Genomic DNA, 143,490 nt, shown 5'->3' on the forward strand with positions numbered 1-143,490 from the left:
TTCAATCTGACCTAAATATTAGTCTGTACACTAAAGTTTAAACCACCCATGAGCCATTGACTTCTAAAAGGGGCATGGTTTAAACCGCGAAAATAATTAAATGCTCATATCAACATCAAGTTGGACTCCTATGATGTTGACTCCAATACAAAAGTTGTTCAGAATCAAATTCTGAATAAGTTAAAGTGGACATATTTTCAAATAGGGCATGGCATCGAAATGGGCGTGGCCTGTCACTAAAATCACCACAGTTCATAGACGCAATGTTTGATTTAAGATGCCATTTTTGGCATTTCAGGGTTCTATTTTAATTAACTCCTCCTACAGGTTTTATCAGATCTGCTTCAAATTTGGTCAGTACAGTCAAAAAATGTTTCTGAATCAACTGTTCTATTTGTGACTGTACGTTGAAGGGCGTGTCCGTGGCGTGCCGTCAAAGTTGGCCATTTTGAATTGTGTGGTCTTGTATTTGAATGAACAAACTTATCAGATCTGCTTCAAAACTGGACAGTACACTTGAATTATGTTGCTGAATGAACGCCGTGCTTTTTGTGACTGTACGTTGAAGGGCGTGTCCGTGGCGTGCCGTCAAAGTTGGTCATTTTTGGTTAGGTTATAGGTTAGGTTAGGTTATACTTAATGGTTAGGGTTAGGTTTATGGTCTGCGTCACGGTCTTAATGGTTAGGTTAGGGTTAGGTTAGGTGATTAAGTCTATGGTCTTAATGGTTAGGGTTAGGTTTGATGGTTTATTGGTCGGTAGGGTTAGGGTTAGGTTTGATGGTTTATTGGTCGGCCTATGCTTGGCACCATAAAATGCTGCTTGCAGCTTTAATTATTAATTGTGATTCTATTGCTGGCTGTCAATTTTGTTTAAGGTTGATGGACCTGTGATCGTAGAAGATACCTGTCTCTGCTTCAGGGCACTGGAAGGGCTGCCTGGTCCCTACATGTAAGTATGGCATAAATACCGGCCATAACACACAAGTTTGAAAATGACCAAATAATATTTGCTGCGGTAGCATGAAGTGACCCACCAGTGAATTAGTATCACATGGTTATGAATGAATGGAAATCCAATATTCTCTCTTTTTGTTAGAAAATGGTTTCTGGACAAACTTAAACCGGAAGGTAAGAAACAAAATTGGCCAGCTTTCTATATGGCGCCACATAAATAATGCTGAATGTGCGCGGATTAAGTAATTTCAATGTCTTTTCGTTTTGTATGTCCAAGGCTTGTATAAACTCCTGGCCGGATTTGAGGATAAATCAGCATGGGCACTCTGCACTTTTGCTTTCTCTGCTGGGAAGGAGGAACCAGTTCAGCTCTTCATGGGGACAACAGAGGTCTGTCAATGTTTATGGCAATGTTTCATCTTACTTTGTTTTATCGTGTCGACTAATGTATCTTTTATAGGGTCGTATTGTGGAACCCAGAGGACCGAGAGACTTTGGGTGGGACCCCTGCTTCCAACCAGAGGGATACGAGAAAACGTGAGTGAGAATTGTTTGTTTGTTTGGGGAAACTGCTTTTCAGTATAATGCCACAAGGGGGAGCTGCAACTCAACACTTATTTGTTCGGTGTTTTGAACAAGATTTCTTTCTCCCTATTCTATAAAAAGCCTGTATTGTTATTGTAATGCATTGGGTGAAAAGGGGTTATGACATAGTAACACATAATTTTTTCACAGCTATGCCGAGCTTCCGAAAGAGGTGAAGAACACAATTTCTCACCGCTACCGGGCTTTAGTCGCCATGTCAAAGCACTTCTCTCAGCTGGAAGACAACACGGCAGAGTGCAAAAAGATAAAGCTGGAAGATTAACTAGTACTTTTCTCATATAATCGACACACCTTACCCTCTGGAGTCACTTATTACTCAAATTTTTCTATTTTGAATGTATCATGTCATGATAGAATTTTTATGAACTGGGAATGGTGCCAGATTTTGGGTAAAAATCTGCCCCTAATTTGCATGTTCTCTCAAATGCTTCAATTTTGGTGTTACTAATTGTGATTTCTTATATATCATTGGTCAGTTTAAGTTAAAATGTCCTCTCAGTGATTTTAAACTGTAAGGGACTCATGTAAAAAAATACCCCAGGGAATAATGTGCAAAAGAAGAAGAATAAAGGAAGTCAAGTCTTGTTTCATCATTTTAAAGTCTTGCTACCAGACACTTCTAAAGAAAGGGCTGGGAGGAGATCATGAATATAGCAAGTGCTGCAGGGGCCTGATGGGAGGAGGAGGAGGAGGAGGAGGCAGAATTATTCCAGACAAGTTGTGTGGGGGTGGGGAGGGGTTGTTTAGGACAGTTGTAAAAGGGTGCTTATTATAATCATGGACCCTGAAGCTTGGAGTCTTTAGACAGGATCAGGAACCCTGAGCCTATTAAGGGAGACCACAGGGTTAATTGATGGATGCTGCTGTGAGAGTGAGCATTCATACACACAGCACATGCTGCGATTATATATTGCACACATTGGTATCAGAAACACCATTAACCTTGTTGATAAGAGAAGAAATGTGACTTGTTTAACATGAGCCGGGTAAGGAGCGCGAGGATTACATTACATTCCCTTGTGTTACTTTATTTTGCAATAATGTCAATTTTTTATAGAAGGCTGGTTTGTATCGCCAAAGACACTGGTTATTCCTATGAGACCAAGTTAGTTTTCTCTCATGGTGGTTCAGGAGACAGGCTGTCACAAACAAGTAACAGCTACTGGAAAAGCACAGGAAACATGTCATCAAGAAAGAATGTTCAATGTTCTTTGGTCTGGCTGGTTGTAGAACAATGCATTGACTTTCAATTCATCTGAATGTCAAGACTTGTCCCCTGAAACTCTTGTCTACAAGTTTGCAGAAAATATTGAAGGGCTCCATTTCCATCAATGGCTATAAGGTGAATTGAAGGGGATTTTGGCATGAAATATTCAATTTAATGTGATGGTTGAGATTCAAATATAATCAACATGCAGCATAAAATGTAGCATTTAAACGAATTTACATTAAGATACAGATCAAATTGAGAATGTTTGTAAATGTATACCATCAGAAGACTTTGTGTGTTAAAGGGGTGATATGCCAGTGTGTGTGAGTGTCATTAGCCATTACAAGCCGTTTGAAAATCCGCCTCTTTGGTGGCATGATATCACCCCTTTAAGAATGTTGGTGTGTTGCGTTTGATCGGAAGAATTATGGTGTGCAACCAGAACTTAGAAGAAAGCTCCATTATCAACATTATCGGGAGACGGCTAGTCTTTGAGGAGACACTTTATACCTGTGTTTTCATTATAAACACATACCTAAGTTTACCTGATGTAAAAATATGACTACGTTCTTGTGACCTGTAGTGGAATACTTGGCTGGTTGGCTGGCTGGTATTTCCCCATAAAAAGCAGCCCTAAATTGCCCTGGTCCAAAACGGCTTCTACGTCAGGTGACACTATCCATATTTATGGAGAAATATTTTAACTTAATATTACAAAGAAGCCATGAATAAATGACCCATCACGCTATTTTTCTTAAACTTTTCCATAATTGCATTTCATTCAAAACGGATTACCCAGTAATGCTTCTTCAAGGTTCAATTTGAGGAACGAATTGACCATGCAGTCATCCACTTTAATAATGGAAAACCTCTAACCCAATCCATATTCCTGCTGGGAAATGTCCTATAAATTAATATTTTTCAGGTCCCAGTAGAGACATATGATATGGGTTAACACATGTTGAGGAGATGCAAAATACATCAAATTGGTATGAATATAGGAATATGAATATTGGAAAATATATTTTTGGAGAATAAAAATATAGCTTGTGTTGTTTAAAGGTCACATATTATAGGCCTTCCACCAGGGGCCTCTACGGATTCATAGGTTACTCCTGACCAACCTTTACAAAAGGAAAGGAGATATTTGTAGGCCTACCCCATAATCTTTTACGGCGGCAATATTTAAAGCAACAGGCCACCGACGCATGAGACGCGATAAAGCAGAAGAGAAGAGAAGAAAATAAAATGCCCACTTCACATATAAGAAAGACTACTGGGGGCAGTTCATTTCAAAATCAACATAAGTTTCGCCTCTTTCTTTCACATGTGAAATGGGATTTAAGTGGTCTAAAATATTCCCGTTGGCCAAGTCCGACCTTCTCACTGTTGGCGAGAACGTGATTGAAATCAATACGACAAGAACGCATGGATCTAAAGAGCGCTTTTTGTAGTCCATCTTCAGAAAATTGTAGTTTCACGCTATATCAGCAATACTCGCCGTCGTGCAATGACGTCGGTTACGAAAAGTGGAGACAAATTAATTTTTAACAGTGCTGTCTTTTCCTAATTTTGAAAGGAAGCACCTTTTGATCTCGCCTTGACCCAATGACGTTTTCCACAAAGTCTAAGGGAAGGTGGCATAAAGGTTAGGAGATTTAGAATTACATACAATGGGGCTCAATATAGAGTGCCAAGGCTCTCCGTAGACGGGCTCTGACTGAACTCGCTCTACTCTCAGAAGAATGGGACCGACCAAAAGGGGCGTTCCTCCGTCGTACGGGCGGCCGTACCATACAAATGGATAGCACCATAATCCCACTCACATCTGGTGGTATAAATAGTCCCCTTTAAGTAAAAGGGTCAGACATTTCGCCCTCAAGATCATATGTCACACCTTCAAAGGATTAGCCTAATGTATTGTCAATAAAAGCTGTGCTTGCTACGGGCCTAAACCAACATTTAAAAAAATAACATTTAGGCCATGTGTTTTAAAATCTTTTATCTTCACATAGCCTAAAGGGAAAAACATTGGATTTATTCCAGAATAATATCAAAACAAAATAATATTGACATTAGTATAAGGCCATCAGGATTTTTGCAACAAAACAAAAGTTAATTAAATTACAATATCGAAGGCAGTTTTAGTTTGGTTTGATTTGTCATCGTTCTTCTGCAACGATATACTACTGTAATTGATTGATTCCCGAGGTGAAATGTCACGTTATAACTACAGAATATGGGTTACTAGGCATGTTTAGTATGCAATTTAAACTTTATTCACTGGGCAGAGTGAGGTCCTATCAAGCTAACCAAACAATCCGGGATCATGTAGTGTAAAAGAGTGTAACAAGCGATGGAAATCCTGCACGGTCCATGGTTCTGCAGATTGTGTTCCGGATGCACTGCTGCTGCTGCTGCTGCTGCTGTCGGGGCTGATGCTGAGGGGGTCGTTGAAAGTTACTAGGACGTCTGTGGAGAACTGCGGTAGGCGGAACAGGCCCAGGTGGATTGTCACTGCATTTCTGGCTTCCTCGTTGAATTTAGATACACATTGAGCACCATTCAGCAGCCAGGCAGAACTGCATTCCGACAGGGATAGCTCTGACTTGGAGAGGGGCACAACACTAGTGACATCACACGTCCCCGGCTTCAGCGCCTTGTTACTCCCTGCAATGTCCTCAAAGTGATACTTTGCGGCGTCTTTGTCTTCCACTTGACTGTCGAACTCCAACAGCTCCACTATGAGACTCTGGTCAGTGTGGTCATGGGCAAACACCTCCTGGTTGTCTGGAACCTCTCTCAGATCACTGATGTCCCTGGCATTTTGCGGGATTCTAGCGGATATAGCTCCTCCGAACAGAGGATGTCTGTCCCCATGACCAGCAGCACTAAGCATCTTACAAGAATGGCTCGTCTCTCGTGGCTTGGTGCTGAACTTGCAAAGCGAAACAGTGTGAGTTGCTGGCCGCAGGAACCTGTAGAAATCCACATATATATTATAACCAAGATACGTTATGGTAGTGGCAGTGCACAGTATCACGCGTTTCCTGAAACACGAAACGTGGCTTCTTCTGGAGGAAAAAAGCGACATATTCTCACCCCATCGGCGATTTGCTGCCACCTAGGGATACCGACTCGGTCTAGGTTTTACAACGCTTAGTTGTTACATACAAACACACACTCATATGGAAGAAAGATGTGATCAAATGAAATACATGTTTTGAACACATTAAATCCAATGTTTAGACTGATTATAACAAAATTCTGAACACATTGTTAGACCTATTTATATGGGTTAAAGGGGCTAATGGGTGAATTATCGGGTGAATTATGGGTGAATTATCCTATCGGGATGATTGGTGAGATTGTATGTATTATGTCAACAGCTGAAGGAGGTTGCTGGTTTGACCCCTGGTAGTCTTTATTGCAATACAAATTAACATTGAATAAACATTTTTGCCATAGTAGGCGCAGCCGTAGTTCAATTTCAGGAGATATGTTCTTCAATGCATTGTTATTTTTATAATTGGTTTTAAATTTGATTGCTGTCATGATTACTTGAGAAACTAAATGTGACATACATTCGGTGGACACAGACGTCCCAACATCTGGCTGTGGTTCAGTCTCCTCCAGCTGTTCCGGTGACGTCAGAGAAAAGACCCAGAGAGCGCTAAGCTAGCTGGCGTTAGCTCTCCTCATCCACAGTATAGTCTCGCCAACCATCTAACATGCATTGATCATACAACAGCCACTCGGAACACAGAACAGGACGGATATATCAGTAAGTCATCAAAAGAAAGCGGTAGATGTAGCGCTGGGTCCTGTGGCTAGCTAGCATCCGTGTAGCTTAGCTAGGGTTGCTAACGGTAACAGCTAGAATACACTTGCTGTGGGCTCAAATCGTCTAAAGAACATATCGGTAGTGTAGAGGTATACTTAATGTATTATGAGGGATTGATAGGGTGGGTACACCTTAGTGTCAGAGAGGTAACAGTCAGCGTTTTGGCTCATGTGGTCAACATGACACCACTCTTGCTCGCCTGATAATCAATTATCCGACAGATGAAGCAGGTTGAGGTGTTAGCGTCCGCTGGGACAGCACGAGGCATAGCGTTATTCTGCTAAATCAGTTCTAGCACTGGAAGTATGGCCCTATATTCTTCTACAAGAGTGATTATCAAATGCAGCCACAATGTTCTTATTCCACTCGTGGACTGGAATAATGTCACCTTACTACATTAATGTCAGATGGTTGTTTACTTTACAACGACACTAACTTGCTCTTCTTCTTCTTCTTCCTCTTTTTCTTCTTTCTCTCCTTCCTCTTCTTCTTCTTTCTCTCCTTCCTCTTTTGATGCTGCCTCTACACACAGAAACCTGTCCTTTGCGTCTCGTTTCCTCTGTCACTCAAGAGAGTTCCTCTTGCTGGTTCACTGAACAGCAGTTTTCCGACTGTGGTGCCAGAAAAAAGACGTAGAAAGGCTGAGACTGTCTGGATTAAATGGTATTAAAGGTCCCATGACTTGCCACCAGGTGTGGTCTGATTAGCCGTTACAAGCCGTTTTGGAAATCTGTCTGTTATGACATCACAGGTGGGCGTGTCCACCTAGATGTGTGCTGGATAATGGTGTGTTCCAGATGCCTCGGATACCTCGGAAGTGGGGAAATCTCCCAGCTTTCTTGCGGCATTTCTCGGAGGCACGCCCCCTTTTGGTCGTGCCCCCTCGGAATTCTGAGAGTAGGCTTGGATGGCTGCGCCCGTGAAGAGATTTATTTTCTCTCTATTTGTAACACGTTGCTAGCTAACAATAACAATGACTAGCCAATGACATGACACGATCACAAAGACGAACAGGAACGCTATAACAGGAAATTACGTCACAAGTGAAACTCGGAAGGCTGGTGTCCGAGGCATCTGGAACACACCATAAATCAGTCTACCAGCCTACCCAGTGGACTGTAGCAAATGTTGCTCATCTATCAGTCCCACATCTAAGTGGACACGCCCACCTGTCATAACAGACAGATTTTCAAAACGGCTTGTAACAGCTAATCACAGCACACCTGGTGGCATGTCATGGGACCTTTAAGAGTGCTATAAGCGGTGTGGATGTGTGCGCCGTGCGGGGCAACCTACTGTTTGTTGTTAACTTTTAAAGCAGATGCTCAGTTACTGCGCCAGGGCTTTGCAGCATGCCTTACTGACTGGCTTTGTCAGTAAGGCAGTATAACTTTTAACAGGTCGCCTTGGGAAACATAGCATTTGGATAAGTCCTCATGTCAGTTGTGCTGTTGGGAGAACATCAAAAAACTGTACTTGGGAACACAGGGAGCTTAACTGTAGGAACATCGTGCTTTCCTCATCTGAGAAAAACAACAACCAATATAATATAAACATACACCAATATATTGTAGTCTCTTATGGCTCTCTGTTTTGCTTAACCAGCTATTAATATTGGTCTACTGGTAAGGCCTATTGTTTATTTCCCTTTTATAAACTGTTACAACTGTGGAAAAAGTGAATAGTTCAGCTATGCTTATATTGCGTGCATCACAAAAGCGTTGTTCAAATTTGGTGTAGGCTATTAGGACTATGAAAGATGTAGTCACTCACTGTGTTTAATAATAGAAGCAGTATGCAGAACTGTAACTGTTACTGCTGGTGACATTTCTGTAAGTTTCTTAACATTAACCTACAGAATTAGGTAATCGATTGAGAATTTGCAAAATTGTCCAGTGTTTAATATCTTGGACAATGCTCCTTTTGTTTTTACACTTTGCAAAAACACATTTACACTTGTTTTTGCATTTGTATGCAACACTTTATTTTAGGGTTGACCCCTCATTGTTGACTCAACTAATTAGTTGTGGGGTATACAATGGATATAATAACATTATAAACTGTGTTTAGATGGGTATGTGCATAACACAAAAAAGCAGGTTAATAAAAGCTGGTGTGGGTGTAATGCACTTAGACTGTATAAAATACATATTAAAACTGACTTTGATATGTTGGCAGAATTGTTTTGAGTACCAAAACAAAAAAAGTAGTTTTATTTTGTATCCCTAGTAATAAATAGGATTCAATTGATGCAAAAATATGTCAATAGTTTCACAACACACTTGTCGAGCCTATGACATTTCTGAAATATGTACAAAAATTAAATGTATGACTAATTAACTAATAGTAGGAATGGAATGCTGTTAACTGACTAACAAAATTCTTAGTCAGGGACAGCCCTACTGTCATTACACAACATGCATCTGGGGATTTAATCAACAGTTGGACATAAAGAAATGTTCTCACCTGGTCCTGTTACGGGAGTGCTTTACAGTAGTCCTTGGTGTGTTGTCGAGGCCTCACTTCTCCACCTGTCCTACAGAGGGAGCCAGAACGGGAGGAGCAACTTGACGAGAACATGCCCCCCAAGTTTAAACGGCACCTCAACGATGAGGAGGTCACTGGATCCATCCGGAGCGAGAGGGTGAGACACCGATGGAGTTAGTTGTGGTCACCTTGTGTATAGTAGGGTTTACTATCGGATTGCATTTGGTCCATGCCTGAATTAGGCTTTCATCAACATAGAAATCCCTGTTCCGTACTGTTCACCTTCATTGTCCGTTTTCACTTTTGAATGAAGAATATTATCGAGTCTGAGTAGTACTAAAGTGTCAGGAGGATGGTATTAAAGCTAGGGTGTGACTCCCGACCGAACGGTTGTGGGTCTGATCCCAAATTTCTTCATACCTGTAGACATCCATGAGTAAGATGCCTAAACTGAGTCTGTATTTATTTTGTCTCCTCAGTAGCTAAATTCACTAGAAGACGTAGTATCCATAAGCTATATCCTTTTGCTCAGAAATGTTCCTGTTTCTGAAAATACCTTAGACTCTAGAGGACCTGGCTGTAAAAGTGACCTCAGTGATTCATTATAATCTCTGTCCGTAAATAAACCTGTTTTGTAGGTGTGTAAACTCAAGCCGCGGCGCTGCGGCCCTGGTATGTTTTACACTTTACACTCAGGCCCCCGACCCATCCCATTGTTCCTGTCTGGCCGTACCTATATCTGGCTCTCTAAATGTACTGTTTACTGTTGTTGGGGAGGCAAACATCAAAGCGTGACAAACACTCCATCCCCCCAAGCCTGCACATCTTGATTGCCCCTTTTCCATTCCCTCATCTCGGGTAATAGCTACCAGTCCTCTCACAGAGAGTGCGGGAGCGAGAGGGAGTAAGAGTTAGCGCCAGAGTCTTTTTCTCCCCTTTTAACTAAAGATTCTGATCTGTACAATTATTTGTCTTCGTCTTTCAATTTAAATTGATTCCAGTGTTTGACCAGTCAAGTCACCAAGGGGTGAAGGTACCTAATCAGCCTATTATCGATGGATTGTTTTTAAAATGTATCAATACCACTCCAAAATAACAGCAGATAAGATGCTTGAATCAGGAAATATGTCATAGAACCATACGTTGCTTTGGCCAATCCAATGTACTGGAAGTTTTCCTTCTTGTTAAGCGAACATTCTTGAAGATTTGGGTAATAGAATATGAATGCACCGCACATACAAAGGTTTACACACTGTGCATGTGCAGGAACTTCATATTCTGAGGTTTGTTTACTCACTGTGCAGTGTTAACCCTCTGGCTCACTGTTGCTTAAAAGGTTATATTTGATGGTTGACTTAATCGTAATGATTTCTGCTCTGACCGAAGCAAAATGGTCATTTGTGTGTCTTGCTTGAATTAGGGTTTTGGACAACCCTAGTCCAAAAGTGTATAGTGCTAATAATCAAACTGAAGTCAATCCACACACACATGGAGACGGGTGAGGTAAAAGGGCAGCAGAAGCAAAAGGGCAGCTTTTGATTCACTTCTAAGACAGAAATGATGCCAGCAGGTGTTGACTACCTTGCATCATCAGTATAAGTATTCTGTATTGTCCAGGGTTTGTATTAAGAATATAATGGGTCTAACTTACAAATTAACTGTATTAATCTTTTCAGAGATGTGTTTATTTTCCTCTTGAAAGATCAAACAGCATTTCACATAGAAAAAGCTTTGCATGGTTATTGAAAATTAAACAGATCTTCCCAACACTTCCTAGTCAGAGCTCTTACAGTATTGCTCACTGGGGCTCTAAATAACGGTTTCTGTGATGACTGATCCACTATAGTATAGTTATCTACAAGTGTCAGCAGGACAATTGGGTAATCCAATGGTTTTAAAACAAATAAATAGAGGATTTGGATGGGTTTGGAGATCCGTCAAACTATTCTGTCTTTGTTTTGCAGAGAAACCTGTTGGAGGAAGACTCAGATGAAGAGGAAGACTTTTTCCTGTGAGTTTTATATGTTCTTCTGATGAACGTCATCTTCCAAATCAATCACATGTTATTTAATGTTTGAATTTGAAAAACAGCGGCATTAGGCCTACGCAGATGTTAAATAGCAGGACTAGAATAAACATAATCATCCTCAAATGTTTGAATCCACAGATGTATTTATTTGACTTAAATCCCTTATGTTGTAGGAGAGGACCTTCGGCCCCCAGATTTGGCCCCCAGAATGACAAAATCAAACAGTAAGTACCACAACCAGACCAACACGGCTCTGCTCTGCTGTGCCTGGGCAGAGCCTAGCAACAGCAGCACACCTTGTTTTGCTGCCGACAGGCGTTATGTAACTGCAGTGCGCTGTGTTTACTAGAGAGTGCCAGGTTGTTAGCCTGTTGCGCAACCCTGGCTGTGATGTGCAGTTCATTGTGTGTCCACCTCCACTTCCCGTTAGTCCCTGTTTCCACCTGAACGTTTGGTCAGGCACAGCCAGAGAACAGAGCCGGTCATTGAGGAGCCAGTCTGGTCTCTGTTTGTACTGGGACTTCCTCACGCCCCTTTCACAGCGTCTTCACATCAACACTGTTGTTGTGAACTCAAATGGTGGGTTTCCAAGCTGCCCCATCGCTGTCCATGTTGTTCCTGGAAAGGGGTGTTCACGCATGAGGGCCGTCCTGTTACCTCCGTGTCAGCCCGCATCTTTACAGGCTACACATTCTGTGTGTGTGTGTGTGTGTGTGTGTGTGTGTGTGTGTGTGTGTGTGTGTGTGTGTGTGTGTGTGTGTGTGTGTGTGTGTGTGTGTGTGTGTGTGTGTGTGTGTGTGTCAGGGTGCAGTCCCAGGTGGACGAGGTGATCGACGTCATGCAGGAGAACATCTCCAAGGTGATCGAGAGAGGAGAGCGACTCGAGGACCTGCAGGACAAATCAGGTGACCTCAAGCTCCTGGACGTCCACATTACATATACATAGATGTAGACGGGGGGAAGGATAGAGAGCAACAATGTGGTTCCCAAAATAAAAAATCCCATTTATTTTCTCCATAGAGGTTTTGATTAAAAGCTATAATGTCGTAACAATTCTAAGCATACTTAGCATGCGTTGTTATATTGTGAAACTATGGTATGCGCTCCTGTAGAAGCCTCAAGTTAAAGAAGTTAACATCTAGTTTTTAGAAAAACATGTTTTATTCATGATGCATTTGAAACCACTACGCTACCCATAATCCTAAAGTGTAACACGACATCTTTGATTTGTTGAGTAGTTGTAGGAACTGTAGCAGAAATTAGCTCTACATGTTGAAAAATACGTTGATATAGAATATATGATAAAATGAAAAGTAAAAATTTTAAAAAAATTAAAAAAAAAGCTTTTTTGTAATTTTGGTAGTGTAAAAGCTAGGAATACATAATGTTGAATAACTGGAATACGCGACTGAATTCACATGTATCAAAAACAAGTAACGTTATTACGCTGTGATTGCAGTCAGGAGCGAAGGAATGTACCATGTTAATGACAACGCTATACACTATATGAAACACTATACATAAACACACACACACACACACACACACAGAATATATGACACAACTTGTATTAACAATAGAAACAACATAATGACAAAGGTTATAAGATGCAAGAAACACGCTAAACTATTGGGTTGTAAACATTGTGAAAAAGTTTGCAATGATTTATGGGATCAGTTCCTTCACTCAAAAAATAATGTACACAGTCTTGTACCTTTGCCTTTTCTTCCACTTTCCAAATAATTTTTTACCCCAAATCAAAGGTTTTATTGTCACGGCTAACCTGACGGATGATTGGCTTGTTTCCAGGCTTAGAACTCTCTTACCAAAAGTAAATGAAGAATATGAATGAGAAATTTACTTCCGGAACCAGAGCTGTTCATAAAGGGGGCGGTCACTGCTCTATACACACAAATACCCATTTTGAGGTGCATTTGGCCGGTCTTGTGTGTAGGAATGTCTCTTGCTTTATGACTTTGCCCCTGTGTATTTTCCATTCGAGATGGTCCATAGCTATGTATACTTTATAGGTGTGTGTGAAATGTCTGTGTTCCTCCAATTACATGACGTCTCATACACACACAAGTCTTTGAACAGAGACTGTCACGGTTTTGTTTTTCTCACTCTGTCCTCTCGCAAACGTCCTTTATGGAATAACCTGTGAGGGCACATTATGAAAACAACAGATGTTTTGTAGTGGCCTCTCGGTCTGTCCTGCCAGCTCCATGAGACAACGATGCACATCTGGAACTCTGGAGCTCACATCTTGTTTTAAGCACTACAGTCAACACTATACACACTATTTATTTACCCACTCTAAGTGGTGAGCCACCGGAGCGCCCCCACACTATCCACACTTTGACCGGCATTCAGTTTTGCTTCTTTTTCTCAAGGCAAATATGAATAATTACGTATGCTTAACCCCGGTGGTCTCTAACCTGTTTGAGATTCCTCTAAATTAACGAGCATCTTCAGAGAAATCTATCACCTAAGCGCTTGTCTTTGTAGCCCTGTGGTGCAGAGGGGTCGTCAAATATGCACATGTACACGGGGAGCGAGAGGGAGGTAAAGGAGACAGGCACAAGGCCCTGCCAGCACCCACACACACATGTGTGTTTGTGTGTGTGTGAAACACATAATCTCACAGCTACAATCCATCTGGCTAGCCCACTTCAAAGCAAACATTTTTGTCCCTTTTTCGAAAAACTGGAAAATTGCAATGAGAATGAGATGTGCTCTTCTACAGATGAAGATGACCATGGTTTGATTATTTATTGTTGTCCTTTTTCCTCCCCGTGTCCAAATGTGTGTGGCCTGGCTGACGCCTGTCTGTCTGCCTGTCCGTGTCACTTTCAGAGAGCCTTTCAGATAACGCTTCGGCCTTCAGCAGCCGAGCCAAACAGCTGCACAGGAGGATGTGGTGGAGAGACATGAAGGTGTGTGTGTGTGTGTGTGTGTGTGTGTGTGTGTGTGTGTGTGTGTGTGTGTGTGTGTGTGTGTGTGTGTGTGTGTGTGTGTGTGTGTGTGTGTGTGTGTGTGTGACAGCTGCACAGGAGGATGTGGTGGAGAGACGTGTGTGTGTGTGTGTGTGCGTGCGTGCGTGCGTGCGTGCGAGAGAGCGGTTGGGTCATTGTTGTGCCTAGTGCAATAAATTCTGTCAGTGCAATGAGATATTTTGTTATTGTGCATTGTGATACGGTCTGGTTATTGATCTTGAATATTATTTTCACAGATGAAGATCATCATTGCCCTGGTTGTATTTGCCGTCCTGCTGATTATAATTGGTGAGTATGTGGTAAAACAGTAAAAACAGATATGCATTGCCAAAAACACGCCCTTATGTCTCTATGTCTATGTCTCTCTGTCTCTCTGGGCGATGGTCCTTTAGTTCCAGTCATCCTCCGGTATCACTAGTGTCTGACGACAAGGATGAGGACCATCTCTCATCCTCCCAACTCGTCCACGCCAGCAAGAGGCACCAGCTGACCTCCTACGACATCCAACCTCCACCAATCTTTGCCCCCCTCAGTCTGTTCCCCACCCCCCTTTCCCCCAAAGCTTTTGCCTCAACTGTCCCACACCGATGCCTGCATTGTTCGCTGGTTGTGTAGGATGGGTGTTTTCAGTAAAAAGTAATTCAGATTTATTTGAATGGGGGACAGGCGGGAGGCAGTAGGTCGTCATCTCGGGCCCTTCTGGTCCACGCAAAGGGGAACCCTTTTTATCTCATGCTGATGCATATCACACACCGGGGCCCTTAGCCTTATAAAGAGAAGAGACACACTCTGGAGCCTGCACATCACCTTCACTAATGTCGTCACTGCACAGTGTCCCCCTACTCTCATAGTTAAACTGCATTGTTCTCCAAAGCCCCCAAGAAATGAATCCCACAAAGGAACTGCAACTTTATAACATTTTATTCTATGTTTACACACAACTCCCTAGTTTTATAGCTGTTTAAGCCTCCGGTTCAAGGCACTGTGGATGAGAATGTTAATATGGGAAGGACTTGGGAAGGAAAGGAAGCAGCTGAAATTCCCGTCTCATGTCCTCTGTGTATATCAAGGCTGTATATATGCTGTTTATCCGTTCAATGGTAAAAAAAAAAAAAAAAGTGGACTTGCAGTATAGCTTCCCAGAGATGCACGTAACGGTTTATTGCTATACACAGTCTCAATCACAACCGCAAAGGGATACCCCTGCTTAACAAAAACTCATGCTGCTCATTGAATGACAGCCCTCTGTGCGCTAGGGCCCTAGTCCCTGGTTTGATTGTTTATCGGCATAGCTGGTTTCAAGCCAAAATACATCCCATAGTATGAGCCTTGTCTCTTTATTTGGGCGCCCTAAACCTCAACTCCAGACCCAGTGCGACCCAGGGCCCGGGGCGACACTGTCCTGGGGTCCTGCTGGCTCCTTGAGGCGCCGCTCTTGGTCTTTCCACATGGTTCTGTTTGAGCTGTATGTTATACCACTGTTGTAGTTTGGATTCATTGTTCGTAGTGTGTTCATTTTTATTTTTTGCACTCAGTACAGTTCATTTTCGCTGGCAGAATATTGCCAATGCTCAGTAGGAATGTCTCGTATCGCCATTGCGACGGAAGACAGTGTTTGTATTGGTGTCCTGCTTTGAAGACCATTTAGGGGTCTTCTTAGATGGAGGTTTAGAATTGCGGCTTTGAAAAGCATACGTCCTGAACATCTTTGTAACGAACAGCGACCATCTACACAGTCATTCCCTTTTAAAATATTTGTGTTCTCGTTTACTTCTAATTTATTTAAAGTGTAAATACCAATTTAATTTTAACGATGTGCAATATTCTTGCACTGCAATGGAAGACTGTGATTTACTGTTCCGTTTACGCTCTGAAATAAAAAACTATTTAACGGGCATCTGGAAGGCTTTTGTCTGCTTTCGGACTACTAGTTCCTGCTGCTGGAAGATCGGAAAGGAAGCAGAGAAATCCTCAATATACGGAACAGAAGAGGTCTTCACACGCGGAGAGTAACCACCACACTCTCCCTGGTTTCTTCAGAGCTAACAAGGCCGTTTCATCTCCTTATTAGGCTGGGCTTTATGGGTCGGTGGCTTTACTGGCCAAGCTGGATCCCACGGTGGTACTTGAGTTAATGGCCCCCGGACTCTGGCCTCGCACTCTGCACGCACGCACACAGACATGATTTGACTGGTCGATTGGATCTTAGCTGTGGCCTAATTGTTTTGGAAAGATCAAGATAAAATAAATGAAGTAGATCATATGAGCTGACGTGTGGCTCGGTGGATTTTAACTGCAGGCCAATCCTGTTTCGAAAGATGATTATTAATTAAATAGAGTACATCATACATTGAAGCTCTGCTCCATGGCAGAGGATTCTCCCGCTGCTACCCATCGCTGACATGAGTGGCAACAACAAAAGCAGAGACTTATTGAAGTACTTGCAAAATACTTATTTTTGAGCCATTTCAAACTATTGAGAATCTGTAAAGACTGCATCTATGTATAAAGCAATGAGGTTATATAATAAGCAGTATACCCTTTGGTGCCTAGTCATGCATACACACAACCTATTTTCTACGTGTGTCTAAATGTTAGTGTAAGAGAGCATCATCCTAAATCATGATTTCAGGAACACACCCCCTTGGCCGATGAGGATGTTTTGGTCGTCTGCTCAGTGCTCGGATTGGATGACTTCAGACTCTGGGCACAGCGAGGATGGAATGAGTCATATGAAAGAGAACTGAACTCCAGGATGGATGAGGTTACCGCCAACCCACATGAATCGACCAAACTCTCACCCTGTCCAGAGCGGGTCAGGGGCCGGCCGCTTGGAGAGAAGAGCACGCCCCACAGTGTAGGGGGAGGTGGAGTAGACATTTTCTACACGGCAACTGGGCCTGCACTTGATACTGGCCGTTTATAGTTATCGGCATGACAACATGATGGCAGATTAACTCGGGATAGCTTTTCATATGCTTTTAAAATCTCCCTTCCCACCATCCAGGTTCCTGCTCTTTGATCAGGGGATGAGCCTCACCTGAACGTGAAGATTTGTTCCCCCTAATAACAGAGTGGTTGTCTGTCATCGACAGGTCCACAAGGGAAGAGCAGCGGTGCGTGGCATGCCTGCGGTAACCCGTGCGGGAAGGGGAAGAGGCCTGTGTCATGAGGATATATAGTCGTCTCTGCTGACCTTGGACAATTGAGTCGTAGAATACTGGCGTGTCCCTCTTCTGTCACCCCTGACCCACCCGCCCACCCACCCTCGGCCCCTTTGCCCTTCCCCCCCCCCCCCCCCATAAGTGAAAGATCTGGGTCAGGTGATGTTTTCATGGTAGGAAGAGTTCGGGAGTTCATGCAGGCAGACAGATTGACAGACAAGCGGGTTAACAGACGTGAATGGATGGAGTGGGATGGATGGGGGGAGATGATGGATGTACTGTATGGAGGGATGACGAGTTTGAACAAAGTGAGTGATGAGGGAAGGTGGTTCATTAGCCTCCCGCCAAATATGTGTGGGTCAGAGCTGGGAGTTCCAAGGGTTTCCAGAGGTGAAGGCTGAGGGGAAAGAAATTCCTGCTCCTTATGGCATAGACATTTCTCTCTCTCTCTCTCTCTCTTGCTCAGTCTCACCTCTCTCTCCCTCTCTTTCACACACACACACACACACACACACACACACACACACATACATGCACACGCACACGCACACCTCCTCCTTGTATTGAATCACACACTCACTCATTACAAACTCATAGTCTGTTTAGTTTAGCGATCAGTCATCAGGGATCAAGTAATCAACAGGCTTTTAACCCTTGGTGTTCCTGTTGATTGCCTTTCCTTACTTGCGTCATCTTCTAGACCCCAACCAGTGTGAAAGGGGACACTGTCTCCTCTTAGAGGTAACCATATCCCACATATGGCCAGCTTACCCTGCCTTGCTGGGGCCAATAGCCAGGCAACCATTCCCTGGGACACACTGGATATGAGCAATTATCAGTGGAAAGGTAACTTCCTCCTGAGTCTGAAGAAGGACTGAGTCACTGAGTTTGATCAGAATTTTTATCGAGAGATCTATTGAAAGGTGAGACACGGCTGCTTACATCTCCAAACTGACCTCAGATATTCTGACAAGTACCTCAGGCTTTTTCTACATGTTTCTCTTGGGGTGACAGAAGAGGGACACGCCAGTATTCTACAACTCAATTGTCCAAGGTCAGCAGAGACGACTATATCCTCATGACACAGGCCTCGTTTATAATTTTAATTTTGTTTATTTTTTATTTCTATAACAGGGCATTGAGGACATTGTCATTCAAGAATCTACAGGAACGCACAGTTCTGAAATCTACCCAAAGCCTTTTTACATGACTGATGTACAACAGATACACATACTTGTATGGCCACTACGTCCTTCTCTCTTTCTTGCAATCACTCATTCACATGTATAATGATTAAGACGCAGACTATAAGACCACACACACACACACACACACAGGTGGATGGAATGTTGTCATCGCTGAGACAATCCCCAAAAAAACAATTTACTCTCAGTTCCCCCTCCCACACCTCTTCACCTCCCTCCCTCCCTTCTTTTTTTTCTTTCACTCCCCCTCCTGCTCTCATCTCACCTCTTCCCCTCTCTGCTCCCCCACCCCCCCCCCCCCCCCCCAAACACACACACCACGCCTGCCAACACCACCACCCTCTCTCTCCCTCCCTCTCAGAATGTATAAATATCTGTGAGCTTCTAGAAAGAGGTTCAGAGTTACAGACCTGTCCATAGAGAAGCGAGAGAGAGAGACACGCCTCCAAATAACAGCAGGGCAAAGAGAGGAAGAACAACAATTCACTGAGGTATTCAGCGGCTGTGTTCGAAGAAAACATCCAGAAGAGTGGGGGGCAGGACAGAGAGGAACCAGAACGGGGCAGAGCTCCATCCACCACACCGACGTCAAGAGAAGGAAGAATCGAGAGACAAAGATAAAGGAGCAGTTATTCTTCAATACCTTCATCCTACCGTAACAGAGCCCTCACCTGTCGGCTGGGAAAGATCTTTCTTCCTCCCACCAGACACAGAATGCTCGCGCTCCTGTCTCTGTGCGTGTGCACGCTGCTCCTTGGCAGCCAGGCACAGGACCGGGCCTCCATGTGGCGGGGCAATGACCGCAGCGGCCGGTGTCAGTACTCCTTCACCGTGGCCAGCCCCGGCGAGGCCAGCTGTCCCCAGGGGCTCGGCGGCCCTGAGCTGGAGGGGCTGAAGACCAGACTGGGCCTGCTAGAGGCACTGGTGTCCCGGCTGACCGCGGCGGGGGGGGCAGGGTCGGGGTCAACGAGCCCCGGGTCCGAGCCGGCACTCCGGGACGACCTGGACCGGGCGGTGGGCGAGAGGAACCTGCTACGGGGGCAGAAGCAGCTCCTGGAAGGGGAGCTGGAGGCTTTGCAGCGGCGAACGGAGGACATGAGGAAGGAGATGGAAAAGCTGAGGAACAGACCTTGTCCTCCGCAGAGGCCCCCGCAAGCCCACAACCCAGCCCTGCAGGACAGCAGTCTGGACAGACCCTCTGGAGGTAAGAGACAGATGCCCCGAAACAATGTTAGAATGACATCTCATACATGGATATATGGATAATATGGATACTATAATAATGGGTGAAGAGTTTGAATAGCTTTTTTTAAACATTCAACATTTGTCTTGTACTAATGATCATTTGGAGGGTTACTCTGTAAGAGGCAAAGCCTGAGGACATGGTAACAATCTGGAGGCTGGGATCCAAGCCCACTTATCAGGGCAAAGCCCGGACCAAGGCAGCGAGTCATCTTTGTTTGCAGTCAATGAGTGTGCTTAAAGACTTCTCTGGCGCTGTAACACAAGGATAAGGCTGAAGCGGGAAGTAGGAAGTATTTGATGCCAAGCAAACGTGCTCTGTGTGGAATGCACACAGATGCACCGAATGCCATGAGTTAGAAGCACACAGGATTTCACGTGTTTGTGTGTTTGTGTGTGTGTGTGTGTGTGTGTGTGTGTGTGTGTGTGTGTGTGTGTGTGTGTGTGCGTGCAGGCTGCGGGCGTACGTGCGGGGAAGGTCTTAGAATTGATGGAGCTATACGCTCTGATGTGACTATAATTCACAGAAGTGAGAAAGGTTAATGCTTCGACCTACAATTGTATCTGTATGCTTTCATGTGTGCCGGTGTGTTTGTGTATCTGGAAAACATAGTATGTGTGTGGCCGCATGTCTTAGTATCTGAAATAGAATGTGTGTTTGTGTGTGTGTGTGTGTGTGTGTGTGTGTGTGTGTGTGTGTGTGTGTGTGTGTGTGTGTGTGCGTGTGTCTTTGTGTGTGTGTGTGTGTGTGTGTGTGTGTGTGTGTGTGTGTGTGTGTCTGTGTCTGTGTGTGTGTGTGTGTGTGTGTGTGTGTGTCTTTGTGTGTGTGTGTGTGTGTGTGTGTGTGTGTGTGTGTCTTTGTGTGTGTGTGTGTGTGTGTGTTGGTGGTTCTGTGTTGGTGTGTTCGCCATCCACATGCGCCTGCAGAGGTCCCTGGTTCATATTTCAGTGCCTTGCTTCCTGCCTGTTTATGGGGGTGAGTGTGGCCCGGCCAGGACTCAGTATTTATGAAGCTGCAGGACCAAAGCTTTATGACTGGTGATCCCCTGCACCCCTCCCAGCCCCCCAACAAGTTTGGTATATGGAGAGCGCCAGGAATGACTGAGAGGGGAGAAGGGGGGAAGCTGAAATGTGATGCAGGGTTGGTCGGACTGGGCGACACTCCAGTCCTAACCTCTAGGCTCTGATGACGCCAGCGGGCCACAGAGAAAGACCCTGATATGGGGGGGGGGGGGGGGGGGGGAAACCCAATTCAGGAGTGCTAGGAGAGATACACAGAGCTACAAAGAGCCTTAGAGAGCAGGGTTGATCTCTGGCATTTCAGTGTGTTTGCAGTTTTGCAGGGAGCAAATATTGTTCCAATTAGCTCCACCGCATTCTTTCTCTGCCACAACGTTGTTCTCTTCAGGGTCAGCCCCTCGTCGCCCTCTGTTTGCTTTATTTCTCTGCTGTTGGCCCTTGAAAAGTTATGAAAACACAGGGAAAATGCTCTCATAATCTCAAGACTCCATACCCTAGATCATTCTGTTTATTAAATTGACATTCCTTCATCGATTAAATTCCTCCAAGATTTTCAGTCAAAGGGTCAAAAGGCCCAAGAAAAGCAAAGGCACTTTGCTCAACCCTAACTCTGAATTCAGCTGCCCAATAAAAAATGCATACGTTAAGAGCAGTGCAACGATTTTAAGGGTCTCAAAAGATCTTAAAAGATCCATCAAAGGTGAACGCTGTGGAGGCCTTTCACTGAACCCAAAGGAACAGATGGAGCCCCACATGGAGACGCCCAGGAGGCCCGGAGCTGACTCTAGAGCCAAACTCCTCTCAGCTCCTGCTCACCAGGGGTTGATCAGACCAGTGTGCGCCTCAAAATGTAGCCTCCTGAGGGGAACAGCGATCGGTTGTGTTTTGGTTCCCTGCATATTCTTGGCCATTTCTGCCTCGTCCACCAACATGTGGCACGCACATTGCACAGCAAACACACCCATACACCCCCCCCCCCCTCAGACACACAGGTGAAAACACAGACAGGAAGAGATTGTGTGTATTCCTGAAGATGAATGTCTGTGCTTTGTGGGAATGGAAAGGGAGTTCAAAGCAAATCAGGCGAGACTGCAGCCTCTGTACTGACCTGTTATCCACACTTCAGGCCATGTTCCAGGAAACATCACGCTCACACCGCTCTCTTTTCATTTTTTCTTTCTTCCTCCACTTATGTCAATTATTTATCCTTAGATGTCATCGCCATTTAAACAATTACCTTTCATCATTACAAGACCAGCCCATTCTGTACCCCTTTATAGCTCAGGATTGACAAGCACTTAGTGCATCTGAGCTGTCAATTTTCAGGCTCATTCTGTGTTATTTAAGGACAGTGCCCAACGGTGCAAACAGTGGGATTTACATGACCTCTGTTTGCCAGCAAAAGCACTGATGTTTCATTAGCAGACACATAAACACATACATGCGTGAACACACACACACACACATGCACGCACGCACCCACGCACGCACGCACACACACACACACACACACACACACACACACACACACAGATGCACAATGCCTTTACTCGTAATTGCTTGTTTGGTTCTCGTGTAAACACATTCCATGTGTTTGTTCATGTCAGTGAACCAGTCACTGTTTCATTTGCAGTTTTTGTTTTTGTTTATCAAACCCAAGAAATGCTTGACATCGTAGCATTGTGTAAACAATAGCTCAGTAATAGCTTCAAGAAGGTTTATTCTGGGTAGATTTAAAGGGGGGGGGGTCAGAGAGAGAGAGATAAATAGAGCGAGGGAAAAAAGAGAGAGGTAAAATAAGGATGTGGAGGCACATTTTTCAGGGGAGCCTCTCCAGTTAGACTGCCTGTCGGGAGTGATTGATGGCTGACAGTATGCAGCTAGAGGACCCACAGAGACCTTCTGGTTTGTAAGACTCACTGTTTACTGTCTTGTAATGGGCCATGAGTTTGTGCGTGTGTGTGCGTGTGTGTGCGTGTGTGTGTGATGCTATTATTGTGAGTGAGTGAGTGAGTGTGTTGTGCAAGGCCATCTAGCGCCGGTCTGGCTCCTTGGCAGCTGGGAATCTGTTCATGGGTGTTTGATTCCTGCTGTCACTGGCCTCATACCCACCTATGGGTCTGTGTCCTGTCCTGCCAGGAAACACACCCATAGTCCTCCTCACCATAGCCAGTTCATTGGAAAATGAAAAATGTACAAAAAAGGGAATGATATTCATTGTCGCTGAACTAATGATAAACGGTGTGCGTCTTTGTGTGTTCGCGTGTGTCTATAGGTTCCAGTGCCATGTCTCACCTGATGAGCAGGCCAAACAGTCAGGGAAACACTGGCAGTTTAAGGGGTGAGACCGATGGGACAGCAGTGTGGTTCATGTTATGTTCATGACACCCATCCATAATCATCCATCTGCTCTAATATCTCCATCCTAATATCTGTGCTCCAGACCCGGCGTGGGAGTTTTCAGGCCCAGGGTTTCAAGAGATGAAGGCTGAAGTGACAGAGGTTCCAGCTCCTGATCACCCGGAGGACACCTCAGGTCTCTCCCTCTCTCGCTCTCAGTCTCTCATGATCTCCCTCTCTCTCAGTCTGTCTTTCTCATTATCTATCTGCCTCCCTCATTATCTCTCTCTCTCTCTCTCTCTCTCTCTCTCTCTCTCTCTCTCTCTCTCTCTCTCTCTCTCTCTCTCTCTCTCTCTCTCTCTCTCTCTCTCTCTCTCTCTCTCTCACACACACACACACACACACACACAGATTCCGCTGGATTCCGCTATCAAGTTCCGGTTATTTTTTCCATCTAAACATCCCCCCCCTAAATCCATTGAAACCTGCAAAACATGAGACCCCCCCTCCACCGCCATCACACCCTCCTCCTTCGCTGACAGCATCAAAGCATATACTGCTATTAATATTGCAACATTTAGGGCAGAAATGCCCCCCCCCACCCCTGCATAACAACAAGGCATGCAACAAGCAGTTCTACAGCACCCTTCCCCCCCCCCCCCGATGTATAGCCACGCCTGTTCCCTCGATCGATACACCTGATCGATACACCAGCATCTTTATAGTCGCAGGTGATTACTTGTAAATTATAATTTTAGAAAATACACGTGCGGATGGGAAGCATGTGCACCACATTTCATCCTCTTGGACAAGGGCCCAGCCACAAAGAGCTGTAACTCAGTAATGTGTGTATTTATAATGCACATTTCTATCTAAGTCTAAATCCAGAGGCAGGGCCTGACGCACAGGGCCTCGCCGGGGTATTTTAGGAAGAGGTAATTATACGTGTGGTGGAGGTCTTGTGCTTTCTTCCAGCGAGAGACTTCCTGCCCAGGGTGAGCAGTATCCCAGCTGCTGGTGCTGCAGCTACTGCTCAGTCCCTGGTGACTCAGCTTAAGTTTTATTTGGTTAACAGAGATGTAAGACCATCTCATGGCTCCAACCTTCCTCTTGTAGTCACCTCGCCACCACCAACACAAACATTTGATTCTCCTTCCCCAAACAACAATGATAATTACCTGTACTTTTGGTTCCTGAACCCAAAATCCTGTACCCAAAACCCAAATCCTCCACTACGTCTGGCGAAGGCTGCTACATTTCTTCTAGGTTCCTCAGCACTTACTAAGAACTATAACCATTAAAACCTTCTGTCACTCCCTAGGCTGTGGCCACCTGCTCTCGGTGGGCGAGCCCGTTGTCCACAGGAAGGCTGACACCATCGCGGGTAAATACGGTGTGTGGATGCAGGACCCAGATGCCGTGTCCACCTACGGACCCAACATGGTGTGGAGGATCGACACCGTGGGCTCTGACGTGCGACAGCTCTTTGGATATGAGGATATGGAGCAACTCTCAAAGGGCTTCCCCTCCAAGGTGAGCAGGGTGCACACAACGCAGGTTTGGGCTTAGTGTGCGCAAAGTGTCCTTGCTGCAATGATATAGACGCTAGTGCTTTCATACTTTGTTCTGTGCAAAGTAGGCCTATCTTGTCTACAAATAGGATATATAATTGGAAAAAACCCTAAACCTTAGTTGAAATAGTGACATTGAAGAAAGGGTACCTGAGGTCTTGCATGGACCTATGGTAACACCTACTGCCAAATCTACAGGCCATCGAGTCAGGGGACTCTTCCATACTAATCCTGCATAGATTACTTCATTTGACCCCCGAAATGTGCTTTTTCGGCAGTGGGTTGATGCATGTTGTGTCCTCCTATAAACTGCCGTCCGTCCCTCAAGGTGATGTTGCTGCCAGAGGCCGTGGAGAGCACTGGTGCGACGCTGTACCGCGGCTCCCTGTACTACCAGCGGCGCCGTAGCCGCACAATCCTGCGCTACGACCTGTCCTCCGAGAGCATCGCTGCCCGCCGCGACCTGCCCCACGCCGGCTTCCACGGCCAGTTCCCCTATTCGTGGGGAGGCTACACAGACATTGACCTGGCCGCAGACGAGAGCGGGCTGTGGGCCGTGTACTCCACCAGCAAAGCCAAGGGCGCCATCGTGATCTCCAAGCTGGACCCCGACACCCTGGAGGTGAGGAGGAGCTGGGAGACGAACATCAGGAAGAACTCGGTCGCCAACTCCTTCATGATCTGCGGCAAGTTGTACACCGTGGCCAGCTACACCTCGCCCAACACCACCGTCAACCACGTGTACGACACAGAGACCAGCCAGTCCAAGGCCGTGGCCATACCCTTCAGGAACAAGTTCCGCTACACTAGCATGATCGACTACAACCCCGCCCAGAAGAAGCTCTTAGCCTGGGACAACTTCCACATGATCTCGTACGACGCTAGAGTGGGCCGGCAATAGTAGCCCATCAGAAGAACAGGGTTGGGTCAATTTTGACACATGTGGCAGTCTTTCTCATACACAGACACATACATCCTGCTTGCTTCAAAGACTCTTAAGCACATAACCATGTGGTGGGATTGTTACACATCATCCATAACCATGCATAGTTCAGCTTAATTAACCACCAGAGTGAGACCCAGTGTTCAGGATAAGTTAAGAGTATTTGAGTATTTCATCTTTTTTTTTATTTTTTATTTTGTTGTGGCATGACCGACACAAACACACGTTGATAGAGGAATTATTTTTGTACAGTCTTTATGCCAGGTGTATGATGTTTTCTTTGATGTATCTATGCAGTATTTTATGATGGAAATGTCCATGTTTGGCTTTTGTAACGTTGCATTGACAAGTTTAATTTCTTTGTTTGGTGTAATGCGCCCTACGGTGTTAAACTGGGTAGTTTGCCCTCTCAAGAATGCATCGTCCTTTCGCATGTGCCAAATGCACTGTAGTCACCACTAGGCAACATTCACATTAAAGTTGTTAATAAAATAAAAACAGTTGAGTTTTTCTTTCAGCTTCATTGTCTGTCACCTGGTATTCTCGGATCCAGTCTGTTATAGCAGAACTCATGGAGACGGCACGGAGCCTCGGACGGAATGCTCTGTGTTGATTTGAAACATTTACTACAGCTGGACTAATTTATATTTGCTAACAGATCCCGGGCTCCAGCAACATGGGTCAAAACCAGTGTGCGGGGCTGGGCCCCCCCCCCCGATTAACCCATGAGACCCCCTGAAAGCCTCAAAAGCAAAATTTGAAGGGGGTCTCAAATTTCGTAAAAAAATATATTATAAATATTATATTATATAATTTTATTATTAATATTATTATTAATATTATAAAAAAATATTAATACTATTATTAATATATATTTTTTATTGTCACTAATGGTCATTTAAATGTGTTTAAGCTCACCATGTCCAGCATTCAGAATTTTAAACATGTATTCACAAATATGTTCTATTTTTTGCCAAGCGGAGCCAGCCAGTCCTGTGAGTGTATGCAAATTAGCCATGTGCGCCAAACATCTTGCGCCTGGTGCAATTGACTTTCTACACTGATGCATGTGTCGTTGCTAGTTTGCACCCGGCGCAAAGCTGATTTTCCCCCGCAGCAACCAGGCACCACTACACTTGTGACTGGAGAGGCGTGTCGGCGAAAAGCAGGGGCGTGTTCCGGCGCGAATGATACTTGGTGCTATTTTAGTGATCTAAAAAATGTGCCAATGCAATTGTGCCACTGACCGAAAAATACCTGGTCTATAGCGCAGTGGTTGTTGCTATTTTGACGTGCCATGGCAGGTCGGAACTGCAACATAGCCTACGCTTACACACACGTAGGCTATACACACAGGCATGTAAACTAGTCACCTTTCGGCGAAATTCGCAGTTTTTTAAACAAAATTGGCCACTTGTGTGATTCATGGAGATCCATTGAGAAAACATTGGGGGTGGTGGGGGGGGTCTACAGTCTGACGAAAACGAGACGATAACTAAATAAAAATCAATTTAGGATGACAAAAACTACGACAAAATCTTTTGACACTTTCGTTAACCGTTCTGCTGTTGGTGTTATGGCGCATAACACGCAACACAATAAGGCAAGCTTGCGTAAAGCTTGCATTTGGTGAAAAGACTATAGACTGCGTCCGGTTCTCTGACGTTTCTGGTATTTCCACAACGAGACTCATAGTGGGGGTTATTTCGGCCATGGTTATGAAGGAATTGGGGGGAAAGGAACTTTGGCTTTGACTCCCTGAAGTACATGAACCGCGACATGGAAAGGGATTGTTCCCCGCGATTCTCTCCCGCCAGTCCCGCTGCCCGCTGCCGCAAGGCTCCACTGGCTGCCCGCTGCCACGAGGCACCACTGGCTCTGCCCGCTGCCGCGAGACACCACCGACGCTGCCCGCTGCCGAGGCACCTCCTCGGCGCTGCCCGCTGCCAAGGCGGTGGTGCCTGGGCAGCGGGCAGCGGGGCTCCAGCCAGAGACAATCGCTGTCAACAATTGCGGGCAACAATCCCTTTCTCCTCCATGTCGCGGTTCAGTCTACTTAGATTGATGTGGAAGTGGAAGAACCAGAGACAACAGTCTCCAACGCAGTCATTTGAGATTCATAATATCGTCTGGAGGCGCTTGTAAAACTTACGTAACTTACAACTTGTAAAACTTATAAAACTTATGTAACTTACAATTTACGTAACATATGTAACTTACGTAACTTACAGCGTGTAGCTTACGTAACTTACAACGTGTAGCTTACGTAACTTACAACGTGTAGCTTACAACTTGTAACTTACGTAACTTACAACATGTAACTTACATAACTTACAACTTGTAAAACTTACGTAACATAAAACATGTAACTTACGTAACTTACAACTTGTAAAACTTACGTAACTTACAACTTGTAACTTACGTAACATACGTAAGTTGCAAGTTACAAGTTAATTGTAAGTTACAAGTTAGTTACAAGTTAGCTTACTTAAGTTACTTTGTAAGTTACGTAAGTTGTAACTTACAACTTGTATGTTACATAAGTTGTAAGTTACGTAAATCATGTAAGTTACGTAAATTGCGTAAGTTAAAGTTACGTAAATTGCGTAAGTTACGTAATTTACGTAAGTAAAATTTACATCAATTGCGTAAGTTACGTAAGTATAAATTGCGTAAGTTATGCAATTTACGTAAGTTAAATTTACGTAAATTGCGTAAGTTACGTAAATTGCTTAAGTTAAAGTTATGTAAATTGCGTAAGTTGAATTTACGTAAATTGCGTAAGTTAAATTTACGTAAATTTCGTAAGTTACGTAAATTGCGTAAGTTAAAGTTATGTAAATTGCGTAAGTTACGTGGCCTAAGTCAAAGTAACGTGAATTAGGCCTACGTAAGTCACAAGTTACATAAATTGCGTAAGTTACAAAATAACGTAACTTACCTAAGTTATGTAAGCTACAAGTTACAAAAGTAACAAGTTACAACAAGTTATAAGTTACAAGTTACGTAAGTTACAAGTTACGTAAGTCACGTTAGTTACAAGTTGTAAGTTACGCAAGTTACCAGTGTTGTACACTTCTTTGTTATTTAGATAACGAATAAAAACTAGACGAAAATGTAAGCGGGACGATTTGGGAATCAGAACTAAGCTCTTTATGTGGGGAAGTACTGATCGTCCCACCCGGCTTGCTGCGTCGCAAGCAAGTGTCCCTTTGTAAACAGTTTGGCGCAACAATCACCGGTTAAAACACAACCAACTTGAAGTCATTGGCAGACGAGTCATCCCGAAATTCACGCAAAGATAAGCATACTTAAACAGTTTTTTTTTCTTTCAAGCTAATGTTATCTGTGTTTTCACTAAAATTGGAATACAATACAAGCTGAAAGAAACCACTGCTGTCCTGTAACGGTACCGGAGCTCTGTGCTGTCGACGCCGCAGCGGGGCACAGAAACACAGGATTCACTGTGGTTTCTGTGACATGAGAAACACTAAAAATTAATACTAATGTTTTATAAAGAAAGCTATCTTAGTGGGAAAGCCACGCAACAGATAGCCACGGTTACATACAGTAGCCTAATGTTCTTATGACGGGAGAAAGGAGCAGAAATATAGTAGGCTATAGAGACAACTTCATCCCCCCTCCATTCTACCTCACAGGTACAGAAGGCCGCCGACAAGGATGGGCCACTGAGTGCAAATAAAGCTAGTGCATCCCAGAACAACAACAGACCAAGGAGGACGCCAGAGCAAAATGCATTGTACACACAGGATTAGCAGTCCCAATGATTGAAGATGAGGACTTTGTTTTAATGATTGATACAGTTGATAGGAGGCTGACTGTTCCCCAGAAAACTAATAAGCATCTGATTGACAAACATTATGAATCATCATTGGTGTTTTTGCAATTTTTTATTTTTCTTCAAAGAAAAAGCAAGGCCATATTTCTTTTTTATATGAGACTTGGTTATAAGATAAATAAAGTTGTTTCATATCACAACAGTTTAGTCTGTATGTATATTTCACGTTTATTAAAAATTAATGATAAAAATATATATTAAAAAATCAAAAATAATAATTAATAATATATATATATATATTTATTATTATTATTTAGAATTCTTTTTATTTTATTTTTATAATTGTTGTTTTTTTTTTTTTTTTCATGCCTGACACAGCACAAACATGCAAACTATTAACCTGATTTAAATATTATGATGTCAAAGATTATTCATACGTGTGAAACTGCATGGAAATAGCGTGTGGATTGTGGAAACATTTTTTTCCATAGGGCTGCATGAATGAACATGAATGAAGTATAGTAGGCTATGCCATGCGTTAAAATAATAATAATAACAGTAATGCATTCGAGCAAAGTATATTCCAGGCTTCCAAAACAAAATCTAGTTTTAGGGTAAATGATTGGTTAAATGATTTGGGAAAGAACAGCTGATACAGCGGTAAGTTGTACTTTTAAATCAATGCATCTGAAAACACCGTACAGCAAAAACATATGTTCTTGACCCAGACATCGTGTACAAGCCCATTACTTTTAGGATTGATGAGTATTTGATCGTGAGAAAACATAGTTTTACCGCGAGTGAGTGTTTAAAAGAATGAATGAATGCGGGTGATGCTTGGTGCGCGTGTGTGTGCGCGCCCATCTGTCTAAACACGCAAATTAAACACGTAACGCATAATGCAGTCCATGTATATTAACAGGGGGACACATATTATGAACACAAGTCGACAACGATAATGTATACAATACTTGTAACAAACGATGTTTGTTAATGTATTGCCGCATATCATTAAATAGACCCACAGTTGCGGCCATCGAGGACCGCGTCCGCATATGTTTTAAGTTGTCTTTGCCGCAATTTACATGACGAATCAGTGTTTCTGAAGTTGGAGAAGAAAACGCTATTCCATGTGTTAATTATGCCTATTATTTGGCCATAAACTTAGCCATTTGAAGTTTGAAATTCATGTGGTCATGCATCTGTCTCAGCGGAGACTGCAAACGCGCTGTCAAAAATCAACTCAAGTCAAAATGCGCTGGCTTTTAAAGGGGATGGGAGATGACACTCTGATTGGTTTATTGCATGTTACGCCCAAAACACACCTACGGGTTTCAGCTCAACCCATTTTAGATTTGCGCAAAGCTAATTTATCTCGCCGTCATAATAGCGACATCACCATAGAACCGCTACAAAGTACTTTGACTTTGCGCCTTGACGTTTAGATCGATATTGCGCAACAATCGGGAGATGGGACCCCCCCGAATATTGAAGGCTATTTCGCACACTGGTCTTCAGTCATACTATAGGTCTATCAGTCATACTGACTGAATCATACTATTCAGTCATACTATAGGTTTTATTCTTCAATGGGAATTGTGCGAGTATATACCTGGTGGTTGTGGCTCAAGCCTGCATCTTGAGTTCTATCGTTAACGTTTTTTCGGACAGTTGGTGTCAGAAAGCCGGCGTCATCTCCTTTTTTCCCTATCGATGTGAAGGACCGGATACATTTTTACTCGCGGAGTAGTCGCGGATAGCAATGTTTTTTTTCATGAAATGTTCTAATTCAGATGTGTTAATTGAGTAAATGGCTTCACTAAAAAAATACACATTACGGGTTTATTTATCCGTTTTAAAATAAATTACTGCTCCTGTGTGAATGCAACGGTAAGGTCACTTGTGAACACCATGTTTAAAAGACAAGACCATCTGTAACATTTTAACAGCATATTATTTTATTAGTTTCTGTAACCAAACCAAAGAGAATGTAAATAAGACGGTACATTTTTAATACAGCGATGAAACCCCTGTACAAGTACTATGAGAACACAAAGGAGAAAAACGAACTAAACCATTAATTGCCCTTCCCTCTCTCATCATATATCCCACAACACCCCCCCTCCTTCCTCAACCCTCTGCAAGGCTGCGTACTATTGTACATTATCCAGGGGACACTTGCTGCTGTGACCCCTCCAGGTGAGAGCATCGTTTGGTGAGAGCCTGCAGTGGAGACGCCAAGGCAGGAGAGGGCAGCACTGGCAGCTCTCCTTCCAATGATTAAAGAAAACGTAACCAAACAAAATGCGTAACAGAAGAGTCTGTCTGCCAGAATGCATTTAAAACTTCAGAATCTTCGGGCTTTTTTCGCCCACCCTCTCTGCATCTCTCCTGCCTCCGTCTCCTCCTCTCTTCATGTGATACTTGCATACACACGGATGGGTTAGAAAAACAAAAACAAAGAAAGGCTTGAGCCCTCTCTTGTTGTATTCCTTTAGGTGGGCCCCTACCCCTGCTAGATCCCCACCAGGGCCGCACCGTCCATAGCAGCAGTTCCGGGTGGTTTACAGTAAAACGTGTGTATAGTTTGTGTGACAAAACAGCAAATCAGCATGGATGGTTATGACCGGTGAACAAGTGGAGAGATGTGGAGAGATGTGAAGGAAGGGTGGGGGTGGGGGGGGGTCCTGTCCGCAGTAACCGTTTTCCAAACAACCGATAGCAACTCTAATCAAAAACCCTGCTGCCACAGCAGCTGTGGTTCTCTTAAAAAGGCCCTGTGACGTCATCTTTGCCCTGCTTACCCTTTGGCTAAATATACAGAAGAGATACAAGCTGTAGCATACCAACCCCATACCTTCCAGACACACACACACACACACACTGCTTGGTCTGGATTATCAGGCAAGAAGAAGATAGCTGAAGGCAGGAGTAAAGGCTTGCAGGCAGACTAATCAGTGAGTAAATCAAAATCAACTGCTCAACGCTCACATTATCTTTTGTGAATACAAAAACAAACCCTAAACCATCCTGATTCTACTCTGTGTTCAGTGAATGTGGTTGAGACCTTTGACCAAGATGGAGAGATGGGGGCAGGGGGGGATGTACACGTGTGGTAGTGTTGTGCAGAGCATTTGCACACATGCACACAACTTGAGATTAGTAAATATCGTTACCCATCTCAGTAGTTACGATTGGTTTTCCAACTACAAAAACAAAAAACAAAGATCAGATCATCCTATCCCCAAGAGAACGTTGTCCTGCCCTGTAGGTCGCACTTCTACTTGGGAAAGAAACAAGGCAAGGACAGAGAAGAAAATAATCATAACCAAAGCGCTATTAAAACGGCAAACTAATCTTTTGTCTGCGCAAGAGTGGGCCTTGCTATATTTACCCCACCTCAGCCATCTGACGCACAGGGCGCAGACTAATGAAATACCAACACTGCAAGGAAGGGAGGGGCTGGGGGAGGGGGGATTATCTAAGATGTGCATTCTGGGTAACCAACCGTATAACCATTTTCATCTTTAACCCACCCCTGCCCCCCGACCGCCCTTATCCCAGGGCTGATGGAAGTAGGGGAAGGTGGAGGTTGGAAGGAAAGGAGCTGGCGTCGCTCCTGTATTCCCCGTACGCTTTTTTCTTTTCCATGGGAGAGCGTGGCCCTTTACTTGCCCTCCTCTGGTTTGATGGCCTGTGGCTTGATGGGGCCAGTCCGAATAGGCTTCCCCAGGGATAGGGGCGGCTTGTCGGACTCTGGTCGCTCCAAGAGGCCCCCCGACTGGTGGTTGGAGGCCATGGTGTCGTGGGGGGGCTTGCTGTTTTGATCGAGGCGGGACACCTTGTTGACCTGAGGGGCCTTCATCTGCTGCTGTTGCTGCTGCTCGAAGAACTTGTGGGTGGACTGGAGCACCTCGGCCCTCTGCTTGGCCTGCAGGACACACACAAATTGTCAGCTGGAGCACTACTGCAACAGCAAATGGTTTACCATGACACGCTAGCCAATGTCAACATACAGCCGTGGTTACCAGAAACACACCAGGCACCACGCATAGGGGCTCAAGGGATAATGGGGACAACAAACATTGACAAAGTCGAAAGACACAAGGTACGCAATGAACGCCACAGACCTTGAGATCATGCTCTGCCTTCATCGCGGATTGGTGGTTGCCTCTGGGCACGAGGGAGGGTCCCGGGGGAGCCCGCAGTGGGTTGTGGCTGTGCTGTGGGTGCTGGCTGTGCAGCGGGTGCAGGGGTCGTGGGTGAGGCATCAAACCCTGGGACAGAGTGGGAGACATGGGCTGACCCATAGCAGAACGCTGGACGCCCCCTGCGAAGGAGGCGGCGTGGGGAGGGCGGACCAGAGGGGACACCATGTTGGGCTGGGAAAGCATCTGATTCAGGAGGAGAAATACAAAAATAGTTAAATGGGTGATATCATGCTTTTTGACCTCGAAGTCAGAGCCAGGAAGAGAGACCAAGGAGGAGACACCGAGAACGCCCCTCCTTTAAGTGCGTGAAACAGCATGTTTGCTGAAGTGCAGAAGTCGCGCCTCCCGGCTACCCGCAATGGTGACAGCTTTGTACATGATACAAAACTGAAATTAAGTGTGAGAATAATAAGTGGTATTTCTAATATACTGGCATGTAACCCTATTCTAGTAGTACCCCCAAATTCAATTATTAACCCTAAAAAAGGCATGATATGGGATATTTAAGCAGATATTCATGTTATAGAAAAAGGTGATAGAAAAAAGCAGGTCTGCATGTTTACCTGTGGGTTGAACTGGCCAGGGAAGTGTGGGTTCATCCTCATACCGGCGGAGCTAGGCTGGAACTGCTTCTGGTACTGCATGCTGTTCATCTTACTGGACTGGCTGCTGGGAGAAGTGGAGCTGGCCCTGCCGCCAGACGTACAGAAACGTCAGTGACATGAGTCTGACAAGTGTGTTTTACCTCTAGCGACTGGAGGTGGCCGGGGTTTACCAATAGAGACTGGAGGTGGGCGGGGTTTACCAATAGAGACTGGAGGTGGGCGGGGTTTACCAATAGAGACTGGAGGTGGGCGGGGTTTACCAATAGAGACTGGAGGTGGGCGGGGTTTACCAATAGGGACTGGAGGTGGGCGGGGTTTACCAATAGGGACTGGAGGTGGGCGGGGTTTACCGCTAGGGACTGGAGGTGGGCGGGGTTTACCGCTAGGGAATGGAGGTGGGCGGGGTTTACCGCTAGGGACTGGAGGTGGGCGGGGTTTACCGCTAGGGACTGGAGGTGGATATTTTACCTGTAGTGGCTGGAGGTGGGTGTGGTGCTTCTGGCGTTGATGGGTGGGGTTCCAGGCTTCACGTCCATTCCACCACCAAACAGCTTCAAATCCATGTCCATCTGTACCCAACACACACAGTTCAAGGTTCACAATCGCAATATTTACAGAATCGCAAATAAATACTGTATCAGTGATCAAAAATGGTTGTGATATGGAATTGCGCGGTCCCTGCCGTTCCTGTCCAAAATGCCAAAGAGGCCGTACCTTGCTGGTGGGGGGCTGCATCATGCCAGGGTTGTGGCCCATCATGTTCCGGTATGCCTGTGACACTGGCGGCTGCCGGCCCATGGAGCCGGGCTGAGCCTGGGGCGGGGTGTGGGGCAGTGCCAGCAGGGGTTGGCCGCCACCAGAGCCATAGGTTGACAGGGAGAGCTGAGAGCCAGGCAGAGGGACCTGGACGAAAAAGTAGATCAGCATTATAAAGGGGGAGCATAGCAAATGATCATGATCCATCCATGTGTGGTCACTCTTTTATGGTGACTAGATGGATTACTTAAAACTAACCGGATGAAGCGTCTTCGAACAGACGAAAAAAAAAAAAAAGACGTTGACGACAACACTGGAATCTCCAAGGTTCTGGTGTATTACAATAATTCTCTATTGTGTGTGCACATAGTTCACCCTGCTGCGAAATATAAAGGGATACTAATAATAACTACCCTGGAAATCCAGAGTTCTCACAGGAGCACAATTTAAATTTGCTCAGCGAGTCCCTCTGGGAACAAGCAATATACTCACTCCCTTGGCATTTCCCCTGGCCCAGAACATTAACCACATCACATCGGTGTATCTGATATAGGCAGGCCAAAAGCTTTGCTGTTTTACTGACCGGATAAGGCAAGAGTCTAATCTATTGGTCAGCTCCGCTGGTAGCTTCTGGTATTCTTCTAATTGGTCAAAGTGTTATCCAATTGCGTGCAGTGATATTTTCAAATGCATGCTTGGTGCCGCCCCTCGAGCTGGGCCATTTTCATTACTAATTTCCAGACCCTACAGCTTTCTAGATGTCGGTCTGGATTTCCAGGCTAAATAATAATATGAAACCAATACAGTCAAGCCAAGAAATGAGTGGAAGACACATAGTTGATCAATATATAGTCCATTCCTAGTGTGCATATTACCTGTTGCATTGCGGAGCTGGCAGACTGTGTGTTGCTATAGTAACTACTCTGTCCGTGTCCATGTGTGTGTCCGTGTCCGTGTCCAGGCCCGTGTCCGTGTCCAGGCCCGTGTCCCGAGTACATGTTGGAATGCTGATTCATCCCCTGGCGAGCCTGAAACACACACTGGTGGTCAAGATGTTTGCATTGGTAATATTCCCATTCCAGTCGCCCGGTGTCGGACATGTACCAGTAGTGAAATCCCTGCATTTTATCAAAAACATCACAAAAGCTATGAACAGCAGTTAATCCAGTGTTTTAATATGCACGAAAATAGAAGTGGATGGATCCACCTGCATAAGGTGCGTATCCATGAGCTGTGAGCCGCCCATGCCAGAGGGCTGGTTTAGCTGTGGCTCGAACAGTATAGGGATATGCTGGGTGGATGAAGGCTGCTGGTAGGCCAGGCTGGATTGAGGCTTGCCCAGGTCTGAGGCCTGGACGCCGGCGTAGCTGTGCAGCGAGGGCCCTGACAGCATCATTGAGGGCTGGGACAGGTTACTCTGCATGAAGGCTTGCTGAGACCTGGGGGAGGACAGACATCGTTTGAAAGGGGTAGTAAACCCCAAAATCTGATCTGTTTCTCTCACACACACACACCAGGAGTTCTGTTAAAACTGGGGTTAACTTGCCCATTAATGAGGTTTTTTGATATAAGTATATTTGTACAATTTTCCAATTACATTTTTGAATAATGTATTCATAAAAAAGAAAAGCTTTCATAAATGAAACTAAGTCTGCAAATCGTTAGGCGTTTTTTTGTGTAGAGTGGGTTATTGACTAAAACACGTCACTGATTAGGGCGGCATGGTAGTAGTTGTGGTGGAGGGGGTGACTGGTGCCTGTACCGGTAGGGTTGCAGTGAGGAGCTGAACAGGTCCTGGGGCTGGGAGACGGACGGGCCAGAGCCGAGGCCCAACTGGGCCTGGTGGGTGTGTTGGTGCTGAGGCTGCCCCTGCAGAGGAGCATAGATGGGGATGGGAATCTGCTGCACCCCCGTAGTCTACAGGGGAGGGAGTGGGAGAAATGGAACTCAGTACAGGACAATCACGGCGTTCCCAATCAACAATTAATTTCACAGGTATTACCATCAGAACATTCCCAGTTCCCTGCATGCTGACTCTCTGGATCTGTACCTGGGAGAGTCCAGGCTGGTAGCCCTGCTGCTGGGCCAGTGATGGGGGAGCCAGGCGTGGGTGGGGGGCACTGAACAGGTGGCTAGTGTCCATGTAGAAGGCTGGAATCTGGGCTGCAGAACCTAAACAAACCACCAGACAATGGACCATATAACCATCAATTATCTGGGGTAAAGGGTATGATTGGATTGATAAAAATCTCCTATGGTGGACTTTTGATGAATGAAATATAAGATTGACATTTTTTAATGGATGTGCTGTTAAGGGTCCTAAAAAAAAAGCCTGAAATTCAGCATTCTCATCTCGTACCACTCACTATTGTTCATTGGGCCTCCGATGCGGTGTGTGGGGGTCACTTCACTAATACAGAGTTGAGAGCCTGAATATTGAATGAATAATCTGTAGCAAAGACAACATGAGCTCCGAGATCATGAACAAAACGAAGTTGGTGTTCCGCTCACCTGCTGCAGACTGGGAGACGTAGACCTGGGGGGTCTGCTGTGGCAGCAGAGGAGGCACGCAGCCCAGCTGGGAGAAGCTGCTGCCCGAGGACGAGAGGCCCACGCCCTGCAGCTGCTGAGGCTTCACCTTGCAGATGTTGGGGGGGTCTGAGGCGGTGGTGGTCTTGGTGCTCAGGGAGGACGTGGTGTATGTCCCGGGGGCTGCACGGGGAGGAACGCACGGTCAGTTACTCCGATGATCCATCACATGTACATTTCCTCTGTATTTATTTATAGTTTGTTTTAATTACAGGATTCACCGGGTGCCTTGTATCTGATCGACCAGTCCTACTATGATAGTGCGGTACTTCAAGGTGAAACACAGTACCACCCTGTTCGCCCAGAGTTGGGTGAACCAGGTGTGCTCAGCAACTATATTTTAAATGGACAGCTTTTATATAGCGCTATTCTAACCAGTGGCCACTCAGAAGCACATTTATTGCCTAATATTCACCCATTCATACACAGACCGTCGGCGGTGTCTACCTTGCAAGGCAACAGCCAGCTCTGAGTCTTGCTCGGGAACCTCGATCCCCAGCAGGGGATCAAACTGGCAACCTTTCTGTTGTCAACCCAGCTCTACCTCATGAGCCACTGCAGATCTCAACTAATTCAGTACTGGTCATTTGTGAAAGATATGATTTGGACTGGGAGGAAGACGGTCCAGCAGGTCCCATCTCCTGGGTCAAAGAGGAAACTCACCCGACAGGGAGGTGCTGGGGGTGACCGAGGCCACGGGGATCTGGGGCATGGGGGCAGAGGAGAAGGAGTAGGAGGTGGCGCCGGAGGGGATCGGGGACGAGGTGGAGGTGGCCGCGCAGTTTTTCTCCACCAGGCTGGGGGAGTTCTCCCACGCCTTGCGGGCCGACTCCATCTGGACCAACACACACAAGCACGCCAAAATCAATGAAGTCAGACACACACGCCAAAATCAATGAACACATGAATGAACACACACACACACCTTCAGTGTGAGGTCCACGGTGGCAGGAGAGACCGTGCTTAGGCTGGAGGTCTGCTGCAGTGCCTCTCTCCGGGGCAGAGGCAGAGAGTGAGGCAGTGCCACCTGGAGGGACGGATGAACCACCTTCATGTTACATTATTTCACAAAAAGATTCACCTTCAAAGAATGTGAAAAAGGATATCAGGATATTTTCATTGTAAAGCAATATTTGAAGTAAATAGTTTATCTGCAAAAAAAAAAATATGAAGATAAAATGCTTGTCTGGATATTTACTAAGTGATGTTTAGTAACGGACATGGAAAGATGTAGAGGGCACCTACATTTGCCACCAGGCTCTCTTCCATCTTGCTTCCTCCTGTAGGAACACTGTCTGCCAGTGAGGAGGAGGGGGTGGTGTAGTCTGTTACAGACTCCTAAGGAACAAGGACACAGAGTCAAACTCCCCATGTAGGAACCAGCTCAGCACACAGCAGCTGTGTAACGCTGCTTTCACATTGCATACACATTGCTCCTCAAGACCATTTTGCAAGTGACACAATTCCCAAACCCGAGGTAACTTGTCAGGTAGAACTCCTGGATTACCCCAAAACAAAAAGCTGCTCCTGCTGCAATGAAGTCCATACACAGTTACTTGCTCAATCAGTTTGCAACTTTCACTTATTTGGAGGTTTGCCCGTCCGTGAGCCACAACTTTTGAATTCTTTAATAAAAAGGGACTCAGCCTACGGGGGGAGGAGACGTACCTTGGAGTTGCTGGTGTATTCTGCCGACGGCACGGTGATCATGCCCTCGATGTCTCCACCAAGCTCCGGCACGGTGGTGTCGCTGGTGGTGGGGCTCGAGTCTGTGGCTCTGCTCACCGGCCCGCCGGGTACTCCCGCCTCCAGTCCTTCACCCTCCACCCCACGGGCATCCTTGGCCTTGCGGTTCTTCAGCGAACGCTCCTTGCCGATGGGGCCCGGCTTGTATTCCTTGGTCTCCAGCGGCTCCATGACATGGAGCTGGGGAACACAAGACATTTTATTGTAAATGAAAAGTATATCCCCAACATGAAACACAAAAAAGGGCATTTCATCAAAACAATAACAAAATGGTCTTAGTTTGATGAAGTTGTTTCCGGTTAAAATCAATCTCACGCAACTCTGCAAAGATAATGTTAATAGACAAGGTAATGTATTTACATTTTATTCATGTTAAATGTAATCATGTAATGTTATTTCATTGTAATGAACTAATGCCAGTCAAAAAAAGCATTAACCTGCTCAGTTTAGATGAGCTGTAGAGGAGCAATATGAAAAATTACATCATGGGCCAAGTTAGCCCAGCACTACTGTGGTAAAAACAATCACACTAACAATAACATTTCAGTGTGTAGAATGTTGTTATAACTTTATATCGAAGCACATCTTAGTAGGCTAGATCGATTTTAAAATGTCACATCTGCCCATTTTCAACAAGGGCGTGGGATCAAAATGGGCATGACCCGTGACTAAAATGACCACAGTTTATAGATTGAGTGTTTGATTTGAGCGGGACCAACTCTGTTGGGGACTGTTGGGGACAAAAGGCATTTTTACACTGCCAAGCCGGTACAGTCGTACCGGCTTGGCACCCCCTGCACTTTCACTGTCTTGCCTGTGTAAAACCGAGGGGGTATATTCCACCTTCGTGAAGGAGCTGGCTTTCTTGGTTCGTTGGAGTAGGTGGAGCTACGCACGAAGAGTAGACCTCTTTAGAATAATTTGCATACTCTTTGCATACAAATGTTTTTTATTTATTTATTCAAGCCACTCGCATGCAAGAATGAGTAGACTACATCTGAGTGTAGGCAACAAATGCGATGAACTATTTACAAGTGCAAAAACGCCAACATATTCTTTATTTTGCTGACCACTTGTTTTTTATCTTGACGAAAGCCTTGTAAAAATAAAAGTAAAAAGCCAAATACGGCTGCATCAGCTTCTCGCTCTCTCTCCAGTTAGAACTATTCAAGTTGCTACATCAACAACTCTACCCAAGTCCTGCCCTTGGTACCACGATGCCGTCTGATCGCATTTACATGAAAATTAAACCCCCAATATGTGTAGGGTTTGAAAGGGTAAATTGGGGTGCAAAATCAAGCCGGTATATTACCTTGGTAAGTGTAAACACGCGGACCATGCCGGGAAAAGGGTGGGTATAAGAGGCATATTTGGCAGTGTAAAAACGTTTATTGGTTCCAACTGCTCAAGTAAGATGAAGTCGATTGACCAAACAACATGGCCGCCGGAGGCTCAAAATCGTCCAAATTTAACTTGACACCAAAAGGCGGGGGTTAATTTAACCCAGCGGTTCTCAAAGTGTGGGGCGCGCCCCACTGGTGGGGAACAGAGACGTGACAGGTGGGGCGCGACAAACGGGAGGAAATTTCACTGAAAACTCCACATTTCTTATGGTAGGAGTGAAGGCTTGACAGTAGGGCTGGGCGATATGGACCAAAAGTCATATCTCGTATTTTCAAGCAGAATGTCGCTATAAGATATATACATGCTATAAAATAAGTGCTGTCGCCGCGCTCCAACTCGTCATTCTACATCGGGGGCGCCGCGTCGCTGTGCTCGTTAACCTGCCTGTAGGCCAGGGTGGCTAAACATTTTAAATTTAGTCAGTCAAAAACAGTCGGAGCAAGATGTGGCAAATACATGTTTCTCGCTGAAGGGGATTTTAAAAAGTGACGCGAGCGGAAGAGCGGGGGCTGGGGGCAGAGCGTGTGTGAGCCAGAGGCAGAGCGGGACGGAGAGACGGAGTCCTGCACGGCTCTCATTTTGCAAACCCGCACCCGTCCTTATACCCGCACAACTTAAAACCACATCCGACCTGAATATCAGATCCAGCACCGGAGAAGTCTCGCTCTCTTGCTGCGCGGGACGCACTGAGCAGGGGTGGCGAGGATAAATCTGTCAATCTGAGCGATATTGGGAAACGAACGACCGTGCTTCTCCCCACCGCGATCACACACCGACAGAGTCGTCTTTAGGTGTTGTAATCAAGCAGCAGCTTCGTCCCGATTCAGAGCCTCGTCACTGGAATCCTCCCCGTCCCATAGCGTGTCCGCTGACACTCCAGCTCTCTTCTCGGCCGGGGGGCACTGCTCGCGTATTTTGTAGATGTGTCACTAATAATGATTTTTTTTTATATTTGAAATAGGCCTACATTTGAACATTTTAAGCTTGCAGCTTTGCAGCCACTCATGCAGGTATAGGTCTCATGAGTTCAATTGCTCACCTGTCTTGCCAAATGCATTGCTCGTCTTTTTTTATTTTTTTTTACCAGATTGCAAAGTGGCACTTTTATTTTCTCTTTTTCTGAACTTGATACAAGTCTTGACACAGCTGCACTTTTATTTTCTCTATTGTTGAACTTGCTGTTATTTGATGTTATTGAGTTAGAATTTAGATACAACATGATGTAACTTGATGTTACTTCAATAAATGTGGAGATGTTAAGCTTGGCGTATTTCGTTAGCGTTGTGTTGGGGCGATGGGGGCAGGTGGGGCTTGAACATTCCCCCTTGTCCAAAGTGGGGGGTGACCGAAAAAGTTTGAGAACCACTGATTTAACCCAATAATCAAACTTTGAGCAGTCAAAAGGCACATGGGTCAAGATGAACTTCTCTAAAATGTATCCAGATCGGGCCATAGGGGACAATATAACAATTAACTGAAAATGACAATTTTGGATTTTTGGCAAAAATTGGATTTTGGATAATTTTGTTATATTTTCTGACCACTTTCGCCTTTACGCAACCTGTAAAAAGGTAACAAAAATAGCACCTGGATGTACGGCCTCTTGTGCCTTTTGAACACAAGATCCAAGATTGGATCTTGTGTTTATTCACACATCACAAGATCCAATCTGACGCTATCCTAGCGTTGTTGACCGTATGCGAACAAAAAATCCTAATGTCTGCGTCAGGGTCTTAAAAGGTGACATATTATACCACCAGATGCGAGTATGATTAGCCGCTATAAGCCGTTTAGAAAAACTGCCTCTTCTGACATCACAATTGGGCGTGTCCACCTAGATGTGTGCTGGATAGATGAGCAACGTTTGCTACAATCCACTGGGTAGGCTGGTAGACTGATCTATCCAGCACACATCTAGGTGGACACGCGGTCACACGTGGTCACTTCCGTCCTCACTCCTGGCGTTTCCCGTATTTCCCGGATGCTAGTGGTTGAAGGGAAATTACGCCGTTAAGACTCCACAAAATTGCCCAGGGTGTTTCCATTTTAAAAGTACGGATTTCCTTGAGATGAGCAGTGATTGAAAACATTTGGGATAATGTTATAATTAATAATATATAATTTGTTAAAAATTACAAAATATATAATGCAAGTGTCAAGTCGTTTTTACATATATTTACGGGGAAACCTTTCATATTCTACCTTTCAAAGACTAAATGAATGATTTATTCAGCAATGATTTGTAGGGGCCCCGGCGTCCCTCTGGTACCTTCTGTGTTTTGATCGTTCCGGCACGGGGCTGTTTCTGCCTCTGTTCCTTGGGGGCCGGCAGCTTGTTTTCGGCGCAGGTCTCCAGCAGGGCGGGAACGCCGTCACTGTCCGTGCTGCCGGTGGACGACGGCGCTCCGAACTGGATGCTCTCCATTCCCAGCTCAGTGCTCGCCTCAGCTCCAGACTTCACACCCTATGATAAAAAATAATGATGGGGACATTATTTATAATGGACAGCATGGAAAGATTACAATGATCGGTTGTGCTGACCAGATGAGAAAGCCAATTGCTGATTGCTATATTCCTTATGAGCCAAAACATGCAAAGACTGGTAGAGGATGAAACCAGGGACTCCACACAAAGACTTTACTCCGGTTCCTCCCCTGTACACCTTTTGGTTTGCCACACCAGGTTTTTCACTCATCATTTTTGGGGGCACCATTGCTTCCCAGTTACCTTTCCCAACTTCCTACCCCTTGGTCATACCATAACAAATTATCATGTAATAGTGAAACAAAGAATATTGCAATGTCTATGTAGGAGCCTTATTAGGGACCGAGCAGAACCTGCAAGGTCCCTATTGTAATTGGTCCGTTTATTAGGGGTCCTACGGAATCCGTAGGAAACCTATTGTATTCGTTAGTATTATTATTATTATTATTTTTATCCTGACTTTTTGGCTCCAAAAGTTATAAAAATTGGCAGGCTTGTAGAACTCATAAAGTTAGTAAAGGAATCAAAAGATGGTCCAGAATAACACATAGGTGGCGCTATAACAAGGCCTTGAAGTTCAGGACTTCAACAGGCTGCCATTACCACTAGGAAGGTACAATTTGTATGAAACTTGGTATACATGCACCATTTGTCATGATGAACAACTTTCACATTGCAACCCATATGGTCAGACCATTGGGATATAGTTCAGTGACCACAACTTGACCAAACACCCACACATTAACTCCTTTGGTGCTGAAAGTGAGAAAAGCTCCAAACTTGGCACACATGTACCAGGTCACTGTGGGACTATAGGGTGATCAAATAATAGCAATAAGGCAAAAGATGGCAGAGATATGTATTTTAAAGTGAAATACATGCATATGTATACAGCTCTACAACATGTTTAAACAGCTCCAACATTGCATCCAAAAGACCTAGGCCCAGCTTTTGAATGTGGCTATTAAGAGGAGATTCCATAGTATACCCATGCCAAATTTGAAGACTATATCTGAAAAAACAACCAAAAAACATTAGTTTGAAGTTATCCCTTCTGAACCATGGCCTCACTACAATGCAGGATGGGCCTTAAAGGGGTACACACGTTATTTTGCAAACATCCGTTTGACAGTGGATTTTGACACAGTAGGCTTTAGTAACATGGTTGGTGATTGTTTTGATATGTTAACTGCCGGAAAACCAGTTTTTAAGGCACCATACCTCCACATAGGAAAGACTTATATTTCTCAAAATATACTCCAATCTGCCCTTGGCAGTCTACGGTCATACTGTCGGTCATACTGTCAAACTGTCATATTGTCGTTCATACAGTCATACTGTCATACTGTCAGTTATACAGTCATACTGTTGGTCATACTGTCATACAGTCATACTGTCTGTCATACTGTCGGTCATAGTGTTGGTCGTACTGTCATACTGTCGGTCATACAGTTGGTCATACAGTCATACAGTTGGTCATACTGTCATACAGTTGGTCATACTGTCATACTGTCTGTCATACTGTCATGTGAGAATGTCAAAATCTCTTCTCACTGTCTCTCCCCTCACATCATATTTAATGTGGTATTTGGACTTCCGGAGCACTAGGGGGCAGAAGGTTAACCCCGCCTTGGCCAGGGAAGTTCCCCTTATTATTGGTATGGCCCAATCAGTCCACCTGGGACTCATTGGCTTATATAAGGGGAGTCTCATTTTGTGGCAGGTGCTTGCTTGACAAGAGGCCAGTACTAGAGCACATGGTATATGTGGAGGCTAGGCTGATGGCTAGGCTGATGGCTAGGCTGATGGCTAGGCTGATGGCTAGGCTGATGGCTAGGCTGATGGCTACTAGGCTGGTGGCTACTAGGCTGGTGGCTGTTATACCGTAGGACCCCGTTATTGTTGCTGGCAACTATATTTATTCTTATTATTAGGGACCGAGCAGGGAACCTGCAAGGAACCTCTTGTAATTCTTGGTTTTATTATTATTATTCCGACGCGTTTGACTTACACAGCCTACACCGATGGCACGCTTTTTACAAAACTTACTGGACGCATAGAGGTTGACCCAAAACTGGCAGACAGCAAATATTACACTGATTGGCCCAAAGGTGGCGCTATACCAACTGCCCAAAAATGCAAACTTTGCACAAGCATAACTCGCAACCGGTTTGACCTACACTCATGAAACTTTGCACACAGATGCATATCCACATGCTGAACAAATATGCCTCAAGAACATACCACTTCCGGGTGGTCAGATTTTCCGCCATTTTGAATTATGTTAAAAACTGTAAATTGCCTAACGATTTTGGTTTTTGGACTTTGACAAAAATCCTTTAGCCCATATCATCTATAGCCCAATAACATCAATCTGACAAAAATATTAGTCTGTAGAATAAAGTTTAGAGCACCCATGAGCCATTGAGTTCTAAAACGGGCGTGGTTTAAACTGCGAAAATAGTTAATTGCTCATATCAACATAAAGTTGGACTCCTATGATGTTGACCCCAATACAAAACTTGTTCAGAATCAAATTCTGAACACGATGAACCCAACATATTTTCAAATGGGGCGTGACATCAAAATGGGCGTGGCCTGTAACTTAAATCACTACAGTTCATAGACGCAATGTTTGATCTGTAGCTCACATACCAAAAATCGTGTTTGTCATATTTGTAGCGCCCTCTACAGGAACTTTAAAAAGCAGCCCCTGCGCCACGTTTCACCAATGTGTATGAAACTCGGTAGGCACATATAACGTGCCAATACCTACAGAAAAGCCTCTTGGACCCATGCCCCAAAACCCACAGGAAGTCGGCTATTTTAATTTTTCATTTTCGCTCTCGGCGGCCATTTAAAATTTTTTGCTTTGTATTTGAACGAACTCCTCCTAGGGAATTTATCGGATCTGCTTCCAAATTGGTCAGTACAGTCATGAAATGGTGGTGAATAAACGCCGTGCTATTTGGGACTGTACGTTGAAGGGCGTGTCCGTGGCGTGATGTCAAAGTTGGCCATTTTGAATGGAATTTCACTTTTTCGCATTGTATTTGAACAAACTCTCCTAGGGAATTTATCGGATCTGCTTCCAAATTGGTCAGTACAGTCATGAAATGTTGCTGAATAAACGCTGTGCTATTTGTGACTGTACGTTGAAGGGCGTGTCCGTGGCGTGCCATCAAAGTTGGCCGCTTTGAAATTTTTTCACTTTTTCGCCTTGTATTTCAACAAACTCCTCCTAGGGAATTCATCTCATCTGCTTCTACAGATTACATCAATTCGGGAAAAATTTTAAAACTGCGTTTTTTTAAAACTGCGCGCAATGATGAACGGGTCCTCGTACCGGCTTGCGGCTGCGTCACGTGCGGTCCTAACATGTGCACATCTTGCCAGCGCACATGTTACGACAGCACGTGACGCGGCCGCAAGCCGGTACGAGGTCCCATTCATCACTGCGCGCAGTTTTAATGATTTATTTATGTTTAACCCCATGAAATTACATACAATTTCAAAATTTTGAGCTTGATTTAAACTATTCAACATTTCTACTGCCACCACCACCTCAGGTAGTACCACTACTACCACCACCACCTCAGCTAGTTCCACTACTACCACCTCAGCTAGTACCACTACCACCGCTACTACTACCACAGCTAATACTTCTACCACAGCTGCTACTACAACTATCGCTTACTCAGCTGCTACTACCACTACCTCAACTTCAGCTTCAATGGTTTTCAGCAGTGCACTGCAATACATTTCAGCTTCCAGGTTGCTCAGCAGTGCAGTGCAATACATTTGACTTTTCAGGGTTTTTCTGTTTTTTTTTCTACTCATTTTGCATTTTAGATTTTTCAGCATGCTTTGCGCTTTTCATTCAGCTCTTAGCGTTCACACGCATTTTTCTGCAGGAAATGCATTTTCTAGTTAGGATTAAGAACCATTGATATAAAGAATGTTTTTTTTCAATGCGGTCAACAAATGACCGACAAAGCATGCAAGAGTCTTACCTCAGTGGTCACAGTGCCTGTGAAAGATGTGAGTGGTTTGTTCCAGGCACTGACTGAGGGTGGCTGTAATGGGCTGATTGGACCAACTGGAATAAATAACACAATGCATTAGCTATAGCCAAGGTCCAACGTGCATCAGTACAGTAGCAAAAAGTGCATGCAGCCACATCCAAGACTTAAAGTTGCAGAGTGTAGAATTGAGTGGCATCTAGTAATCCTCGGTTGGGGTAGCAAGATGTCTAAAAGGGTGCCAACAAGTTTGAGCTACACACACCGTCCATTGATTGGTCGACAGAATTGTCACTTACATGTGACACTGGGATAATAACAAACAAACGCAGTACCCACAAGGTATTTCTAGACAACAGCGAAACCTTAGTTTATTGAAGAAAATGTTGTGCAAAGTTTGCGGTCCTTCTTGGATGTCCTACATTGTTGCTCTTTGTTTATTGTGTCACATTCTTCTTTTTCCTTGGATTTATTAGAAGGCTACACTCTGTCGGGCTGCTATGAGGTCACGATGCTTAAGTAGCTGCCGCGGCTATCGCCATCCGGCTTAACCCCGCCCTACCATAAGGGTACTGTCGGCGGCGGAAACAAGAGCCGTAACTGAGCTGGGTCAAACTGCACCATCACTACTGGGCCAAGGCGTGCTGGGCCTAAGCGCACCCGCCGGTGTAAACTTGCCATTACAAGCCACCGCAGCTTTTCTTACATTGCTGGAAAAAGGAGAGGTAAGGGGGGGGGTTCTGCTTGTTGCAATTGTGAACCGCACTGCAAGGTGCCCCTAGGATTTACACACAGCACCTTTAAACTACCGATCAAGTCAATACACTGGGGAGTGTGTTCACCGTCTTACTCACGTTTCTTGACATCAGGGAGCCCAGCGGAGCCGGAAACCTTGTTCTCCCAAAGCTCCGTACCGAGGGTGCTGTGTGCTTGCGAGGTGGCAGGCGGCAGGCTCTTGGAGGTGAAGTCTACGGCAGGGGAGGCGATGGGAGGCAGAGGGGCCACAACTCCCTCCAGAGGTTGGGGGACAGTGGCTGGTTGAGAGAGGGCTGGGTGAGGGTGCTGGGGGACAGAGATGGGGGCCTGGGGCTGGGAGGGGGTACTAGATATAGAAGCAGCCAGCGAGGGCTGAGGCTGGGAGTTTTGTTGTTGATGGTTCTGTTGTGATGACTGTTTCTTTGCGAATCTTGGTGGCAGTTTTCCTCCACCTCCTCTTCCCTTCTCTCCAGAGCCTTTCTTACCCCAGTTCTGCAAGAGAACTGCTGGTGTTAGGACTTTATCACTAACCTCAATAGAGATGTGCTTAAGTAACATAAGAGCCATCCGCCATTGTCTCACCTGAGTGGTCTGCTCCTCCTTCTTCCGCTTCTCCTCATCCTGCAGTCGTTTCTGCTGCTTGCGAGACACCACCTCGGTGAAGCCATCATCCACGGCACTGGACTGAGGGTCCTCCGTGGTGGTGACCTCAGGGTGGTCGTCTATGATCACTACACCTGAAGTGGGGGGGAAGACTGAGTTAGGCTGACACACAAACACAGCACTCCAACATTTGTCTTTTACTGAGTGCACTGCTCGGATAATGGCAACAGATGGACTGGAGATTAAAAAAAAAAAAAAAAGATCATACAAAACAGTGTCCATCATTAACACCTGCAATGATTTGACCTTTTGGTAGGATGATGAGGTTTATATAATGAAAAAGTGCCATTCGATTTTGCCGTTTTTCCAACACAAAATTGAAAATGTTAATTTGTGACCCTGTTCCCAAACAATCAAATGATAAGACTGAAGAAGGGAAAAAAGCATGTTTCCTTACTGGCGTAGTTGTTGAGGTCAAACTGGGAGAGAGCGTTCTCTTTGGGCTTCTTGGCGGCCTGTTTGGCATCATCTTTACGGCGTGCGGGCAGATCTTTAGAGCCTCTCTGGGCCACCAAGCCTGCAGCTGCTGAGGAAGAATCTACATTCTGCTGTCCTGCAGCACTGTGGGATACATAGGATGTAAATTTGGTCAGAGACAAACACATGCTTGGGGGACCATATACACTAAATAAATCACGATATGACACGTCGCTGAAATTATACAGTACAGCTTATATTAAGGCTATGTAAAAGGATAAAGGTTTACAACTGGATTGCTAGTTTCGCACCTCAAATATTTTGGTATTAGGATTAAACAGGCATCTGCTTTAAATATTTTGTATACACACACTTTTGAACAATCCAATTAAAGCCAACAGAATTCAAAAATGACTTTTTTTAACCCTCCTATTATGTTCAAATAAACTTACAACTTTGATGTTTGGCAATGTAAACATGCAGAAAATGAAAGTCTTAACCAAGTTTCTCTTTCAGCTACTTTAGGCCTTTCTACTGACCATCTTTATAGCCCAGTAAATAATACATGACTGCCCCCAACCTCCCCTTATACATCAAGTATCCAGAGGACCATAGCAGCTTTCCCTTTTTGGATGTCATGTCAACCACTTGGTGGTTGAGATACGTCAACGGGGTTTGATTGTGTTTGAGAAACCACAGGTCAGTATATCTTATCTCACTGGCTTCATTCTCATCAGAGGAGGAAGCTAAATAATCAGGGTCCTCCTCAACATTATCCTCAGTCTCATTCACATCCTCATCTAACTCACTTCCAACCTGAAAGATCTTTGACAAAATATCAGTGGCAGCACATCTTGTCCTCTGTCTGGTGGTTATTTTCAAAATGTTTAGTTGAGGCACAAATGCAAAGAGAAATGGTTTAGAGGGCTGTGTGTGCAGCCCATATAAGTTTGTCTCCAACCCCATGTTGCATGAATTATCAAAGTTCTCGCGGGAACTATGTTTGCCCCATCCAACATACTGCAAGAATGATCCGAGTTCCCATGGTTATGTTTGCCCCACCCCCCGTGCTGCGAGAATAATCAGAGTTGTTATGAGTCCTGTCAGAGATGTTGTGGGAACTGTTTTTCTCACACACACACACACACACACACACACACACACACACACACACACACACACACACACACACACACACACACACACACACACACACACACACACACACACACACACACACACACACACACACTAGTGCTAGGGGTCAAAATTAACCCAACAACACCGATGTGTACAGGACATGTTTTTTATTTAATTTTTGTATTTCATGTTTACCCCAAGTCGTAAAAAATCGAGCTGAAAAAAGTATGTTAACCATGTTAATGGAGACAGTAAACATTGAATCGGGTCAAATTGACCCCTTAAATAATAGGCTGGGCACTAAAACGATTATGATATGTATTGCGATAGACATGTAATCAATATCAAAAGAAAATGCGTTCGATAAAAAAAAAATTTCCGCTTGGTTCCAAGGTTGGAAGCAAGGTTGGTTGCATGAACAAAGGCACGTGTCCTCTGATACCTGGAGTAGAGAGCAACGTATGGAGCGACACGCCAATGGCCAATCATGTAACAGTATCAAGTTTTGCTGCGCCATCTCGTCTCGTGTGTTTCATAACAGAAACAGCGCAATGTGAGAAACGAAATTGTAAATAATATATATGAAGATAGTTCTTCTCAGATCTCAGGCTTCTCTATGTTTACATTCAACACTGCAAATATTTTTAGAACACTTTTTTGTAGCACATGTTTTTGAGCCCTTTATAATTGATAACTTAAGTTTTCATTGTGATGTTCATTTTGTTTATATTTATTTGAGTTTTCCATGGTTGTGTTGACATTCCTTTTCCCTGTCTGCCTACAATCAGGGGAAGGTTAAGTTTAAAATAAAACAGTTTACGTTTATATTTTTCTCCTGGTCCTTATTTTAAATAGGTCATAAAAATTATCGATATCGACCGATATGAAACACTTATATTGTGATAGTTTTCAGCCATATCGCCCAGCCCTAAGACAGTGTACATTATTTTTGAGAACTAGTGGAGGAACGACTCATCCCATAAACCATTGCAAACCTTTTTGCAATGGTTCCAACCCATTAGTTTAGCGTATTTCTTGCATCTTATAACCTCTGTCATTATTGTTAATACAAGGTCTGTGTCTGTAGTGGTTTCAAATACATCACGAATAAAACTTATTTTTCTAAAACCAAGATGTTTACACATTCTTGTTTGTGGCAAAGCAAGAGTATGCGTCAATTATGTAATCAAACTTGTTCCAGGTATTTGCTAAGCCACTGTGGTTGGAAGTGTAATCCAGATCCAGGGTTTAACACTGATGGCCACACAGGGGAACGGGAGGAATGAATTGGCAGCTGCCGCTAATGTTCAGGTGTTTAATTAGTTTGTAAGCTCTACATCATGTCCTGACATTCCTGCTTAAACTATTAAAGGGTGGAAACGGCACCGTGTTGATATTTTGTTTATCATAGGTTGCCAAGAAGCATTATTTCCCCAGGTAAGATATAATCTCTAGAGTTTGTGTTTTGTTTTTGGATGAGCCGGTGCATTAGCAGCTTCCTACTCCTCACGTAATGAGCTAAACTTATCCCTGCATAATTAAGCCTAACCTTACAGTGTTTGTGTTCTCCACGCAGCAAAACACTGTAAGGCACAAGACTTTATCAGCAGCAGCGGAAGAACTCATGACCCGCCCTACTCTGCCTCTCATTGGCTAGTACTTTTTGATAACTTTGAAAGCAGGCATTTGATTTTATTATTATTATATCATGCTTTATTTGACTAGTCTACTACTGTCTGTCACAATACACATGGTAAACAGGAAATTAACATCTCTAATAGGTGTTACACTAAAAGTAGGCGGGCACACATTTTATTCCTCAGCAGAAATGCCACCTTAGAGAACAGACTAAAGATACCTTTGGCAGAGACTATATTTAGCTCGTCATGAAGAATCTGCCAGCCTGTAACTCTTAAGCAACAAGGGCAATGTATTGCAAGTGCTAGGAAATGTTGGGTTTCGGGAGAAATGTGTAATACAGACCAGTTGTCCTACTTGTAAAGCATCGTCACACAGCCAAGCACGAATCAGGCACATAAAAAGGTTGGTTATCATTGAAAGTAGCATCAATTGGCCTACTCTTTGTACCTGACAGGAAAAGTTATTCTAACCAACATGCTGAAGTCTTATCCATTGTGCTGTTAAGAGTAAGCTTAACCAATTAAAGCCTCAAGAATTACACAAGGGCCCATTTGTTTGAAACTCACCCTCTGCGTCCGGTTTTGGCTCCTCCCCGTCTTTCACCCTTGCCTGCAGCGTAGCCACGACCCGGCTTGGGACCGCTGTTGCCCCTGCGGTTGGGCCTATCCGGAGGCCTCTGGCTGGAGAAGCTCCTCTTGGAGGCTGCAGTGCCGTCGCGTCTGTGACCTGTGTCAGGCGGGGTCCTGGTGGGGGTCATGGAGCCCTGAGGGGCAGCGGGTGGAGGGGCAGATGCATGAGCTGCGGCGGCCGCTGCGTTGGCCGCCTCAAGCGCTCCCCGCCTCTCCTCCCGTTCCCGTCGTTCGTTAAAGTCACTGCTCTCGGACGCCGTTTCCCATTCCTCGTTGGCTTGGTCCGAGGAGTTCTGGTTAGACAGGTCCGGTGACTTGGTGCCGCCGATGGTGACGGTGGGGCTGCCTGTGTCTGGCAGGGACGCTTCGGTGTGGGAGGAGGCATCAGGGGCAGGCACGGTGGCACCTACTTCTGCAGGCATGGTGACTGGGGTTCCCGGTGCCCTGGAAATGGCCGGGGACATGGTGTGGGGCACAGGGGAGGGGACGGCAGTGGTGCTGGTTGCCGGCACTAAGGGTAGCGGGGCAGGGGGGATGGAGGCCGTGTCTCCCCCAGCCAACACTGCCGCTTCCCTCTCCTTCAACCTACGGAAACGCGGAGGCTTGTCCTGCCTGGGGGGCCGGGCGGGCCTTGGCCGACGAGGCCTCTCCCTGCTACCCTGAGGCGCCCCCTCCCTAAACTTATTGCCATCGTATTTAGGAGGCCGGCGATCGTTAGCTGGGTGGTCATATCTTGAGGATGCAGACTCCGTGTCCTCTGGCCTGAAGGTCTCCATGGGTTTGGAGGGCCACTGAGAGGACTCTCTAGTACCAGGCCTCCTGAGGGGAACCGAGCGGGAGCCTCCTCGCTCCCTGGCTCCGCCACGCCTGCTGTACAGCCCTCCCCGACCCCGCCGAGATGGCTCTCCCTTGGGGAGAAAGCCTGGCTTGGGCCTGCTCTCATCCTCCCCTCTTAACCCACCTCTCTCCCCGTTGTGAGGGGGTCCGAAGCCCGGCTTGTGGAGAGCGGGCCGGGCCTCGCTGGGCAGTTCCCGTCTGAGCGGTCGGTTGGGTTTAGTGCTGGGCTCTCGGTCCGAGGGACCCGTGTCACTGGCCGACTCTCTTCCGCCCTCGCTCTCTGAATCTGTGTCAGAACCACGTCGCCGCCGGCGCTTGGGCATGACTTCAAAGTCAGAGCTCTCGCTGCGCGTCTCGCTCTCCTCCCTATTCCGGAAAGCAGCGGCCCCGCCCACTGGGAGATCACCTTGGGCGCGAGGATCCCGGTAAGGGTACTCCCCTCGGCTACGACCGCGACCCCCCCTGCTCCTCCCACCGTATGTCCCTCTGTAGCTCCTACCTCTGGCATAATACTCTCCGCGGCCGCGACCTTTAAAGCCGTCTGCAGGCCACTCCCGGTCCCTGTCCATCTCCCTTTCCCGGTCCCTATCCCTCTCTCGCTCCTCACGCCGGTATGCCCGTGGAGGGAGATTTGACTCTTTCCTGGGGGGAAGTTTGGGTTCTGGATGCTTGATATGACCTGCTGGTTTCTCTAGTTTCTCTTCCTGTGAAGACACGGTTGGGACTCCAGAAGAAGGCTGAGAGTCTCTTACCATTTGCAGGTCATGGCCTACCTCAGTGGGCTCGGCTGCCTCTCTTGGGCCTTCACTTGGAGCCCTGGACCCCTCTGAAACGGCGGCGGCAGCGGACTGAGCTTTAGGTGCAGCTTCCTTTTTGGGCTTCTCTCCTCGCTCACCCTTCTCGTGTCTTTTCTCCCTCTCCTCCCGCTGTTCGCGCTCCTCCTTCATGTCCCTCAGGACGGGTTTCTTTATAGGGCCCGACCGGCGCAGGGGCCTCTCTCCATTTGGACCCTCCCTTCGGCAGGCTCCGGACCTCCCGCCCCAGCGCAGCTCGGCTTTCTGCTTGCTGGAGGCGGGCAAGGCCAGCTTCTCTGGCTTGTGGAGGATATCAGCCGGTGTTGTAGCCCGGCTACTGCTCAATGGCTGGGAAAATGACTCATTCCGTAGCTTCTCTTCGGCTTTCTCCACCGCGTCGAGCAGCTCCATAGATTTAGCACCCAGGGACAGAACTTCGAACCTGGGCTCGTCGATTTTTATTGATTGGTTTGAGCCATGGGACACGCTCCTCTGAAGCATGGCCTGGCCAAGGGCTTCCACCTCCTCCCCGCTAGGCAGGCCTGGGTCATCCAGGTCGAAACCAGCACCCACAGGGGCTCTGTCCAGAGGGCGTGTGAGGTCATCTTGGCCATGTCCAAATGGAGACAGTGCCTCTGCGGGGTCCCGGAAAAAGTCAGTTTTTCGCGAATCCAGTGAACTGTGGTCCTGGGGGTACATGGCAGAAAGGCCTCTGTCCAGATCCAACCCAGAATCCAGCCTGCAGAACAAAAAAAACATCTTGGATCAAATATAAAAATCTCTTTACAAGTGATTTCTGTGGGTTACGTGGGGATTTTTCTTGCATGTACATGCAGTCCCGGGGGGTTGAGATCTTCCTACCTGGATTCCTTGCAATCTTCCCTTCCTTTAGAAGGTGTGACCGAGGGCAAGGGTTCAGACTGGGCGTAGGCATCAGGGCCCCACACCATACGTGGTTCCGAGGCCAGCCCGTGGTCTCGACTGGGCCGGGTCAGGTGGTCAAAGGAGTCTGAGCTGGAGCTGGAGTTGTCTCCTGGCTCCCTGCGCACAATCTGCTTGGGAGCCATTCTCCCTGCCAAGCCAGACACACAAAGAACATGGATGAGTGTAGGGTCTTCACAGCTACATCCTGACAGTGGGAACAGTGCTACACTCTACAGCTCATCAACCAAAGTGGCGCGTATTGCTACCTGGGTAGGGCTTCACGATGACAAAAGATAATTACAAATATTTTGCCAGATATTGAGATGGTTGATTGGAATTACCAGAAAAGCATTTCAGTCATAATATGTGGCACCTACGGTTAATAGAAAAACAATAATAAATCAATGTGCCAACTAAGTGACATAAGATTTTAATGTAACCTAGTGGAATAAACCTGATTTAATTTAGTTTTTAATATATATTTTCTGAATTATTTTATATATGAATTGTGACCTTGCGATTAATATTAATATGACGTTAACTGTGCAGCCCTATACCTGGGTGCATGTTGGGCTGCATGTCCATCGGTGGCCGTCCAGACATTATGCGGGGATCCATGTAAGACTGCATCATAAGCCAGCGGGGGTCAAATCCCATGGTGGCCAGGTGCTGATGGTGAGGACCCATGGGCTGGTATACGGAACGGTGCTGCTGCTGTGTGGGTGAAACCCCGGTCCCAGTGGCTGATGGGGACACAGACCCGCCACTCTGCTGCTGCTGCCATTGTTGCTGTTTCATCTGCTCCTGAAGAGAGATCCATTGGTATAAAATGAAGGGTTATCAATACTATGTCCTCCCTAAATATTATCCCATTGCTGTGGGATCCATTTTACCCTCTTGTTTATGCTGGGGGCCCTATTTATAAGGGGCCCTATTATGCTTTCCGTTTTTTCCTTCTCCTATTGTGCTTTACATATGTTTTTGGGTATGTAAATGGTTGGCAAGACTACAATACCACAAAGTTACCACAAGGGGGATTAAATGAATACCGCAAATCACAGTTACTGAGCTGGGCCCCGTTTCCCGATAACGACGGATCCATGCTTGTACGATCCATCGTACGATGGATCTCACGATGCATCGTTAATTTTAGGGGAGCGTTTCCCGAAACTCATCTTAACATGAACGCGCGTGCTCTGCTCTTACGACGTCGTAGGATTGTAGCTGTCTACTGACACGGTGCTGAAATGGGCTCCGTATGAGGGGGAGACGCAGGAATGTTGTTGGATTAAACTATTTTGTGGTAGCAAAAAAATATCTCCCCATCAAGGCCAACAGCAGAGTAGCCTACGAAAAGATGACTAATATGAATGCTACAAATATTAAAACACAATTGATTTGGTCTAGGCCGACATATGCTATATCAGTCCTAATCCCGAACGCACTATGCGTACATTGTTACACGGCATTTTCTCCCCTGAAATAATTCCATATTACAAAAATAAAAAATAGCATGTGTCTGTGTGACAACTAGGCCTATAGCATTTATTTAAATGTGCTGATTTCTGAAACATGCTTTGTGCCGCAAAGAGGGCAGACTTTCTGATTCCTGCATTCCGTTTCATTCATTCATTCATTCAGTGATTGACGCGCCGCTCACTCTAGAAACTTTGATGTCAACATTAAAAATGCAACGTTCCATTCATTCAAACGCAGAGGCATTGACACGGCTATTGCTGTTGCTGGTCTAGATCGATTCCTGCCCATATTGTTGGGCAGGGGTATGATGATGCGGGCAATGTAAGCGGGAATGGCACGCATCGATTCTCCACTCCACTAAGGTCAGGGATGTTCGTAACTGTCTAGACACGGTCCAAAAAATAGTGAACTTCATCACAGCCTCACCGACGCGCCTACAGTGCTTTATGGCAAACAATCACAACAAAAAACGCCTGCAGAAATTATCCGACACCCGCTGGTCTCAGCATGATTCATGTACAGTATGTCTTCTGTCATTGATCAATATGAGGACATTTTAACCACGATGGTTGAATTAAAATCAGAGGGAGACAGCAAGTGCCACTCGCAAGCGACCTCCCACACAAGCAACGGAATCATTTGATTTTATTATATGCCTTGTGATAGAGTTGCCTACATTTTGACTGCGCATGGATTTTTGGAATTTTAAATTGCTGCAATAAGTTATATTTGTGTTGACTTCTAACATGTCTCTGTCTTTGCTGTTTAAATCTAACAGTAGTCTACGAGTAATATATATGCGGGAACCACTGTTTTTGGGGTATTGCGAAATTGCGCCAGCTGGACATTCAGTGGTATTGGATGACGTGTTTTAATAAAACACATCCAATACACGGAATGTCCAGCTGGTGACTCCACTGAGGCTATAGTAACAATGCATCCTAGTGCTCTACGAGTACCCCTGTAGCCGTCGTTAGTTACGACGGTTTTAACAACGTCGTTACGTAACAATTCTTTCGGGAAACGGTCCGAAAATTCTGCCATGATCGTACGACGGTTTTGACGACGTTGTTAGGCTAACGATGCTTTCGGGAAACGGGGCCCTGCCTAGAAACGGCTTGTTGTGAATTCCATCGTGGCTTTCTTTTACTTCCGGTAAGAGGAGACGTAAGGTTGTTTGTTTACTGGGAGGCAATGGGAGAGCAATCAGTCAATCACAATCAGTCAGAAGAACAGTTTGATTTTACTACTCTCATCAAGTAAAGTTTTGGTTAACAATGGTTAACTATGGTTAACTATAATAATACATTTTATTTATAACGCACATTATATCAAACAAATGTGCAAACAAATGATCTCAAAGTTAGAAGGTGTTTTCTTCGTTGTGAAGGGACATCTTCCTTGTATACTTTGCCAAAGGCAGAGCCTTCACATAGCCATCTAACTGCCTCAGACACATACCTGCTGCCTGAGGAAGCGCGGAGGCAGAGATTTCTGGAACTGTTTGGAGTAGCCCGAGGTCAGTGGGGGTCGCATGCCAGTCCCATTCTCCCCCTCTAGCTCCAAGGGAGCGATGGAAACTTCTTCAGGGTTGGGAGGGTCCATACGGGGTAAGGAAAGATGGGGTTCATCTATAGGAAGAAGGATATACAATCACATAAGAGCCTATCCAGGCAAAAATGCTCAGTTTCATCACATTCATAGATGCCGCAGAGTTAGGATGCATCAAAAGTATAATTAATAATGTAAAAGTAAGTAAACTCTGTACATTAATAAACATTACATTATGACTAATACTCACAAAATTGTAACAGCTCCTATCGGACCACAAATGTTTTGTTTAACCTCAGATCAAGGATTGTGGCATGCAAGATCCCATTTGTCAAACAGTCTTTACCAGACCTGCCACATATCATACATGTATGTCCCGCTGGGCTCACCTCGACTGTCATCGATGTTGAAATAGTCTCTGATGGGCATGGACGTCCTGTCAGAGTGCCCCTTCTCAACCAGGGGGACATGGTCTGACAAGGAGCCATCGGCTCCACTTGGAGGGTCGGGAGCCACAACAACAGATCTCTGGACCGGAGGACTAGGCTGATGTGCCACGAAGTGAACCTCCTCCTCAACACTGGCCTCCGCTGCCTCCCTCTCCCGCATCTCCCTCTCCCGCTCGTCCCGGTCTCTCTCCACCCTCTCCCTCTCCAGGTCTCGCTCCACCCTCTCCCTCTCCAGCCGCTCCCTCTCCAGCCGTTCTCTATCCCTCTCCACCCTCTCCCTTTCTAGCGTCTCCTTGTCTGGTGGAGGAGCTTGCATCGTCGAGGGCGGGGATTGCGGTATCGACGGCGCTGCATTCAACACAGGAGGGGGAACCGCCAATGGGGGCGTTTTGTCAAGTGCAGCACCCGTTTCCTCGTCGGCGTGCTCTGGTGTGTTCTCGACTGCGGGTCGATGCTTCTCGTTGAGGCGCTTTAGTTTCTCAGCGCAGGCCGCCAGCCGCTGCTCATCCATTTGCCTCTCTTCCTCCTCCCGCCGGCGCCTGGCTCGCTCCACGGCCTCCGAGAGATCAGACTGCTTCTTGCGCTTTTGTCGCCAGGCCTCCGAGTCCTCCTCTCCAGATGCTGCAGTCGGTGGTTTGGCACCGCGAGAGACTCCGGCAGCTGCTGAACGACCAGCACTCTGGCCCTGAGAAGTTATAGATAAGGGACTTTTGTTTTCTTATCATTAGGTTTCTCTGAACTGAAACATGTTTAACCCAGTAGGGAGTATCTTTTAGGGTTTTCTCCTTTTTAAAGCCTCACCTTGTAGTCCTGTGGAATTGTACTTTTACTGTATTGCCCGTGGCTGCCAGGAGAGGGCGCTCTAGGGTCTACACCATCTGCCCGGGAGCCCTTGTTGCCAACATGGTCCTCCGAGCCTTCCTTCACTCCACCCCGGCCGTCTGATGGCCGGGGTCTCACTCTCTCCACTTTACCCATCCACTCCCTTAAAAACAGAATCATAAGAGGATTATTTTATAGCAGAAACGTACAGTTGTTCAGAACAAGTACAGTTTGGGCCTAATCAACGATATATAGAGCCCATAGCCATTTTGCAAGTATGCTGCAATACCACTTCATATATTGTATGAAACAATACATCAAACCTCATATACATTTAACATAATATCTGAGTACTTTACCGTCCTTCCTTGTACATTACACATCAAATTATATATCCATACAAGACTCACCAGGCATCTCCCTTTTCTTTAGCAGCTTGGTTTTCTTCATCATCACTGAAGTTGAGTTTCTCTGTATAGTCCACTTCCATTTGAGCTCCTGCACAACACAGGTAAATAGGAACATGAGAGCATGTACTCTCTTAAGTGTCGTCTCAACAAGCCATTACTCCAACATTTAAGTCAACCTTCTTAAAGTAAAAAAAAAAAGAATCAGCAATGGGGATATTGACAATATAAATAACACAGCAGGAAAGATACAGATGAACTTCTCCCTGCCATCAGTACGTACCAGCCCAGCCCTCGTCAGCGTCAGTGTCCAAGTTGTCCAGCTCCTTGAGTTCTGTGGCGCTGACGATGGATGGCCTGTCTGGATCCTGGAGCCACGCCTGAGGAGGGCCCTGCTGAGGAGGGCCCTGCTGAGGACGGCCAGGTCTTGGGGGCCTGCACACGTGGAGGACATGACCATTCAAATGGATATTCGCAATATTTGCCTTCCATTGGTTTCAAAACACATGCCGCATACAGAATGCGTTGCAAGTCTGTCTTAACATGTGAGTTGACTTGGATGCAGTTTGTGGGACAGTGTACCTGAAGCTCGCTTGGCCGGGGGCAAAGGGCATTCGAGGATACGCATGGAACATCTAAATATAGAAATAAAAAAACACAAACATTAGGTCAAACATAAACGGTCATGACACAAGTATCTGTGCGTACGAGAGAGAGTTCAGGAGGTGAAAGATTCTACACGTACATAAGGGGGCATCATACTCCTGAAAGGAGGCTGGAACTGCAGAGGTGCCCCCGAGGTAGGCTGCTGACCCCCATTGAGTTTGGCTTGAGGGGGACCAGTGGGGGGCAGCCTCTCCTTGCCCTCCCTCTTCTCCCTCTGAACATCACTGCCCAGAGTCCGGCCATCACTGGCCGGGGTCTGGCCCGGCTCGGCTTCCCCTGGGGGTGAGGCGGTGACTGGGGCTGGGCCCCCGCCCTCCTCCAGGGGACCGCCCTCCATCTCAGGGGGGCTGGGTGCAGCGTTCAGGTTCCTGCCCCCTCCTTCCCTCCAGCTGCCAACATCTAGGAGAACACAAGCAACAGACACATTGATTTGACCTGATTATTGACCTGGTTTGACCTGTATTACCTGATGATTTGACGGCCCGAAACCTATATAAAAATGTATAATAATAAATAATTAACATTTTTAATCGCGATTAATTGCATAGTATTGGTGAGTTAACTTAAATTATATTTTAAATCCATTCCAATTGAAGTTTAATGAGATTAGCAAATGGAATGACACATTAACATTCATATCAAATGTACTTAATAAGCAAAAACTAAACCAAGTGAACTTTTATTGGGAGTTTTACTGACTGGGAGTTTTATTGACTCACTCTGTGTGGGTTGAATATGAAACTTACGGAACACCACAGATTTGTAAACAGGCAGTTACTACAAGTGTAGTTAAATTTAAATAAGTAGCACCTCAGATTTGGGAATCGTAAACAAGCAGTAACTTACTGCAATTGTAATTCAATTTAAAGTAAGTGGAACTAAAAACAAAAATAAGAAAAAAGAACGAGTCAATTTTTATTAATCTAATTAAAATAAGATTGCTTTAACGCGTTATCGCGCTAATTTTAACAGCCCTAATAATAATAATAATCAATAAACCATTCATATCTTCCACATGCAGGTGAAACTAGCCAATATGGTGAATTATTTTTGATAAAATAGTCATTTTCCAAATTCTAGTTTTACTATATCGTTATATAAAAAGGTAACTATCTGAAATTGAATCCTATGGTACAAAAAGGTTTAGGACTTTGGACAGGTAGTGAAAGCAATTAACTGCTATATGAACAACGAATCTACATTTATTTAACCAATGTACAAATTATACATAGAAAATGAATATAAATAAAGTGTAAACGGTATAATATAGTAAGTGTGTGATGTGTACTTTGAGGTCTAAGGCTGGGTCCAGGTCCATAAGGCTCCTCCTCTTGTCCGTCTGCCTTTTCTATCTCTCCAGCTGCCTGCAGGCTGGGGAACTCCTGCTGAAACTGGCTGCTCACACGTGGGGCCCCTGCACAGGGACAAGGGAAAGACCCAGGGCTAAATTAGTAACAACATTAGTTTCCTCAATCCACCATCTAAAATATACTAATGGTAAATGTTTTGGGACGATTCCTATTTACAACCATCTTTGTTTCATGAACAATGGTGAAGGTGAACTTCTTCCTTCTTAAAATACCATGGTATTTTTAAAAAATGGTTATTTGGGAAATCCACACCAATATGATCATACTAATGATTAATAATCTACTAGTCCTGATTAGACTCACCGTCTGGCTGTGTTGGTGGCTTGCTGCTGGCCCAGGACCGGCTGGCTGCTATAGAGGGCTCCGGTGTTGGAGGAGGTGGGGGTTTGGGCTGTGGCGGCGGGGTCTCCTGCTGCCTGCTAACCACAGCGTTAGATTGTACAAGAGATGTTATAGTTCCATTGTTTAGTTCAACCACAATCAACCAACCAATGAATATAGAAATTAGCCTCTACCTTGAGTTCACTGAGAAAGCAATATAAATGATCTGGCTCACCTCTCCTCCCCTCCCTCAGGTCGTGATGCCCAACCGCTGCCGTCCTTAGGGACAATGTTGACGTTGGGGTCGTTGCCCTTGTTCTCCGCCTTCAAGCTGGGCAGATTGGCTGGAGGGGGCATCCGCCGGCTGACAGCAACTTTGCCCAAACTCTGGAGCCCATGTCTGGCAGCCACTGGAGAGAGGCAGAGGATAGCCGTTAAACAGGTAGTAGAGCAGTAAAAAGGTGTGGAAGACACCACAATAACGATGGCATTTTTGGATGCTTCATTATCAGGTTGGTTCATTTAGAATCCAAACTCATAGATAACCTTTGAGATGAAATGCTCTAGCCTGATATTGCCAGACTAAATGGAAATGCTTATTAGTCTGGAACCTTTCAGTTAATTTTCATAAAAGCAAGGGGGTGTGTTCAACAGACAAGACCAAAATTGCTCTGGACACAATAAGAGACCTGCAACCAATCAGATCAAGGAAACACGTGATACATCAGTAGTAGCTAGGGTTGCAAAGGGGCGGAAAATTTCCGGTTTCCATGGGAAGTTAAGCTGGGGAATTTTGGAAATATTCCATATTGGAAACTTTACATGGGAATAATGGGAATTAAGGGAATTTATGGAAATTAATGGGAATTTAGGGGAACTAACTTGTATCATATCCAAGCATAAATATAAACATAAGTCATAAGAAAACATCCATGCAAAATGATGCAATTAAAAAAGATATATTTCAACAGATTTATTTGTAAGTAGAACAGAACAAGTTATTATTAAAGTAAATTATTAGTAAATTATTTTATTGAACCATCATTTGTTTCATTGAAGAACATTAACATGAATGTTGAGTTAAATATTACTCATCCCCCCCAACCCCACTGATTCAAAAATGCCCACAAAGTCCCATTCAAAATGTTAAATGAAAAGATCCCCTCTCCCTCCAAAAAGTCCCATTAAACATGCAAATCTTCCTTCAAGCAATCCTCTGCATTTTTGCTTAACCCTTTCAGTCAATGGGCTCTTCCTGGGCCTCATCAACATCCAACAACATGTCCACTTCCTCAACATCCAACTCTGAGTCTTCCTCTTCAGTGTCACTTTCCAGCCTTGTTGAGGATGGCTCTGTGTCAGGCTCAAAGAGCCCTAGGTTTGCCCGAATGCCAACCAGTTTTTCCACTCTCACATTTGTGAGCCTGTTGCGAACCTGTGTGTTCCCAAACAGTGACCAGTTGCGCTCGGAGGCGGCTGATGATGGTGGGATTGGAGGATGATGGAGGCTACAGGTGCAAGGGCCTCAGATCCACAAAGTCCCTTCCACCAGGTGGCTGCAGATATGTGCTGGCATGACTGCCATATTCCATCCCCTTCCCAAAGGCCTTGCTTTGTTCGATACTTCACCTTTATCAAGACCCAGGTGGTCAGACATGGCTGTAATGACAGCGTAGGCACTGTTAACTTCTTCTCCAGAAAGTAAGCCCCTGTCATATTTTGGATCCAGCATGTATGCTGCTGCATGCACCGGCTTCATGCAGAACTCCCGCCGCTTTCCCAATGCCTTGACCACAGCAGTTTCCTCTGCTTTCAGTAGTAGGGAAGTGGGCAGGACCGTCTGTCTTTTTGCAGAACTCAAAGAAGAAATCCACGGGACATCCGATAAGATGGCACCATCACCCTCTATGGTGGGTGTCAATTTGAATGTGTTGCTGAGACTCTTTTCACGTCATGCTGGTTGTGGTATGGTATTGTATTGTCCTTTGTTTATATGTATTTATATGTATTTATTCACCATGGCTAGGTGCAACTGTAAACTGAATTGCCCATTGGGATCAATAAAGTTTTCTCTCTCTCTCTATCTTCGCTATTGCTGCTGCAATAGGTTTGAGGATTGTCAGACTGCTAGATACTCTTTCCCAGAACACATCATCTAACATTATCTTCTTTATGTCACTTTCAATCGCTGCAGTCTGGGATATGGCCATCTCTTGCAGAGACTCCTTTCTATCCAGAAGGCTGTCATACATGATGACAACACCACCCCATCGTGTGATTCTTGGGCGCTTCAGTGTAGTATTCTTGTTCTTCTGCTTTGACAGATTCGTAGCGGAAGCTACTAGTTTGCCCTTCACATATTTAACAACTTGTTTCGCTCTCTTGTTCAGGGTGTCCATTGTTTTCAGTGCCATTATATATTTTAGCAGAAGATTGAGTGTATGGGCAGCACAGCCAATAGTTATTTGAGGGAAGGTCTCCTCGACATGTGTCCAGGCAACCTTCATGTTGGCTGCATTGTCAGTGACCAGTACAAAAACCTTATCTGGTCCAAGGTCATTGATGATCACTTTCAGCTCATCAGCAATGTATTGGCCTGTGTGTCTGTTTTCCTTTGTGTCTACACTCTTGTAGAAAACAGGTTGAGGAGTGGTGACGATGTAGTTAATAATTCCTTGGCCCCGGATATTTGACCATCCATCAGAGATGACTGAAATACAGTCAGCTTTGTCAATGGTCTGCTTGACCTTTGTTTGAACTCTGCTGAACTCTTCACCCAGCAAATGAGTAGACAGTGCATGTCTGGTTGGGGGGGTGTATGCTGGTCGGAGAACATTAAAAAACCTCTTCCAGTACACATTGGATGGCAGCATCAGGGGTGAGCCAGTTGCATAGACTGCACAAGCGAAACACTCATCTGCATTTCTCTGGCTGGGTTCATCCATAAAATCAAAGAATCCTCTGATGCCAGAGGGACCAGGAGCTGATGAGAGGGTATCTGACTCTGATACAGCTGAAACAGATTCATTTCCCCCTGGAGTGGAACTCCTGTCTGCTGCATGTTTTGGGCCTTGAGGATTTTTTTGGCACTTCGCAATATGCTGCTGCATTTGTGGCATTCTTCACATATGTCTTATCACAATATTTACACATATATACAGACTTCCCTTGAACTGGTGTGAAATGTCTCCACACATCGGATAGCGCACGTGGCATTTTTCTGTAAAGTAAGACAAGAGCTTGTAAGAATACCATGAACTGATATATAAATAGTAAGGCTAGCTAAACAACTGGAATGATCTTTAAAACATCTTTCAGGAGAGAAACAGCATCACATTTGAGGTAGCTAGCATCTTTATAAGAGTGCCTCATAGATGGTAAATTAAGTTATGCTAGCTATGGCTTATTTAGCATCTAACTTATCAGCTAGCTATCTACTAGATGAATACATTTGTATGTGATATTTGCAATTTAAACATTACTAAATATATTTCCCCATAATATCATCAAAACTTACTTAACTTTGTGTAGTCCACAGGCTCAAATGTATGCCTTCAATAGTCTTGTGCTTTGGGCTCAAAAGTGTGGTCCAGTCTTCTGTAATCATCTGTATATGTGATGGAGGCATGCACAGTGCCTGTAGGGGGTGTGGTCTCAATAGCCATGCAGTAAGCAGTGTGCATGTGATTGAGGAATGGCATGGATATTCAAGTGTACTTGGATGGCATTTGTTTGTTTTAGTCAAGATTATGCTAAAATATACTTTCCAACTATATTTAAGTTCCCAATGAAGAGCCAACCTTCAATTTTGAAAATTCCCAGTTTATTCCCGTTTATTCCCATAAATTCCCATGGAAAGTTTCCATCTTTGAAAATTCCCGGAATTTCGCAACCCTAGTAGTAGCTTTCTTGGTTGTTTTTTTAAACTGCTTTACCGGCTCACCAACGGGACAATCCTGTTGGTGCCCAGTACAGTCATGTCCAACCTGCCCCATATTAGATAAATGGTTTTGATTTGCTGGAAATCTCTCTGAATGGAGGGAAAGAGGTATAGGCCAGAGAACATGGGCTTGCAGATTAATCAGGATCGCAGGCCACACATGCTCAGTTGAATAAACCCAAATTCCCCTTTGACAAGATATTTAGCCATTCATTGGTCATCCAAAAATTAGCTAAATAAATTGCCTATTAAAAACATGGTCACATAGGTCCAAGTTATTATGCTTATCTAAGCTGCTAAAAAAGAGCCAGGGCACAGCCATGGACATTGCACTAGTTAATATAAAATGGAACCTCACCTGCAGTTTTCTGGGTTTCCAGAGATTTGCCCTTGTAGGTGTTGAAGAGGCTAAGGGTTGCATACTTCGTCTTGCCATCCTTTGCCTTGGTGCTCTGCCCTGACTTCTCTGACATGTCGCTGGAAACTCATTGAGTCTGGTCCTCTGGCCTCACCCCCAGAACCAGCCTCCTGGTGAACCAGAGGAAGGAGTTAATTAGTACCCCCTAACAAGGAATGGACAACCACAACCAACACAAGTACCATCACATCGTTGACCAGGGTATCATCTTCTCGACCACAATGTCAAGTACAGTAACAGATGACATACAGCATGCTTGGAATGGAAACAAAAACGTTTGCAAAGTTACATTCCAGGCACCATGGGTCTTAAGGTAAGCATTTTACAACTGTTGACTTAATGTAACATGACCTACATTTTTGCTGACCTCAATATTACCAGTGTTTTAATTGGCGTTTTCCCTGACAGCACTATTTTTCTCACATGATAAACTTAACTGAAATTACAAAAGTGGAAGTTTCTTCTTCAAAGACCAGGTTACACATAGTAGAGCTCCTCAAAATGCAGTTTGACAGCAGCACACAATTATTAATTATGAATGAGCCCTGTGAGACTGGAGAGAATGCTGACCTGGTCTATGGCTCTATCCTCTTTACCACACGTCTTTGTTCATGCACCTCTCGTTTCCTTCGTCATTTTCTTGCTCATGATTCGGCATGAGTCATGTGACAGTGAGGCTGTGCTTTCTCAGGGCAAGCAAAAAAAAAGAAACGTCACCGTCACAAAGACTTCCCTCTAGACATGCGGCACGCTGTGTTGCCATGACTGCACTATGCAAGCCTGACAGTCAAATCTACCAATGGTCAGAAACTGACATTTCTGCACCACTAAAACTAAATGAAATAAAACAAGAAAATGACAAAGGAAACAAGAGACATGCATGAACAAAGACGTGTGGTAAAGAAGATATAGCCATAGACCAGGTCAGCAGTCTCTCTCCAGTCACACAGGGGTCATTCATAATTAATAATGTGTGCTGTCAAACTGAATTCTGAGGAGCTCTCCTATGGGTAACCTGGTCTCTGAAGAAGAAACCACTTGTGTAATGTCAGTTACCAGATTATCATGCAAGAAAAAAAAAGTATTCATTGATTAGGAAGTACATTCTTAACCATACATTCCAAACGTCCAACATATTACTGTGTATTCACCTGCATTTAATAAATGCAACATCTGTTTCCGATTCTCTGCAGTTTGAGGTCTGTTATATGAAACTAGGCAGAGCTACCAGTACCTCAATGCGGGCATAACAATCAGCATGCATTCTGAATTCAGTATCAATGAGACCATAAAGTAAAAAGGTATCACGTCCATAAAAAAAGCCAATAACTTTTGTCGCGTTTAAATACCCTTGCGCCCTCCCCCCAGCAAGACCCTGCTCTCCTCCTACAGCTACTTTTTCCATTGTATAGTCCCAAGAAGAACGATTCCTCACATTTTATTAAGTATGTTTGGGTATCCATTTTTACTGTGCAGTTTTAAGAAAGAACAACTCTGTCCTTTGATAAGTGACAGCAAATGAGGACCACGGTGCACAAACAATTTTTAACTTGTGATGCTAAAGTAGTGATGCTAAGTGCCAAATTAATTATGAATAATGAATAGATATGAAATATAGACGACTTAATAACTTCATATATTGATATATTAACCATATATTGATCCATCAGCCAAAAAAGGCAGGTGAATTTAAGCATCAGATTTCATGTCTTGAAGGAAGTTACATCTTATGGAGGAAGGAAGCAAAGATCAGCAACTGGGATTAAAGTTTACCGGACTACCAGAGACCTATAGCAAACGCCCTGCCCAAAACCCATAGAGTGCACATCAATTGTTCCAATTCACTTTAAATAACTGACCATTAATGGTCTGCAAATAGGAAATAAAAAAGGCAGAATTGGACCTCCCCCAGGGAATATTCGCCTGCAAGCAATACAATTAATCCACAATTTAGGCCAAACAATCTAGTTAGCTTAACCACAGTGGGCACAATGGATCCAAGTAATCAAAGTCTGTGTGGAGTGACAAGCAGAATTTGAGGCAAGTCACTACCACAGGAAGAGAATACTACACGAGACAAGAAATAAAGTGGGATACAATGGCCAGGGCTGAAATTTAGCCAAATGTGAAATAATATTGGTTGGTGAATTACATGAGGGGTTTTCTCAACCAAGAGCTCCCCTGCTTCCTGTTTTGGTCCAATGCAGACAAAGCAAGGTGGAAAGAGTATGAATGGCAGCCACTCTGCACCATTGAGGCTTGATCCTTCCTTGGCCATCAATACCATTTGGCTGGTCTCCCTTGGGAGAGAACACCAGTTTCGTTATCTCCCAGTCAAGATAGACACAAATGAGTGTGGTGTCAAATCTGTTCAATTAATTTGACACTTAAATGCTTAGTTTTAACCCCGTGTGTGAATTGACTGTCATGTAGAAGGAAAAGGAAAACACTGAAGCACATACAAGGAAGCCTGAGGCGTCTTAAAAGGCTCATCGTTTTTTGAATAACCTTAAGCCAAAACAAAGGGATTCATATATTTTCATGTTACCGTCTTCGAGAACATCTTTGTGATCACACAGCCTAGCAAATAAATACCAAACCAAATGCTTGAACACATGTATGTGCTTCCTCAACGCGTCCCCGAATCTGCAGATGGAGATGATGAATCTTTTACTCCCTCCCTGCCTAACTCGTGGGCCAGCACATGCCCTCTCTGCATTACGTGAAGTCCCATATATGAACCGAGCTTTGGTGAAACATCTTAATCTACGTTTCTTAATAAAACAGTACTACAATTAACCTAAACGGGACTGGCCCGATTCAGAGCAGTGTGCCGGCCGTCTCCGTGGGTGATCCTCGTAACTGTTTGGAAGGGTGGCTCACGAAACGAAATCGAAATAGCGGCCTCACCAGCCGAATCTCACCTGACTTAGCCCAAATAGCGTTTTCGCTGCCGCTGTGTCGCATGCAAAATATCACCAGCGAAATCTAGCCGCCAGCACATGTTTGATAGAAAATGTGCAACGCAATAGTGTAGCGCAAACAGGAAAAATACAGCCGTTTCGATTTACATTGGTCGCCATCAAATCCACATTGAGTGGGTTTGCTCTTATTCCACTGTGGGCTAGAAGCACGCTAAAGGGCTAACGAGTCATGAAAACCATCAGTCTGGACCACACATTCTAGTACAACCATACAAACGTTAGCCGTTACTGTCCAGTCAACGCACCTTCCACTGTCGGTGACTTCTTTGTCCTCGTGTCTATCGTATGACTTGAGTAGATTGGGGTTTTGGCTTGAGTTGCAGGGAACGGGTGGGTGTCTGGCCGGCGGATTACAAAAGCTGGCTAGCCAGCTAACCCTGTTCGGCTAAGGATGGTTAGCTAGTCGGCTCGTTGGCAAACACCGAGATGCTCTACACTTTGAACGGGCCCCGTAGTTGTTTATATACCTAGTTACGCTTTTCGTCCGTTTACGATTGTTCGGGTGCTAACGGGGTATTATAATGCGTCGTCCCGTGTTTCAATGTATCCCCGTTAACTCGTGCGAGACAGTTTCTCTCGTTGAGTGAGGGCCCGCTCGCGCCGCGGCCTGTAACACACTCAAAGATGGCAGGCGGTTGTTGCCAGTTTAGAGAATTTCACCCCCTTTCAATGGCTATCAAAGCGGTTCAGTGACACCTTTACAAGAACGTAGGCCAACATTGCAAATTGAAAGAATCTCCTGTGCTACACATTTATATTTTAATGTTTATTAAACATATATTATATTATAAATATGATACAATATAAAATACCTAAATTAACTCATCACTTCAAGTTGCACCATGTGCTAATTCCATTATTTAATTTGGATGAACATTATGTATATTGAATACATAATTGAATGTGCATCACGCATAGACCTACATACAACAGCATGCTCTATGACACATTATTTTATCCTTGGTTGACAATGTTTGTTTCACAAAGAAAATTTAAAAAAAATAGAAAATGTTCAAAAGAAAGTAGATGGTGATTTATTCTTGATATACTCATGAACTATCGAGTATATAGTGATGTCTAATGTTGGTTATGCTGAGATAGCCAAACATGTTAAATGATAACTTAAAGAACTGTTATTAAAAAACGTTCCACCAATCTATGTTTTTGTTAAATGTATGCTGTATGGAGATAGGTCCCTTGTGTGTGTACTATTATTACGCGCCATTACCGCAATAAATAGCCTCATTGGTAACATGAAAGCTAGTTATATTTTCTATAGTTGTAGCTCAGACTGAAAAAGACTCATTTTCAAAACCTGGCAACTTGACTGTTAAGGAGTGAAGCGTGGACCATTCGTTTTCCGGGGTCCTCAAGTCCGTGCAGTCCGGCGGGTTATTTGATGTCTATGGGTTATTTGATGTCACAGCTAGTATACTTTCAATATTTTTGCTAGGTCGTCATATTATGTAAATTATATTAGATAGTTCTATATTGGTTACCAAATTTGTTCTTATTCAAGATTTAAGTTTAAACCGCACAAACTCTGCATTTTGGTGTGCCTAGTTGTGTCAAATATGCCAGTGATACGATTATATAGGTCTAGGTAATGCCGCGTTTCCACGGGCAGGTGCGCTTCGGCCCAGCACGCATTGATTGGCCCAGTGAAGGTGCGGTTTGGCCCATCTCGGTTACGGCTCGCGTTTCCACTGCCGACCTTATGGTAGGTAGTGATGGGTTGTTTGAGAACGAATCAGTTCGAATGAACGACTCTTTAACAAGAACGAACCAACCAGATTCCCCGTTTCAGTTCGTCTAGTACTCTAGTTCGTTCTCCGATACTCTACTCCCAGCTCCACCCACTAGTCGCTGACACTGACTCGCGAGTCGCTGTTCGTTCACTGACTGTGTTTAGTGGTGACGGGCGTAATTTGCGGGGGGTTAGGGGGGTCATGACCCCCAAAAAAATCAGATCCAGCTAATATAACCCCCCCCCCCCCCCCCAATATCATCACACATAATTCAGATTAACAAAAATATGAAATATTCTGAATGAATAACTTGTTTGTTTTCTTTATTAATTTCATTTGCCAGCAAGATGGTATCAGTACCGCCCCCCCCACCCTGCCCGCCCACCGACTACTTGGTATTACCCAACGCGCTTTCTCTACCGAAACCGAACTATTTTGCGCAGTCACTGGGATGAATAGTTGGAGAAAGCTGACAGGTTCATGCTTATTGAATGTGGAGATGAAAAGGACACTGAAAGGCAGCCAGACAACAATTTTTCATTGTTGGACGACACCAGCCAAAAAGACCAAAAATCCTGACGAAAAGGAGGTAAATACCCCTATTGTTAAGTTAGCTGATGATTTGTTGACTGGAGTTGGCTGGCTAGATGTTCGTTTGACAGTGTCTATGAGGTAAAGCCAGAGGTTGTCAGGGATGTACTGTGTAGAACCAATGTCACTGAATTGTAACTTAAGTTGCTGTTTGCTCCAATACAGTCACACGTTTTGGGGGGCATTATCTGTGATGCAATTGATTAATCTTTAAGTTCTTGCGTTTTTTTCATAAGATAGTGAACACACACAAAATCAATGAAGTGGAAGCTGCCACTGCTGGCTAGTGCTTAAACACTGAATTTAACTACGTGTTAACTAACTGCGTGTTCCCGACAGCGACCGTTCATGTGCCCTGCATTGGGAATCTAAAAGTTATTCACAGCAGGGTTTTTTTATCCGATAAAAAACAGTCAGAACTAAACAGAAATTAGTAGGATCAGTTTCAAGTTTGCACACCCTTATTTCCTTGTAGCATATCACATTACTATCCTTTTGGTTTTATTTATGAGAAGCACATTGTATTGCCACTGTATGGAAGGCTACACCTGCCCTTATCTAGAGCTGGTTTACCAGTACACAACATTTAAAACTGAGCAAAGTCGATGCCAACAGACGGTTACAATGTCAATCAATAGTAATGTGTGTAATATGTGATATGATGGTTGATTCTTTTATAATGAGTAAAATGTTCATATCCCACCATGTTCATGCATGTCACTAGTAAACCATATGTCACCAACTGGGCAACTCTGTTATCAAAATTCGTCATGAGGTGTCGTTCACGAGAACTTTCCGACGTCGCGAAAATGTTTTCCCCATAATTCCCAGCGATGTGAACGCACCATTAAGCTGGATGGCGATAGCCACGGCAGCTACGTAAGCATTGTGACCTCATAGCAGAAGAAAAAGAAGAACGCTACACAATGAACAAAGAGCAACAATGTAGGACGTCAAACTTTTGCGCAACATTTTCTTCAATAAACAAAGCTTTCGCCATTGCGGGTACTATGTTTGTTTGTTATGTTTGTTTGTTGAGGCGTGTTTCAGATCGTCTGCATTTGAGTGTATCCATGCACAAGACTTGAGAACATCCACTGGAACTAGTCAGAAACACTTCAACTTCCCACCACATCAAGTCGGACACAGGTGCACTTCTCGTAGTTTCAACTAAATAGTTTGGGATAGGGCATGCCTCTTTGAAAGGAGTTATGTCATTTCTCACATGGGAAATTCCACATGGTAATTCCAACCAACTAGGACAACGTTTTGATATGTTGAGGGGAGTGTCTTATGTCTGCATTTATTTGAGACCATATGCACAGAAAAGCAGACAGAGAGAGTTCCCGTGAGTTTTTAAAGCTGTGTGATATGTCGCATATCACCAGCATTTCTGATGCTTTTATCCCAGAATGCATTATGTTATGCGAGGCAACGCAACGGATGCTTGATCCTAAACACGCCCTGTCCCATGGAAGTGACAATTCTGTGGACCAATCAATGTGGACGGCGTGTGTAGCTCGAACTTATTAGCACCCTTTCAGACGTCAGTACCCCAACAGACGAGTACTGTGAGATGAGTACTGCTCATCACGGCTCAGTCCGGACCCCGCCCACTTTTGGCGGTGGAAATGCGAACTGTGCCGCACCTTTGCATACTGAACCGACCTGCACCCACTGGTGGAAATGCACCATAACACTTCAGAGAGAGAAATAACAAGTTTATAATAATGATAAATATACTGTATTTACTCATACCTCTCTGAATAAAGGTATATAGCTTAATATTGGGAGAAAGTAGCCTAATAAATATATATGAATAAGCTATTTTCGGTGTGCAGCACTCCCGGACTCAGGTGGTCCGCCATGCTCCTTAATTAAGACCCCATCTATTATTATTATATTATATATTCCACATGGAGCTAGAGAGCAAACTTCTAGAAGATACGCAATGTTTCATCATTCTTGTATGCTTACATAAGTGTCTTCCAAAAAACTTACGGCTGGTGAAAACAGATGAAGGGGATGATTCAAGTCCCACAAAAGAGAGAGGAGATGCAAAGGCTTGTCATGTCCAAACTTTCAATGCAATATTGACACAAAGCTGCCCTCAAAGGATGCTATCATGAAAAACAGCCACAACAAGAATGAAATCATCAGAGTTCTCTGTGAATACCTCTCAGCTGAAAATCTGCACACGATTGGCGAAATGCAGAGCACAGTAGACCATGAAGAGGCTGATGTAAGCACCATTACATATGTCAAGCAATTGATTGCACAGGATTATTCTAAAATAGTGGTACGATGTGATGACCCAGATGTCTTCCCTCTGTTGTTGTACTTTTACTGGACGTGGAAGCCAGAAGGAGTGGCTGAAGATGAAGATGAAGAAAAGTGATTTGGCAACATATTGAGTGCTTCAGCAGAGAATCTTCACTCAAGATTTACTCGGAATGCATGCCGTCACTGGTTGTGACACAGTATCTTACCCCTTCAGGGGCGGTAAATGTGCTGCACTGTCTTTGTTAAAAAAACGTGACCTTATCACTTACTTTGTGATCAATCAGTCAATATGACAGCCCTAAACACAGTATGCAGGAAGTTTTTCTGTTTTCTCTATGGGGCAAATGCTTCCTCAATGAACACACTACCGTACAATATCTTCACGTCCCACAAAAGCACACCAAGATTACAAGCTCTGACTGAAGAAGCCTTTGTACCCCATGTTCTCAGACCTCACTTGCAATTGATGATATGGAAGGCTGGAAAGGCTGACACATCTGTAAGTCCTCGGGTGAACATTAATTAAATGAAATGAAAATCTTCACACTAAATCAATCAGCTTGATTCATGTTTCACATGAGAGGATGAGAGTGATGATGAAATGTAGATGTACTTTGGTCAAATTTAACTCTCATTGTTATTTCTTAATTACTGAGATAGTAATAAAAACATTTATTTATAATGGTTCAATGGTAGTTAAAAATATGCAAGTTCTTATGACTTTGTAGTCTCAACTTTAAGTGTAAATTAGAATATGTTGAATAAAGTATCACAGCCATTTGTAATCCACTTTGACCTTCAAAACCTCAAGGTCAAATATTTTTTTCAATAAATGTATTATAAATAACAAAGTAGTGTCTTGTTTATTTCTTTTTAATTTTGTTTTATAACATTCTGTTCACTTTTTTAGCAATATTTGTGAATTTGACCCTCAAAAATACATTCAAGGTCATAAATCAAAATGCTCAATGGTAGCAAAGATGCATCATCTTGATTCTAAATGAGTAACTATACAACAACAAGAAAATGCAAAAAAACGTTGTATATACCCAACTGCGAGGTTCACCCCCATGGCAACCAGTCTATATATTATTTCCTAATTTCAAATGTTCTAGCAAAAACAGTATCAGACCTTATATGAACCATTCCCTCTCAAATTAAAGGTCTTATCTCCAATGTTTATAATATTGTTGATAAATGATGTATCACTTGATCAAATCGGGGCAGATCATGCGCATGAGCATGATTTGGAAATTTCAGGTGAAATTCGGATATTGGCTTATATTGGGTAAATAAAGGGTCTTCTTGTGCTTGCCTTGTACAGATTAAGATTATACACTAAACTTAACACAGCAAAACATAGTTGGAAATGCAGATGAAACATCCAACAAATAAGCTCCCATGGGGGTGACAAACCTCACACATATGGAAGCGTCTTTCCCTGCACTTCGGCTACTATCTTTCAGACATTATGAAACGCCTTCAGCAAAGTCATACAACAAACTGTTGAAATGGCTATTTTGGGGGTTTTGGGGAAGGTTGTTGTTTCGTTGCTTTTGTTTTGTTACTAATATACAACATCCACTCTTTGTTTTAATCATCATTCTTTATGGGGTAGCAATGAAGTGAGCTACGGCAGAGGGAAGGGCTTCCTCATCCGCACAGTAGTGATGGGTCGTTCACAAACGAGTCGGCTCAAAGAGCCGGCTCTTTTAAGTGAACGATGGGAGTCGGCTCCCGAACACGAGCCGTTGTCTTTTTTGTTCTCCCGTGCTACGGGTGCTACATGCATTCATTCTACGCGTGCTATGCATCTCACGGCACATGCATGGCAGCCAGCAACCAATCACGAGAACAAGCAGCGAGGGGCGGGGGATTTCGATGCGCGATACATGTTGCCTGTGACTGACAGGAGGAAAAGAGGAGAGAGACGAGTGCGAGTGTGTGAGTACAAGATGAATGAGACAAGGAAAATAAGCAGCATTTGGATGCATTTTGATCAGTGTGAGAACACAAAGGTCAACACGCGCGCACGTGTCCTATTGGTTATGAGGACCTGTCATTAGGGACAACTGTCTATCCAGAATCCCAACGGTACTGTGAGTAAATGTATATACATGTCAGTCACTTTGTTGTTTTCAGAAAACGAAAAAATAAACATGAAACAAAACCGAGAGATGATCTTTTCTGGAACATGAAACTACACTACAGCCAGTAGATGGCGACACTTACAAACAAATTACAAACATTAACGCCACATATTGACGTGTCAGATGGTGTTAAACCAGTATCTCAGGTAGACTAACTGATTAGAAAAGTTGTATTATTATTATTATAGCCTAATGTAGAAGTGCATATCACAGATGGAGGAGTGTCCTATATATGGTGGTGGGTGTGGCCTGGGGGACCCTGTCTTCATGGGTTGGAGCACCCTGTCCTATAAACAGCCTACATCCAGCATTCAAGGCGGTTTTCGAGATTTAAACCTATTGTGATTTGATCAGAACCTTTCATTTAGTTTGGACACAATGCATTATTATGGGAATACACTTGTATAACGGGATGTTAAAAGGCCAGATCCATTTAACGAATTTCCAATTCAGTGACCTTATTCAGCGTCTGAATCTAATGATCTGTTCAAGTGTAGACCTACCATCAAATACGTTTAGAAATATTCCGTCTGATTAAAAAAATAATAAATACTTTCAACACTGACGTTGACTCTTTTATTGTTCAACCTCCTGAGTTGAAAAAAACGATAAAATAGGCTACACGGTTGAGAGTAGGGCTTCAAGGTTCTTTATCCTAACCAGTCGACACTCACTCGCACGCATGCACACTAGGACGTGCGAGCGCGCGCGCGCACACACACACACACACACACACACACACACACACACACACACACACACACACACACACACACACACACACACACACACACACACACACACACACACACACACACACACACACACACACACACACACACGCACAGACACAGTCCTTCCCCAACACCATTCACCTCTCTTTTCCCTGTGTGCTATTGAAATATGTGCCACCAGTATTCATTACTGATTATCTTTATTTGCTTTATTTATTATCCTTGTTTGCAGTGTTTTTTGTTTCTGTCCTTTTTCAGCTACATATTTTGGACACATGAGCATACACCTATTGGAATGTAATTATGCAGAGTAAAAGATAAGACCAGAAGATGCCTAATCTAAAAGAGTATTTATTTTATAAAAACTAGTAATATTTATTACAGGTCAATGCAATATATGGAAAGTCATAGAAAAAAGTGAACTGTACAACGAAAATTGGTCAGAATTAGGTTATTTGTTCTGCAGAAATGTTAATTTTAAAGATTCAGTCTATAGACTCACTGACCGAAAAATACAATAATTATAACTTCTGCCAGCCCACGCCTCCACCTCCAAAAATCCAGTTGCTATTTCCTGCAATTGAGGAAGTGTGGATGGATTGTATGTCAGGAAATGGGCATACCCAAATGCCATGGCTTGGCTGAGTAAACATGATAACCTTTTAACTGGTGGTCCAAATAAATCGTCTCAACATAATTACCGATATACCCCAAAATGGTTTGTTGAAAGTAAAATGGAATCATATGGAAGCAAATTACTGTGATAATTGTTAGAATTTTACATTTTGTATATGTAAGCACTATTTAATTCATGACATTGAAATATTATAATCTGAAAACCAACCAAATCATCTGAATATATTTGTTTTAATTCACCTCTTTGAAATTTAAATAAGGCCCTGCTGCTGCAGTTCGAATTCTTATGGCTTGAATTTTCTGGTCCATATTTTGACAACTTGAATATGCTATTTAGAATATCTGCTGCTTGATTTTTTGTTATTTGAAATCGTGTTTTTTGAATGATTCAACTTGAAATGCCATGTTTGAATTTCAAAGAGGTGAATTCAAAACAAATAAATTCAGATTACCTTATTTTCAAAGTATACTATTTCAATGTTATGAATTCAATAGTGTGTACATTTTCATTTACAAATTTCAATTGCTTTTAAAATTCAAAACATTATGGCAGATATTTTCTTCCATAGAATCACTGCTATCAAGACCATTGCCTGTGGTGTGTTGCCATGCTTTCCAGAATAGCTTTTCCATTGGGAGGGCAGCAGAACTGGGCAGACAGGGGTGGACAGGGGACGGCGGTAAAAATGTGTGGTCACACCGGCGGTGTGCTATAGCGCACATCAACGTTGAACTTGTCTGCTTTCGACAGCAACGGAGGTTTCTTCAGCATGCTGTGCTTCATGATCACATCCTCGTTGGCATATATGGGCGTGTCCGCGTCGTCGGAGTGGTAGCCTGACTGGTATCCACTCGTCTGATTGGATGCTTCTGAGGCTACCGACTCCTTGCTTTTACAGCGCAGCAGTTGGCTGGGAAAGAAAAAACAAAGCGGACGAGGGGACATTTCATCAACTCATAAAAGCCTGTAACAGTGTTGTCATAAACTGTAGCTGCAGAATCAAACACATGTGTATCCCTGGATGGATTGTAGATGCATGGTTGACAGACGCAACGATAGATGATAGATGGGTGAATGGAATTGAAACATTAAAAGGGGTTGTAGGTAAGAATTAAGAGCTATTAGAAATGCTCTGTTAGAATATCACTATAGTTCGCTGAGCCTGCCTCTGTATGAGACAATTGAGATAACAGATCTCTCTTAGCTCATTTCTGACCACTCCGGGCATCTCTTCCATGATTAACACTTTTCAATGGTGGAGAGACGGACGGAGGGAGCTCTCCTCACAACTCTTGAATCATACCTACAGCAGCTTTAAAGTTCTCATTCCACCGTTTTTTCATTAATTTTGCGGTGGTCACTAGTAGCAATAAATGCCCTGTGAGTCGGTTTTGGTGAAAATAATGCTCTGGTGCTCCTGTTTCACACTGTTCTAGTGTGGTAGTGGAGGTGGGCGGGGAAGAACGACCCAATTTTGGCTCTTATTCATGACATGCAAATGACTCGCCTCTGATTGGCTAACAGCACTGTCCGTCACAGTAATAATACCAATTCAACTTATAGAGAGAGACACACAGAGAAAGGGAGAAGGAGAGAGAGGAGGAGGACCGTGCACCGATCCCCGCGATCGCTGGATCGGTGCGTGGTGGCCGGTCCCCGCGCCAGGGCACGACCGCTGGGAGACCACGACCGCAGGAACCGGCTGCCGTGCACCGCGCCCGGGAGCTCAGCTCCGGCCGCCGTGGTGCCCCGAGGTGGCTCTTCTTTCTGTATTCAATCGCCGTGCCCGAGCCGCGTAAATGTTGAAATAGTGGTAATGTCCGATCCAACCATTTGTTCCCCAACTCTTGTTTCTTGGTCAAGAGACGCAACGTTGTGTCTTGTTATAGCCACAAATAGCACAGGCACAAACTCAATGCTGTCTTCCCATGGGCCGTCGCAAGCCAAGGTTGTGCGAGGCCATGAATACCAACTGACGTCAGTTGGTGAGGCTTTTCGAATCTGCTTGTTTGTGTGTCTATTTTCTTACATTTGCTAATGCAGGCAATCGAGGTAGGAGAACGTTTTCACGTTCAGCATGCATATCTAACTCCGACTGACCTATCGTATTTCAAAAGGAGGAGTAATTAACGGTTTTCGGTGGAATGAGACGTGCAGCAACTACGTACATGTATTAGCACTAGCTCAATCTCGACTCCTTCAGAATTTCTGTGGGTGGTTACGAACCAACCAAGTGGGCAGGCCCATGAATAATAATTTGACAACGCTACGTAGCAGTGCCACCTTATCCAGATTGCTCATTTTTTCTGCCTTTTTCCTTTCATTGGCTATTGCATACAGCAGACAAACATGCATAGATTTCAAACTTACCACAGGTCACAAACTTATTCTGACCTATGTTATTTAACAAACAATAGGAAAAATGGGATTTTAATGGCATGGGATCTTTAAGCAAACGTGGTGGGTGTCGGTGCTCACCTGAGATTGGGTGTCCTGGGCAGCTGGTGATCCAGACCCTTGACCTCGTCTGGAGTGAAGCCCCTGACTGGACACCCCGACTGGAGGAAGAGCCAAACACACTCAGGGCCAATGTGCATGTGCGCATGTGTGTGTGTGTGTGTGTGTGTGTGTGTGTGTGTGTGTGTGTGTGTGTGTGTGTGTGTGTGCGTGCGTGCGAGTGTGTGTGTGTGTGTCTGTGTAGGGTGGGGGTAGGCGGATGGGGGATACACTCACCACGACATTGTTGTGTTCCACAGGGATATCCTCAAAGGTAATAACACTGAGAGGGTGGCTGCAGCTGTCACTCTGTTGGCTCCTACATGAAGGTAGGAGCCACACACACACACACACACACACACACACACACACACACACACACACACACACACACACACACAGGCGCACCCACACACACAGGGATATCAATTAGGTTATTTGTCATTTTGACATTGAAACATCGCAACATCTTATTCTGGATTTAAAAGTAGACATTTGATTGACAATGGAAAAACAAAGAGATGGTCTATGTGTACTTATATCTTCAGTGTGAGGGTGGTTTTCTTACCGGATCTGGGGTGCGTTGTCATAATGGGGCTGGGGCTCCGAACGCTCCCCACTCACAGGGAAGGCCTGGGGGCCCCTGGGGCTGGAAGCCACCGGGCATCCCTGCACCTCATCTGCCGTCAAGGGAATGTAGTCTTTCCCATCCTGCACACCCACAAGCACACACATACATGTGCACACACACACACACACACACACACACACACACACACACACACACACATGCATGGACGCGCATGCACACACACACACACACACACACACACACACACACACACACACACATATGCATGGACGTGCATGCACACACACACACACACACACACACACACACACACACACACACACACACACACACACACACACACACACACAACGCGTTCATCAAGCACGAGCACATGTCCATGGATATATATTTCATGGATCCTATTGTTTTAAACACTCCTGTACGAGTGTATGTACTCACCCATCCGCCTATTAACACAATATCAATAGGTTTGTGATATTGATTGACACTAACCTGTTGAGCGCTGGCCTGTAGCAGGTTCCCCAGATGTTCAACCAGTTCAGAGAAGGTTGGTCTGTCTGTGGGACAATTGAGCCAACAGTCCAACATGGTCTGGTATCTTAGAGGACAACATAAAAATACATTTTAACAACTATTTAGCACATATCTAAACACCATATGATTCATATGAAATCTGGGCTCACATCTCAGTTGTGGCATAGTCTGGAGCTCTCATCCTGGTCCCCTCCTTCAGCCTCCTGCAGAAGGACTCATCAATGCAAACGCCTGGATATGGAGATGCTCCTGTAGGCCAAGGCACAGGGTTACTTTAGAGGAGACCAGAGGAGAGGAGAGCAGAGGAAATGAAAGGAAAGGAGAGTCGAGTAGAGTAGAGCAGAGAAGAAGAGCAGAGCAGGGAGGAGTAGAGTATATTAGAGTTGTGCAAAGTAGGGTACAGCAGAGTAGAGAGAGAGAACAACAAAAATGCATGCAACATGAATGCTTCTGTGAATATAAGGTCCATTTATTACATTTTCTAACTACGTTTAAGCAAGATTATCATGTTAGTGGCAGCCTTGTACCACAGGCTCACCCAGTGAAAATATCTCCCAGAGCAGGACCCCGAAGGACCAGACGTCGCTCTGCGTGGTGTACACCCGGTCAAAGATGGTCTCCGGAGCCATCCACTTCAGGGGCAGGCGTGCCTGGGGAGACCAGCCACGGGTTACTTTCAAGCTAAAATACAACACAGTCATCCTCACCATCATCCCCATCATCCTCCTCAAGATGGTTGGAGAGTTGGATTGAGTGTTACTGATACTGGTCTATGGTCGGGCTGTCTGCTGCTCATTTCACACTCACATCTCCCTTGCGGACATAGTCGGGGTCTTTGTAGACATCTCTCGCCAGACCGAAGTCACAGATCTTCACCACGTTGTGCTCGGAGAGCAGGATGTTCCTAGCCGCTAGGTCTCTGTGGATACACTGTGGAGCACACACCCACCCACCCCCACACACACACACACACACACACACACACACACACACACACAGACACCCACAAAACACATAACACACACACTTAAAAAATTTCATGTAGTAGATCATGGGTTTCAGTTGCATCAGTATTTTAGACAACTACTTCTGTCAGGGTTGATGTGTAGAGCTGACCTTCCGAGAAGACAGGAACTCCATGCCCTTGGACACCTGGAAGCTGTAACTGATCAGGTCCTCCATGGTCAAGTGATCATAGTCGGAGCTCTCTGTGATAACAGAACAACATTCTCATTCAACACATGCACTAATGTACACAATAGCATTGCGTATTCTATGTGCAAACCATTCCTCAACCAAGACAAATTCCTTCATTCCATCACTCCTAAATCCCCAATGTATCACAATTTATTGGTGTCATTTGTTCTTTGATTTCAATGGCTTTTCACTATCATTTGAAATTGCTGAAAAATATTCACTGATCTGCCTGTGTCTGTATGTTGTGCATCAACATTCAGATTCAATATTTTCTTTTGTTATTTTATTTCTTTGCTGCTTTCTACTCCATCAATAACTGCAGCACTTTTTCTGTTTTTAAATGTGCTCTATAAACACATTTGATTTAACTTGACTCAGAGTCCATATTTCTTATTCTACATTCAATCCATATCACCACTAACCACTTCATCCAATTCATCTAGAATAAGTTATTGAAGGGTTTGTTTTTCCTTTAAATAACATCTGAGCCGCCACTCTGTGCTTTAACCAACAGGAACGTTTCTAAACGAGTAACTGACCTCCTTTGAGTTCTGGGCCGCTGGGTGAGGCGTCGTGTCGGGTGCAGGTAGCCGTGCCGGTGCAGATGTCCAACTGGGCGGTGGTCCCCAAACCCAGGTCCACTTCCTCCATGTCTTCCTCCACACGTACCCACCTCGCGTCTTCCACCCTCTGCCTCTGTTAACATCATGTCAGAGCAATCATCTCATTTCAAAAGTCAATTTGTCATAACAGTGAGTGAGTCAGACAAAGAGATCACAGGTCTAAATTCAACGGGAAGAAAATCAAAAAAACATGAAGGCAATTCTTGATAATCTATATAATATATATGTAAACTATATATTTCATATATGTTTATATATGAAATATAAAATCATGATTTTGGGTGGATATTGTTGGTTGAAATGAATCATGATATTGAGAAGGTCATCTGTATATCTTGATCATCCATGCAAGGGATTCTGTGAAACAGCACTGAATTCTTCCACTGTGTTGTAACTGGAGCATAATTCTTGAGTATGTGTTTAGTCGTAGTGTTGCCTGCATGGTGATCAGCTGGGTTACCTTGAAGGGACTGTACTCTCCACGCTTGCTCTTTAAGTAGCTGGACAGGTTGCCGTTTTTACAATACTCTACAATCACCATCAGTGGTCCTGAGCAGAGAAGGGGAGGGGATGAACAACATTAAGCTGACGTCAACATACGGTACATAACTCATAAAGTACATTAACACCAAAATCGATGCAGAGGATATTCAGAAAAAGTTAATGACATGTTTGGGGGAGACCAACCGTAAAGACATATCCTTTCTCATGTGTTTTAAAACGTATGTCTAATTTGACGACAAGCAGATAATCACCAATGATGATAACCGTTGAACAAGCAGCAGTTCTAATAAAGGGGCCGTATGATGTCCTTCCTCATTGGTGCATACCAGAAGAATGTCACTATGAAGATACTTGGAGGAGGCATTGTTTTCTAGTAATACGGTTGCTATGAGGACTCACCCCCCGGCTTGGTGCAGGCTCCCAGGAGGTTGACCACATTAAGATGGTGACCAATGTGGATGAGGATCTTCAGCTCTGACATCAGCGCCCGGTACTCACTCGATGTGGCCCCCTCTGTAGCACACCCGGTAGTATTTTCCATTATCTCCTCTACATTTGTCAATGCCACTTTGTTTGCAATGAAAACAGTTGAGGGTTTCTCTCTACCCTGTTTATTTTTACCTTTCAGCATTTTGACAGCAACAGTTGTACACGTGGTGTTTTTCTCGATGCCGAAAGCAGCTGCCTCCACCACCTGACCAAACGCACCTCGTCCCAAAGGATCGCCTTTTGTAACAAATAATATGCAGTCACTTAAAATAGCTTGGCTTAGCTTTTTTTTGCAGCATCTAGCAATGACAAATAGGGTCAATGGATCGGGGATAATGGTAGCTCCCAATGGATGAAACACTTAAATGCATAGCAAACATAAATGTATGGATGAAATGTTAGTAATTTACCCAACCCATTTTTCCATATGGTCTTCCAGTGATCTCTTTCTTAGAGACGTCATTAATGAGAAGGTAAGGTTCAGGCATCCTGCTGGACTGCGGACATTGAGGTTTGAACCCATTAACTTTTGTCTGGGTGTCAAACTATCACCACTAGACTACCCTGCCCCTATGCTTAACAGTGGTTATGAGTGACATGGTCTTGATTGTGGGTCACCTAGTTTCAGCCTGTCCCGGGGAAACTCCCACTTGTTGGCATCATACGTGAGCCGCTCACACTGCTCATCCACTGGCATGTCCTCAGAGTCCAAGATCATGGACAGGTAGCCCGTCTTCACGTCCACACCGGTAGGCTGAGAGAGAGACAGAGAGAGGGAGGGTGGGAGAGAGTCATTGTGTCAGTCAGTCAGTCAGTCATTGAGTCGGACGGACGGACAGACAGACAGACAGACAGACAGACAGACAGACAGACAGACAGACAGACAGACACACAGACAGACAGACAGTGAGTGAGTGAGAGACAGTGAGAGACAGTGAGTGAATGAGTTGGTGTGTTGGTGTGTTGCTGACAGAGTGGACATTCACAAACCCAAGAGGTCATCACTGGTCATTTCTGGTCATTTGTTGTACACTATACACAGGACTTTGCTAATGACCCTGACCCTCTTCTGAGGGTCAGGTTGAGAAAGACTGTGTGTGGGAGGAGAGATCGGACGGTTGTTTTAGGGACACAATAGCAGAGGAGCCGTCATGAGCCGGCCTCGTTAGTTTTAATCAGCTGGTTACAGAGGAGGTATGTGTCTGCTAGTGTGTCTACGTTGTTGATTGCCTGCATGAGTCCTTGTGGCTTTGTCTGCCTGCTTGAGTGTTGTGCTAGTAAAGGGAGTGTGTGTGTGTGCATGCATGCATGCATACATACATGCTTGATTTGTGTATTTGTGTGTGAGAGAGAGAGTTGAAGTATGTGAATGTACAAATGTGCCGTTCTGCTCAATTAGTTGTTCCTCTGTTTAATACCCTCTTTCTTCCACGGATGACGAAGACTATCAGCAGCCAGAAAAACATGGCAACGACCACACAGCCAATAGGCACAATCAGCTCCACGTTGGTCTTCTCCTCCGCCCCTAAGAACAACAGCCATTGGGAAAGTACGCTCTTTATTAACAAAGCAATCACAGGGGTTGCTTAGCCATTGACTATTCTACTAAGACTTTAGTAACAAAAGTGGAAAAGTGTTAAAACATTAACATGACTCCCATACTTTTGGCATCAGATGACAATAATGATGTGAGGAGAGGTTGGTCGTAATTGCTGTGTGCGTGTGCATGTGCGTGCCTGTGACCATGGCTGAAGGAAGAAGTCTAGGCTGGAAGTGTATCTAGCCATAACAACATTCAGGGCCCACCATGGTCTCCAACCCTTCTCATTTTCACTCATCCCAATCATTCCCTGTTTCTTTGTATGCTCTGTTTATGCTGATTATATGTCACTGGCCCATGAGGGGATTTGTGCACTGACCGGGCTAGTGGCAGGAGAATGTAGGTGGTCACGTAGACCTTGGTTGGAGTGAGACCATTTGTTGTTTGGCCCTGCGTGGGTTCAGTATAGAGGGAGGAGGGGGGGAGGGGGGGGGACCTCTCCCTTTGTCCTGAAATCTCTTCATTGTTTTGTATTTTTTTTTTCGCAACTGCCTGAAGGATCTTTTAACGGGGGTCAACTTCCGCTACCGGAACAAGTGAGGTTATTCTTAGACACAAACTCCTCCCTCCTGGGCAAAAAGGGGGAAGACCTTGAGACAACGCGAAGAGAGCGTAGGGGTCGAAGGTTAAAGTAAAGGACTATGTTGTTGTTTTCCAAACTACCCAGCAGGAAATGCTAGACATTCTAGCAAAGCATTTAACGGTACGCCCTGCGTAGTAACGATGAGGGCAATGTAGGCAATGTTTACCTTCTGTGGTCAGGAAGGCCTGGGAGGAGTCACAGAACCGCTTGTTACAAGCAGTGCACGTGTACAGACCACTGTCCTCCTCCTTCACACGCTGGATGGTCAACCGTTGGTTCCGGTTGCTCAGAATAACCCCTGGAAACAGTTTGCAACCGCATGTTAGCCTGGATTCGGAAGGGAACGGTGCAGATACAGACACCTGAATGCTGATTGGTTTGGATTTGGTCCTGCTCTTACCGGAACCTTCTAGAACGGTGTGGTTGTTCTTGGTCCAAACCACGCTGGGGTAAGGGGTGCCCGTGACGTCGCACGTGAACACCATCGTGCTGCTCATGTTTACCTTCTGGTCAGTCATGTTATTCAGAATCCTTGCAGGCTCCAGAGCTACAGTCGAGGTTTGCAGACGCAAATTCATGTCAAGCATTTATTTTCTTGACAAGTCACACTTTTTCCAACGCACATTAGCTTTGTTTCTTCACTCAAGTATGCTTTGTTTAAAGTGCTGTAGGTTCACGCACCTGTGCTTAACAGGCTTAATTATTGCCCAAACAGATCAAGAAAGAGATGCCCTTAAGGGTCAGATACAAGCCAGGAGTGCTCTAAAATCTAAATTGGCTCATACCTAACTCAAATCAGATATTTCACTCACTGATGATGGATGGCTATGGCATTACTCACAGATTACACTCCTTACATTACAAGGAACATGAGGACTAAATCTTAAAAAGCAGAGAATATGTGAATATGAAATCTGTATTTGACGTTGAGCCAGAATTTTTTTTAATAAAGAGTAAGCAGAACGAGCGGCGAGCATGTACCTCTGAGAGTCAGGCTGCGCAACAGGCAGATCTTCTCCCGTGTTTTGATGTTCTCCACCTGGCAGACGTACATGCCCTCATCATGCCGTGACGCGCTGGCCAGCGGCAGCTCCAGGCTGAGCTTGGCGCCCTGCAGGCCAGACAGAGTGGCCTGGGAGAGGGGACGCCGGGCCAGCGTCAGCGAGCGGCACGGCTGGACCGACGGGGTGCGCTCCGAGTCGAAGGCGCCGGACAAGCGGAACCAGGCCAGGTTCCTGTAGAGGAGCCTGTCCGCCTTGCACCTCAGAACCACCGGCTCCTCCTCTATGGGATCGCTGGATGGAGACACGGTTAGCTCCAGGCCACCTGGCGGAATAAGATGGGGAGTCAGTAGCTTTGAGGGATCCCACCAAACAAAGGTAGTGTTTGGTGGGAGAAGCTTCCAGGAACCATTTTTTAAATGGTTCCATAGCCTTCTGTGTTACATGAGTTCCTTTGACTTTCTAGCTGTGCATGCATCTGTTTAAACAGAGAAGTGCTTTGGTTTGGCTGTCTGGCAACAAAATTGCCAGACAGCAACATGAAACATTAAACATGAAAAAGGCAGATTCTTACGGGTCACATGGAAGAAGATTACGCGTGAATCTTGTCCTTTTTTATTGACAGCCAGGCATCTGTACAGAGCGTGGACCTCAGCTTTGCGGATCTTCAAAGAACTCACGATTTTCTTCATGAACAGATGCAGACTCATTAAGTGCCAGGTAATTTGAATGAGAAATACAGCAACAACTTTGACCCTACCCAATGTTTAGCTGACCACTGACTAATATATGGTGGCCTGGCAGTAGTGTCTTGCTGGTGAAATAAATAGGGGCTTACCTTATGATCACGGTCAGGGTCGGTGGTGATTCCATCCATAGGGTTGTGTTCTGTGCCGTTGCTGATGTGCCTCCAGCTGGTGCACTCATCTAGGTTGACCTCTGACACGGCCGACCTTGACCTGTTGTAAAAGGACCCGGAAAGGATCTAATGCAACTCCAATCACAATGTTTTCTCTAAAGAATATCTTACTTCACCAAGTTAAACCTATTAGATGTAATATTTAATCAAAGATGTAACATCTCCTGTAACAACAGTTTTATAGGAGGCATAATACACAGTATATTCTGTATATAATTTTTTATGATTAATCAAAGCTTCTAAACAATGAATATAGAGTCTGTGATAATATCTGCTACCAAATATAGGAGAAGAAGCCTGTTGGAGAGAATTCTAAAATGCACTAAAGAGAGAATACATGAAACAAGAGTATTTGATAAGAAGGGAGGAGAGGAAATCACGGAGCAGAGAAGTGGACTTGACAGGAAGAAGCCTGGTTTGATATGAGAGCACCAGAGGATCAACAGGAAGCACAGTGTTACGGTGTAGGAAGTGATGTGCATGCTTAAGATAAGCTCCTTTCTGGTCTGGAGTCGCCACAATCTCCTGCCTGCTTCCATCAACATAGCTTCTTCTCACAGCACTTTACCTGGTAGGAAACCTTTATGTAATTAATGTTTACCCCCCCGTCAAGTTCTCATGTGCTGCAATCCTGGCACAACAAATAGCTAACAGCTAACGGTTATCGTCACTGTCTTACTCTAAACAGCAAGACGATAGAAAGACGACAATTGTGATTATGAGGGAAAATGCGTGTACTAAATATATGTTTCGGTCTGAATAAGGTTTTTCAAAATGGCCCATTGTGAGAAGCATGAATCAAATCCTTCAATCTTCATTGGGTCACAGTTCACTCTCATTGTCTCCCTCCCTGTCACTGCTATCACCATCACGAAAGCTGCTGTTCCAGCTCTAAAATAACACTGAGTTGACAATGGAGGGTGAAGGGAGGGTCGGTCTCTCTCTCTCTCTCTCTCTCTCTGTATGTACATGCGTTTGTGTGTGTGTGTGGCTTACTGAAAGGCCTGTGGGCAGTCTTCCTGGGACATCCACTCCCACTGGATGTGTGAGGGGATGGGGAATCCCCGGGCAGTGCACCTGAGGGTGGCCCTGCTGCCGTACGTATACACGTCTGTGTCCACCGCAACCTCTTTCTCGATGATGTGTGGTGGCACTGTAGAACAAGGCGAAGAGCATTACCATGCTGGGCAAATGGTGCGATCCAGTTGTATGGTACGCCCACCCGTACGAGTCGTAAGGTGTAAATCTCCCAGCTTTCTTGCGGTATTTCACGGAGGAACGCCCCCTTTTAGTCGGTCTCACTCGGAATTCTGAGAGTATACCGAGTTCAGTGAGGCCTACCCTACGACTCAACAACAAAAATAGCTGCTCCCGTAAAGAGATTTATTTTCTTTGTATTTGTACCACGACATTTTAATGTAGATTTTAAATGCTCTTACATACTTGATTACATTGCTACTTTATTCCGGTCACCAATTTATGCATTGCACGGTCTTGCTGTGCGTACAATGAAATGTAACGTTGTGTTGTTTGTTTTTGAGCTGGTTTGCTAAAGAGGCTAATGTAGCTAACAATAACAATGACTAGCCAATGACAAACTGGAACGCTTTAAGGTGCTACGAGCCAGGATATTAAGTCACGTTCTCTCTAGAGCAGGTTGGCGTACCGATGTACCATACAAATGGATCACAGCAAAAGTTCACAGTTAAAGGTCCCATGACATACCACACCACACAGGTGTGGTGTGATTAGCTGTTACAAGCCGTTTTGGAAATCTGCCCCTTATGACATCACAGGTGTGCGTGTCCACCTAGATGTGTGACGGACTGTAGCAACGTTTGCTACAGTCCACTGGGTAGGCTGGTAGACTGATCTATCCAGCACACATCTAGGTGGACACGCCCACTTGTGATGTCATAAGGGGCAGATTTCCAAAACGGCTTGTAACGGCTAATCACACCGCACCTGGTGGCATGTCATGGGACCCTTAAAGAAAATAAATGATCCACCAGTGGTGGATCATTTGTGGTTGACTGGAATGTTTGGCCGGTCTAAAACAATCCATATGAAAAGCCTTTCGAAATTGTAACGTCTACTTTGGGGCCTATTCTATAGCAACAGACTTTATCTGATGCTGTTGAGCTGAGTCATTCTCATCATACACCATTTCAACAGAGGAATCATCATAGGATAAACACAGGCGACGCGATAGAAAGGCGTTGTTAACGAGTATGGCACAGAAGCAGCGAACGCGATGGAGTACATGCCATTGACTATGAGCTGAAATGTGTGGCTCTCTTTGTCATTGGTGAGCTTGTTGGTCAGCACCACTGTGTAGTTCCCTGCATCCTCCTCCACGACCCCGTGGATCACCAGGCTCCCATTCCTCGGCTTGACCCTGTAATCGACCTTACGGAGTGGCAGGCCATTCTTATACCTGAACAGACAGAAAGAGGCATGGGGTCTAGTTCAACGCGGGAAAATCAGTGCAATTTTGGCCATCTCGTTATCTAATACTTAATTTCCTGGATTAGGAAAAAAAAATCATTTCAGTCTGCTGAATTATATTTTCAATGTTTTTCGGGATGCATATTTGTTTGATTAATGTATTTTTTGTGCTCTGATGCAGCGGTCACCGTACCACTGGATGAAGGGCTCAGGGTAGGCCTCGTACTTGAAGGGAACTAGGGGCTCTGTGGTGTGGTCGCCAACGGTCAGCTCTATCACATTTGCACGAGGGTCCTTCAACTCAATGAACGGTTTTTCTACAACACAGAGACCAACAGAGCACTCGGTCAGCTGCACCACATACCAAAGCATTTAGTACAATATGTATTCACCCAATCGCACACATACAATCTGTGTATATTTTAACAAGTAATTCTGGAAAAATAACAGGCCCTTGGTCAATAAAAAAGTACATTTAAGGCTCTGTTGGATTAGACCATAATAAAACACCAAGAATATTGAATTTGAACAGATTGACCCTCAAGAATTGAGTATGCAGAAAACTACAAGGAATTAAAACACATGAAGATTTCATTGGCGTTGTAAACAAACAAATGATTCACCTTTGGTGTGATCTCATTGAGTAAAGGATCGCAAAGTATTTTCTTAGCATGTGCGTTTTTCCAGGATACCCTTAACGCGGGGACGGCTTGGGCATGAGATTAGCATGGGGGCCTACCGTAAACCTTGAGGAAGGCTGAGGCGCTCTTTTCCATCTGACCGCTTGACGCTGTGCAGGTGTACTCCCCTGTGTGGTCGACCGTCACGTTGTCAATGGTGAGCGTGTTGGACAGTTCCAGAGAGTTCCACAGCTTGACTTTATTGGCCTTTTTGTGGAAATCCTCTGAGCCATTTCTTGTGGTCTGAAGGGGGGTGAGTGAGATGACTGAGATACCATGAAGAACAAATCATTCATCATTTACAAAAAAAACTAGTTTTATTCGGGGATAGATCCTCTGTTGCCACAGAGGAGAGTCTGGTTGACTTTGAAATTTGGTCTTATGTATAGACAAGCTTCAAAAGAATCCTAAAGAGGAATACACTGCAAGCGAGGAATGAAACAGAAGAGGTATATCACATCTCTGGTATGTTTATCTTATCTTACACAGGAAGGCTTATCGAAGGCAACACTTTTCACAAAGGTGTCACAGTAGGAAAAATCACAGGCGTCGCTCATAACTCTAATTATGGGTCTGCTCCTTTAATGTACGAGGACACAGAATAGTAGACTTATCCTCACTAGTGTAGTGTACTACCCTTGCCCTGGTACAAAAAAGGTGAAAGGGTCTTGGGTGTGTGTGTAGAGAAGTGTTCAGAAGGTACTACTGACCAGGCGCTGGCCCGAGTGAGTCCAGTTAAAGTCAATGCCCACATTGAGCTCAGTACTGGCGATACAGCTCAGTACCAGCCGCTCCCCGACAGACAGCCGGACATGCGCAGGGGTCAGCATGAGGTCATGGATCTTGTATCCTGGGGAAAGGGAGGGAGAGCTGAGTGGACTGGCATGGCTGGCGGTATTGTTTGGAGGTGACGGCCTCTTGTTCCCACCTCATATGATGATTATATTCCTCATTGCTTAGCCATACTTTATTCATTCCTGAGGTGTAATTTGGTCACCAAAGTTGTCCTTACTGCCTGAGATTAACTAAAACTGAGTGGTGTTTTAAGTTATTAGTGATTAATGAACTAGTAATCAGAGACAGCAAGTGATCAGCAGGGTGGGGCTATAGGCATAGACATGGTCATGAAGGCAGCAGAACAATAAAACACAAATATTGTAAACAATTATATAAAAGTATTTATATTCATAAATATGTGCAGTAACCTTGATTTTGAGTCTCTTTTTTTAAACATTTGTTGTATATGTGCAGAAATAATATATAATATGTTACATATTTAGTGCAGTAGAAGTAGAGTAGAGTTCTAGACTTGCCTACATTGGATCCAAAGTTCTTTATCCAAAAGAGATAAGATGGTAAAGAGTATAACTACCTACTCCAGATCACTTACTTGGAGGGAAATATTTCACCATTACAGTGTATATATTAGGTTTTGTTGAAAAACTTGAGTTGGTTGATTGTGTTGGGCTGTGTGGTTTATGGAAAATACAATACAGAGAGAGCTCAGGAGTAACCTGGTTCCCTGGTGTTCTCAGCTCAGGAATGATTATGTACAAAGTCTTGCACCATGGCCTTTTTTTTGTCAAACCAGGATTTTTTCACACTAGTCTACAACTGCTTGTAGTAAAAAGGAATCAAGGATTTCTTACATGTCAGTTTTAGGACTAAACTCGTCCCGTGAGGGTCTCAATGAGCGTTTTTACATCTCGCACCAAGACCCTCACCTCACATATAGCTCCGCCACATCTCTATGAATTCTCCTAGAAAACACATGAGTCCATGGTTTCCTTTGTTATCTTACCAACGACGGCTATGATGTAGTATGGCGACTTGAATGTCTCGTTGGCAAGCTTAGTTTGACAGAACACCACTCCAGCGAATCTGATCAGGTGACTGGGGATGGTGAAGCCAGTCCGGGCCTCCCACACATAATCCTTCCCATTGGCATTATACTCCTTTGGTGGAAACTTCTGACCAACGGTTGAAGAAAACACACATAAGCATCCTACAATGATATCTCATGTCACTTGTCATGTCCGGTTCATTAGTTGCACTGATGTATCTCAAATAAGACTCACCAAATACTATAATTGACTCATAAAAGTAGACACTTTATATACAAATATGTAGGCATCTCAAGGATGGCTCGAGGTAGGCAGGGCATTGACCCAGAAACATAATTATAAGCAGGTTATTCAAAAGTCATTGTCTCTTACAGTATGGAGGGTTACGTTGAGATCCTCCACTGAACCACGGCAGGGGATGACCACCGGCTGTCCCTCGCGGATGAACACTACTTCATACTCCTTCTCAGACGGCACAAAGGGCACTTTGTCATCTAGAACCAAACAACGCAGAAACATGTATTACAATTTATATTAGAAAGTGTTGAAAACATGGAGCGGCATTTACCCCTAATCCTCACTTGTAAGAGGTTGTAAGAATTCGTACCATGAACAAAGACATAAACAGATGCTGAGGTTTTGCCGTCCTCCACCTCCAGGTCTTTGAAGAAGCATCGATACAGTCCGGTCTCGTTGGCTGTTGCATTAGTTATCACCAGTGTGGAGCCAAATAGCCCTGACCCACTACAGTCCACAACGGATATTTGACTGCTTGTTAAAGGGGTGGTCCACTTCAGGTTCTGGTGACCTCTGTGAGGCAAGAACAGACAATCATATGGGGTTAAATACACACACACACACACACACACACACACACACACACACACACACACACACACACACACACACACACACACACACACACACACACACACACACACAACTATTTATGCATTAATTTATGCAAAACAAAAGTTTTAGTAACTAAATTAAATTGTCTATGTTTATTTTTCTCCACCTGGAATTCCGGATTTCAAGTTTCCTCCCGCACTTAACCTGTCCGCACATGTTCAGATAGGCCTAGTTAGGTAGGGCCTAATTCAACATCTTGGAAGAAAATGTTATCCATACTGAGCAGTGCAAACCCACAGGGCAGAAAGCTGCTCCTATACTGTTCCCTAAGGTGGATTTATACTACTCCGTAAAGTGCTGTACGTAGACACGGAGAGCCCTCTCCGTCGACGGAGAGCCTGTCGGAGACCCGTGCGCATCCAATATTTTTTACCTATGCCGTCTCCGCCCTTGCCGGAGACGGGCTGTGATTGGTCCTCAAACAAAATCATTTCTGGAATCACTTTTCCCGGTTTGACTTTGCACCTTATTTACTTTGTACATTGTTTACTTTGCACATTAAGGACCAATAAAACACCAAATAAGATTTAAAAAGCTTTGGACGTTTATTTTCAACACTATTTACATGGTTAGTAGTCAGCATATAAGATCGATCGGGCGGCGAATTGCAATGCGTATCCAACATCCCGACGGAGAACTGCGAATGCTCCGTTGTTATGGAGTCGGATTACGGATTACGGATACGGAGTAGGCCTAGTATACTTTCACGTGAAAGTACTTTTACCTATAAGGTGAAAGTATACTACTTCTTAAGAACAAACTTTCTTAAGAAATAGAAAATGTGTTTGTTAATATATTATTATAGGGACAATTTAAGGGTATCAAACTGAAAGGGAGAGAACCTGAAATCCCAGCTAAAGTCCTGCGGTGCACAGAAAAATTGCACATTAGGCCTACTAAAATAAGTAGCTATACGGTATGCCAAAGCTGTTAATTATAAATAGGCCCTAATTTAAATTTAATGTTACCGTTTGTCTTAGTTTTCTCTTCCAAATTAGTTTTGTGACCCACCTTGGTTTACTGATGTTGCAGGGTTTTCAGATCTTAGTAATTATTAAGTAACAATGTTACGATAACCATTAGGAATCATGGACAAAAGTAAAAAACTATGACCCAAGTTGTAATAAAACGTAATTTTCCTTGATTGCAAACTAGAATCAGAATTAACACATTAAACTTGTCAGATGAATAGGCTGAATGCCTCGTCCTTCAATACACAGCATAGGCTACAGTAGGCCATGCTAGAAACACATATTGCTTTGCCATAGCTGCCTCTCGTCCCATCCCCCCAGCTCGATCATTTCCTGGATTAACCTAATGTTGAGTAGCTAATTGAAGACCATGTTAGAAATCGATTTTAGTAAAGCAAGCCAATATGGTCATAGAACATGCTTTTTAAATTGTGCGATAAAAGAAAAATAATGCAATCTTACTTTATGTTACAATAATATAATGATAATATTTTCTCTCATTCTTATTGCTGGAACCTATTTAGTATGTCTATGTGTGTTGAAAATAAAATACAATAAATAATGGCTTAATTGAATTCATGAAGAGTATTTCTTTTATTTTGCTTTACAAGGACACAGAGGAAGGAGATCAATGCAGGCCTTGAAGGCAAGTGATGAAGATTGCCATCATCGCTGACCGGTCTACCCCAGGATCTGACCACAAGATGGCAAACACCTTGGTCAAGGGAACCAAATTCCTGGAGGGAATATCCCAATTTGCTGCGCTTTGCTGATGGGCATAATATATGCTCTGAATCTCGAGTTTCGCCTCCATCAACGTTACCATATGACAACAATAGACGCGCAGTCATTGCGCTTTTTATTCAATTTTATTTCCCATCATAACCTTTCCCGGGAATCAGGAAATACTGTCGGTGGAAAAGCGGCAAAAGTGTAGCACTACACAAACTAATAGTCACGCTGGAACCCATCAGAGAATAAGGTTTCAGATAACACCTGTCTATGCCAAAATGCCAGGAAAACCAGCACTGTTAATTTTTTTTTTAAAGATCAAATCAATATCAATATAACAGCAAGACAAGTAGTTAGGGTAAACCCCCACAAACAGTCATTTACTTAGCAAAACATCACAAACAGCCATATACTTACAAATACAAATATTGCCAAGAGGAATATTTGACTTTATATGTGTGAGGTTGCAATTGGCATTGCACTTGAGATTGAACATTTCAAACAAACCTATATATATATATATATATAGGGATAGATGATAGATTGTTCTCCTCATCACGCGCTTCTGACACAGAGTCGTCTTCTCACAGGTCTTCACCTAGCGCCACTTCATAGCTAGCTGCTGCTGCTGCTGCTGCTGCTGCTGCTGTAACAGCATGTTCAATGCTTTGGACGTTGTTCCTGTCTGTATCCCCAACAGTAGCCATAAAAAAAATGTGGCATCTTTGGCAGCATTGCCAAATACTTATGTGTCTTTTCGCTTTTTTCTTTTATTTGAGCCGCTTGGGTAACTTTATTTCCTAACCATTTATTTAGTTTTCGCGTTTAGACTTGTCTTGCTTTGTCTCTGTTTGTCTAAAAAAATATATATACAAATTTTTTTTTTAGGTTGGTTGGCCACGTGGCCACCAACCTATGCCTCTATGTTAAGACCGCCACTGATGCTACCAATTATTAAGTAAGTATAATTTAAAATACCACTGCTTGTAGAGTAAAAGCTAATTCCCGTAACTTAAAGGTGCCATGACATGACACCAGATGTGGTGTGATTAGCCATTACAAGCCGTTTTGGAAATCTGGACGTGTGGACGTGGACTTGTCCACCTAGATGTGTGCTGGATAGATCAGTCTACCAGCCTACCCAGTGGACTGTAGCAAACGTTGCTCATCTATCCGCCACACATCTAGGTGGACACGCACACCTGTGATGTCATAAGGGGCAGATTTCCTAAACGGCTTGTAACGGCTAATCACACCACACCTGGTGGCATGTCATGGCACCTTGAAGTTCGTACATAATTTCATTAGAAGTTGTCATAACTCAAAGATTGATGCAAGCTGTTGCATAATTTTATTGTTGTCAAGCCAAAGCACTTGTTTTTAGAGTTTACGCAGACACACAGGCACACACATGCACAAACACATACACACACACACACACACACACACACACACACACACACACATGAATTTGTGGATGATCGATAGATAATGGATAATTGATGATGGAATTGTAGTTAAGTATTGCAATTAGATGCTTACAAAATTATTTTTGACCTATACCTGCAGGTGAGCTCCAGATGGTCCGATTTGTTAATCTTTTGGATCCCAGTGGTGCTCAGTATTGGGGGCTCGGGCATGAAGCGCAGTTCTAAAGCTGAAAGAATCAATTAGGATGTAGCAGAATTAACACAATGATCAAACTCCTGTTATTCAACAACCCATGGACATGAGAAGCCCTTTGAACCTTCCCTTTGTCACTGTTCTACTGCTGCTATTTATCACACAAACAAACTACAGTACTACTAAGTTTCCCAGGAATAAAAAACTCCCATCCATAAGCCAATCAATTAGTTGTTTTATTCTGGTCCAAAGATCAAATGAGCTATTGTTTTTCAAGCATGCACTCAGTGCTGAGTGAGGGCATTTGACTGTAATGGCATTGAAATAACAATCCCCCTATGTGCATCAAAAAGACAATTCAAGGTCTATCTCGGCATGATCCAAAGATGGGAGGATACAGTTTGGAAAAGAAATGCTGCTCAGGGCTGGGTGTTATTTAAATGGTTGTCCACTTTTTTTGTTCCACTGCCGCAGCAAATGGCGGAGCTGTGTCAAAACAGGAAGCTGTGTGAGATGGGAAGGGTCAAGCTGCTGAATAGTCCAGCACTATGGAGCATAGGTGGGGTTCCTGTTCCAGAGGATACAAGCCCAGAACCCTCCCACTCCACCCTTTCCCCTTGGAAAGCTTCAGAGGATATTCCATCTTTGAAACATAGTTATTGCCATTGATGATCAATCAAGTGGTCAATAATATTAATTTGCACCATTGCCTAAATTGTGAACCCTTGATCGATATGTCTCAGTGAATACAGAAATGTAACCATAGACTTAATTTACTTTATAAGTCCATTATTACAGCATAACTGTTGATTGACAAAACAATGGACAATGCTTTTTCAAGTGAGTGACCGACCTCATCCTGTTTCATTAATGGTTATAACATCATTAAATCCAACACACAATGATGCATCGTGTTTTTGAAATCCTTTACTTTAGATTATTAAGGTTTATTCAACTGAAAACTAAAAAACAATGACTAATGTTATGTTAACATGAAAAGGGCTATATGTGAATATAGCCTGAAAATATACAAGCATTTCACATACCATCATTACAGACAATGTATATATATATATATTATTATACTACTAGGTCAATTACATCTTAAATCGATAATCTATTAACATACGTTTTCTATCTTCATTGTTTGACAGTAATTGCATACAATCTGAATCACTTACCAATTGCAACGGTAATCTCCAAAATAATGCCAAGGAATGAGATAATGGAGAGCGTCTGAGCCATCATCCGAAAAAAGAAATTGAACATCACCGTACCACTCATCAATAACTTGGCTATGGGAACTTTACGCGTACATCATTTGAAAGTAGAAAATCGGGGACGCAATCTTGCCTTTAGTGAAAAGTCCATGAATAATATAATAAACCTCGTCGACAAATCATGGGTGCATCATTGAGATAACGTTTCGCAAGTTTAACAGCGATGACACCGGTCTGACTTTCCACTCCGGTCCCCATGGAACTCGAGGTGCTGCTGATTAAAATGAGGAACAGCGGACAATACGCGGAACCGCAAAGGGAGGAGCGTCACGACTGCAAACTGCCTTCTTGGACCGCTGAGTAATGTAAGGCCAAAAAAATAATTAAGTGTTTGAGGGTTAATTACATTGAAGAAAAACAAATCGAAAATAACATTCCCAAAGTGAATATAGTAAATCTCCACAACTACAAGGGCTATAACATGTGTTCTTTAGCAAAAAAAAAAGATAACACCTATGAGATGTTGTGCAATTGAAAGAGTAGCCTAAATGTGAATTTTACTGCCACAGAGTAAATAAAGCTAGAACACAGATGGGATATTAATTGTTGGTGGTTTTAGTAGAGGCAGGTTTTATTGAAATAAAAATGATATATCCAATACAAACCATACATTATAATACAAATGTGATGAGACAGAACAGCAGGTGGATATGTCAAGCCCTGGTTTTTCAATTTTGACAGTTGACCAGTGTATAAGAGCTCGGACATCAATCAAAAACAAAGTCACGGTGGTCTTGTGTGATATACATATGGATGAGTCCTGATCCACTTGGCCCTATCCTGGCCCTATCACTGCAAACCATTGATACTATGCCTCTCACACACACACACACACACACACACACACACACACACACACACACACACACACACACACACACACACACACACACACACACACACACACTCACACACACACACACACACACACACACACACACACACACACACACACACACACACACACACACACACACACCATGGTCTCTCACCATTAAGGGTTCATCAAGTCTAACCCTAAGACTTGATGAACAATGACTGAGTAATAAAGATAACTAATAATAATTCATTCAATAACGTATTATTGAATGTAAAGGACCGGTATATGAAAAGGAACTGTAAGTGGTGTTGGTTCTTCCTGCTATGGGCAAGGGGCCTAATTGGGGGTCCAACTTTTGGCACAATAACAGGGAGAGGATCAGCGTAGGCGGGGAGGGCGAAAGGAAACAGTACACACTCACTTCCTCACACAGGATACTGGACTGAGACCTGGGATCCATCATCTCAAAGACATTACAGTATTTAACCTGAAAACACTCTTTATTACCTTTTCAACACATTGCTGTTTTGCAAGATACATACACTATGAATGGGTCCTGCTCAGCTCAACTGGTGGAACATATATATCTTATGCAATGAAGGGGTTCTGCTCAGCTCAACTGGTAGAACCACTGCCAGGGTTAGGGGTTTGATTCCCACTGGTAAAGCAAGGCATTAACACTGCCAGGGTTAAGGGTTTGATTCTCACTCGGGCTACCAAAGATAATCATGTATGCACTTGCCTTATATTAAGATAATGAATATATAAATAAATACATATAAACACAATTATATATATATATATAGTTGTGAATATTCTGTGTCAACACACTAGCTGTTGTAGTGAGTTGAGGTGACCGTGATGTTTTTCTTCGTTTTTCTTTCGCTCTTTGGGGGTTAAGATTATGGGACTTTCATAAGTAGTGGGCCTGTAAAGCCCTTTGAAGCCATAAGTAAGAAAATAATCCTCACATTATATACAACATGCACAATTCAGATGGTGTTCCACAGGAGCCGAATACAGCGAGGTAGTATTTAGAAGTGTCCATGTAAATAATGAGGAGCTCTGGGGCCGTATTCACAATCGTAGGGCTAAAAGTAGCTCATAAGTGGCGAATTTAGGAGGAACAAAAAAATTATGGGTGTGTCAGTCTTAAATAGAGCAATTCACAAAGTATTTAAGGCCTAAAGGTAGCACCTAAGTCTAGGAGAGCTTATTACCTATTCACAAATAATCTAAAAATGGCTGCAGCGAGACGAAATGTTGTGGAGAGAGGAATTGAGCAGATGAAACTCAGTTTTCATACCCTGGAAATCCAGAGTTCTCGCGAGAGCACAATTTGAATTTGCTCAGCGAGTCACTCTGGGAATGAGCAATATACTCACTCCCCGATTGCCCTGGCCCAGAACATTAACCAATCACATCGGTGTATCTGATATAGGCGGGCCAAAAGTGTTGCGGTTTTACCGATCATTTACGGAACTTTCCGTTTCACTTATGTTTTACGTCTTTGTCTTCGCTTTCATTCATCATGATAGGAGGACTTGAACAGTGGTATAGGCTGATATTATTATTATTGTTATTGTTATTGTTATTATTGTTATTATTATTATTATTATTATTATTATAATTATTATATATTATTATTATTGCTGGAAATATGCTCATTGGATAATAGTTTGCAGGGTGCTTTTAATTATGATATAATATATAACATCATTATCATGGTCTAAACAAACTTGTCATCATGTGTGTATTCTGCTAACTGCACTACTGTCCACAACTATTTGATAGGACTATTTTTCATTGATTTATGGTGTGTTTCAGATGCCTCGGACACCAGCCTTCCCAGTTGCAAGTGGGGAAATCTCCCAGCTTTCTCAAGGCATTTTGCAGAGGCACGCCCCCTTTTGGTCGGTCCCCCTCGGAATTATGAGAGTATACAGAGTTCAGTGAGGTGACTCAACAACAAAAATGGCTGCGCCAGTAAAGAGATTTTTCTTCGTATTCTTTGTACAGCTGGATCGCATCATAAGTCACCATGGTGATACAGCAATGCTAAAAGAGAGCGACTTTCGTGTCACAGCTAACCCAGGCTTTGAGCGCAACATACCTCGCTAACCCACTAATTGAGGTTTGTAGTATACCCCATAGGTCTCAGTGGCTTTGTGAACTTGTGTACTTTTAAAACCCTCCTATTATGTTCAAATAAACTTACAACTTTGATGTTTGGGGTCAAATTGACCCAAGCATTTTAAACATTCAGAAAATTATTGTAACTGAAAGTCTTGACCAAGTTTCTCTCTCAGCTACTTTAGGCCTTTCTACTGACCATCTTTATAGCCCAGTAAATATTACATGACTGCACCCAACCTCCCCTTATACATCAAGTATTGAGTGTAAATGACTATTGCAAAATATGCATATCACTGTACTATCTCATTCATTGACCTAAAATGAAAAACAAATTATGTTTTGGTGTTTGCAGGGCTTTATGTTGAAATTCAAATATAGTAATGTATTTATAAATTTAGTATAGTTCAAATGCAGATTGTCTTGTATATGACTGCTGCTAGAATATCTGGTGGGGCTTGGAACCATTTAGATGACATTAGATGCAGTCAGTCTACCCTGTCTTGTAACTGGGGATTAGCAGCTTTAAATTTTTGTATGTCAGTTCTTGGTGGTTAAGCTATGACAAGGGGGTATGAGAAACCACAGGAGGGTCAGAATATCTTATCTCACTGGCTTCATTCTCATCAGGAGGACACCCTGAAAGATCTGTGACAGAACCTCAGTGGCAACAAATATTTTTCCTGTCTGGTGGTAATTTTCAAAATGTTTAGTTGAGGCACAAATGCAAAGAGAAATGTTGCCCGAATTATCAAAGTTCTTGCAGGAACTTTGCTTGCCCCATCCCACATACTGCAAGAATTATCTGAGTTCAGGCGGTTATATGTTTGCCCCACCCCCCATTTTGCGAGAATTATCAGAATTATTATGAGAACTGTCAGTGAGTTCTCGCGGGAAATATGTCCGGCTGCTTCTTGAATGATCAGAGATCTCGTGGGAATTGTTTTATCCTCTCACACACACACACACACACACACACACACACACACACACACACACACACACACACACACACACACACACACACACACACACACACGAATGGACACATACAGACACACACACACACACACACACAGAAATGAATGAATGAACCTGTAGATGCCCTCAGTATCATCCAACACAACAAAAACGACATAGAAATTAGGGTTTATAGAATAATAGTGCTTGGGGTCAAAATGTGTACAGGACATGTTTTTTTGTTTTTTTTCTTGATTTCATGTGTTCCATGTTTAATCCATAGAGATAGGAAAAGTCATAAAAAAAATCTAGCTGAAAAAAGTATGTTGACCATGTTTTTAGAGACTGTTAATATTGAATCGGGTCAAATTGACCCCTAACATAATAGGAGGAAAAAACACGTAAAAACCTTTAGCGCGAGTTAGGAGCACTCCTAGCGGTAAGATAAAAAGCTTTGTGAATACGGCCCCTGCACTGGATGAAAGAGCATTGCTAAGATTAACATTAATAAGAATATAGTGAGACCTAATTGACCAAATTGACTGTAGAAAAAGCCTTAGCATGCAACCTAGCAGCCGAGCAGATACTGCCCTCCGCTGTATATTTCACCTAAACCATTGTACGACTGTATGGGGAAGGAGGGGAGGTATGTTTGTCAACGGACTCTATTTCATGCTGCACACAATTATGTGACGTGAACACGGCTTGATGCCGCCTTCAAAACGGCTCGGAGATTCGGAAGCTCTTTTGTGTCTTTACGTAAACCTTCCCTTCTTCCGAAACAAGAGCGTTCAGGAAACGCTCCTCAGTAGTTCGTAGGCTATGACATGAAACCGGAAAAATAAATCGTTCGTGAGTCTAGAATTCATAACAACAACAAGTATGGATGCCCGCAGGGACCTCTCTGCGCTTCTTTGCGCAATCAGATGAATCAGTTATTAGAACTGCTTGCGATGGTTGAACATGAGCGAGAATGTATCAAGTGACGTTTATAATTGTAAGCTATAATGTATCGAAATGCAAATGTTAGAATGGGTGTTAAGTTCGCCTCTAGTCCTTGCTGCAAGTTCACTTTAGTCTATCAATAAAATGGGCAACCATTGTTGTGACGTAAACTCGGAGGTTGCTTCCGCACGAAACTCCCGGAAACTCCGAGTGTTTTGAAGGCGGCATGAGTCTCGGCAGGTTGTGCCAGAGATATGAGAGATGTGTGTGATTGTTGTGTTGTGGTCATTCCTAGCATTAGGGTTTCTTTTAGCTTTGTTGATTCACAAGTTCTCACCTCGTTTGCAGACGAAACATAAGCAAAATCCGCTGTTTCTGTTTTTCCAGGATCTTATCCGTTACGGCAAAACAAAGCAATGTAAACGGGACTATTGGCTACATATATTTGATGTTCCAAAAAGGTGACCGTTGGCTAGTTATTTGAACTAATAAATATATCCATTATAAGTCATTAGGAAAACTGATATGCAAGTGTTTTGTGGATGGATTGACAAATTTAAGTTAGTGATTATCCAATACTTTCCCATTTTCAGATGGTTCTGGCACTTCTATGCGGTATCCGTTGTTTGGAACGGCCTCCTTCTAGCCCTGTCCCTTCAGCTGAAGCTTCAGAACCAAACATACCCGCAGTGGTTGACGTACTTCTTGAGCGTTTTGTGTGGAATGCAATGGAATGAGAGTCAAGGTACATCTCAACGCGTTGTCTTATAATAGTCAACATTCGTTAGCACGATATGACACTTGTCTGTCTGATATTCATGCCAATGTTCTGTCTTCTAGTTCCACAATTATCTACTTTGCTGGTGCAACTCTTTCTCTGGAGCCATTCTCTCAGAAGACTGCTCGAGTGCCTGTTTGTTAGTGTTTACTCGGAGGGGGTCATACATTTGGCCCAATATATGTTTGGCATTGGATATTACATCATACTTGGACTGACAGTCATTTGTTCCAATAATTTCCTTGATGCAAAAGGTATGAATTCTATTTTTTTAATGTTATCTCTATCTAAATGATGACAAATTATTGATTTGAGGATTACTTAGAGACAGCTTATTGTTTTATATAATATAACATTATCATGGGAAGACACACTGGGAGCATTTACCCAGCATTTTAATTGAGACAATGGGTGTACATGCTTTTTATTAGGGACAATTTCACATTGTGGCCAGTGAGGACAAAGAAAACAAGGGGAGGGGAGTGACCATTATGGAGAGTTAAGGATTGGCTATGGCGGGAGAGGCCAAGTTATTTTGCAATACACTCGGAGGAAGTGGACATTTCGGGAAGGATGCAAGACAAATAAAGCAATGTACACAAAATATAAGTCAGAATTGGCATTTTCTCAGTATCAGACTTTGTGGGTACAGTGGCAATGCTACCTAAATGAACACATTTAAATTTGAAAGAGGAAGGGAGCTATCTCTAGGTGCAAGGAGAATTTATACAAATGCAGTTAAAATTAAACTAACATTGTAAACAAGGTTATATATATAGATTGTTATTAGGATACATTTTTCCACAACAGTAAATATACAACAATGAATGTATACCAGTGCATAATAGTGCTTAGTATTCTTACATGTATTGGAATCTAAATATAACTCCTGCTCCTTCCAGGTGTTGGCTCTCTGCTCCACCCGCTGGATTTGGGCCAGGTGTCAGGAACAGTTCTCTTCATTAGTGCATCACTGCTCCAGCACAGCTCATTGGTCACGTTGGCAAGGCTCCGTACTGGGAATTCAGGTAAGTGGCTGAATCTGTAATTAAACTTGATTGAATCAATCATCACTCAATTATTTGATCAGAAGGAAAATGTGTTGTATCTGATGAAAGATGGTGTCCTCACAACACAGCACTAGAACAGCAGATTCGTTGAACATTGAAGGGTTGGATAGGAATCTATGTGATGATTAACTTCTAACTTTAAATAATGTGATGGCCAACAAGCTAGAGAAATGCTAGAGAGAGCTAACATTTCAGTCTACTGCATGTTTATTTTATTTTTATATTTCAGGAACAGTGAAGACCTTTGATCATGGCGTTCCCCATGGAGGCTGGTTCGAGCTGGTGTCCTGTCCGCATTACTTTGCAGAGCTGCTTATCTACGTATCGCTCGGCTTGGTGTTCGGAGGCCTCTCTCTAACCTGGTGGACTGTTGTCTCCTATGTCCTGTTCAACCAAGCTCTGGCTGCTCAACTCTGCCAGGAGTTTTACATGAGGAAATTTGAAGGCTACCCAAGGCATCGCTATGCATTCATACCGTTTGTCTTATGATGACACTTCATCACATTTTTTGTGCTTTTGTTCTTTGTTTTTAAATTTTAATTGAAATTGTCTTTTTTATTAATACAATAAAGACAGAAGTTATGCACTCAATGTATCGTATCAGTATCAGAGATTTATAAATATTTGTACATATCATTGCACATTCATTAAATTGTTCATTTGCAACACCCATGTTCAGCTGACTGCTATTAATAATTATGTGGTAAATTTTCACCCCATAACAAACATCTCATGATAATATATCAATAGGTTCACAATTAACACACTCAACATTAACTTTACAGGTACTAGTAAATGTAATGCATACATCAATTACATTACATCAATACATATTGATGTAAATGTGTACTATGGTTATCATCCAACATTTTTATCAAATCCTAAAATAAATGGATGAGTGCACTTTATGAATGTATATGTATCTATATTTTCATAATGTGAATCCATCAAATGAGTGAATTATTTATAGCCTCCAAAGATCAATGATATGGTTCCCGCTGTGGGGTGACGAAGATTAGTTTACTCCGAGAGGAAACAAGTAAAACATCTTGGAAATAACCATCAAATTAGTCTAAATAGCTATTAATAAATAATAACATCTGCAAGCGTATTTTTATTCCTATTCCTTCTATTTTTTGTTGAAGAGCAAGACAAAATATTAAATATTATTTAGTCGTATTGTATGTAGGCCTATTGTATACTAGATACTTAATAGATAACTCTAAAAGCCATATTTCTCGATGAAGAGTTGTACTGAAAGTCAGATTAACCAATAGCTTTAAGCCACGTGACCCAGACAGTGGGCGTATCTTTCATTCTATCGTCCAATCTGGGATGGGGAATCCTTGCGTTTGAAGCAGCAAGTTTTCCACTTCCGAGTTCTCCCTGATGGTAAACGGGGTTATTCGCTATAAATGTTTAGGTAGCTAATATGAAGTTAACCAATTTGCTGCTAAGTACATCGTGTTATTCATGAGAAACAAATCTTAATTGACTTACTAGCTGCCTTTCTGTAGGACACCGACCAATAGATTTTTTGCTTTGTTGAAATGCCTCTGACGGTCGGCAGAAGAGTCGGCTCGGCTGATGTGATCCTCGTGCAGCGGCTCGCTGCTGTCGTGTTGTTGTTGTCGCTCGGGGTCCACGGCATCGCGGAGGAACCGCAACCAGTCCAACAGTCTCAGCAAGAGGTACACACTGTACTTCAAGCCGTTCATCGTTAAGTTATTTGAGTGGTCTAAAAGCGAAGGGTCCGGTTTCCGTAGCGCTAGACTGCTAACGAAGTGCTAGGCAAACGGCTATGCCAAACAGATTTCCGGGTACATTTTATACGTATACGGTGTATGGTTTTATTTATATGCCATTGCAGGAACCAATTTTGGGAATTGTACAAACAAAATATAAATGAAACCGGCATGGTGACGGTTCAAAGATTCGACATGCAGTGCTATGTTGGGTCATGTTTCGTAAGAGGCTATTATATATTCTAGGCCTATTTTAAACTATTTTAGCCTCCAAAAATACAAACTAACTTTTCTAATTTCATTCTACAGAAAGCACTAAGTCCCCATCCTATAGTTCCAGTAGGCAGCGGAGATGATCCTACCAAGGGCAACCTGGGATTCATTCATGCCTTTGTGGCATCCTTCTCTGTCATCATCGTGTCTGAACTGGGCGACAAGACATTCTTCATCGCAGCCATTATGGCCATGCGTTATAACCGGCTGACTGTGCTAGTGGGGGCCATGCTGGCATTGGGTGTCATGACCTGCCTCTCAGGTAAGAGTGCAAGGTGAAAAGCATTATATATTTTCAGTGTTGTCTGACCATTTTCATTAACAGTTGATACATTGTGGTTTTCAAAGTGCTGTTTGGCTACGCTACCACCGTCATCCCCAGGATCTACACGTACTACGTGTCCACAGCTCTGTTTGCCATATTTGGCATACGGATGCTCCGAGAGGGGCTAAAGATGAGTCCAGATGAAGGCCAGGAGGAGCTGGAAGAGGTGCAGGCAGAGATCAAGAAGAAAGATGAAGAGGTACAGAATCGGAACCTTATTTAATCCACCCAACGCGTGGGATGGGGGCCGGGTAGGGTACTGGGCTCAATCCTCCCATGTCTGCAGTCTACCTGCAAGCATCATTGAGCAAGTTGACTAACCACCATCTCTAAGTAACTGTGTGACTCTCAGCTCAATAAGAAAATAGGACATACTAATGACCTCATAACGGTTACAGGAACAAAGGGAACCACCCATTAATGCAACCAATACAAGCAGCCGAAATGTATCTGTTTTGGCATGACACTAACCTAGATAGAGCCATCATGTGAAGGTCCCCATTCAATTTACTCAAAGAGAATTAAGAGCAGCAATGGGTGGGACCGGGGCTATGGTATTCCATTATCTAAACTAATGATTTCCCCCAGTCAGAGGTAGTATTTTGGGCAAAAGCACAAGAGTGACCTGCTCTGTTTGCTCTGTGCAGCTCCAGCGGGCCAAGCTAGTCAACGGTGCTGCGGACGTAGAGGCCGGCTCCGGAAACGCCCAGCCCCAGAGGAAGTGGCACAGCTTCATCTCGCCCATCTTCCTGCAGGCACTCACCCTCACCTTCGTGGCAGAGTGGGGGGACAGGTCCCAGCTGACCACAATCATCCTGGCTGCCCGGGAGGTCTGTCTGCACCCCGTCAAGTTCTTTGTATATTTGTTGTCGTGCGTGTCTTTGTTTATTTGTTGTCTGTGTAGTCTTTAGAAGGGGTTATTGGATTCAAGGACTTTGTTTTAAAGCTCTTTAAAGCTGTGACATGTACTGTCTTGTTAACAGTGGCCAAACAAAAGCTTTAAAATAAATTATTTTTCAGAATTAGAAAAAATGCCAGAATACAAGTTTATGCCTTTTTTTTTTTTTTTTAATAAAGGATCCATTTGGAGTAGCAGTAGGTGGAACAATTGGACACTGCCTCTGCACAGGATTAGCTGTCATTGGAGGAAGAATGATTGCCCAGAAGATTTCTGTCAGAACAGGTAAGCATTCTGTCCCTAGTGGGCTGATTCCATAGCCTTCACTCAGCTTTGCGACACACTGTTGGCTTGGTCGTCTAATCTCTGGACTAAAGCAGGTCAAAGTGTGAAAAGGTTGAATTTTCCCACATTATCACAAATAATAAACCAAAATGTTGAGTCTTAACTTGTATTTTCTGTTTTCTTTTCATGTAGTAACCATCATTGGAGGAATAGTTTTCCTGGCCTTTGCTTTCTCTGCCCTTTTCATCAAACCGGATGCCGTTTGATTCAAAGCAGGATTACCACGCTCATTTGTACATAATTGTAAAGTTCAGCCCAGTTGGTAAAGCAAAGCTGTATCTTTGCCTAATGTATATGTGTACATGAAGGTGTGACTAATGGAACTGCATTTTTTTTTGTGTGAGACTTTCTGATACGGTCCTCTTATTGAGTCTGTGATCTCTCTCTAGTAGTTTCCTCTAGTTTTACATACTTCTGTCTCACGGTCAGAGCTGTTTATAGTTTGCTTAGTCTCCTTCGCCTTTTATTTAATGTTTGCGTATCCATTTTACCTGCGCCATGTGAGCTGTCCGTTTTACTTTCTTTTGTTGTTTAATGTTTTGTCGAAGGTGAACCTCTGCTAAAATAATCAACACACCTTTTTTAGGATACAATGATCACTTTATCCATGTTAAGTTAAACAATGCCTGTTGGATCATGTCTGAGATGAATGCCGATGATAAATTCAACATATAATCTGGCTGTAAAGGTGTCAGGCATTTCTGACTTGCAGTACATTGGTAATGTTATTCACATACAATTCAACCAATGAAATGAAATCTTGTTGAGAACTACAATTAATGCAGTTTCAAAGGTAGAGCTGGGCACCCTTATTAAAAACTGTTTGTATTTGTTCTTTAAAGGGTAAGCTACTTTTTTATTTTAGCCTTTTTAAATGTATGTACTGTAGTTCAGGAAAAGGTGATGACGGAATGAATGTCACCATTGGCGGCAATTCTCCTTTTGTCAATATTTGACAGGTTGCTTCCAGCTGTGAAATGCGTCAAATTTATTTTAGTGACACTGATGTACAGTTGTACAAAACACTATACTTATGGAAATATTTTGGGTTCCAAAACCCCATCCACCTCAAACCCTTAAACAATTTCAGACTTTTTTGGGGCAATTAAAAAAAACAACTTGAAGCTTTCTTTTGACTTTCATTTCAGGGAACAAAATAATAATTGTATGCTATGATTTATAAAATAGATTGTTCGAGAAAATAATGTGTCTGTACAAGCCCTTGTAGGACTACTTCACATTACATTCTTTGAAAATTCAATACTTCAATGTTTGCACCAGTTTGTGTGGTACGATCTCTTTGGGCAAAGCAGCAGGTGGCTATTTTGTAGGTGATGCGAGTAGTATTTGCAGCGTTGAGGAATTAACACATCACTTATTTTCCAGTACTGCCTGAGGCAACATTTATCCTAGGATAGTCTGTACTGATAGTGATCTATTGTTTCTTTCTTTGGACAAATGTCCTTATTGTCGCTTTGGTTAAAAGCGTCTGCTAAATGTAAAGGGTAGTTTTGATATGCATCAAGTGTTCAGATTGAAGCCACTTATGTGATTGCAGTCAAAATTCCTCAAGAGTCCAAATAAACATCCCACATTTATATCATTTTCAGGAGTATGTGTTTGTCTAATGGGGTGGGAAAAAAAGTACATATCTGAATACAAAATATTTCCTCACGCATCAAGTGTTCAGATTGAAGCCACTCATGCGATTGCAGTCAATTTCAAGAGTCCAAATAAACATCCCACATTTATATACTTTTCAGGAGTATGTGTTTGTCTAATAATTAGAAAAAAAAGTACATATCTGAATACAAAATATTTCCTCACGCTTTTTTGTTCTAGCATATGCATTACATACTATATTACTTGAGGATCTTTCCTAGCCATCATAATTGAGAGCATCTGCAAATAAAGAGCAGATTCTGTTTAACATGAATTCCCCGGTAACAGGATAAAAAATATGAATATATTTATTTATAGCCACCGGGTCACCAAGTGGAGGATAAACTTCAGGCTTGAATGTCAGTTTGTTTATGTCCTTTTGAAAGAAAAATCGGATTCGTTTTCATGAACTTTATACCGCCAGTAATAAAAGTACATATACACAGATGAATGAGGTCTACTTTGGCAATAGAAAAATAATTATACTTTCTGACGATTTACTCTTACATATGCATGATACAATCAATGCGCAATCCACCACATGCCGTCAAAAAGTAACGATACTTTTGTGATAATTGATTACATTAATTCCTGAATTGCACAATCTAGTCCAGAGAAAAACAAAAATAAAGAACTCTGCTCCACCATATTGACACAATGGGTTATGACCCTAATCGTCTTGTTTACCCTCCCACTTTCCCTGTTCAACCAACCTTTATTTGTTTTTCTTTTATAGTTTTCTGATCATTTCTGAGAAGGAGACAGTGATACTTTCTATAACATAAGTCAAAATCAATCCCCTTCATGATATTATTCAACTTGGTATAACAGCATTCCCTAGACCGACCCTAATATAATAAAAAAAGTTGCCTTCATTCATATTTCCATGTAAGCTGTATGAGAAAGAAGATACTAATGTTGTCGTTGGTACATGTCCAGACATGTAGTCTCTCCGATGTGCTGAAGACATGACTGCACGTTTCACTGCTGAACAGGTTCTAGAACAGATCTTTTCAAATGTCCCGCAAGACAACGCTCATTCTGAAGAGGAAATGGAGGAATACAACCCAAAGCATGACGCCTTTAGAAGAGGAAATCCCTCAAGCCGACTTTCACAAGACTTTCCTGTCAAAAAACGGCGCAATCAAATGGTCCTCAGTAGTGTATCACAAACAGGGCAGAATGGCAGAACATAAGGTCATGGAGATGACCCCAGGAACCACAATGTATGCCGTTTCCCAAGCCCATGACATCGCCCCAACAATCGACCTGTTCATCACACCAGCGATAGAACAAATCATGGAGATGACAAATGTGGAGTTTTTTTCTAAAATATGGAGACAGCTGGTAAAGGATGGATGAGACTGAGGGCTGCTTATCTTAGCAGGTGTATGCAGGTCCCGAGGTGAGGCTAAAGCTTATCTATGAGATGCAGAGAGCGGAAGGGCCATCTTCCGTGCCATGATGCCACTCAAACTCTTTCACAGTTACTCTTGACTGATACGATGTGATGACTGTGAGTCAAGACCTGCAAGACATGCGACAGACAAACTGGAGGCCACAGAGAGGTCTGGGACAAGCAGTCGGAGCGGCTGTCATACCTCTACAACCCAGGGCCTGACGTAAAAGTGGATGAAGAATTGGTTCCATCAGAGGTAGTGTATGTATATATATTTTCATATCTGTAATAAAAGTGATTTTCACTACTGACTTCTGTGACTGTCTTCTGTCCAAAGGTTATACAACTGCAACCAAGGAGGTGTTGACAACCTAGATAAGGTGACCGGAACGTACAGCTGCAGAAGGATGACCGCCCGCTGGCCTCATGTCATCTTCCACAGCATCATGAACCTTTCCTCCTACAGTGCCTTTGGAGAGATGGAGAGAGATCAACCCTAGCTGGAGGCCTCGTGAGCGGAACAAGAGAAGGGTGTTCCTGGAGCAGCTCGGAAAGACACTTGTAACCCAATTCTTCGAAAGAAGGGAGCATCTCCCCCGCACAGAAGCATCTCCAGCTGTTGTGAAAGCTGTTCAGAGGGCTAGATCTTGTGTCAACCTGCGGATCAAACTTCCCCAGCCACTGCCCCAGCTGGAGCAAGTAAAAGGAAGAGGTGTCAGATCTGCCCACCAAAGAAGGAATGTAAAACATATACTGTGTGCTGCAGGTGTAAGAAATATATCGGCAAAGGGTGTGCATACTGCCCGATATGTGCTAATTGGGGGTTTACTGAAAGCAGGACAGTTTCAGGACATGGGGTGCATACAGAATATTAGGAAAACGGGAGGGTTAAGTGGCATTGTGCGTTATTGTTTTATATACTTCTCTGTATGTGTTGAGTTTTGCCTTGGCTAGCTGACCAGCAGGAGGAGCCATTTCTCTTGGAAAAACTACAAACCCCCTTAATAAGTTTGGGAAAATTAAGGAGAAAAAAAACAGCTCTAAAACAGAGTTTTTCAACCTGTGGTAAGCAATGGTATGTGGTAAGCAGGGAGTTTTTTTATTCTTGAAACAGGCTAATTTACGATAATAGAAATACAATGTAGACAATATATATTTTTATATATTATAAATATTTGCATGTTAATATCCTATTATCGCTTGTTATTATTTTTAAAAAAGTGTTGTGTTGTGCTTTTCATCATGTTTTCCATTGGTATGTTTCCTATTGATGTTTGGTTTGTGTTTGCAAAACAAACAAAATGGGAAGCATAGGCAGCATTGCTTTTTCTTTCCTCTGTTTTCCCACTGGCCATGACCTTCTTGCAGAAATAATTGTGTTTAAAGGGGGTGTTGGCACTTATACACACTTATACCACACATGCCACACAGTCCAAAAGTAAAAAAAACAATAGTTAGTTAGTTAGTTAGTTAGGCCTTTAAATTCCCATAGGAACATGGGAGGAAGCTCTTCCATCCTTTCCGGTCTTGGGCCCTCCGCTCCAGATGTTGCCACGACAGCCCTTCTTTCCTCATCTCCTGTTCTGTGGTTCTTCTCCAGGTGGTTCTCGGTCTGCCTCTCTTCCTCCTGCCCTGTGGGTTCCACGTCAGCGCCTGTTTAGTGATAGATGATGAGGATGAGGGTGTGACCTATCCACTTCCATTTCCTCCTCCGGATTTGCATTTCTATTAGGTCGTGTTTGGTGAGCTCCCCCAGGTTGGCATTAGAGATGTCTGCAGCTTATTGCGTATGGTTGTGGTAATTCTCCAGGATTCTGAGCCATAAAGTAGAGTGGTCTTTACGTTTCAGTTGAAGATTTGCAGTTTGGTCTTGAGTGAAAGGGTTTTTGCCTTCCAGATATTGTTTAGCATGTTGAATGTTGTCCTTGCCTTTCTGATCCTGGCTTGGACATCGTCCTCTGTGCCACCTTCCACTGAAATGATGCTACCAAGTTATGTAAAACTGTTTACATCCTCTAGTGAGTTTTGGTCCATGATTATGGGTGTGTTGTTCTTGCTGTTGATACACATTACTTTAGTTTTTGATGAGTTTATTTTGAGTCCAAGCAGAGCAGCAGTTTCCTCCAGTTTTCCTGATTTTTCCTGCATCTGTTGATGTGTGTGAGCCAGTAGTGCCAGTTCATCAGTGAAATCTAGATCTTCTAGCTGCTTGGTCAAGCTCCACTGTATGCCTATTGTTGATTGTTTCTTTCATCACCCAGTCTATGCAGAGGAGGAAAAGGAAGGGTGAAAGCAGGCACCCTTGCCGCACACCAATCAGGACCTCAAATGCCTCCGATATACATCCTTCATGAAGGACTAGACATCTCATCCCTTGGTAGGTGTTCCTTATGATGTTGATGATCTTTGCTGGGATCCCATAATGAGCCATCAGTTTCCACAACATATCCCTAGCCACACTGTCAAAGGCTTTTTCAAAATCTATGAAGTTCACATAGACAGAAGAGTTCCATTTGATGGACTGTTTGATAATGATCCTAAGGGTGGACATTTGGTCTCCACAGGATCTGTTGTTCCTGAAGCCAGCCTGGTGTTCCCTCAGTTTCTCATCGACCCCGTTCTGGAGCCTCTCGAGCAGGATGCGGTTGAGCACCGCAGGTGTTGAAAGGAGCCTTATTCCTCTGTAGTTTTTGTACTCCCAGAGGTCTCCTTTCTTGGGGATTTTCACGATGTGGCCATCTTTCCAGTCAGATGGAACATTTTTGTCCTCCCAGATGGCTTTCATGAGGTGGTAGAGCATGTTAGTGGAGGTTTCAATGTCGGCCTTGAGAGCTTCTGCTGGAATCCCGTCTGGTCCCTCTGCTTTCCCTCCTCTCAAGGCCTTAATGGCTTTTCTGATTTACGTCTTGGTGGGGGGGTTGCAGTTTATCTCCAACAGGTTTGGGGCTGTTGGGATATCTGCTGTCAGTTGAAGAGGCTGCTGGTAGAGCAGATCTCAGTGTTCGGTCCATCTCTTCACCTGGTCTTCCTTGGTTGTGAGGAGTACACCCAGTGAGTTTTTAACGTGTGCCTGTCTGTGTCTGAATTTGCCTGTGAGCTTTCTTGTAGTTAGGTATAGGTCCTTCCGGTTGTTCTTTCTTGCTGCTTCTTCTGCCTGTTGTGCTAAATCCTCAATAAATTTATTCTAGTGTCTCCTTACACTTCTTTTCACTTCCTGGTTTGCTGCTGCATATTCTTTCTGTGCTGCTGCCTTGGTCGCTCTGGTTCTACTTCTGTTTACTGCCTCTTTTTTATTCCTCCTCTCAATCACTTTGCTATCTGTATCTCTGGATAGCCAGGGCTTGTTGTCTGTCTTCCTTCCTCTTCGCATGTGTCTTTCCACATGGTTTTCAGACCCTTCCATATCTCCTCCACTTTGCTTGGGGTTTCTATTTCTAGAGCTTGGTACCGGTTGTGTAGTGCCACTTTGTAGAGTTCTGATGTACCTATATCCTGTAATTGCTGTGTGTTGAATTTAACCCTTCCTTCCCTGTGCTTGTATTTTAACTTCAGCTGGATCTTTGCTGAGAGGAGGTGGTGGTCAGATCCTGCATCTGCTCCTCTTCTGACTCTGACATCCAGCAGAGAGTGTCTAAACTTCTGGCTTATGCAGACGTGGTCTATCTGATCTTCTGTGGTGTGGTCAGCAGACACCCAGGTGGCTTTATGGATTCTCTTGTGTTGGAATACTGACCCACCGATGACCAGGTTGTTATTTGCACAAGCTGCTACAAACCTCTCTCCTCATTCTCTCACTATTCTCATTCATGGTCCCTAGTCCTTCTCTTCCCATTACTGTCTCAAAGCCGTTGTTATTTCCCCCTATCTTTGCATTCACAAGGAATGAAGCAGCTTCGAACGTAGTCTCCTTATGGTTTTCCATGCACGTTGTCAGTCTCTTCTTTAGCTTGGGTCACTGCAGAGGCTTCCTTCCCAAGGCTTGAGGATTTTCTGAATTTCGTCGATGTTCTGATAGCTGAAGGCTTTTTACGATGGTGGAGTAGCTGGCCCCACACCCAACCCCCACCTTTGGGGTGTGTTTTGGAGTTGGCTCTTCCCTCATCGATTGTCTTCCAGGTGATGGGTTACAGCCTCATACCACGTGAGGCCAGAAAAGGCTTTGGGTAGTGTACAAGCTGTCTCGTCATGTCAAGCCCAACCAACTCCTGCTACTGTGTATTGAAAGCTGCACTAGGCAAGCTAACTCTACCCACAGCGCGAGACAGAAAAAAAGAATAGCAATAAGGGATATATTTTTTTTGAAAAGGCAACAAAATGCAAATATATATATGAATATTATCTACAACAAAGATAGCCCAGCATCCAGGTTATATTATCTGATGCTGTTATTAAATACTATGCATCATGATTATCAAATATGTATTGTGATTTCTCATTGTACACTGAAGGGAACAAAAATCTGTATTTCATTTAGATTTTTCTTTCATCTTTTCTCTCTCTCAGGAGACCCACATGTCAAACCCACAAGTGAGAGAACTTCCTCATGGTCCGTCATCCCTGATCAGCAATTCCTTGAGTGGGCAGTGGATGATGATATTGACTATTGCCGGCTGAGGTTGGAAATGGCCTTTTGTGGTTTCTGTTGCCTAGTTAGCTATCCTGGCAGTGTACTGTATGTAACCAAACCTGAAAATAATTGTTTTACACATATTTGATGAACATCCTGTGATGGCCTCCCCTAGTAAGAGTCTTGATTGAATACCTCTTTATGAGACAAGCTTGTCCAGACGAGACAGATATTCCAAGCAGGCTCAATGGCGGAAAGAGCAGGTGCAGCTGATAACAGTCGAGTGCTAGGTGTAGATTATGGCCATTCATTCAGGGTTGTCTATCCTAGCTCACTTACTTTAAAGTTAGGTTGCTCCATTTCTCATATGAGTTTCCATTTTCATTCCATCCCACATCAAGAACATCACCAAATCCGCCTTCTATCACCTCAGAAACATCTCATGACTCCGGCCTTCACTCACACATTCAGTAACTGAGACACTCATCCATGCCTTCATCACCTCCCGTCTGGACTACTGCAACAGTGTCCTGTCTGGACTGCCCACCAAGGCCCTTAGCAGACTGCAATATGTTCAGAACTCGGCTGCCAGGGTTCTAACCCACACAAAGCCCTGGCAGCATATCACTCCCATCCTCCAACAGTCAAGTCACGCATCACCTACAAAATTCTCCTGCTCACCTACAAATCTCTCCATGGACTCTCACCCCAATACCTCACAGATCTCCTTCACCCCTACACCCAGTCACGCTCTCTGCAGTCCTCTGACAAGGACCTGCTGGCCATCCCCCGCACTAGATTGCGAACCTTTGGAGATAGGGCATTCTCTGCCAATGCTCCCACACTATGGAACAGTCCACCACTCCACATCCGCTCTGCCCCATCCCTGCCCATGTTTAAAATACACCTCAAACATTTCTCTTCACTAAGTCCTTTCCCTCTCCCTGTTTTGTTACGCGACCTTGGGTATCTTGAAAGGCGCTATAAAAATCCAAGTTATCATTATTATTTATTATTATTGCTCATGTTATTGTGTCATGGCAAAGAATGCAATACACATTTGACTTGTAACTTTAATTTATACTGTCAACTCTTAACTTTTAAGTACGTTACTACATACAGACAACCTCTTGAAAAAACTGATTGGGCATGGCGTCCCACTGCTTATCTGGACACAAAGGAATGAAAGGCTGCATCCCTGTAGTTGGACTTCTTTAAGCCCAGTATACCAACAATATTATATGGACACCCTCAACCTATTGCTTCACGTTCAGCATGAAAACTGGGCTGTTCTCTAACAATAGCTTTCAAAAATAAATATATATTGTGTTTTTGCCCTGAAGGAGATAAATCTAACAGGATGAGATATACAAATCATCAAATAATGTAAAAAGGGCCAATGTGAGGCAGGTCAGTCCATCTGCACTATACACGTCACCTTACTTTGCAGTTTGCTGAATGGACTTCATCACATCCTGATTCTGAATAATCACCAGTGTAGCCTCTTTGGTATATTAATCTAAAATATTGATACGTCTCTCTCACTTTGAACCTTTGCAGACAGTTACGACTAGGGAAGGCTATTTATTTCAAAATAATTCTTCGTCAGATTTGTTAAAATTCTCTATACCCTGAAAGCAGTCAATAAATCGTAAATGCTCTGACAAAAAAATGAATGGGTATCATTGGCGGTCGAAGTCCTGTAATAGGCTCATCCAATCATTTAATTCTGCCCGAATAAAACTACACCTGTTGGTCTATCTACCTACCCGGCCCATTGTGCATGACTAGAGTCTTCCAACAGACTAGGCAAACCTATTGTTAAAGCTAGCGAGCTAGTCACGTGTTTTGGGGGAATGACTTACGAGCAAGTCCTGGGGTGCCATTTATTCAGTTTCATATAAAATATTTCTCTCTATTTTCACCATATATTTACATCTTATATTACACGTTACTTTCTTTATATTAAAAGTCAACTTTATGACATTCTTAAAAATATCTTCTGAGTCTTATTGAGAATGTGCCATGGATCAAACAACAGGCCTGCTGTGAGCCGCTGCCACGACGCCAGTTCATTCTGATAGGTTCACTGGAGCATGCATGCACCAACACACACAGACACACACACACACACACACACACACACACACACACACACACACACACACACACACACACACACACTAAGGAAAGATGGTGGTATTGGTGGTGTGGTCTGTCCATCAGTCTGGGAGTCTGCCCACCTGTCGCCATGAAAACAAGACCCCTCTAGGGAGAGAGTAATGAGGCATAGTCGCATGGCCTCTCTCAGCCACCCTGTGCAGCTCATGCAAAAGGCTGAGCCCCGGGGATCTCTGGAGTAAGGTCACGCAGCAAAGCATCTTGGTAGAAAACCAACAAAGTTCCTGCTACTCAATTCCCCTTCTGTTGCCTTTGTGCTTCTCAATGCTGAACGTCCAAATCCCCAAAGAATCCTTACCTGCAACAACCTAGGGATTTTTTGTCCTTGTCCCCCGGTTATTGCGTGGCGGATCTCTCCGACAGACTGCCAGCCCTGTGGGAGGGCCGCTGATGTCGATGCTGTTGCTGTTGTTGCTGCTGTTGCTGTTGTAACTGTTGCTGTTGTTGTAGCTGCTGTAGCTGTAGCTGCTGTTGCTGATGTAGCTGCTGCTGCTGTTGTTGGTGCTGTTGCTGCTGTTGTTGGTGTTGTTGCTGCTGCTGTTGTTGTTGTTGCTGCTGTTGCTGCAGCGTGGCAGTGAACGCACCCTGCTGCTGCAGCGGGAAGCCTGCCTGCAGGATGAACTGTGTGGACTGGTTGCCGTGGAGCAGCCGAGGAGCCTGGAGAGGGGGGGAAAAAAAATCTAAGAATATCTAATGTAACCTGGAAGCTATTTGGGGCTAGCAAGCAGGCTAGCTTAATGCTAATGTACTGAACGGGGACACACACCGTTATCACATAAAGGTGTGTGTAACCATGCAACCACCTGCAGTTGACAAACAGATGAGCGCAAGGAGAATGTTCAGAGTTCAGAGTAGGGTCCAGTCTGAACTCCACTGGACCCCAGTGGATTTCTTCATTCCTTGTTTTTCCAGTGCAGGCCCAGTTTCTGTACACTGTTTGCAAACTTTATCCATCTAAATTCTGTCCTTGACTTCTGGATGCTTTAGAGGGCTGTTCTGTTACCTGGAGGAACGGGGTCTGCTGCGCGGCCACCAGGGCCTGCGTGGGCTGCAGTGCCGTGCTCTGGGGCGGCTGGCCCTGCTTCTCCTGCGTCTGCTGCTGGGAGATGCTTATGGTGTGCGTCTGGCCCTGCTGGGGGGCGAAGGCTGTCACCACTCGACCCATGAACACGCTGGTGGGCAGCATCACCGCGCCGCACGCCACCTGGCCCGTCACCAGCTTGGTGAGGAGCTGCTGGCCCGCCGGGAACCTGGCAGGAGGAGAGGAGGACGAGTCAAGACCATTGTCGCCTCACACATTAACACCAGGTATAGAGGAAAGGGGGGGGGGGGGGGGGGGGGGCGGGTGAGTAGGAGGACAGCGGAGAAGAGAGAGGGGAGATGGGAGCAGGGCGGGGGTTGAATCTTAATTGCATCTATTTTTCACTTTTTCATGCCATTCACTTTTTATTAGTGTCTGCAATAATTCAGAATTCACTGGAAAATATATATCCGAAAATCATATCATTGATACATTTCAATTGGTCATAGGAAAATATACACAGTGTATCAGAGAATCCGCTCTTCACTTTCCCCTCATTAACATAGTTAATGAGACATAAATCCAGCTTCTTCCAGGTCAATAAGATGAGTGGTTTCATAGGGAGGCTGGGTACCGGATCTGGCCCAGGCGCTCATCGGGGAAGGAGGTGGGAGCGCTGGAACCCGTGTTCTGGGACAGGCTGGTGGCCAACTGGACCATGTGGCTCGCACCCTGCTGGGCGATCATCATGGTGTTGTACAGTGAAGCCGGGCGCAGCGCGTTTTGCTGAGGCTACAACACAACAACACACAGCTGCTAGTAGCGGGGCATTCCAAACCAAAAATATGAACCAAGGTTACATATTTTAAAACTTGACCTGGTGATTCCTTTGACCTACTGCGGACAGTAATTGTGAATCTTTTCATAAAAATATTATTTGTTATAATACTAAATAAAGTAAAATATTAAGTAATAATACTGTTATAATCAAATGATTTATCTGTTATCAACATTTAGAGAGCTTAGGGTTGGGGGTTGCCACATATGTAAATAAATGAATATGGCTTGAAAGTAGGCAGGGTGAATGTAAGGGTCAGGCTGTGTATGACCTGCGGGAGAGCTGTGTTCTGCTCTCGCAGGAGGCTTTTCCGGGGCTGGGCCTGGTGTTGGACAGCGTGTTGCTGCTGTAAGCTGCTCTGTAGGCCCGCTGTAGACACCATCTGGCCCTGCAGCCCGTCCTGGGTGATCTGCACGCCGCCCAGGTTCAGTCCCCCTGGTCCCTGCTGCAGGAACATCTACCACAACAAACACAACATCAACACCACCACAGATAGAAGATAGCATGGAGACTGCTGGGCTCAAGATAGCCTCTGCTCTTGTTATTAAGCATTGGTATACCCACAGTGAAAGCTTAAATAAAGCCAGCCTTAAGAAATAGATATACTGTCTTCATTTATTTTTATTTGATAATCATTCATATGTTATGTTTTATTCTTATGAAGTTGGATGTACAGTGTGTACATAAAAAACTCATAAAACTGAATCTGAATAACTAAAAATATAACACCAAGCCCAGACGGATTGTAGTTTGATGCAACAAAACGGGCTTCATCTCCCCGGAAGAGTTAAACTGGTAAACAAAGAGCTCATTGACCCTCATGTCCTCCCTATTGTGAAGAGACGCAACCTTGGAGAACGTCACACAGTGATCAGGAAAAGTTCCGTGGCGGATGGGTCTCACCTGGAGGTTCTGGCCCTGCACCTTCTGCAGCTCCTCCCGGATCTGCCGCAGCTCATCCTGCTGCCGCTGGATGTTGGCCTCGATCAAACGTGTCCGCTGCTCCAGCTCATCCTTCAGGTGCTGCGTGGGCTCCTGTTGCACAGGGTCCTGCTGCTGGGGGAACTGCAGCACCGCCTGCTGGGGGCACACACACACACACGCACGCACACACAAGCAAAAGCACACACGCATGCACACACGCATGCACACACTCACAGCAAACACACCCACGTGAACCACGCATAGACAGTGACAGACACACAAATAATGTTTTGAGTTCCCATGTGCTAAAATTGCCCCCCTTGCCTTTATTTTCGTTCTCCAGCACTTCGATTCAAAAGTGCCCTCCAGGCCAGTGTTGTTATAATTGTATTTGATGCGGCTCGTGGAACATGATGTGCCGCTAGAGTGCAGTCATTACAGGGAGGCGTGTGACGCAGGGGTTTGACATTGTGGTTCATGACGGCTTTCACCAGCAGCGAGTCTATGTGGAGCCTGCTGTGTTTATTATCACGCATGCACAGATTGCACCATTGAGTTCCTTACTTGGCCACTAGGCTGTATCTGGTGTCGCTGTTGTTGATTATGCTGTTGTTGTTGCTGCTGCTGTTGATGTTTTTGTTGTTGCTGTTGTTGTTTTGGTTGTGACACCATGGATGGAGCCATGTTGAGTCCTGTGGTCTGGGAGCTCATAGAGTGCTGATGGATAGAGATTAAATAATAAACACAAAACTTGACAAAATAAGCTGCAATCCAACAATATTTTAACCTTAGGTTATCCAATGTCCAACAGTCAATTGCAATCTATGAAAATCAATTAAATCTATGTCCCTACAACGATATATTTTGTTATCCACTATTATGTCCCTCCTTGACCAACCTGACTGCTGATTGAGGACCTTTGTGATGACATCATCTCGATAACGGAGATGGATGGTCTCCTATCGCCTTGGAGCTGAGTCTGGGACGCTTGGTTACAAGGGACACACACATACACTCTTTAGCCTCACATTATGAATGAAAAGGACCACGGTTACGGTACATATCACGATGCGACACTAGGAGATGCTAGACCGCAGGGAAACTGAGCAACATTTGCTTTTTGTTTGGCCGTGCCTTTGTTTCAGATAAGGGCCACTATGTCAATGTTTTAACAAGGACAAAATATATCACAACTCTACTTATGATAACTGAACATCTGAATCTGTTAATGGACTTTTCCTATTCTGCGGATCGGACATCCAGATTAAAGAGTGTGTTTTTCTTCACATGTTCTTGAACAGCACTAGTGCTGCAGTAGCCTGGAAATCCAGACCCCCATCTATTAAGCTGTAGGGTCTGGCAACGAGTAATGAAAATGGCCCAACTCAAGGGGCGGCACCAAGCATGCATTTGAAAATATCATTGCACGCAATTGGATAACACTACGACCAATCAGAAGAATACAAAGGATGACGTATCCAGACCAGTGGAGCTAACCAATAGATAAGACTCTTGCCGTATCCGGTCGGTAAAACAGCAACGCTTTTGGCCAGTCTATATCAGATACACCGATGTGATTGGTTAATGTTCTGGGCCAGGGGAATCGGGGAGTGAGCATTAGTGGTGGATTTCATGATTTGTTTGAATGAATCAGTTTGCGTCGGTCAGTTCGCCAAGAAGAGTCGTTCATTCATTCGTTCGTTCGCATTTCCGGTAGTGGTGAATCATGATTCTCAGTCACTGAGTCGGTCAGACTCGGCTCCTCCCTCGTTCTCGTTCAAACTAATCGCGAATGCACGTTCACGAATGCCGAGTTGGTCAGACTCGGCTCCTCCCTCGTTCTCGTTCAAACAAATCACGATCGTGCAATGGTGCAAACAGTCAACAATCAACACAACATTAACTAAGTTCCTTTTAGCTGAGGAGTGCTTCATGTTCGGAATCGAGATGTTGTTGCCCGGCTGACTCTCATGACTTCTCAGTCCTCAAGTCTTCACTGCTAAACACAGTCAGTGAACGAACAGCGACTCGCGAGTCAGCGCGACTCAGCGACTAGTGGGTGGAGCTGGGAGTCGAGTCTCGGCGAACAAACGAGACGAACAACGACAAACGAGAGCGGCGAATCAGGTCGGTTCGTTTGTTTTAAAGAGTCGTTTGATCGAACTGATTCGTTCGCGAACGAGCCACCACTAGTGAGCATATGGCTCATTCCCAGAGTGACTCACTGAGCAGATTCAAATTGTGCTCTCGCGAGAACTCTGGATTTCCAGGGTAACCCATTATATAAGACACAGAAAAATACCTCAAATCGAATTATCTGAGAAGTATTGTCCTTTCTACTACACAATTATTGGCCCGTCTCATGTGCAACCTGTTTTACGTTGAAGCTCTGCTGTAACCAAGTTTGACTCAAACCAAGAATTATCCCAAAGATCTGACTTCATCCACACAACATTTTACTAGTGACATTGTAGTTTTTCTTTTTGAAGCAATATTCAAATAAACATATTGTGTTTTGAACAAGTGGACCGTTTCTGTAATAAAATGGGGGAAAATACCTCAACGTCAACTAAATTGTCACAACAGCCCTGTTATCTAGAAAGAACTAGAGTGGGCGCGTAATGAGTGACGGAGTCTCACGCGAACATGCCTTCACATCGCAAAGATCAGTGATCAGTTGCGCTCTCTGATTGAACGGTTTGGCCATAATGTATACCTTAGGGCAAATTCATACTGGTGTACTTTCTATACTGTTTATACCATCAACCCCTACACACACGCACGCACGCACGCACGCACGCACGCACGCACACACACACACACACACACACACACACACACACACACACACACACACACACACACACACACACACACACACACACACACACACACACACAGCTTACAGGAGGGGTCGGAGGCTGCCGTGTGGGAGGTCTTGGAGCTCCTGGATGACGGGGTGCTGCTGTGGTTGAAGCGCTCCATGGCCTCCTTCAGGCTAGATGTGTTGAGCTGGGACTCAGAGTCAGAATCAAGGGACTGCTTAGAGAGGAGGAAGGAAGGGGGGACAAGGGTGGTCAAACAGCAACCCCATGGGAAAATGTTATCGTAAAGTGTAATAATTGGGTTAACAACTGCATGTAGAATATCTCACCTTAACCACGGCCATCTTGGGCGTTGCTTCTTCGATCCCCAGTTCTCTGCGCTGCTCCACTCTTACCTCGGCATAGCTGTGGAGAAGAGAATTTGAGTGAGGAAGACTGTGGGGGACTGTGGGAGGCCATGCTCGGACAGGGGAGGGTTATAGGCGGTACCTGACGACAGTATGTGTGCACACGATGAACTCAGGCCGAGAGTTCCACTGGTGGTAAGTGATGTAGTAGTGTGTCTGGATCCAGATCCACTGCTGGCCCTTTGTGAGAAACCTATAGTAGCAAGACTTGCCCTTGCCATACTGCATTACTACAAGGACAGACAGACAAACTTTTCTAATCAAATGTTTATGTTTATAGCATTCAAATGTAGCCCATTACAAAACCCTTTTAGGTTAGAAACTGTAAACAACAATACATTTTACAGCCTGACCCAGCGGCATCATTTTTAAAATAAAAAAACAAAGATAAATTAATAGACTCACAGTGTTCATGGCATTTAGCCAGTGTTTCTAGGTCGTCTATATGGTAATAGTCATACCCAGATGTTCCAAGCACTTCAAATGGTAAATAGCCTATGATTGGCAAAGCTCTAGAAAACACATGAAGACAATACAGTTAACAAAAAAAATACACTTTTTGAATAATTTCAATAAGGCCATGCTGTAAAATGTGGTATTGTGTTGTTTAGATTGGTTGTTGTTTCCCAAAATGTGGAGAGTATTAAGCGGCTTTAAACAAAAATCCCCTGAGATACAGAAACTGTGGCATTCAACTACTAAACAGTTCTGCTCCAGGGCAGCATAGAAACACCCCAACTGAAAATCACCAATGACATACTTCATACCTCAGCCGACTCTGGCTGCCTCACTATCCTTCTCCTCCTTGATAGCAGCACTGCCTTTGATACCATCAACCATGCCATCTTCCTCACACAACTTCAGTATTCCCTTGGCATATCAGCACCGACATCAATACATCTCCATTATATCTGTATATCTTCCACCACCCCTGGTGTCCCCCAGAGTTCAATGCTTGGTCCCCTACTCTTCGTCATTCTGTACATGTATGTACTTCCTCTTGGATAGATCCTCCGCCGTCACAGCCTTCATTTCTACCGCTACGCTGATGACCCTCAACTGCCTCTCCTCCACAACCACCCCCTCAGCCAGCCCCTCCACCCTCACCACCTGCCATACATTATAAAATAATTGATGCAACGTAACTTTCTCAAGCTCAACTGCAATAAATGTGAAATCCTAATCGTCACTCCCAACTCAATCACCTGCTCCACCCACTCACTGAACATCAATGGCTCCATCGTCACCCCCTGCACACAGGGTTGCAACATTGGAATCATCCTTGACCCCACTCTTTCGTTCCTACCTTACATCAACCAGAGCAATAAATGCCTTCTTCCACCTGAGGAACATTATCCACCTCTGGCCCTCTCTGTCCTCAAAAACTGACAAACGGACAGTATTTTTTTAGATTACCTCAAATCTAGGTTCACCTAACAAAATCCTCAATAAACTTCAATACGTCCACAACTCTCAGGCCGCATGCTAATCTCTACCCGCCTCCAAGGACACCCCCGTCCTTCACAACCTCCACGGCTCCCGGTTAAATATAGGATTCACTTTAGAATACTCCTGTGTCTCCTCCTATGTGTCTTTACGTAAACCTTCCCTTCTTCCAAAATAAGAGCGTTCAGGAAACACTCCTCAGAAGTTCATAGGCTATGACATAAAACCCGGAAAAACAGATTGTTTGTGAGACTATACTTCATAACAACAACTAGTATGGATGCCCGCAGGGACCTCTTTGCGATTCTATGCTGAATCAGATTAATCAGTTATTAGAACTGCTTGCGATGGTTGAACATGAGCGAGAAATTATCAGGTGATGTTTATAATTGTAAGCTATAATGTATCATAATGCTAATGTTAGAATGGGTGTTAAGTTTGCCTCTAGTGCTTGCTGAAAGTTCACTTTAGCCTATCAATGAAATTGGCAGCCATTGTTGTGACATGAACTGGAACCTCCGAAACTCCCGGAAGCTCTGAGAGTTTTGAAGGTGGCATTATGCTTACTGTGTGTCAACTCTTTGAAGTATCTTTGAATAAATAGAAAAGTGCTAACAAGTTGAATGCATGATTATTATTATTTAGCAGCAGAACCTCTATAAGTCGCCAGTACCTGTGGTCCAAGAAGAGGAACTTCCACTCCAAACTATGTCTGGATGTGAACTCCACATAAGGCTCTTCTACAGTGCACATCTCCTGTGGAATCAAGAGAGGTAGGTGAGTTCAAAATTTGTTTTACAGAAATCATGTTAGAACTGCTGAAATAAAGGTATAATGATGTTATCGTTGATGTTACCACAACGTGAGATGTGCTTGAAGGTCACCTTAATGAACTGTGGTTTGGCTAGACGCACAGTTGCTACAAAACACGCTCGCTCTTCAAAGGCAGCGTTTAGGGATCCCGGCAGCAAACCCTTCCGAGTACAGTCAGGCACTGGGGTTAAAGGGTACAAGTCAACATCAGAGTAAGTGCCTGATGAGGGAATGTTATTTTGATTGGTAAAGCATTTGTTGGTGTCATTAGACGGACCCACCAGTATTAAAGGACTTGAAGTTTCCAGTGAACCTCACATAGTCATATACAGGTGGTTCTTCGGGGTCCCTCGTACCTCTGAGCATGTGGCAACAGAACTCCAACTGATTTTTGGCTGGGGAGGGAAATTAATCGCATTGATAATTCATTCAATTTGTTTCTAATTACACCTCGCACCTAGAAAAGTTCTATCTATCTCAATCAGGTCCAAAACCTAGATATTTTCCTAATCTGATGGTGCATTTTCCTTGATAAAGAAGCAGCTAATGACAACGTACAAGATGTTGGTTAGAGATGAATATGAAGATATTTGGCTGTAACTAACGTGCATACTTTTGAGATATTCTGGCGTGAGTGTCTCTCCCTCCAGGACATGAGATGACAGAGCCTTATAAATATCTGAGTGCTCCACAGCAGGCAGGAAGTTCAACAGATTCTGATCCATCAGATCACACTGAAAAGTGCACACACACAAACACACACATACATACACATACACACACACACACACACACACACACACACACACACACACACACACACACACACACACACACACACACACACACACACACTCGTTAACAACAATCAATATGTGTACATGATTTACAAATCTATTGAAGCAGCCATGTGTATATTGTGGTAGATTAATTGATTTTAGGCTGCTTAGCTTGGTTATGGATTCACAATGTCAGCCTGTGTTACTTACTGGTAAGTGTTCTAGGAGGGAGATGACGCTCTCAGATACGTAAATGATATTGCCATCAGTCAAAATGGCTAGGAAAAATCCATCCAAAGCCTGTTAAGATCAAATAAATGTAAATAGTTGTCATTCAGAACATTCACTTATTCCCCTGGGAGTACATGGAATGGGTAAAAGTAAGCATATCACATGTTTCAATTTAAGTATGGAGGTACTGGAGGTCTTTGTTATGTTATAGTTTTTCAACTGTATGTTTCAAGGGTTTAAATTTGATTTAATGATTTAATGCTGCCCAAAATGCTATCACATCCATTTTGGGCTCCATTAAGTCATTAAATCAATCAAAATCGAAATCAAATGTTGAACCATGAAAAGGCAAGGCAAGGCAAGGCAACTTTATTTATATAGCACTTTTCATACACAAGGCAGACTCAAAGTGCTTCACATATAAACAAAAAAACGAAACGAAAACATGATTAAGATCATAAATCACAATCAAAATCGCAAAGAATAACTTCCATATCTATTTTAAGAAATTACATTTATTATGATAGCAACATCTTGCCTAGCTCTAGACTCCAGCCAAGAACAATGGATGGATCATTCAGTGGATAAAACTCACCTCCAGCATCAGCTGAGTGAACTCTTCATTACTAAGAAAAGAAGGTTTCCAGTCTTGCCAGATTTCACTGGACTCGGACTGAGCAGCAATCTCTGAGAGAGGGACAAGAGTGTCAGAGAGAGGGTTGGAGAGAGAGAATGAGAAAAGGAATTTGTCAGGATTATGTTTCACCTCCCGATCTTATCTGCAACTCCCACTACTCTTCATCAATGTAAGGTCATGCTGGGTCTTGGAGTTCCTCACCTTTATGCTTACACAGGTAGTCAATGCTGCTCTGCAAGATGGTCGACTTGTCCATCTTCCGGCTGTTGCCTGGCAACATGGTGCCCAGCTCCTTGATGAGGACATTGAACTGGTCTCTACGTTTCTTCTCAGACTTGTTTCGAGACACTCTGGGAGACCAAATAGAGATAAAGGGGAATAATGATACAACAGCAACTCACAGTGAACATATTGAACCATGGTGATGCAGCTAACATCATCCTCGCCATTTCCGATGACGGCAATATTAGTAGGGGCTCTATTTGGGATGCTATGAATACAGTGTTTGCTACGAGTGAGTATTTGTAAGTGTGTGTATGTGTAAGTGCTGTTCTCTGAATATTTTATGAAGCATTATAGCATGTAAGAAGATGTGAAAGATATGGTGAGTTGTGTGCTTGGGTCAGGGTTAAATGTCCACCGTTTTGCTTTGTCTTTCTCGTCTTCTTCCATTGAACCATTAAATATACAGCTGTCATCTCTGTGTAAAAAAAAAGAAAACACACACAAGCACGTGCAAAACACAAACACACACACACACACACACACACACACACACACACACACACACACACACACACAGGATTATGTTTTTCTATATCGTAGAAAGTTTCCTGTACAAACAGTTCAAACAGTTCAAACTTTCCTCAAATTTTGACCATATTGCTGCTTTGAAATTATGAAATTATAAAAAGTTTGAAAAAGATTATAACAATAAAGTATTATGAACCAGCCACAACATATATAATGCCTAAATACCTATGCAAGAGTGATAGTCTTATCCAAATCCCTAAGTGCAGTCGGGACTGATATAACTACACCAGAGATGCGACGTCAGAGAGCAGTGACGTGCGCCTCATTAGTCACTCAGTTGCTCATTTTAGAGGCACCACCAATGTCCAAACATGCGTATGAGGCAGTACTCTCTTATATTGGAAAAAAGTGATGAAACGGTTCGAAGAAAGCACTAGTTGCTAGCACACTGCTGCAAGTGACAAATACTAACAATAAATTGATTATGTGTTTATTATTCCAGATAACAAACCCATAATCAATCACCAGAGAAACATGTAAAAGCCAGTCACTAGTCCAAGATTATGTAGCTCTAATCTAGTATCCAGTATATTGCACATGATTAATTGGGGATGGTGAATGAAGTCATAAGACTGGGAGGGGTAAAAATGATTGGGGTCGTCAATCAAAAGTTGACATGGCTCAAAGGGAAGACCCTCTGCATAAGGTCTGCTCAGGTTCCACACTTTATTCACCACTGGCTTAGTGTGTGATACCAAGAGGAATGTTTACAGTCTGACCATCGAAGGCCCTTCAGTCACATGAGAAGCATAGAAATCAGAAATATTATGCCCTTTTGGATTCAATTTTAATAATTTTAGACAAATTGGAAAACTAAAAAAAATGCAGTTTTTTCAATTCATGCTGCAGATTGCTCCAGCATCATTCCATCCATCATTTATACAGCAAACCATGTTTTTCATATTATAAATCAAGCCCTCTGGTTACCATGGCAACATGTTACTATAAATAACTTGAATACATATACAGTGAGACCACTGAGTAACACAGCAAGGGTACATGATACCAATTCACACATTTGCAATAAAAGGTTAAGCAAAGAAAGTAACAAAAGCTGACTTACCGGTCAATGCTTGTAGTCATCTTTTGTTCTGTTTTCAATGTCATTGATTGGGTTTTTTTAAACGTGAGGTAGACATTTGTGGATGAACCTTCGAGAAAAAGGAAAAAAGAAAACAATCACCATCCCTATTTTAAAATAACCAGATCATCACAATACGCAAAAGAAGAGGCAAGTTAAAGTGATGCGTTGCTACGGTGAAGGAAGCAATATCCTCGAACCGCCTGTGAGCCACCAGTCCTTAGAGAGGATAATGTTGCTGATGATGCAGGCTGGGCGTCAGGGAACACCCCTGGCGAGGACGGACTGTTTGGGACAGCAGAGACGGGGGGGTCCTTGGATGGAAGCCAACGAGGTGTCACGGCCGGGTCTTTGCTCAGCTGAGTTTTCCGCCTGCTTTAGTCGGAGACGAGAAACATGGCAGCAACACCAGAGTCAGCCAGAGGGGAAAAAACAAACGCAAATGACGGGATGAGTTAAGATGGTAAAGATGGCTTACAAAATATCAGCTAGAAACTAAATATTTAAGTCTTCTTCTATTTGCACCAAATTGCCACCTGTTCTGAAATATATGTTCATATATTCTATGTTTTTTTCAGAAACCAGTATCACTCACCAGTTAAACATTCATGATTCAGCAAATATAGTCTTTATGTGGAGTGGGTAGGTTAGGGAGTTCCATGTTATTCTTGAATCTAACAACCAAGGACAAAAACAATTCATTAACCTTGTTAAATGTCATAAACAGAGCGGCTCTCGTTAGATAGCAATATATTTGCCATTCAGGAGCTAGAAGCTACTATAACAGATTGAGACAATGGTTGTTTAAGATTGTTTAAGTGTGTTTCCTGTTTCAGCTGTGAACTAACATTGATATGGAACTAGGGCTGCAACGATTAGTTGATAAATCAAGTGGTCGGAGGAAAATTAGGAAAGTATAAATAACAAACATTTTTTGAATAATGTTGCAGTTCAATTCAAATATTTAGTTCATGGACCATTATAAAAGGAATAGTTTTTGAAAAGTGAAACGTCCCCATTTTCATTATGTTTTAGTTTGGCTATTATTAAGGTAATTGTAATATGCTTATTATGTAGAAAAATGTATATACATTGTATATACAAATGTATATACATTGACTCTTGAGAGTGCTGCTGCCTGCATCCTTAGCAGGTATGCAAGGATGCAGTCCCATGTTTCCAGTGGACAACACAACACATTATCTGCTACAGAGATGTGGGACTCTACACACCACTATGCTGCTTTACAGCAGCGTTATGCTGCTTTACATTTTACTTAGAGTTTTGATGTCGGGACATTCTGATGTCGAACCAAAAGATATATAACTCCTGTGAGATTGTTGAGCAAGTGAAATAATCAATTTGGATACTACTTGGTTAGAGTGAATAAAGCTTGATGAAACACAAATATCTTTAAATTTAAAATTTACAATTTTGACTCTTGACCCCTCTCTTGAAAGGTCAAGGCGAATATAATTTAACGTCCACCTGATGGTGACAAAGAACGTGTGTTCTGATTGAAGGCAATTAACCTATTTCCTCGTATCAAATTGGTGCCCAGACACATAATTATCTGTTTGTGTGTTTTTATGCGATCTATCACAACATTAATGACAAAAACAACAAAGGTACGGTTGTAAAAATAAAAAGCTTTTTCTTGATTGTTTTTCATATAGTTTGGACTGTTGGAGTCATTGGAGTCTCAGCTTTGGGGTTGGAATTGTCCTTGGTTTAGCTTGCTTTGTCATGTGTTTAATTTAATGCCTTCACGGATACGGGTCATTTCGGGATGAAGACATTAAGACAGGATAGAATTCTGACAACCTATTGTATTTAAAAATATATATAATTGAACGAAAAGCGTAAATGCAGAAAAGGACAGAGAAATAACAGCTGTGAAGTCTAGAGAAGCGGTGAAGCAGTGTGTGTCGTACTGGAAGGGGGTCGGAGCGCTTCTGTAACCAGCAGCGCTGTTCGGCAACTGCTTCACTGACCTGCTGACCCAGTGACCTACTTTCTTACTCCTCCTCCTTCTCATCCTCCTCTAACACCCAATTAACGTAGTCACTGCTTCAAGGTTGGCGTGTCCCTTGCCCTATCAACCCCACTGCCTGTTCCTGCCATCGTTAAGGCCTCACACACACACACACACACACCCACACACACACAATCAGACAGCCCCATGATTCACCTTGTTAATCAACTTATGATTTGAAATGCATATGCATCCCTGTATTACTATAGGGGCGGCTAAGAGAGGCATGGACTCCAGAGGTAAAATGTTAAGAATGAGATGAATGAATGAGAGTCCCAAGCGGCTACCCACAAACCTTCGACAATAGCGTTGGCCAAGTGGCGCAGCAGCCTGTTTCCTCCTCACACCACTCCCACACAGGCCTCAATTCTCAATGTATTCACAAAACCATGGTAGCATTTCCCTCCCACACAGTGCAGTTGATGCACCATAAGAGCCCGTTTGCATGTGTGTGTGTTTGCGTGGTTGTCTGTGTGTGTATAACCTCCCACACAGTGCAGTTTATGCACCATATAAGCCTGTGTGTGTGTGTGTGTGTGTGTGTGTGTGTCTATGCCGGGATGTAGAGCAGCATATCTCAAAGGATATGACTCACATCCCTCGGCATACCCTGCCACACGTACAGGGATGCCAGGGTGCCAACGATGAGCAACAAGTGACGCCATAGTTACCGGCCTCAACAGCAGCAGAGTATAAATAGCCCGGGCTGAATGAATTCCACCAATGCTGATACTGCCATCAGGGACCAGGCATCTCAGATCAGCCTGGTGCTCTGGGCTTTTCAGACTGGACCCTCTCCAGTCCATGTCATTGGGTGTCCTCCCAGGTAGCGTGTATGAACAGCATGGTCTTAGTATGAAGGAGCACCCACGAAGCAACCACACAGTCGACAGCCTGTTATCTGGGCCGGGATTGAGGTATTGCACAAATATTCATGGTTTACCCAGGATGGAACAAGAGAGGTGGTGTGTGTGTGTCCCACCCGTCTCTGCAGTCTGGAAATATAACACCTACTCGGAAGACAACAATTACTTTTGCTTATTTAACTGATTTCAAATATGTCACATAAACATAATGATCTACAATACATCAGAGAAGAAATGCATTATATTTTCCCACAATACTGTTAAACATAACATAATTGCAAAAGCCGCAGACACAATCAATGTTCATCCCACTGGTAATAACTCATTTCACAATCAAATGTATCACTAGACCACTGCTATTTCAGCATTGTTTTCCTCACAGAGTCTTGTGTACCATCCGTTAGTGAGTTGAAACTAGCGATCGGAGGGTTTCACCTTTCTCTAACACTTTCTAAAGGGCTTTGATATGGATTGATATGGAAATGGTCGTTACCATTGCCATTGTAACAACATATTCCAGTAGACATAAATTGAGACCTGGAGACTAGAGCGACCCAACCTGGTGGAGAGGCTTCAGCTGAAGTATGACTCATAATTCACTGCCTTAGGCACATAAAGCATGCAGCAAACCCACTGCCAAGGAACAAATAACTTCACACTTAACACACAAACTAATGAATTATATAATGGCAGCATAATCTATTACCTCAGAACACATTGACCGTTTGAGATCTCAATGTGGTAGCACCAAGTGTATGTATTACTATCATTTGAGAATCAATGTGACAGGGAGTATGACACAGATATTACAAACCACAGGTGACAGATCACCCTCCAACCAACTCATTGACTCAATCTCTTCAAAACATTCACTAATAATTGATACATTTTACTCTAATGGTGCACTGTCTAAACCAGAGGTCTCAAAGTCAAGGCCCGCGGGCCACTTGTGGCCCGCCGGCCGACATTTTGTGGCCCCCGAGTGGACATCAGTATGTAATGTTAATGTGGCCCGCGTGTCTTTACCAAACGCGCTTTGGCCTGCATGGGCTACCATAGCAGGCAGCCAGCCGGGTTGCTAGGAAACGCAGCAAGCAACGGAGTGACACCACTGCACTTGAGATGCACTTTGAGAATGTTGTTGAACTGTTGATGAACTGTTAATAAATATTGAGAAAATTGGAACCGTTTTTTTTTTTTAATACTAAACACCCTTTTTAAGAAATACTTGAGTACTTGTGGCCCAGCCTCAGCCAGGCTCCCCCTCCAGTGGCCCCCAGGTAATTTGAGTTTGAGACCCCTGGTCTAAACCATTGATGTCATCTTGGACAAACCTGGTCATCGTTCCCAAGTACAGACACTCAATCTAATGCTGGCTTGCTAAAAATCTAGTTATGATTATTTTATTTACTGCCTGCCTTTTAATAAAATGTGTTCCTTTCCTACCTCACCTACAAAACTATACTTTATTTACATTTTTATGTTTTACTTTCCCTTCCTCAGAACTTTAGCATTTACTTTAACTAGCCATATTGAACAATTATATAGTTAGTCTCTCCTCTTCAGACAATGCCGACCAAACACTACTTTATGATTGTACCATTTAAGCCTTTGAAAAGTTTAAGGAACAAGCTGCGTCCCGTCCGGCACTTGTAGATCCACATCAAAGGCTCCGGTACAAAAGGGGTCTCTTGTTTTGCCTTTTCAACCCACAGCCCACAGGAATGTCTGAGAGCAGATTAGCAGTGGCTTACACTGGCAGGCTGCTGCTGCTGCTGCTGCTGCTGCTGCTGCTGCTGCTGCTGCTGCTGCTGCTGCTGCTGCTGCTGCTGCTGCTGCTGCTGCTGCTGCTGCTGCTGCTGCTGCTGCTCAAAGAACACTCCTCCAGATGAGCAGGAGGGGCCTCAGCCAAGGGGCCTGACTTGAGCCAAGTGGGTCAGTGGAGCTCAAACAAGCACAAGAGAAAAGAGTGAGATGTACCTTTACCAAAAGCCCCTCACCTGTGGATGCACCGAAGCTGCCAAACCTTTCAACAATACATGATCTAAACAGGTTGACAAAAGTAATAATCCAATAAATTAAAGACAAATAATAATTTAAATCGCTAAAAATAACTTGAATACAAAAGTCAAGTCAATAAAAAATGACTGACAAAGAGAAGTTGGAGAGCAACCTTAATATGGATGAGAAGATTCTATATTCCACAGCGATTCAAACAAACAATCCTCTGATAAAAGAGAATTCAATTCAATTCAATTCAATGCTCGAATGTAGAATTAAACACAGAAGAATGACAGGTCATGATCATTAGCGTCGCATTTATTCAAAGAGCCACTCAACCACAGAATCAGTGTGGGCAAAATAAAAGGTTTTGTTTTATCATCATTGTCAGTAGGTCAAAATTGCAAAAACACTACTTGTAACTATGGCAACTCAACAGACATAACATTTAAATTGCAAATTTGTTCTATTTGCTGCCATTTAAATGTCAACAAATTCAGCTCTGTGTGAATCAGTTTACACATTCCCGTTTTTCGCACTGATTTAACTAACTGAGCTTTGTTGAATCAAAGCAAACTCTCATCTAAGGGAGATTGAGCCTATTTGGTTCTTGGTCTCACATGCCTTTGTATGGTGACCAGAGAGACACGCTTTAGTCAATCATTTTGTTAATGGTCTTTTCGAATCTAAGGGACATAGTTAGACGGTCTAAAACGCAGACGTCAAGGCGCAAAGTCAAAGTACTTTGTGGGCGGTTCTACGGCACTGTTGCTATTATGACGGCGAGATAAATGAGCTTGCGCCCGGCACAAATCTAAAATGGGTTGGGCTGAAACCTGTAGGTGTGTTTTGGGCGTAACGTGCAATAAACCAATGAGAGTTCCACCTGCCATCCCCTTTAAGACCCAGCGCATTTGACTTGGCGATATTTTGACAGCGCGTTTGCAGTCTCAGCTGAGACAGATGCATGACCACATGAATTTCAAACTTCAAATGGCTCAGTTTATGGCCAAATAATAGGCATAATTCACACATGGAATAGCGTTTTCTTCTCCAACTTCAGAAACACTGATTCATCATGAAAATTGCGGCAAAGACAAAACATGTTTTTCTAGACTAGATGTTGCCCCAATTAACGCGTGGCTTCCACAGGAGCAATCGATTCACAATATAACGACGCGTGGTACGTATCATTTGGATGGTTACGACATTAAGGCTTTTAATCAAAATCTCTGATGAAAATGAATAATAATAATGATGACAATAACTAGCGTAGCCCAAGACGTTCAGACGCATTTGGTTGCTGGCAGTTGCAAGTATGGTCTATCACATAATTAAACGAGGATAAACGCTATGTATTTTTGTTGATTTATTTCGTATGTATAATAGTTTATTCAAAGTTGGCAGATATATTCAAACGAATATTTCACGGAGGGGCGGCGCCCTAGTGCCCTCTATTGACCAGCCACCACTGTGGATAACCATTCTGCTGTTGGTGTTATGGCGCATAACACGCAACACAATAAGTGTTGCAAGCTTGCGTAAAGCTTGCATTTGGTGAAAAGACTAGACTGCGTCCGGTTCTCTGACGTTTCTGGTATTTCCACAACGAGACTCGTAGTGGGGGTTATCTCGGCCATGGTTATAAAGGAATTGGGGGGAAAGGAACTTTGGCTTTGACTCCCTGAAGTACAGGAACTGCGACATGGAAAGGGATTGTTCCCCACGATTCTCTCCCGCCAGTCCTGCTGCCCGCTGCCGCGAGGCACCGCTGCTGCTGCCCGCTGCCGGGAGGCACCACCGGCTCTGCCCGCTGCCGAGGCACCACCTCGGTGCTGCCCGCTGCCGAGGCGGTGGTGCCTGGGCAGCGGGCAGCGGGGCTCCGGCCAGAGACAATCGCGGTCAACAATTGCGGGCAACAATCCCTTTCTCCTCCATGTCGCGGTTCAGTCTACTTACAACTTGTAAAATGTACGTAACTTACAACTTGCAACTTACGTAACTTACATGTAACTTACGTAACTTACAACTTGTAACTTGCAACTTACATAACATATGTAACTTGCATAACATACGTAACTTACTACTTGTAGCTTACGTAACTTACGTAACTTACAAATTGTAGGTAACTTAGGTAACTTACAACTTGTTACTTAGGTAACTTACGTAACTTACGTAAATGATGTAAGTTATGTAAATGATGTAAGTTACGTAAATTGCGTAAGTTACAAGCTTCACTCTCGCGTGTGCGGGGTCTCTCTAATTTACAACCAAGTTGTAAGTTACGTAAGTTACAAGTTGTAATTTGCATAAGTTACGTAAGTTACATAAGTTACAAGTTGTAAGTAAGTAACTTACGTAAGTTACAATGTGTAACTTACGTAACTTACAACTTGTAACTTACAACTTACAACTTGCAACTTACGTAACTTACATAACTTACAACGTGTAACTTATATAACTTACGTAACTTACAATTGTAACTTACAACTTGTAAAACTTACGTAACTTACAACATGTAACTTACGTATCTTACAACTTGTAACTTGAAACTTACGTAACATACGTAAGTTGCAAGTTACAAGTTAATTGTAAGTTACAAGTTAGTTATGTTAGCTTACTTAAATTACTTTGTAAGTTACGTAAGTTGTAAGTTACAAGTTATATGTTACGTAAGTTACGTAAGTTACAAGTTGTAAGTTACGTAAGTTACAACTTGTAACTTATATAAATAAATTACGTAACTTACGTAACTTACAACTTGTTACAAGTTACGTCAATTACGTAACTTAGGTGACTTACGTAAGTTACATAAATCATGTAAGTTACATAAATTGCATAAGTTAAAGTTACGTAAATTGCGTAAGTAAAAGTTAAGTAAATTGCGTAACTTATGTAAATTGTGTAAGTTACAAGTTATGTAAATTGCGTAAGTTACGTAAGTTAAATTTACGTAAATTACGATTTTAAATTTAACTTACGTAAATTGCGCAAGTTACTTAAATTACGTAAGTTACAAGTTACGTAAATTGTGTAAGTTACGTAAATTCCGTAAGTTAAATTTACGTAAATTACGTAAGTTACGTAAGTTAAATTTACGTAAATTAAGTAACTTGTATTTACGTAAATTGCGTAAATTACGTAAGTTAAATTTACGTAAATTGCGTGAGTTACATAAATGACGTAAGTTACGCAATTTACGTAACTTGTATCTTACGTAAATTGTGTATCAAGTTGTAATTTACGTAAGTTACATAAGTAAAGTTACAACAAGTTGTAAGTTACAAGTTACGTAAGTTACAAGTTACGTAAGTCACGTTAGTTACAAGTTGTAAGTTACCTAAGTTACGTAAGTTACAAGTTGTAGTTACAAGTTATTTGGATAACCAGTGGCGGCTGGTGATAAAAATTGTTGGTGGGGCACAGTAATAGAAAAAAAAAAATTTGGTAGATTTGATTTCCTGTATTCTGGTGCATTTTGGAGATGGCCACTACCTATTACCTACTATTCATTCAGATTCATAGCCTACATCCTGACTTGCAGGGCCTAAGCTTACCCATTGTTGTTATTATGATATTGAAGCAAATCATGATCACTGTCCTATAGCGTCCATTTTTGTGTCTCAATGGCTATTTCAAATGCAGTTAGAAATATGGGACAGTTGCTTTATATTGTTTATATGCTACAGGCCAAAAGACTAAATTAATATGGAACTTACTTGCTCATTTTAAGTATAACATTGCTTGGGGAGTCCAATTCCTCCACTGAAATGGGTGGAAAGTGCTTTTACAACTCTCTCCTAGTTAGCGATCCATCTCTTCTCTACTGTAGTTGTGTTGTGCGAGTGTTGCTGAGGGAGATAGCCTTTGCATTTGATTGATTCGCTGAATTGTCCAATCGTGTGGTAATAAAAAAAAAATAAAAGCCATACCATTGGCCAGGGGCACACACTGGTGCGCCCCGATGGTGATTTCTTTTTGCGCCAATGAAAAGCCGTCTCTGCTTGATAGACAGCAAAAAGTTTGCGAGCTTACTTTGACTTCAACTTGGCCGGTGCCCCTGACCTGAAGGAGGGCTTTATTTCGAATGACCAATAACTAGCGTAGCCCAAGACGTTCAGACGCATTTAAATAGTTGCTGGCAGTTGCAAGTACGGTTTATCTCATAATTAAACGAGGATAAACGCTATGTATTTTTGTTGATTTATTTCGTATGTATAATAGTTTATTAAAAGTTGGCAGATATATTCGAGTGAATATTTCACGGAGGGGCGGCGCCCTAGCTCCCTCTATTGACCAGCCGCCACTGCTTATACTAATTTACACGATCAAATTTACACTATTTTTCGCCAGCACACCTCCCTAGCCAGTATGTGCAATTGTGTTGCCCCTAGCTGTTATCAGATTTTTGAACTCCTAGGTGTTAATTATGACAATCTGATCCTTTTGAGTGAAATAGACTGCTCTTGCTCTAGGCCTATCCATTTTGTAAAGGTGAGTAAAATGACGCGATAAACGCCCCTTTCACGTGAACGCGCGTTGAACCTAAAGCGGAAAACCTGGGTCGCCTAATCGAATCCTAAGTGAGTGTCGTAATACCATTTAACTCTGATCGTGATTTGCGTCTATGTCGATCCAGGTTTTCCCAAGAAAGCCTGGGTATGTTCAGTGAGGTTCGTAGTATACCCCACAGAGATGTCGAGTCCGGAGCAATCCGATGAAAAGTTGGCATTTTCAAGGTAGAGATATAAGCACTAATTCATTGAGGTCAAAGGCAAGAACGTGCATGTAAAGTGTACATTATGTCCAGGAGCGAAGACTTTGGCGACAAATCTAATGAAGCATCTCACAACGACACACGCATCTATAAAGCTACTTTTTACAGTAACGCAAATAATTACTTTCCCTGGTAACTAGTTACTTTTATTTTAGAGTAATTCTAAGTTACTAACTCCGTTAGTACTTTTTGGTACAAGACACACCCCCCCCTCAACAATCCCGTCCACGACCACTCCCCCCCACCCCCCCCATCAACAATCCCGTCCGCGACCACTCCCCCGGCCCCCCCAGGGCCGTTTTTTGATCCCAGTCCGTCACTGTGAGTAACTATAACTAATTACTTTTTTAAAGTAACGTTCCCAACACTGATAAAAACACATTTAATAACACTACTTATAGTAACTTTTAACATCATAATAATACAGTGAATAATAATATTAATAACAATAATGATGACGATAATCTAATCTAACAATTATATTAACAATATTATCAATTAACAATTCTAATTGTTAGAATAGATGAGGTCAGATCTTGATCCCCACCACAAATACCAACTTGTAGGGTACTGATTATTGTAATAGGTTGTTTTGCTATTAGCCGTTTGAAAAAACGTGCAACTATCGCAGTTTGTTTTTAATAATAAACTAATAAATAAATAAAACACAAAAAGGTATTGAATAACGATGAAGTGTTTTCATTCGCGTGTTATATCAAGCCCTGTGCAGTGCAAACACATAAGGACCTGTACACGTTTTTGAAATCTGAAATAGTGTAAAAGTAACAAATACTACATTCATGAATAATAATGATGTGTAATGCTTAAGAAGCAAAACTGCATGTTTCTGACTCATCTAAACTGCATGAGATTGCTTAAAAAACAACATCTATGCAATGGTGTACCAACTGAACAACTGGCCTCTTGATGACATGAAACTCCAATCATAATTGCTAGGTTTGATATTATTATATACAAATAATTTAAATAATAACAAACCTTACCAACCAAAGAATTTGAGATTATCTGTCTGATGTCCCTGAGGTGACCGAAATCAGCAAGAGCCTAGTGACACCTACTGTTTATAATGTTAATTACATGGCATTCAGTTACATTTCATGTAATTTACAACTATAACATGATAGTGGATGTTGTTTTATTTTTATTATTTTCTTCAGATTGAACATATAGATATAGCATATTCATAACCAAGGGTTGATTGCAACAAATCCTGAAACACATCATGAACACAAATCTTGATTTCAGCATACATTTTTTGGTCAACAGAGAAAATATGAATGATTTTTAAACAAGCCATGGTAATAAACATATATATTTTTAACCTATAACAGAATAGGCTTTATTTATGTAATTTGTAGGTTTGCTCTTTCTTAAAACACATAGCTATTCTCCTTGATATAATTCTGTCAGTCCATTCCCACCTAATCTGAAGCGAGCACAAGTCAGTTTTTGACAAATGTGTGCAGTTTGTGCCTCCAGCTCTGAATTTGAAAATAACATGTTGCAACATGGTTGGATACAGAGATGAAAACCTCTTCTAAGAATCAAGTCAGATTTTCTTACGCTTATGTAAAAGTAAACTGATCACATTCATATGAAAGAATTTGTCAGCATATTGTTTGTTTTGGCAAAATATTTATTTTGTTAGTTAATTTACCATAACAGTAGACTGCACAGTGTGTTCATATATGAATGCACATTTATTTAGAAGTCTTTAAAAGCGAATTCAGGCAACCAAAGCATTCACCTGACGGACAGAGGTACAGTATGTTAACATATAAACAAGGATGTGCATTACAATAAAAGATGTCACAATGCAAATCACCTGCAGCATTTTAATTCCAATGCACATGGGTAACACAATAATATGGTCAGAACAACAAACAAATCTGTTGGTGATTTGTGTAGGTACACTTAGATGTCATACACACACACACACACCGATTGCATGATAGAAGTCTGGCTCTCTTTGTGGCAGCAGTTTGGGTCTCAGTTTCAGAGTCAGTGACGATGCTCTCCCGTCATGAGTAGGTCTCTACACGTCCACAAACATCAGCAGAGTAGAAATAAACCATCTCAGCTTCAGGATACTATTTATATGTAGCTAATACCTCTCTACTCTGCATTGTTTTATGTAGCAGCAGAATTTATAAGAAAACAAAAGTATTCAAATTGCTGATGTATCCAATTGCTAAGAATAAGGTATTACATTTGAAGATGTTAGATTTGTTGAATATTACCTTTAATTTCCTCTTATTCTTGGGATCTTCTTCCATTCCTTGGCTGAAATAATAAAGAACATGCTTATTATGACATAAGATGAGATGCAAGAGGAAGGCTTTATTGTTTGAATAACATATTCCTACACGGTAGAGGAAGAAGCCTCCACTCTGGATGCCTGCAGGTCCCTGAAGATCATTCTGGAAAACAACCAACTCTCAGTCAAAGCACACTTTTAGGATAAGGAAATTAATGTCCTTTTAAGAGCCTGGGAAATTATAAAAAATGTTTTTATTTAAATTGTTTTACCATGTCCACGTCATCCAATTGACAAAAATAAAAAAGGGCAGACCCACCTATTCCATCTGAGCTGCAGTGTCCAACATAAACACTTTCCACATGTCCTGTAATCCTTCTGTATCCGCTATGTAAATGTTAGTTCCATGTCATCTGTACTATATTTAGACCATAATTACCTTCAGCTAGCGAAAGAACAACTAATGCAGACTGAGATGGTACAGAGAGGCACGCTGCTGCCTTAGTATCCGAAAAACCTGTTATTATTTACATGTGGGCCACACCAGAGCAAATCATACACTCACTGGATTTATCACATGGACTGAAGTATCCCAATCAACCAAAGCAAATAAAACAGTGCACATACAAATTATACAAATTTTATAGCATCTTGTGTTATCATACTTAATTTATTCTTGGAATTGCTACAACAAAAAATAATAATAATAATAATTATATATATATATATATAAACATATATATAAATAGAATATCACACACATTGGAACGACTGCCATTGACAATGCATCCTTATTTATGTTGTCATTGTAAGCTTAATCAGTGGCCTCTCATAACCATTGATGGTTTACTTTAAAGCAAGCAGAGTGCGGTTGATGAAACATGTGTAGTACGTACACGGACTGAAACTCCTCTGTCTCTTCTGATATGGACTTGAGGTATAAGCTGCAGGAGAGGATGGAACACAGACTAACAAACAAACAAACAAACACACACACACACACACAC

The 143,490-nt window shown here is 43.5% G+C and overlaps 9 protein-coding genes across 16 annotated transcripts in view; 5 read left to right on the forward strand and 4 right to left on the reverse strand.

Annotated features, from left to right (window-relative positions):
- itpa (inosine triphosphatase (nucleoside triphosphate pyrophosphatase)) overlaps nt 1-2,145 on the forward strand; it is a 3,622-nt gene extending 1,477 nt beyond the window's left edge. The window contains exons 4-8 of the mRNA XM_084472482.1: nt 877-950; nt 1,098-1,129; nt 1,233-1,345; nt 1,416-1,492; nt 1,691-2,145. Coding sequence (XP_084328608.1) covers nt 877-950; nt 1,098-1,129; nt 1,233-1,345; nt 1,416-1,492; nt 1,691-1,823 — 429 coding nt within the window. The 3' untranslated portion in view covers nt 1,824-2,145. The remainder of the gene's footprint in view (nt 1-876; nt 951-1,097; nt 1,130-1,232; nt 1,346-1,415; nt 1,493-1,690) is intronic.
- Nucleotides 2,146-4,758: 2,613 nt separating this feature from the next.
- rangrf (RAN guanine nucleotide release factor) lies at nt 4,759-7,108 on the reverse strand. The gene is made up of 2 exons (XM_084472878.1): nt 7,052-7,108; nt 4,759-5,749 (listed from the first exon to the last, which is right to left on the reverse strand). Exon 2 carries the CDS (start codon nt 5,668-5,670, stop codon nt 5,080-5,082), a length of 591 nt encoding a protein of 196 aa, XP_084329004.1. The 5' UTR covers nt 5,671-5,749; nt 7,052-7,108; the 3' UTR covers nt 4,759-5,079.
- Nucleotides 6,415-16,022, forward strand: vamp4 (vesicle-associated membrane protein 4). Of its 2 annotated transcripts, XM_084472879.1 has the most exons (9): nt 6,425-6,555; nt 7,148-7,278; nt 9,158-9,259; nt 11,067-11,113; nt 11,305-11,355; nt 11,936-12,036; nt 13,988-14,067; nt 14,364-14,415; nt 14,520-16,022. In XM_084472879.1, the coding sequence occupies exons 2-9, from the start codon at nt 7,276-7,278 to the stop codon at nt 14,543-14,545; spliced, it is 462 nt and encodes a 153-aa protein (XP_084329005.1). In that variant the 5' UTR covers nt 6,425-6,555; nt 7,148-7,275; the 3' UTR covers nt 14,546-16,022. The 2 variants fall into 2 exon arrangements, with proteins under 2 accessions (XP_084329006.1, XP_084329005.1); XM_084472880.1 differs by lacking the exon at nt 7,148-7,278 and having other exon boundaries at nt 6,415-6,555.
- Nucleotides 16,023-18,911: 2,889 nt separating this feature from the next.
- myoc (myocilin) lies at nt 18,912-26,122 on the forward strand. 2 transcript variants are annotated; one of them, XM_084472715.1, is made up of 5 exons: nt 18,912-19,700; nt 23,034-23,099; nt 23,202-23,294; nt 24,420-24,631; nt 24,998-26,122. In XM_084472715.1, the coding sequence occupies exons 1-5, from the start codon at nt 19,211-19,213 to the stop codon at nt 25,568-25,570; spliced, it is 1,434 nt and encodes a 477-aa protein (XP_084328841.1). In that variant the 5' UTR covers nt 18,912-19,210; the 3' UTR covers nt 25,571-26,122. The 2 variants fall into 2 exon arrangements, with proteins under 2 accessions (XP_084328841.1, XP_084328842.1); XM_084472716.1 differs by lacking the exon at nt 23,034-23,099.
- Nucleotides 26,123-31,346: 5,224 nt separating this feature from the next.
- Nucleotides 31,347-70,051, reverse strand: prrc2c (proline-rich coiled-coil 2C). Of its 5 annotated transcripts, none has more exons than XM_084473003.1 (34): nt 69,682-70,051; nt 66,393-66,562; nt 62,330-62,504; nt 62,077-62,189; nt 61,692-61,817; nt 60,483-60,802; nt 60,320-60,372; nt 60,021-60,172; nt 59,741-59,828; nt 59,310-59,493; nt 58,449-59,193; nt 57,970-58,139; nt 55,587-55,833; nt 54,967-55,177; nt 52,412-54,844; nt 49,045-49,208; nt 48,567-48,721; nt 48,083-48,476; nt 47,220-47,305; nt 42,992-43,186; nt 39,241-39,498; nt 38,818-38,910; nt 38,498-38,599; nt 38,236-38,407; nt 37,495-37,695; nt 37,034-37,155; nt 36,746-36,900; nt 36,191-36,422; nt 35,859-36,011; nt 34,942-35,130; nt 34,696-34,796; nt 34,186-34,312; nt 33,542-33,805; nt 31,347-33,342 (listed from the first exon to the last, which is right to left on the reverse strand). In XM_084473003.1, the coding sequence occupies exons 2-34, from the start codon at nt 66,505-66,507 to the stop codon at nt 33,079-33,081; spliced, it is 8,559 nt and encodes a 2,852-aa protein (XP_084329129.1). In that variant the 5' UTR covers nt 66,508-66,562; nt 69,682-70,051; the 3' UTR covers nt 31,347-33,078. The 5 variants fall into 5 exon arrangements, with proteins under 5 accessions (XP_084329129.1, XP_084329126.1, XP_084329128.1 ...); XM_084473000.1 differs by having other exon boundaries at nt 36,986-37,155; XM_084473002.1 differs by having other exon boundaries at nt 62,077-62,192.
- A 7,130-nt stretch (nt 70,052-77,181) lies between these two features.
- Nucleotides 77,182-98,789, reverse strand: kdr (kinase insert domain receptor (a type III receptor tyrosine kinase)). Of its 2 annotated transcripts, none has more exons than XM_084472647.1 (30): nt 98,512-98,789; nt 97,271-97,364; nt 93,700-93,902; nt 93,465-93,586; nt 93,050-93,215; nt 91,959-92,098; nt 91,308-91,491; nt 90,762-90,885; nt 90,388-90,557; nt 89,117-89,273; nt 88,040-88,160; nt 87,776-87,887; nt 87,182-87,526; nt 86,601-86,747; nt 86,367-86,498; nt 85,436-85,542; nt 84,636-84,771; nt 84,150-84,254; nt 83,928-84,041; nt 83,485-83,573; nt 82,941-83,097; nt 82,321-82,412; nt 82,012-82,134; nt 81,743-81,854; nt 81,354-81,453; nt 81,163-81,268; nt 80,644-80,786; nt 80,313-80,394; nt 80,058-80,137; nt 77,182-78,489 (listed from the first exon to the last, which is right to left on the reverse strand). In XM_084472647.1, the coding sequence occupies exons 1-30, from the start codon at nt 98,612-98,614 to the stop codon at nt 78,273-78,275; spliced, it is 4,083 nt and encodes a 1,360-aa protein (XP_084328773.1). In that variant the 5' UTR covers nt 98,615-98,789; the 3' UTR covers nt 77,182-78,272. The 2 variants fall into 2 exon arrangements, with proteins under 2 accessions (XP_084328773.1, XP_084328772.1); XM_084472646.1 differs by having other exon boundaries at nt 93,050-93,218.
- A 4,928-nt stretch (nt 98,790-103,717) lies between these two features.
- srd5a3 (steroid 5 alpha-reductase 3) lies at nt 103,718-105,900 on the forward strand. The gene is made up of 5 exons (XM_084473435.1): nt 103,718-103,929; nt 104,062-104,213; nt 104,309-104,500; nt 105,149-105,274; nt 105,546-105,900. The coding sequence occupies exons 1-5, from the start codon at nt 103,730-103,732 to the stop codon at nt 105,803-105,805; spliced, it is 930 nt and encodes a 309-aa protein (XP_084329561.1). The 5' UTR covers nt 103,718-103,729; the 3' UTR covers nt 105,806-105,900.
- A 784-nt stretch (nt 105,901-106,684) lies between these two features.
- Nucleotides 106,685-110,657, forward strand: tmem165 (transmembrane protein 165). The gene is made up of 6 exons (XM_084472906.1): nt 106,685-107,007; nt 107,371-107,596; nt 107,683-107,858; nt 108,307-108,489; nt 108,737-108,842; nt 109,035-110,657. The coding sequence occupies exons 1-6, from the start codon at nt 106,867-106,869 to the stop codon at nt 109,106-109,108; spliced, it is 906 nt and encodes a 301-aa protein (XP_084329032.1). The 5' UTR covers nt 106,685-106,866; the 3' UTR covers nt 109,109-110,657.
- Nucleotides 110,658-119,047: 8,390 nt separating this feature from the next.
- On the reverse strand, nt 119,048-129,304 carry clocka (clock circadian regulator a; the record flags this gene model as incomplete). Its single annotated transcript, XM_084473555.1, has 19 exons — nt 119,048-119,368; nt 119,715-119,961; nt 120,367-120,524; nt 120,842-121,027; nt 121,474-121,647; nt 122,059-122,211; nt 122,393-122,481; nt 124,401-124,536; nt 124,649-124,724; nt 124,809-124,956; nt 125,132-125,238; nt 126,846-126,928; nt 127,057-127,166; nt 127,267-127,380; nt 127,599-127,719; nt 127,975-128,064; nt 128,591-128,682; nt 128,834-128,982; nt 129,273-129,304. The coding sequence occupies 19 exons, from the start codon at nt 129,302-129,304 to the stop codon at nt 119,048-119,050; spliced, it is 2,586 nt and encodes an 861-aa protein (XP_084329681.1).
- Nucleotides 129,305-143,490: the final 14,186 nt, after the last annotated feature.

The sequence above is a fragment of the Micromesistius poutassou genome, assembly GCF_964030765.1.
Source record: "Micromesistius poutassou genome assembly, chromosome: 9".
Classification (NCBI taxonomy): domain Eukaryota; kingdom Metazoa; phylum Chordata; class Actinopteri; order Gadiformes; family Gadidae; genus Micromesistius; species Micromesistius poutassou.

Excerpts from the sequence above, each read along its gene's own strand:
- prrc2c (XM_084472999.1), bottom strand. The coding sequence starts at position 66,507 with ATGTCAGAGAAGTCAGGGCAGAGCACCAAGGCAAAGGATGGCAAGACG. Across the intron at positions 43,187-47,219 it reads CAGGCACTGTGACCACTGAG|GGTGTGAAGTCTGGAGCTGA; the intron begins GTAAGACTCTTG and ends TTTTTATCATAG. Across the intron at positions 36,423-36,745 it reads TCCTCACTGCAACCCTACCG|GTCTCAGCAAGCCTTCATGC; the intron begins GTACAGGCACCA and ends GTCCTCCCCCAG.
- myoc (XM_084472715.1), top strand. The coding sequence starts at position 19,211 with ATGCTCGCGCTCCTGTCTCTGTGCGTGTGCACGCTGCTCCTTGGCAGC. Across the intron at positions 23,100-23,201 it reads AAACACTGGCAGTTTAAGGG|ACCCGGCGTGGGAGTTTTCA; the intron begins GTGAGACCGATG and ends TCTGTGCTCCAG. Across the intron at positions 23,295-24,419 it reads TCACCCGGAGGACACCTCAG|GCTGTGGCCACCTGCTCTCG; the intron begins GTCTCTCCCTCT and ends GTCACTCCCTAG.
- kdr (XM_084472646.1), bottom strand. The coding sequence starts at position 98,614 with ATGAGTGGTACGGTGATGTTCAATTTCTTTTTTCGGATGATGGCTCAG. Across the intron at positions 93,587-93,699 it reads TGTTTATGTCTTTGTTCATG|ATGACAAAGTGCCCTTTGTG; the intron begins GTACGAATTCTT and ends GTTTGGTTCTAG. Across the intron at positions 86,748-87,181 it reads GCGCAGCCTGACTCTCAGAG|CTCTGGAGCCTGCAAGGATT; the intron begins GTACATGCTCGC and ends CCTCGACTGTAG.
- tmem165 (XM_084472906.1), top strand. The coding sequence starts at position 106,867 with ATGCCTCTGACGGTCGGCAGAAGAGTCGGCTCGGCTGATGTGATCCTC. Across the intron at positions 107,597-107,682 it reads TGTCATGACCTGCCTCTCAG|TGCTGTTTGGCTACGCTACC; the intron begins GTAAGAGTGCAA and ends TGGTTTTCAAAG. Across the intron at positions 107,859-108,306 it reads TCAAGAAGAAAGATGAAGAG|CTCCAGCGGGCCAAGCTAGT; the intron begins GTACAGAATCGG and ends TGCTCTGTGCAG.
- srd5a3 (XM_084473435.1), top strand. The coding sequence starts at position 103,730 with ATGTGTGTGATTGTTGTGTTGTGGTCATTCCTAGCATTAGGGTTTCTT. Across the intron at positions 103,930-104,061 it reads ATATTTGATGTTCCAAAAAG|ATGGTTCTGGCACTTCTATG; the intron begins GTGACCGTTGGC and ends TCCCATTTTCAG. Across the intron at positions 104,501-105,148 it reads TAATTTCCTTGATGCAAAAG|GTGTTGGCTCTCTGCTCCAC; the intron begins GTATGAATTCTA and ends TGCTCCTTCCAG.
- rangrf (XM_084472878.1), bottom strand. The coding sequence starts at position 5,670 with ATGCTTAGTGCTGCTGGTCATGGGGACAGACATCCTCTGTTCGGAGGA.
- vamp4 (XM_084472879.1), top strand. Across the intron at positions 11,356-11,935 it reads CAGAATGACAAAATCAAACA|GGTGCAGTCCCAGGTGGACG; the intron begins GTAAGTACCACA and ends TGTGTGTGTCAG. Across the intron at positions 14,068-14,363 it reads TGTGGTGGAGAGACATGAAG|ATGAAGATCATCATTGCCCT; the intron begins GTGTGTGTGTGT and ends TTATTTTCACAG.